Here is a 121,893-nt window from a genome sequence, read left to right as displayed (position 1 = left end):
TTCAGCAGTAACCAACCCAGTGCAGCAGCACAGCTAAGCTATGGAGCCATTATCACGGCATGAAATTAGGTTTCAAACAGCAAGAGCCTATAAGTTTAGGGCTTGTCTGGGGCGAGTAGAGATGGAGTAATGGGCCCTCAGAGGGAGGCAAGAGCTGCACAGAGAAGTGGAATGGTAATGAGAACACAGATTGAATAGCTAGGAATGTCAACCAGAGTTATTGGAGCTCTGCATTCATTGCTACACCGCAACAGATGCAGCAGTATATTTCCTTAAACAGAGATCCATAAAAATAAGGACTAAATAAAAGGTAAATAACTCCAGGAGATATGGCAGCTTCCAAAGTATGTTGCAAGAGAGCTGAAAATAAGCACAGACCGTATTCACATCATCACAGCTTGTTATGTGAATATAGTGGGTTCCTAGGTTCTGTTTGGTATGATTGTAAAATATTTTAAACTGAACTGAACCTAATCAAACCCAAGAGAACCTACACTGTAAGCACCCCCTGCATTTACATAATTAATCTGGTTTGGTGAATGGTAAAGGTGCTATTGGCTCTATACTGGCTGTTCAGTCAAGGTCACTGTCTTGTTTGAACCCAGCTAGGATATCTGAGTGAGCCTTCTCCCATTCATCCATATGGCTGTATTACCATCACTATATAAGGGTGGCAGGTAGCCTAGTGGTTAGAGTGTTGGGCCAGTACAATGACAAAATAAGATTATTTACAAAATAAGAATTCGTTCTTAACTGAATAAAATGTCATTTAGTTATTGCCTAGTTAAATAAATAAAATATTAAAAAATCACTGTGAATCAGTCTGGCACCCTCACTCATCCTAGGGTTATTTTCAACCAGCTCTTATGGGAAGTGTGGAAACAACTATGCACTTACATCATGACCCTCACACATAGCCACGTAGTGGGTTGGTATGCCTGTTTTGTTATTGATTGATTAATAATGTTCACCTCTGAAGCGCTCTGGGGCTGGGTGACTCATCCAACGCCTTACCGCCACTGACCTCGTTCATCTTTATATCACCCACATGGGTAAATCCAATGAGGAGATGGCATGTGGGTACCTGCTTCTATAAACCAATGAGGAGATGGGAGAGGCAGGACTTGCAGCGCGATCTGCGTCACAAATAGAACTGACTTCTATTTTACATGCAGACTACACCGCTCGTGTCTCGTGCAAAATACATTTAGAAATCTATATTATTAAATTATTGCACCCACACTGCTCGCAAGCGTCTTGCGTTGCCAAGGGCTAAAATAGAAGTCAGTTATATTTGTGACGCAGATCGCGCTGCAAGTCCTGCCTCTCCCAAGTCCTGCCTCTAGAGGACCTTGTGCATTTCAAAATAAACTTATGCACGATGGCGCACGCGCACAGCCAGTTTGGGTTCCGTGTTAGCCCTTGGCAATGCAGACACTCGTTGGCGCACGTGAGCAGTGTGGGTGCAATAATTTAATAATATAGATTTTAAAATGTACTTTTCAATGCTCGTGCACGTGACGCTAGCGGTGTAGTCAGACTGTTATAGCTCCTCTCACCAACCTCCACCTATACAGCCTATTGGTTAAAAAGAATATACACTATATAGTCTATGATTAGGCTGAGACATTTTTTTTCTTGTTTATTTCCACCTGTAAAAAAAACAAAACATTTCGTTAAAATATCAAAGAAAGGTGTTTAGACACGGCAAGTACAACGCAAACATTTTTAGTAACGGAATAGGCTCAATCCATTTAATTTCGTATGTATTCGTGAGTCTTCGTATGGGTTCGGAGAAGCCCAGGAGAGGGAGTTGAGTCAGAGCCGCACTGTTCCCTAGGTTGCATGTGACTCATCGAGTTTGCAGTGAAGTAGGCTACAATTCATTCCTACGGAATGTTCACCTGAGAGAGCGAAAGCACTGCAAAATAACAGGTGAGTCTTATTAGAAACGCATGTCACTGTTATAATGGTTCGCTAAGTGATTCATGTTATTTCCAATAAGTTACTTTAACATTTTTGGGGAGAAAATATAACTTCAAAAAATGATCGACTTGTTGTGATTATCTACTGTAGCACCAACTTTGCTATGAGTTATAGTTCAAACCCTGTTTGTATATGGGAAGGCTAGTTTGTAAAAACAATTTGATACACTTTACACACGGATAGTAATTTCGAAATGAGGTCGTTTCATTGAAGTTTGTACCAAATTTACACTAACTGTGATTCTCCATTACCTGTAGACCGAGTCGTTTTGAGTAATGTGGTGCCATTAGAAGCGAAGGACGATTGCACGGTAACCTGATTTAAAAACGGAAATTACAAATTCACTGCTGAAGGAACGTAGTTTACAAACTTAGTAAAGCCACTGGTGAAACATCCACATATTCAAAAAGGAACATGGCAACGGGTGGATTTAAACCAAATGCACAGACAGACTTTCTGGAGGAATGGAAGGCTAAACGGGAGAAAATGAGGGCAAAAATGCTCGGGGACATCGCTGCGGCCACCGGCGCGTGCACTGGTGGTATTGTCCCTGCGTCCCTGGGGAGCCACAGCAACAAAAGTGAGATGCGCAATGCTACCTCGAGCACCGAACTTAACAACAACGGCAACCCGGATCGCGGGACATCATACCCCATGGCTCGCTCATCATCCTCCTCAGCCTTGAAGAGACCTGACGATGAACCACACCCGACACCAGCCGTCAGAGGAGCGGATACACCGGGGAGTACCCTGAAGAAGACACCGCAGCCGGAGAAAGTGCCCTACACCCCACAAGAGTCCAGCCCCACTGCCTGCAATGACCATGGCAGTGACAAGGAGAGCCCCTCACCCAGTAAAGGCAAAGAGAAGAAAAACAGTGGTCCAAGCGCCAGGAAGGGGAAAGGACAGATAGAGAAAAGAAAGCTGAGGGAGAAGCGCAGATCAACAGGTGTTGTCAGCATGCCGTCCACCGAGGTGAGTCCAAGCTGTCTGTAACTTTCATTTGTTTACAAATCATCGCCTAGTTATTAAGCATGATGCCTGGTGTAGGATGAGACTGTTTATACTCTGCTGGCAACCTGTAGGCCTATGCGAGAAATAAAAGTTGGACTTATCTGTCCATTAGGTTGTGTCATTAACGTTATGAAACAAACATTTTAATGTACCAAATGGGTTGGATGTTTGTGGGAAAATAATGGTTTGAGACCGAGTAGCTTTAATGACTAATGAGAAGTATTCAAATGGGGTTATAAAACGTTCTGCTGACCTTCAAAAGGCCTACATTAACATGTCTGTTCTGTCGAGTGTTTATGAAGACCTGTCTAGCACAGACATGAAAAAAGTCTCCATGAGAATGCTGAAAATGTGCAGAGTGAGCAGTATCGTTGTTATTGCACATAAATCGTGTCACAGCCTGGCAGCAGGGAAGCTGATGAAAGCTTGTCAACCACCAGTCCCCCACTCAATAATGTCTGTCCTGTTATTCTAAGAACTTCCACCATCAGGGAAATTATATGTATCCAGTGTCTTCAGAAAGTATTCACACCCTTGACTTTTTCCACATGTTGTTGTGTTACAGCCTGATTTTAAAACGGATTCAATTGAGATTTTGTGTCACTGGCCTACACACAATACCCCATACATAAGGTCAAAGTGGAATTATGTTTTTAGAAATGTTTACAAATTCATAAAAAATGAAAAGCTGAATTGTCTTGAGTCAAGTATTCAACTCGTTTGTTATGGCAAGCCTAAATGAGGCAAAAAATGTGCTTAACAAGTCATATATGAAGTTGCATGGGCTCAATCTGTATGCAATAATAGTGGTTAACATGATTTTCGAATGACTCCCTCATCTCTGTACCCCACACATGCAATTATCTGTAAGGTTCCTCAGTTGAGCTGTCAATTTCATACAGATTCAAGCCAATGCCTCGCAATGAAGGGCACTTATTGGTAGATAAACAAGAGATCAGCCATTGAATATTCCTTTGAGCATGGTGAAGTTATTAATTACAGTTTGTATAATGTATCAGTACACCTAGTCACTACAAAGATACAGGTGTCCTTCCTAACTCAGTTGCTGAAGAGGAAGGAAACAACTCAGGGATTTCACCATGAAGCCAAGATAGGAGAAAACTGAGGATGGATCAACAATGTTGTAGTTACTCCACAATACTAACTTAAATGACAGAGTGAAAAGAAGGGTGTCTGTGCAGAATACAAATTTTATAAAACATGAATCCTGTTTGCAGTAAGGCACTAAAGTACAACTGCAAAAAATGTGGCAAAGAAATTAAACCAACTTTACACAGGCTACTGTTTGGCCGTAGCCCACACCAAATAAATGAAAGATAACCCACAAGCCAATCGTAACCTTCTCTTGTGAAGTCCAGACGTAAGAGAGAGAACAAAGGCTAAACCCGGTCTTAACTTCCAATGCTCCACCCCCCTGCCCAACCCCCCTCCACGCCACTCCGCCAACCGCCAGGATGCCCAGCATCAGAACATTCCAGGCATTCCCGTGATTGGCAGATAGCAGGTTGATTGGCATGTTGGACCCCGTGAACACTGGGTACTGGTAAGTACAACACAACCACCTACTAGCCTAACACATAACCCACAGCTGTCTGTGCGGGTTGCTACAATATTATAGGTATGCTTGTCGTCGGCAAGGACTCCAGTGTTTTATAGAAGGCAAATCCTAGAGGAAAACCTGGTTCCGTCTGCTTTCCAACAGACACTGGGAGACGACCTTGAGTGGCCTACTTACAGTCTTGACTTAAATCGACTTGAATATCTATAACGAGACTTGAAAATGGCTGTCTAGAACCTGACAGGGCTTGAAGAATAAAACAATAAATCATGTGAAAATATTGTACAGTCCAGGTATGCAAATCTCTTAGAGACTTACCCGTAAAGACTCACAGCTGTAATTGATGGCAAAGGTGATTCTAACAGGTTGATTCAGAGGTGTGAATACTTACAGAAATATCTAATTTATGTATTTCATTGTCAATAAATTTGCACAAATTTTAAACATGTTTTCACTTTGTCGTTATGGGTTATTGTGTGTAGATGGGTGAGAATCTTTTCGATTTAATACATTTTTAATGTAGGCTTTAACACAACAAAATGTGGAATAGGTCAAGGGGTATGAATACTTCCTGAAGGCACTCTATAATGGGCATGTTTTATGATGTTGACACTGGCTCAGTGCCTTGAAGCCACAGAGTGTAGTCTACATATTAGGGGTCTGGCTTTTCTGACAGCTGCCCACACCCAGAGCATGCTGCCGACTGTGGAGTTTCACCTGGAGGTTGACCAGTGTCTCAGTTGGCTGGTGACAGCCTGTTATTAGACGGACGACAGTTCCAGTCAAGGAGTTTGAGAGGCTGGTCAGAAGCCAAGCTGTAATGCTAGGTTTCAACCCCACAGATCATGCCAAACTATGTGCGATCATGCCCCATGCGACAACATTGCCTGTGTTTATTGCGTTGCATCTTTCTCATGGTAAATCTAAACCATGACATGGCGATCACTGTATAATTTGGACCCTCTTCACACAAGGCCCCTTGTGTTATGAATTTTATTGAAAAGGTATGCTGGGGCATAATCAGCCTGCATGTTCTGTGGGGCACAATAGCTGTTGAGGGGGTTTCAGAGCAATAGGAAACCCAATCGCGCCACTCTTCCTATGATGGGCTGACAATGGCTTCACGGTTAACCGAAGCAAACACTGGCTCTTCTGTGGAGTGTCAATCAGGACCACCTCCCCCATTCCAGGAAGGTGTCTCGTTTCAGCCTCCCTGTCAGTCTCACCCTCTCTGACGGAGAATGGTATGTGTCTACTGGCTGTTGGGGACCTCTGACCTGCTTAACAAATGCTTACTGAACAATGAAATACTGCTTAAGTGATGTGTGCGTTTGTCTCATTCGAGGTGAGTACTCACTCAGACAGCGTTATCTTCAATCTTGCTCTCTCTCTCTCTTTAGGATGTGTGTGTTGTCAGTGGTCCGTTTCCTGTTGGCCTCACCGTGCCTTAGGCCTAGTTGATGAGCCTCATTGTCTGGGGCCATCCATGTTTTATGACCAGCAGTGTGTTATAAGGCTCGGCTTGGAGACTGAGTTGCTTTCACTCGGGAGCATGAACTTTGTTTCATGTGGTGGGCTGGATCTCTCTGATCAAGTCTGCTGCTGTTGTGTCTGGAACACCCAGGGCCATTCGTCAGTAGCAACCGTGAACAAGTGGTATGATAGGGCAGGCTACACATTGGTGCCAATTAGCACTGGGCAATTCCATGGTAACAGAATACACTGAGACTCTCATATTTTTCACTTTAAAATGTATACCAAACCAAAAGCATTGATTTCAAAGTTGAACTAATCATACACAAGGTCTACTTTTAACATTTTCCACGGGACATTTTGCAAAAACACAAAATTTGCATCTGCACTGTGTTTCCAGTAAATGTTTATTTATTTATTTTCTGTGTAAATTGTTCCAAGTGTGCATAGAGTTGTATGGTTTGTTAAACTTTGAAATCAATGTTTTTTGTTTAGCATACATTTTAAAGTGAGTCTCAGCGTAATTCCGTTACTGTGGTGATAGGTAGCTTAGCGATTTTAAGAGCGCTGGTCCAGGAACCAAAATGTCACTGGTTAAAATCCCAGAGCCGACTTGTTAAAACAAATCTCTAATTGGGCCGTTGAACAAGGCACTCAACCCTATTTCTGCTAAATGACTAAAATGTAAAAAGGATAGGGCCGCAGGGTATAGCCGAGGGGATTTCTCAGAGCTTCTTCCTGGTTGCTGTTGAATCACTTGTGTAGTTTATGCATATCTGTCATGAGCTAAGAGGAGTGTGTGTTCCCTGTACATAATCATGCTGATATCTTTCACTCCACAGACAAAGCAATGTGATTATAACATTTGTTTCCCTATGAGAATCTGCATCAACAAAGTGCTAATAAATGGAAGGCCCATTGCTTGACAGTTGGCGTTGCCTCAATGTTTATGGCCCATTTGGAGATAAAGCCACAGCTCCAGCCTGATTGGTTGGATTATCATTTTGAGCTCAAACTGCAACCACTTTGTTTTGTGAGGCTACAACAAGGTAGCACAGTGTGAACCCACAGTTTCTAAAGATCCATCGGATCATATCTAGCTCTGGATATATGCACAACAGGCTCTCTCCAGGCGAGTGAGTTGAGTTTTATCTGCAGACAGACCACAAATGTATTTCAAAGCCTTCATGTTACAATTACACCATTGAAACATCTGTAAACGCTCTTGAGTGGCATACCGTCTTGTTGAAACACAGTTTCTCTTCAGCATCTCTTGTTATTGTTGTGCTTAAAGTAGCAGTGCTGTCAATGAGGGGTAAAGCAGAAAATATGTTATGTCATGAGACAGAGTTTTGCCATATAACTACATGAACTCCCCCCTTGACCTGTATTGAAGCCCTTGGGAATGTAACATTGATGTGATAAAGTGGCCTGGCTCTAATTTATATTTTTATCACCCTATTGCTTAAAAAAAAAATCCTGGTCAAGCCAGTCTGACTCTCACAACCAGAAGGTGTGGGAATGTTCACACCTCACAGCACAACGCCTCTCCACCATGTGACCTTCCTGTTGTGTGTATTTACTGACATGTACAGTACCAGTCAAACGTTTGGACACCTACTCACTCATTCAAGGGTTTTTCTTTCTTTTTACTATTTTCTACATTGTAGAATAATAGTGAAGACCTCAACTTTGAAATAACACATTCTGGACTCATGTAGTAACCAAAAAAGTGTTAAACAAATCAAAATATGTTTTATATTTTTGATTCTTCAAAGTAGCCACCCTTTGTTTTGATGACAGCTTGGCATTCTCTCAACCAGCTTCATGAGGTAGTCATCTGGAATGCTTTTCCAACAGTCTTGAAGGAGTCCCTACATATGCTGAGCACTTGTTTGCTGCTTTTCCTTCACTCTGCGGTCGAACTCATCCCAAACCATCTCGATTGGTTGGAAGTTGGGTGATTGTGGAGGCCAAGTCATCTGATGCAGTACTCCATCACTCTCCTTTTTGGTTAAATAGCCCTTACACAACCTGGAGGTGTGTTTTGGGTTGAAAAACAAATGATAGTCCCACTAAGCACTAACCAGATGGGATGGCGTATCGTTGCAGAATGCTGTGGTAGCCATGCTGGTTAAGTATGCTTTGAATTCTAAATAAATCACCAACAGTGTCACCAGCAAAGCACCCCCCCACACCTTCACGGTGGGAACCACACATGCGGAGATCATCCGTTCACCTGCTGTGCGTCTCACAAAGACACGGTTGGAACCAAAAATCTCAATCTCAAATTTGGCCCAAGCAAGTTTCTTATCATAGTCCTTTTATAGTGGTTTCTTTGCAGCGATTCGACCATGAAGGGCTGATTCACGCAGTCTCCTCTGAACAGTTGATGTTGATGTGTCTGTTACTTGAACTCTGTGAAACATTTATTTGTGCTTCAATTTCTGTGGCTGGTAACTCTAATGAACTTATCCTCTGCAGCAGAGGCGACTCTGGGTCTTCCATTTCTGTGGCGGTCCACATGAGACAGTTTCATCATAGCGCTTGATGGTTTTTGTGACTGCACTTGAAGAAACTTTCAAAGTTCTTGAACATTTCCAGATTAACTGACCTTCATATCTTAAAGTAATAATGGACTGTAGTTTATTTTTGCTTATTTGAGCTGTTCTTGCCATAATATGGGACTTGGTCTTTTACCAAATAGGACTATATTCTGTATACCAAACCTACCTTGTCACAATACAACTGATTGGCTCAAATGCATTAAGAAGGATACTTTAAGAAGGCACACCTGTTAACTAGGCCACCTCTACGCAGACGACACCATTCTGTATACTTCTGGCCCTTCTTTGGACATGGTGTTAACGAACCTCCAAACGAGCTTCAATGCCAAACAACACTCCTGCCGTGGCCTCCAACGGCACTTAAACGCTATTAAAACTAAATGCATGCTCTTTAACCGATCTCTGCCAGCACCTGCCCACCTAGCATCACTACTTTGGACGGTTCAGACTTAGCCTGTTTTACTTGCTCATAAAACCTTTCCCAAATAAGGTCACATCATCACTGGAAATACCATAGGGATTGGATCATGGACTTGGGTAAGCAAGGAATTATTTGGGCATGGTTTTGGGTTGTTGGTGGAACAAAAGGAATTTGAAGTTATGTTAATCCAATCCAAAGTGTTTTATTTTTATTTTTTATACCCAGGCTCCTTTGCCAGTTATGTGCGTTTACAAGAACATTTGACAGGTTGACTAATTAGCAGGAGTTGTAGATTGTTTACGAGAATATTTCGCAGAATAAGTTTTAAGTGGGGTGGGACTAATGTAAAGAGGTCCCAATAGAGCTGTGTGGTGAAAGTTAGGGGAATTCCACAGGAAGTTGTAGAGGAGGAAGAATGTGGAACTACTGTTCGCCTTGTTCCATGACATGGTTACCAGGTAGGCCCCTAATACAGGGAGCACCCGAAGTTCTCTCAGCACCTCATAAAACACCCCGCTCCCCCTAATGGGATGTGGCACAGGGTTTTGTGCATGTTTTTGGAATCTTGAGTAAACGACGGCTCTCATTAATGTGCCCTCTGACTAGGTGAGGCCCAGTGAATAGCTGTCCATTACCCTGTCAGGGTGAATCATATCACTTAAACAGACCAAGGTTATGTGAAAACTGGAGCCTTCATTCAGAATACAGTAGTCCTGGCTGCTCCTCTAATGGCCCTCTGACTGACCTGGCCTCTGCTTACTCCCCACATCCTCTTTGCTTGTCACAGGTTAATGAGCTCACTTTCTGGCAAGGAATCCAGTTTTAAATGTTTTGTAACAAAGCACGATCACAGCACAGGAGTATTTAAAAAAAAATGTATATATATATATATAATGTATGCATTTCAGCAGGCCTGACAAGAAAATAGCCTGCCTAATTTGGAGTCATGTTCCGAATGTGTAGGTTTTGTAGAGTGTTCTGCTCTAACTAGAGGTCGACCGATTATGATTTTCCAACGCTGATACCGATATTGGAGGACCGAAAAAGCCGATACCGATTGAATTGGCCGATTTAAAAAAAAATATTTTTATTTTTTGTAAATAATAATGACAATTACAACAATACTGAATTAACACTTATTTTAACTTAATATAAAACATCAATAAAATAAATTTAGCCTCAAATAAATAATGAAACATGTTCAATTTGGTTTAAATAATGCAAAAACAAAGTGTTGGAGAAGAAAGTAATATGTGCCATGTAAAAAAGCTAACGTTTAAGTTCCTTGCTCAGAACATGAGAACATATGAAAGTTGGTGGTTCCTTTTAACATGACTTCAATATTCCAAGGTAAGAGGTTTTAGGTTGTAGTTAATATACACAGCTCAAAAAAATAAAGGGAACACTAAAATAACACATCCTACATCTGAATGAATGAAATATTCTTATTAAATACTTTTTTCTGTACATAGTTGAATGTGCTGACAACAAAATCACACAAAGTATCAATGGAAATCAAATTGATCAACCCATGGAGGTCTGGATTTGTAGTCACACTCAAAATTAAAGTGGAAAACCACACTACAGGCTGATCCAACTTTGATGTAATGTCCTTAAAACAAGTCAAAATGATGGATCGAGACATGATGTCCCAGATGTGCTCAATTGGATTCAGGTCTGGGGAACGGGCAGGCCAGTCCGTAGCGTCAATGCCTTCCTCTTGCAAGAACTGCTGATACACTCCAGCCACATGAGGTCTTGCATTAGGAGGAACCCAGGGCCAACCGCACCAGCATATGGTCTCACAAGGGGTCTGAGGATCTCATCTCGGTACCTAATGGCAGTCAGGCTACCTCTGGTGAGCACATGGAGGGCTATGCGGCCCCCCAAAGAAATGCCACCCCACACCATGACTGACCCACCGCCAAACCGGTCATGCTGGAGGATGTTGCAGGCAGCAGAACGTTCTCCACGGTGTCTTCAGACTGTCACGTCTGTCACGTGCTCAGTGTGAACCTGCTTTCATCTGTCTAGAGCACAGGGCGCCAGTGGCGAATTTGCCAATCTTGGTGTTCTCTGGCAAATGCCAAACGTCCTGCACGGTGTTGGGCTGTAAGCACAACCCCCACCTGTGGAGGTCGGGCCCTCATACCACCCTCATGGAGTCTGTTTCTGACCGTTTGAGCAGACACATGCTGGAGGTAATTTTGCAGGGCTCTGGCAGTGCTCCTCCTGCTCCTCCTTGCACAAAGGCGGAGGTAGCGGTCCTGCTGCTGGGTTGTTGCCCTCCTACGGCCTCCTCCACGTCTCCTGATGTACTGGCCTGTCTCCTGGTAGCGCCTCCATGCTCTGGACACTACGCTGACAGACACAGCAAACATTCTTGCCACAGCTCGTATTGATGTGCCATCCTGGATGAGCTGATCTGCCTGAGCCACTTGTGTGTGTTGTAGACTCCGTCTCATGCTACCACTAGAGTGAAAGCACCGCCAGCATTCAAAAGTGACCAAAACATCAGCTAGGAAGCATAGGAACAGAGAAGTGGTCTGTGGTCACCACCTGCAGAACCACTCCTTTATTGGGGGTGTCTTGCTAATTGCCTATAATTTCCACCTGTTGTCTATTCCATTTGCACAACAGCATGTGACATTTATTGTCAATCAGTTTGATTCCTAAGTGGACAGTTTGATTTCACAGAAGTGGGATTGACTTGGAGTGACATTGTTTAAGTGTTCCCTTTATTTTTTTGAGCAGTGTAGAATTTATAGGACTATTTCTCTCTCTACCATTTTGTATTTCATATACCTTTTGACTATTGGATGTTCTTATAGGCACTATAGTATTGCCAGTGTAACAGTATAGCTTCCGTCCCCCTCCTCGCCCCTACCTGGGCTCGAACCAGGAACACATCGACAACAGCCACACTCGAAGCATCGTTACCCATCGCTCCACAAAAGCCGCGGCCCTTGCAGTGCAAGGGGAATAACTACTCCAAATCTAAAAGCGAGTGACGTTTGAAACAGTATTAGCGCACACCCAGCTAACTAGCTTGCCATTTCACATTGGTTACACCAGCCATTAGGCTGATAGGCTTGAAGTCATAAACAGCGCTGTGCTTGCGAAGAACTGCTGGCAAAATGCACAAAAGTGCTGTTTGAATGAATGATTACGGGCCTGCTGCTGCTCAGTCAGACTGCTCTATCAATTCAGACTTAATTATAACATAATAACACACAGAAATACCAGCCTTTGGTCATTAATATGATCGAATCCGGAAACGTTTATTATTTCAGTGAAATACGGAACCGTTCGGTATTTTATCTAACGGGTGGCATCCCTAAGTCTAAATATTCTTGTTACATTGCACAACCTTCAATGCATGTCATAATTATGTAAAATTCCGGCAAATTAGTTCGCAATGAGCCAGGCAGCCCAAACGGTTGCATATACCCTGACTCTGCGTGCAATGAACGCAAGAGAAATTACACAATTTCACCTGGTTAATATTGCCTGCAGTTAACTAGCGTTGGACTAGTTAACTGCGGTTGCAAGATTGAAACCCCTGAGCTGACAAGGTGTAAATCTGTCATTCTGCCCCTGAACAAGGCAGTTTACCCACAGTTCATAGGCCGTCATTGAAAATAAGAATGTGTTCTTAACTGACTTGCCTAGTTAATTAAATAAAAGGTATAAAAAATAATTAAAAATCGCCGCCCAATAATACCGATTTCCGATTGTTATGAAAACTTGAAATCGGCCCTAATTCATCGGCCATTCCGATTTTAATCGTTCAACCTCTAGTTCTAACCCAGGCCATAGATTTCTCTGCTGTAATTGGGTCAGTGCTCTTTAGTTATGTGGCTATAGGAGCTTCATGTGATAGATTATTATTGTTAAAAAAAGAATGCACCCCCTGCGCTGCCTCTCTCCGTGAATGCAGAGCTGATTGCCCAGGGTCAATGGACATTGACATCTGGAGCACGTGTCTGCTGAATGAGTAACAACCCGTTCCCCTCCCTTTATCACAACAGAACCACACAGTCTTGGTCCCAATGGACAGTAGTATGCCGGACCCTATGAATCTACCTTTTACAGAGACGCCTGTTTGCCCATTTTGTTTGCGTGAGAAATGACATGCTCCTCTGTCACTGGATGACGCAGTGGCTGTCTGACTGGCCAATCATTAACTCGCAATCAAAACCAGGACGTGCCGCAATATGGGAGTGTTTGTTACTTAATATGGTGTTGTTGAGGTTAATGTCCTACTGTGTTGTGGAATGTGATGAGTCAACTGTTCTAATAGTAAATCATAGCGTGACTGATCTTCCCTCTTGGTGTGTTGTTGACCCATACTTAACTTTTCGTTGGACACACAAAATTTGGTACTAATTCCCCCGCAAGGCACTTCTTGATTTACAGTAAGACCTAGAGTAAAATGCCAATGCTTTGGAATTGTCGCGGCACATGGAAGCCTTCTCCTTTGAACTAAATGGGGATTTCTAAGTCGTTGTCTCTCCTCGTTGAGGTTAACACCTTCATAATCCAGTAGCAGATGTGGAGACAGTGATTTCCTTTCACCCATCATACGTTTAGGCTTAAGTTTTCCTTTTTCCGTATCTGTTCCCTCCAATACCAGCCATCACGCTAATGGTATTAACATCAACTGTTGCATGTTATTGTAACTTAAATGTCCTGCCCCTGATATCTACTAATAGCTAATGGTTTCACACGGACGCATGGGGTAGTGGTTTTCATGCCTCCCGAGCCTTTGGAAACTGCCACTTAGCCCCCCCACTGTGTTCTTGTCGAAGTTTGGGCTGCCACATTCAACTGCTGCATGCAGAAATCCCATAGAGAGATTCAGTGGATTGAGGTTTATCTGCTGATCAGCTTGCTGATTGACAGTAGCTGTGGTGTCTGTGTGTTCCTGCATAAATGTAACTTGTTTGTTGGACATTCCTGTGTGCTTGGCAGCAGTGGGGGATTTGTGAGTCAGCTGTAATCAGGCCACTGCATGATTAGGCATTCAGGAGAACTGTCTGTTTCGATTCATTACAGAACAGAATCGTATGCGGCTGCTACTTCTGTCTGTCTCTTTCTTCTCTCCTCTTTCTATGGGCACGGAAAGAGTTGTTTTGGAGTTTTATTCTTGGTAAAACCTTTCGCTTAATTTTTATGGATGAGCTCTTATAGATGATATGTCAACATACAGTGGCTCAAAGAGTTCCAGAGCGTTATGTTGGTACTGCACACACAGCTAGAGAGATCCAGCACCACCACAGGCCAATGGGTTCTCTCTCCTCCCATTATGGCACCATGGTTCCCTGTCACACTTTGTCCCCTGATAAGCGTCAGCAGAAGTCGGCTACGGTGTCAGACTTGGCAGCATAACAATATAGCTAACCAAGGTGATGAATAATAAACATGCAAATCATACGTCATAAGTCTTTGCTCTTTTCATTCTGCTTCACCGTGTGGATAAGGGGGAGAGAGTGTCTTCTGATTGTCATAGCAACACCTAGCTGAGTGTAGGAATACGATTGGGGATCTACAGGTGGAGGCTGTCAGGAGTGTTTGGCATTCCACTGTGTGCTGCTGGTAGGACTGTGGGTGGGTGGGGGGGGTCTTAAGCCTAGCTCTCCACCTTTAAAAACACATTCACTTTACATGCATACCTGGGGAGGCTTAAATTGATTTGTTGGAAGCCGGAGAAATGGGAGGAATTCATAATGCTTTGAGGAAATGTAATATTCTGACTGTTGACGTGTATGTTGTTAGTGTGGCTCATTTAGTTGATTTTATGGAAAATACAGCCAGGCAGGCTCACATCAAAAGAGGAACCAAATGAAAAAGTGGTTCAGGAAAACAGCTTGAGAATGTAGCCGATAAACACTCTAAATCGAATGAAAATGTGGGTTCAAAGTGCCTGTGGATATAAAGCCTTGATCTTTAAGTTGTAGAACCAAACAAAGACGAATGAATGTGTTTTAGAGGATTAAAGTAACCACATGCCATCCTACCCCTGGCTTTAAAGCTGGAACCTCATTCTGTGTGTTTGTGAGTGTGTCCTTTCCCTACTGATGCTGTTGTGAGTAGACAGAGGGCCAACTTAGCTGTGTTCAACTATGATGCATTACTGGCACGCACCCCACAATGTCCACAACAGATCAGCGATTGGCTGCTACTGGCAGCATACCTACCTTCCGCCCATCCCATGTGACCCACGTATGTGTTCCCAGGTGGCCTTCCAACCAAGACGCCAACCTCTCACATCTTTCCAGCAAGCCTCTGGGGCACTGGGATGCTGTCCAAATCCATGTTTTTATTTTTGTGCAGGAAGCCCCAAAGACTCAAAGACGTTATGTGGGTCATGCCGGCCATGTGCTAGGGTCTGGAGGAAGGCTTGGTTTCCTCCCTGATACTGCTAGGAGGCGTACAAGGCCCAAAGACAACAGAGACATGGAGCAGAACACCTGGATTAGTAGTCGCCACGTGCTCCTGGTCTGGCCCGCTTACACCCCTCAGTGACATCCCCTCTTAGAGAACGCTTGTGCGTTTTGTAACGCCCACAGCGACGATTAACCCAGCCGAAGGTTCCATTTTTCTGCTATCAGAATATTGCTTTATTTATTTATTTAACCTTTATTTAACTAGGCAAGTCAGTTAAGAACAAATTCTTATTTTCAATGACAGCCTAGGAACAGTGGATTAACTGTCTTGTTCAGGGGCAGAACAACAGATTCTTGCCTTGTCAGCTCGGGGATTCGATCTTACAACCATTCGGTTACTAGTCCAATACCTACCGGTAATGTACCCGGTGGCCTTAGGTGACACGTGGCCTGGCATGAAAAGTTAACACGGTGCTCTAGAATCACATGGGCAGATACATAAACAAACCCTGTGTCAGTCTCCCCAACCCGGAGCTGAGGATTCTTGACAGTATGGACACGCCCTGTCAATAGGCACACTTTCCTCATCACACGTCCTATCAAAACAGAGCATCCACGTAGCTACAGTATATATCTAGGGTCTTTCGGTTTACTCAAGGCTGGTTTATTACACCCAATTGCATGCGTCTTGGCATTTAACAAGCTGTCAAGTGCATGGGTTGTGAGCCTCCATATATTACTGATAATCATAGCCATTATGAAGAGGTGTTGGCATGTATGTTATCTTTCCTCTAAGTGAAAGCTCCGAGAGACCAAGACCGCAGTGACCTGCCCACCATTGCAGTTTGAAGCTAAACAGAGTAGCAATTCTTTGTCCTCAACGTATTTGAAATGTATTTTCACCTTAGGGGACATCCGTCAAAGGACCCATGAGCTCCAACATGTTAAGTTCATAGTAGAATAATAAATTGGGTGCCAAATGAAATCTGTCTATTTTTGGAAAATGAGTTGTTGTTTTTGATTTTGGGGTAAACAGATGGAAAAGTGAACTTAGAAACCAGAAAAGTCTTACATGGTATCAGAACATAATGTTGACCTAAAGACTCCTGCCAAATAATATCAACACTTTATATTTAATATTTTGTATTGTTAAGCTTCTGTACATTTTAAGAAATATTGCCTTGTAATTCCATTACCAAAAACATCTAAGATATTTTCTAATTTCTCATGAGGGAGGATAATGAAAGTTCACAGAAGTAACAAGTAATGGTAGACCTACCAATTAGTTCTAGTGATTTTACTTTTATCATTAAGTGATTTAAAACTTGTCATTCTGTTAGCAAATTGATAATGCAAGTGAAAACTAAAGACGGGCAAATCCAGCTTCTAAAGTTATAGAAGCGTAGCTACCCAATGTCATTTTTGGTGAGGGTAGACATTTACAAGCAAACATGAACAAGATTCAATTATGCAAATGTATAATGTTGTGATCCATGTTTTTCTGAAGGACGAGCAGCATGTGTACATGGAGCAGAGGGGAGAAGAAAAGAAACACTGGTGGGAAGCACAAAAAAACTCATCCGGAGCTTTGACTTCTGGCAGAAAGCCATTCTAAGATATCTGATGGCAAATATTTTGTAGTGAATTGCATACAAGTGTAACTTCTTCACCTCATGTGCACTGCATAACAGAGACTTGCCGATTTTAGATATAAAACGCTATGGACTCACCAGATCATCGCCTTCTCCCGTTGTGCTATTTACAAACATACACGTGACTGGCTCAACTGGTCTGGGGAACTATGGTAAGCTTCATAATGTAAACTGTGACAGGTGAAATGAAGAAAGCAATCTGTTTTATCTCCTAATATATTGCAGTTGACTGCAAGTATTAACTTAAAGTAGCTACAAATATTCACATTTATTGAAAAACGTCAAATAAATTGTCTTGACGGTATAGATACCCCAGTATACGGTATACCACCCAAGCCTAGTACAGATCGGGGACCAATTTATATAATTCCGTTAGCAGAGTTCCTTTACCGGGTGTAAATCTACTTCACTTACTATAGTTCAATAACCGAAACAATTGTTTTCGAACTCGAGGTGCGATGTCATAGCTGATACCGCATCGTTTCTGCAGACATCTCTGAATCTTAATTCAAAGCAGATGTTTTTGTTTTTGGAAAACGTGTTAGCATAAAAATTCCATTACCAAAATATGCATCTGCACAGATCTTCCACTAAATTCGTTTTTGTACAATTTTCAGAGGAAATTGTTAAAAGTAGTCCTTGTGTATAGTTTTAATTTTTGTTCAACTTTGAAATCAATGGTTTTTGACGTACATTTTAAAATAAGAAAACAAAGTGCAGTTCTGTTACTATTGAATTGCCCAGTAGCAAGAAATTCCACACTGACAAAGGGTTATATTAAACAGCGACACTCAGAAGGGCAATGTACATGCTCTGTCTGTTATGAATTACATGTCATTTCCTCTCTGTTTGTCTCTAGGAGTCTGCTCACACCTCCAATGTAGATAATCTGCTCGCTTACATTGTAAAACTGTCCAGTGATCAGGTCAGTCTGTTACTGCTCTGTCCCCGCCAGCACTTATCTCTTGTTAGACATTTTCCTTCTGCATACTGATAAGTATCAGTTTGGAACAGTCCCCCCCCCCCCCCCCTCCTCTCTTTCAAAAGTATTCTGTTGCATAATAAATGCAGGCTTAATTGGTTTTGCCAGTTTGTGTCACCCCCCTCATTACCTCTCATTTAAAACCCTGCACAAAAGTTTAAGTTGAAGAGCAAGAGTGTCTGAGATGGAGAATGCCTCCCTTTAATCTCCTGGGTGATGACTGCATTTTCATAGAGAAGAAACCAAATGATAATTTCCAGCAGGCTTGCCCTGCGCCATGTTGCCTCCGCTCCTCTGTGGGTATGAACCTTTTTGTCTGTGGATCCCAGCGGCCTCTTAAAAGATGCACGGCCAATGAAACGCTCCACTCTGGTGTGACCGATGGGATTCTTATCCCCAAAACGCCCTCATTGATTGTGGATGCCTGGTCTGGGATTCTCATCCTCAAAATGCCCTCATTGATTGTGGATGCCTGGTCTGGGATTCTCATCCCCAAAACGCCCTCATTGATTGTGGATGCCTGGTCTGGGATTCTCATCCCCAAAACGCCCTCAATGATTGTGGATGCCTGGTCTGGGATTCTCATCCCCAAAACGCCCTCAATGATTGTGGATGCCTGTTCTGGGATTCTCATCCCCAAAACTCTCTCATTGATTGTGGATGCCTGCTCTGGGATTCCGCCCGTCCCCTTTTCTGCTCCCTTTTTCCATTTCTTGTTCTTCCTCTCTTTTATGCTCGGCTAGCTGCTCGAGTCCTCGCATGGTATTTAGCCTGTGGATACCCAGATTTATTTATGTTAGGCCGGTTCCAAATTTTTGCATTCCTTTCTTTCTCTGGACTGGGGACTAGAGGTCACTCCTCTCTGGCTTATCTTGTGAAACTGTTCATTTGCATGGCAGTCGTCTAGTCGGCCCAGACCGTGTTTGTTTGTGTCCGCTGTCCAGAGAGTTGGAGATACACTGCTCCTCCTTTTGCGTGGCCCGTGCTCATGAGGTGTGGATCTCTCTCTCTCTCTCTCTCGCTCGCTCGCTCGCTCTTTCTTTTGCTGTCTGTGTGTCTCGCTCAGTCTCTCTCCCCCCTTCTTTCCCTTTCCCATGTGGGCCAGCGGTGAAAGCTAGATGGCTGGATCCTTCCCCAGCAGGATGAAGGGGCTGGTGCCGTCTGCTCTGTCTGTCCATAGCTCTGGATTTATTTTCCTCAGCCTCAAAGGTCACACAATCAAGTCTAAATAGTCCATGGGCCAGCATTCTCTAGAGAGTGAGAAAGGGACAGAGAGGACAGAGTGCCTCCAGTCAACTCTCCTTTTTACGTGAATGATGCAAATGAATACCGCATGCTTCTGGGTATATGTAATTTAACTTTCAAAGGAATGCACAGGAAGAAAGTCAACCAAATTCAGGCATTAGCCAATTTAATGTTTTAATATCAGACAGATGTTTCATGACAACACTCCCCTGTTGGTTATAATAATGATATTTATTTGAAACACTTGTCTAATTTATCTACCTAACTTAGTTGTATGCTTGTCGTTTAATGTAACGACAGGGCATTGTGCCAAGGCAGTATTACGTAGTAGTAAATCATGGTAGATCTGTTTCTGATTCTCTCTTAAAATGTGTTAACAACTTGACATAGGGTTATAGTGGTCAGGAGGATATTCTCTCACCGAATAACTCACTTAGCCTTCATTCTGTGAATGTTCTCCCAGTATAACTCCGATACCACCAGGAGAACGATGATCTTCACAAGGGGAGCTCCCGAAAGAGCTGATCCCAAAATTTTTACGAGGACATTTCCAGCAATTGACTTTAACTGCAGCAGCAGCTTTTTGATGTGGTTAGCACGGCACATGAAATTGAATTTCCTGTTTCCCGAGCTTCGCTGTTAACCCCCCACGCTAACACAGCAGCCTTGGTAGGAAAAGCTATTTGCTCTGTGAACAACTGTCATTTAAAATCACTCTCTTTACAGTTCAGCTCTTGTACTGATGTCTTGTGTCTTCTGTGTCATGTCTGAACATCTATAGTTCCCAGGTGAAAAGGGGAATGCTGTTTTTTCCCCCTGATCAAACATGGACTTAACCTTTCCCACAATTCCCAGTGATCCTAATGGCTCCTGCTTGGAACCCAGACAGTGCTCTCTATGACTCATGGTCTACTCTAGTCTGCCAATGCCCTAACACAATGGCCACTGTACACAAAGCCCCCTTTCTCATAGGAATGCAAAACATGCCTTAACCGTTTCCCGACACAGAATATTGGGAGATTGTGTTACTCGTTAGGCATGCCATGCAAGGTGCGCTTTATTTTCCCTGAATGTTACTCCCAAAACCACATTGTCCCAAGCACAATGGTAGAACCACAGTAGGAGTGGTTTCTTAATCAGTAAAACATATGAACTTTGAGGTTTCTTCTATCAGAGTAACTTAGCACTTTTCCCCAAATCCACAAAATGAGGATGTCACCACCATCAATCCACAGTAGGTGTTCTGTAACATAATACCTCATTATTAGTATTAAAGTTTTAGTTTCTTGGAACAGGCAGTGTTGGCAGAAGGTGAGTGAGGGATTTCTGATGTTTCTCTTTGCAGCTAAAAGTCACGGGGAGGAACGTAATGTCACATTAGACACTTCAGACAGATTGTGGGGGAGATAGCAGGCACAAAGCCTTGCAGCAGTCACATGCAGACTGTCAGGTTTTTCCTCATGTTCCCAACAGTCCCTCGCTCTCCTTTCTTTTTTGCTTCCCTCAATTTAAGGGGTTTTACTGGCATGGGAAACATATGTTAACACTCTCTCTCTCTCGCTCTCTATTTCAATTCAAATAACATTCTAGTTTGCTATGTTTTTTTGTTAATTCTTTCCAGTGTTGTCAAGTAATTATCTTTTTGTTTTCTCATAATTTGGTTGGGTCGAATTGTGTTGCTGTCCTGTGAATAGAGCCCCAGGACCAGCTTGCTTAAGGGGATTTTCTCCATGTTAATTTCTCTATAGGTGATGGCTTTGTTATGGAAGGGTTGGGAATCGCTTCCTTTTAGGTGGTTGTAGAATTTAACGGCTCTTGTCTAGATTTGGATTATTAGCGGGTATCATCCTAATTCTGCTCTGCGTGCATTATTTGGTGTTTTACATTGTACATAGAGGATAATTTTGCAGAATTCTGCAAGCAGAGTCTCAATTTGGTGTTTTTCAAATTTTTTGTGCATTCTTGGTTGAGCGGACCCCAAACCTCAACCATAAAGGGCAATGGGTTCGGTAACTGATTCAAGTATTTTTTAGCCATATCCTAATTGGTATGTCAAATTTTATGTTCCTTTTGATGGCATAGATGGCCCTTCTTGCCTTGTCTCTCAGCTTGTTCACAGCTTTGGAAGTTTTTTTTGTGAAGTTTTTTTGTGTGCTCTAGGGCTACGGTGTCTAGATGGAATTTATATGTGTGGTCTTGGCTGAATCTGCATCCCTGTCTCACCCCACTGCCCTGTGGAAAGAAATGTGTCTTTTGCCAATTTTAACCTCACATTTGTTGTTTGTGTACATGGATTTGAATCTCCCCCCACCCCACCCCCCACACCTGCAGGTGATGATGCTTCTTTGTTGTCACATGCCTGTTGTGTGGAGGCAGTTGGTTTCCCGTCACTCCTTCTTCTCTCTCTTTCTCCCTCTCTGACGAGGGTTAATATCTCTGGAATAATTACTCAGAAAGTACAGACCTCAGTGTTCTGAATCTGTATCTCTCGCTTTGCTTCCTCTCTCCTTTTGATGAATTATTCTTGTGAGATCCAGCATGCTGTCACATGCAGAGAGATGGAGGGAGAGGTTCTGCAATGGTGCGTGAGGACTGAACTCCCCCTGTCTGCAGCCAGCCTACTAAAACAAAAGCTGAGAAAGTTCCAGTAAAACATCAGTGCTTTATGTTAAAATTATTATTAGTAGTGGATCAATTGGTCATGGAAGCTTGTCATGTATTGATCTTTTTTTTATTTTACCTTTTTTACTTTCAATGACGGCCTAGGAACAGTGGGTTAACTGCCTGTTCAGGGGCAGAACGACAGATTTGTACCATGTCAGCTCGGGGGTTTGAACTTGCAACCTTCCGGTCACTAGTCCAACGCTCTAACCACTAGGCTACCCTGCTGCCCCAATTGTGAACAGTGTATTATATAACCCTATCACAGTGTAGATATCAGATATGGTATCGCCATTACAAAAATATAACTATAGGGAGGCCCGTCATCCAAATACATTGTGCTGCTACGCCAATCATGAATATTGTTTTATATCAGGGTGAATTCACACCGTCACCATCATCATCTGCGTGGATACAATAGGAAAAGCAGGGGTAGTAGCCTAAATCGGTGCTTGCATGACCTTCACTAACACAACAGCACCCGATTTAAACCTGTTGGCTTCTGCTGTCCTTATCAGGTAATTAAATCTATATTGTGGAGACACACGGTTGCCAGAGTCCAATTAATCAGATGAACATGTTTCCAGTTGGCTTCCCTGATAACATGTGAAACGCTGCCTCCTCCCTCTCAGGTCCTTTTCCCTCGCTCTCACCCCCGAGTTGCGCTTTGAAGCAGGCAAACACATCGCTTTGGTTTTAAAATATTCAAGGAACTGCTATCAGCTAGCTGTGATAAATGATGTGGTGCCGTGACTTGATATCTCCCCGTAATCTCACTCTGGAGGCCTTCCCTTTCGTGTTTTGCCTATTTTTTAGATGTAGTAAAAATCATGCATGCCTTAGATGTATGCCTCCAAGTGGCGTTTGAGATTTAGTTCAACTTGAGATTTTTCCTCATTGTCCGGTTTATGCAGGCATGCATACACTTTCTGCCTTATGATTGTTTTGTCAGCTCGTCATTGGTTGAACTTGTCTGCTGGCATATCTGCAAGGCTCTGAAATCTTCACTCTATCCCTCTCTCTCTTTCTGTCACTCACTCTATCTCACTTCCTCTGCCTCTGTCCTTCTCCACAATTTTCCCTGATGAATTCTTGGAGACTGTTACCCAGTGAATGTTGGTCTACTTTCAGGGAAATCCATAATCTGCACCCTGAACTCTCACTCTTTCTCTCTCTCTCACTTTCTCTGTCTCCACCCCCACCCCACACGCTGAACTCCCCTCTGCCGCCCTTCCCTCTGTGCCAGATAAGAAGTGATGGGGTGAGCGGTCATAACCACGGTAAAGGCGGTGGCCATATTGGTCTGGTTTCAGATCCAGAGAGCAAGGGAGAGAGGGGGGGGGAGCAGGGACCCATTTTTAAAAATCATGAATAACAAACGTCATGCTGGGCTGCGTTTCGTGCGCTCTTGGCCATTTACTTTGACTGTTTGTTTCTCTGTTTCCACGTTGGACCCTCCGGCTCCCTTGAAAGACACACCGGGTCCATTGCACATTTCTGTAGTGATCCTCTCTGCAGGCAAGACTAAAGCAAAGGGAGGAGATGTATACTATGAATGCGACGGTAGACAGACTAATACCCAACACAACATAGATGGTGCTTTACCCTCTTGGTGTTGTTTAGATAAACGAGGGAGGAAGTTGCCATGCGGCTGTCCTCTACTGATGGGAACCAATGGAATGTGAAGACCTCTAGACGCCTCTTATCCCGCAGCCACTTGTCCCGGAACCACACCCGGTGTGTCAACTGTCAACCACCCACACAGCCCACTAATTATGGAAACTGTTGGTGTAGCAAATGGCGAGTGGGAAAGCTGCCGTTACCGTCAAAATGACTTGCCAATGTACAATCATTGGACAATAAATTAGACGAAGTACGATCACGAATATCCTACCAATGGGACATCAAACTGTAACATCTTATGTTTCACAGAATTGTGGCTGAATGATGACATGGAATTCAGCTAGCGGGATATACGCTGCACCGGCTAGAACAGCACACTCCAGTAAGGCGAGGTGGTCTGTGCATATTTGTAAACAACAGCTGGTGCATGAAATCTAATGAAGTCTCTAGATTTTGCTCTCCTGAATTATCTTATGATAAACTGTAGAACACACTATTTGGCAAGAGTTTATCTATACTTTTCGTGGCTGTTTATTTACCACCACAGACGGACGCTGGCACTAAGACCGCACTCAGTCAGCTGTTTAAGGAAATAAACAAACAGGAAACTGCTCACCCAGAGGTGGCGCTTCTAGTGGCCGGGGACTTTAATGCAGGGAAACTTAAATCATTTTTACCTAATTTCTATCAACATGTTATATGCGCAACCAGAGGGCAAAAAATTCTAGATCACCTGTACTCTACAAACAGAGATGTGTACAAAACTCTCCCTCACCCTCTATTTGGCAAATCTGACTGAAAATTCTATCCTCCTGATTCCTGCTTACAAGCTAAAATGTAAACAGGAAGCACCAGTGGCTTGGTCTATAAATAAGTGGTCAGATGAAGCAGATGCTAAACTACAGGACAGTTTTACTATCACAAACTGGAACATGCTCCAGGATTCTTCTGATTGCATTGAGGAGTACACCACATCAGTCACTGGCTTTATCAATAAGTGCATCTAGGATGGCGTCCCCACAGTGACTGTACGCACATTCCCCAACCAGAAGCCATGGATTACAGGCAACATTTGCACAGAGCAAAAGGGTGGAGCTGCCGCTTTCAAGGTGCAGGACTCTAACCCGGAAGCTTATAAGAAATCCTGCTATGCCTTCTGACTAACCATCAAGCAGGCGCCAAAGCGCCAATACAGGGCTGAGATTGAATTGTACTACACCGGCTCTGACGCTTGTCTTATGTGGTAGAGCTTGAAAACTATTACAGACTACAAAGGGAAGCACAGCCGCATGCTGCCCTGTGACAAGAGCCTACCAGACGAGCTAAATCACTTCTATGCTTGCTTCGAGGCAAGCAACACTGAGGCATGCATGAGAGCAACAGCTGTTCCGGATGACTGTGTGATCACGCTCTCCGTAGCCGGCGTGAGTAAGACCTTGAAATAGGTCAACATACACAAGGCCGAGGGGCCAGACGGACTAACAGGACAGATCCAGAGATGATGCAATCTCTATTGCACTCCACACTGCCATTTCCCAACTGAACAAAAGGAGCCGCTACGGGAGAATGCAATTTATTGACTACAGCTCTGTGTTCAACACCATAGTACCCTCAAAGCTCATCACTAAGCTAAGGATCCTGGGACTAAACACCTCCCTCTGCAACTAGATCCTGGACTTCCTGACGGGCCGCCCCCAGGTGGTAACACTTCTGTCACGCTGATCCTCAACAATGGAGCCCCTCAGGGCTGCGTGCTCAGTCCATCCTGTACTCCCTGTTCACCCACAACTGCGTGACTTCAACACCATCATTAAGTTCGCAGATGACACAACAGTGGTAGGCCTGATCACAGACAACGACGAGACAGCCTATAGGGAGGAGGTCAGAGATCTGGCCGGGTGGTGCCAGAATAACAACCTATCCCTCCACGTAACCTAGAGTAAGGAGATGATTGTGGACTACAGGAAAAGGAGGACCGAGCACACTCCCATTCTCATCGACGGGGCTGTAGTGGAGCAGGTTGAGAGCTTCAAATGTCTTGGCGTCCACATCACCAACAAACCTAGAATGACCCAAATACACCAAGACAGTCGTAAATAGGGCATGACAAAGCCTATTTCCCCCTCAGGAAACCAAAAAAAATGGTCATGGGTCCTCAGATCCTCAAAAGTTTTTACAGCTGAAACATCGAGAGCCTGGTACGGCAACTGCTCAGCCTCCGACCGCAAGGCACTACAGAGGGTAGTGCGTACGGCTCAGTACATCACTGGGGCTAAACTGCCTCCCATCCAGGACCTCTACATCAGGTGTTGTCCGAGGAAGGCCCTAAAAATTGTCAGACCCCACCCACCCCAGTCAAATACTGTTCTCTCTAGTGCCACATGGCAAGCGGTATCGGAGCGCCAAGTCTAGGACCAAAATACTTCTCAACAGCTTTTACCCCCAAGCCATAAGACTACCCAGACTATTTGCTTTGTGTCCCCCAAACCCTCTTTACACTGCTGCTACTCTCTGTTTATCATATATGCATAGTCACTTTAACTAAACATTCATGTACATACTACCTCAATTAGCCCGACTAACCGGTGCCCCCGCACATTGGCTACCCGACTATCTGCATTGTGTCCCGTCACCCGTCACCCACCACCCGTGAACCCCTCTTTTACGCTACTTTCTGATTATCATACAGTTGAAGTCGAAAGTTTACATACACTTAGGTTGGAGTCAATAACTCGTTTTTCAACCACTTCACAAATGTATTCACTATTATTCTGACATTTCACATTCTTAAAATAAATTGGGCATCCTAACTGACCTAAGACAGGGCATTTTTACAAGGCTTAAATGTCAGGAATTGTGAAAATGAGTTTAAATGTATTTGGCTAAGCTGGATGTAAACTTCCGACTTCAACTGTATATGCATAGTCACTTTAACCATACCTACATGTACATACTACCTCAATTAGCCCGACTAACCGGTGCCTGTGTATAGCCTCACTACTGTTATAGCCTCGCTACTGTTATTATTCACTCTTTTTACTGTTGTTTAAAAAAAATGTCCTTATCTATTGTTCACCTAAAAATTGCACTGTTGGTTGGGGCCTGTAAGTAAGCATTTCACTGTGAGGTCTACATCTGTTGTATTCGGTGCACGTGATAAACTTTGATTTGTGTGTGTGTTCCTGGCGTAAGGTGATTCCTCTCATCATTATCTCTGGGGCGACCTCCAACTTTGTTGTTTCTAATCTCTTTGTGTACCCTCATCCTGCGCCGCCAGGTTAAGGGGAGTGATAGGAGGATTTCTGTAACGGTTCTCAGGTAACACAGTGGCCATTTTTAGTCTCATGTCTCGGAGTGATGGAAGGGACCGGTGGGTTTATGAGTAAATTACCACCAGTGATCCATTCTAACAGAGCGTGTGTGTCAGGCCTGTCATTGTTGCACTAAGCCCACCCGCTGTCTCTGTCTGTCCTAACTGTTTTGCCAATGGAGCGGCAGTGCAGGAATGCACTATTCACGCAACTCTGCTGCGCTGCCTAGCCCTGCCCTGCCTAGCCCAGTCTGCCAGACTGCTTTTCTTTGTCAGCACTTCAAAACAAAAGTCCTCAGACCAGACCTGGGCAATTTGGCTACATTCTCTCTCTCTCTGGCCCAAACAATGCTGATGCAGTGGAAGTTTCACTGTTGTCGGGAAAGGGTGTTGTTTTTTGTGTCTTGTTCTGCCAAGAAGAGCACCCCCTCCCCTTTTCTTGTTTTGCAATGAGTGGAATGTTGTGACACAATCAGTAATCTAGGCTGAATCAGTGTTTCCTCTGAAAAGAGTTGCAGTGGGGGTAAATGTTTGCCGGGGGGTGGGGGGGGTAAATGCAGATGGGTTAAATGCAGTTGGCCATAAAAGTCGTCCCCCGGATAACTTTTATGTTGAAGGACTGGTAATCTCAGTTCTAGTGACTTTTTAAAAGGACATTCTATTCCAAAATGAATTTAAATCAAATTATGCTAACACTGTCAAAAATATAATTTCCACCTTCAGAAATGAGCCCAATAACATATTGGTAGAATGATTTTAACATATTGGACCATGCATATAGCCTATTCATGGTCAATATTATCAGGTATGCTATTAGCAATAAGCATTATCACCTGTATCCCAACTGATGCAGCATAGTGGCTATAAATAAATAGGCAACCCCATGCTTCAGCCTATCTGCATTTACCCTGTTGAGCTAATCGTTAGCAAAGTCCCAAATGTGATCTTTTAACAAGTTATCATCAAATTGAGTAATTTTATATCCCAGAAAACGTGTATAAATACAGTGAATATAATGTAGGCCTACCTGTTAGGGTAACTACATCTCACTGAAACCACCCCACTCATCACAATTTGTCACTCCCAAAAAAGATTTTGAGGTAGGGTCTCATTTTACCCCAAGCTGCCCTATAATTGACCCGTGTTCCATTCAGCTCCACTCTCCCCTATGTACTCATGGTGAATTAAAGAGTGGTAAGGTGCTTCACCGTGCCGCTGCTAAAAACTCTGGGGTTAAAATTCGCAAAATATTTAGTAGTTGAGAAATAAATAAAGTAAGAATGGAATGCTGGGATCCTCTTTATAAGAAAGGCTATTAAAACGGATGTTTTCCCCACGATTGCATTATGAATTGTTGTGTGTAGACACTGCTTGTCAGAATGCATGTTTCTGTCCCTACACATGCAACTTGAGAGGGATTTTTCTCTAACATAGAACTACTCTACCTTAGGGGGTTGTATGCATTTTCTCCTCATTACTCATTTTGTTGCAGAGGAAAATAAATGTGGACTGTTCTAAGCATCTTCGAAGTGCGCCTCTGCAGAAATATTTTTTCCTGTCTCATATTTTGTTGCCGTGGTTGGCAATCATTTTGCCAATGGCGCAGCGCCACAGTGAATTAACTGCCGCGGAAACACTGGGCTGAACGCTCTGTACCACAGTGAAACAATGGACCTCATTCACAATGAATGGTGTCTCACCAGGGTGGGAGTTTCTCTCCGCTTTTTACAGCAGCTATGGCAGCACCACACCTGTCTTGCGGTGTTTGACCAACATTTCCAGACTTGTCTTTCAAATGCACACAGACAAAGGAAGGAGCGCCAACTTTACGGCATTGTGGCATTCACTTGATCTGGCAATGGAGTCGCTTGAAGCTGGCTTGTGTGTGCCAAAGTGAAAGTTCAGCTTTCTTTAGCCTCAAATAAACAACTGTTTCACTCATGATTCTTCACTTAATCTGTTTTATGTGACTGTAAACTGAGTTATGTGCTTCCCAACAATATTTTCGTCAAAGGGAGCCGCACATTCCATATGGTAGTGGGTTGTTTTCAGCCTCAGAAGTAGAGCTGTTTCCATTTTAGTCATTTTGTAGACTCTCTTATCCAGAGCGACTTTCAGTTGTGAGTGGATACAGTTTTCCTACCTTTTTGTACTGGTCCCCCGTGGGAATTGAATCCACAACCTGGCATTGCAAGCTCCATGCTCTACCAACTGAGCCAACTCTCTTTTATACCAGACAAGACATGCCCAACACCATCCTCATTATTACAGTGCCAAAGAGGTGTTTTACTGCCTCTCTATGCCAATCATATTTCAAGCTGAGAGTTTAAAAGTTCAACATTTTCTCCCCATCTGATCTTGAGCTAAACAGCTGTTTTGATGTTTTACCCTCAGAATTCAGGAATTTTCGTTTTGAATAATACGTTTCTTGTGTTTTCTCTACTCTCCCTTGGAATATTTTTTATTGTATTAGAAATGTTTTACATTTTAAAATCAATGATAGTCAAGATGGCGCCTTTAGACATGGCCGCCCTGTTTCTGGCTCCTAAGCAACTTTGCACAAGCATTTCGCAACACCCGCAATAACATCTGCGAAATATGTGGATGTGACCAATAACATTGGATTGACATTCAAAATTCTACAAACACAACTTGGTTCAGAACACCCAGTCTTTGTGCCTGCCTCACTGGTGAATAACTTCCTCAAGTCAAATCGAATCATATTTTATTGGTCACATACGCACGGTTAGCAGATGTTAATGTGAGTGTAGCGGAATGCTTGTACTTGCTTCTAGTTCCGACAATGCAGTAATATCTAACAAGTAATCTAACAAATTCACAACTACCTTATACACACATGTAAAGGTATGAATATGTACATATAAATATATGGATGAGTGATGGCCGTGTGGCATAGGCAAGATGCAGTAGATGGTATAGAATACAGCATATACATATGAGATCAAATCAAATTGATTTATATAGCCCTTCGTACATCAGCTGATATCTCAAAGTGCTGTACAGAAACCCAGCCTAAAACCCCAAACAGCAAGCAATGCAGGTGTAGAAGCACGGTGGCTAGGAAAAACTCCCTAGAAAGGCCAAAACCTAGGAAGAAACCTAGAGAGGAACCAGGCTATGTGGGGTGGCCAGTCCTCTTCTGGCTGTGCCGGGTGGAGATTATAACAGAACATGGCCAAGATGTTCAAATGTTCATAAATGACCATCATGGTCGAATAATAATAATAAGGCAGAACAGTTGAAACTGGAGCAGCAGCACGGCCAGGTGGACTGGGGACAGCAAGGAGTCATCATGTCAGGTAGTCCTGAGGCATGGTCCTTGGGCTCAGGTCCTCCGAAAGAGAGAATTAGAGAGAGCACGCTTAAATTCACACAGGGCACCGAATAGGACAGGAGAAGTACTCCAGATATAACAAACTGACCCTAGCCCCCCGACACACAAACTACTTGCAGCATAAATACTGGAGGCTGAGACAGGAGGGGTCAGGAGACACTGTGGCCCCATCCGAGGACACCCCCGGACAGGGCCAAACAGGAAGGATATAACCCCACCCACTTTGCCAAAGCACAGCCCCCACACCACTAGAGGGATATCTTCAACCACCAACTTACCATCCTGAGACAAGGCTTAGTATAGTCCACAAAGATCTCCGCCACGAGATGAGTAATGTCGGATATGTAAACATGATTAAAGTGGTGTTATTTAAAGTGACTAGTAATACCTTGATACCACGATCAGCTGTTTTGTTGACGTTGTATGAGAGGTTATTTTCCGGACACCACACTCCGAGGGCCCCCACCTCCTCCCTGTAGGCCATCTCTTTCGGTAATCAAGCCTACCACTATTGTTGTCTGCAAACTTGATGATTGAGTTGGAAGCATGCATTGCCACGCAGTCATGGGTGAACAGGGAGTACAGGAGAGGGCTGAGCGCACCCTTGTGGGGCCCCAGTGTTGAGGATCAATGGGGTGGAGATGTTGTTTCCTACTTTCACCACCTGGGGGCGTCCCGTCAAAGTCCAGGACCCAGTTGCACAGGGCGGTGTCGAGACCTAGGGTCTCAAGCTTAGTGACGAGTTTGGAGGGTACTATGATGTTAAATGCTGAGCTTTAGTCAATGAACAGCATTCTTACATAGGTATTCTTCTTTTCCATATGGGATAGGGCAGTGTGATGGCAAATGTGTAAGCAAATTTGAATGTGTCTAGGGTATCAGGTAGGGTGGAGGTGATATGATTCTTGACTAGTCTCTCAAAGCACTTCACGATGACAGACGTGAGTGCAACGGGGCGATAGTCATTTAGTTACCTTTGCTTTCTTGGGAACAGGAACAATGGTGGCCATCTTGATGCATGTGGGGACAGCAGATTGGGATAGGGATTGATTGAATATGTCCATAAACACATCCGCCAGTTGGTCTGCGCATGCTCTGAGGACGCGGCTCGGGATGCGGTCTGGGCCGGCAGGCTTGCGAGGGTTAACAGGTTTAAATGTTTTACTCACATTGGCCACGGAGGAGGAGAGCCCACAGGCTTTGGTAGCGGGCTGTGTCATTGGCACTGTATTGTCCTCAAAGCGGGCAAAGAAGTTGTTTAATTTGTCTTGAAGCAAGAAGTCGCGACGGGGCTGGTTTTCTTTTTGTAATCCATGATCGACTGTAGACCCTGCCACGTGTTTCATGTTGAGTTTGTCTCAATACTGACACTTTGCTTGTTTGATTGCCTTCCGGAGGGAATAGCTGAGCTGTTTGTATTTGGTCATGTTTCCAGTCACCTTACCATGATTACAAGCGTTGGTTTGCGCTTTCAGTTTTGCATGAATGCTGCCATCAATCCTATGTTTCTGGTTAGGAAACGGTTTAATAGTCACAGTGGGTATGACATCTCCGATGCACTTGCTAATAAATTCGCTCACCAAGTCAGCGTATTTGTCAATATTATTGTCTGAGGCTATCCGGAACATATCCCAGTCCACGTGATCGAAGCAATCTTGAAGAGTGGAATCCGACTGGTCAGACCAGCGTTGGATAGAGCTGAGCACGGGCGTTTCCTGTTTTAGTTTCTGTCTATAGGCTGGCAGCAACAAAATGGAGTCATGGTCAGATTTACTGAAGGCAGGGCGGGGGAGGGCTTTGTATGCATCGCAGAATTTTAGACTAGCAATTATCCAGAATGCTACAAGCTCGTGTTGCACATTCAATATGCTGTTAGAATTTAGAAAGTCTTGTTCTCAGGTTAGCTTTGTTAAAATCTCCAGCTACAGGCCCTTGGATTCATATTTGCTCTTCATGCAGATAGATGAAACTGACGTTTGATATGTGTCAACCTCAAAGGCTTTATGCAAATACACCACATTGAAGCCAAATGAGTAGCATTACTCATGTATGTCATGTTTGACAGGAAACTGTGATGCCCCAGAGTATTTTTTAAGATGGCAAGTTTTCAAACTATTCAGTTACTGTGTGTGACGGTATGTATTGACTATTTTAGAGAGAGTGTTTCATAGGACTGGTCCAGACTCTTACCTTTCAAAAAACATGACAGAATGAGAATCTGATTAACGATTGCTGAAAACCAGACGTTTTTTGTTTTCCACACTGATATCAGCTCTGCTCTACACTGTCTGTCTGGTTGTTAGTTTATTTTGGGAGGAAAACAATTTAGTCATTCGACAAGTATTTCCGGTTTATGGAGTTATTTGTTGTACTCCATTTTAGATAATGTTCGCTAGACGCTAAATATGGCTAAGTTAGATCTATGTTGGTGTTCTGTGTCTTCCATCAAAGCTGAGCAACACAGGCACATCTCTGAAACAGATGAAAAGGGGTTTGGAGACAACGGGGCCTGCAGAATTACGTTGGGGAAAATTATGGTCTTAAAAATGTATGTTCAAACTATTGCAATACTTTCTCCTTGAAGCCCTGGAGAAACATGAGGAAGGTTGTGTTATCTCCTTTTTCAAATAAAGATAATGTTTTAACATTTCTGTGCATCTATAGAATTTGCTTTATTAAAAATACTCTTCTCTTCCTGACCTGTAGTGGGTATCACCACACTGACCAAACCAGCAATGCTAACACGATCATTGAAGGTCTTTTAACTTACACTGAAGAAACCCTTGTTTACCATCTTTCATTTATTGTAATGTGTTAGTAATGAACAGATTAGCATTTTATGGATCTTCACTTGAGTCATAAACTCAGGAACTCTGCAACAACAGGTGTAGTTCACATGAGCTGGCGAGTTCCACTGCCTTGGCGTGACACCCTCTCACTTCATCAGAAATCCAGATCTCTCTGAAGTGTCTCCAGAAGAACAATGCCCTGGAAGCCATCAACACATCCTGGATAAGAGCCATAGAAATAGTCTTATGTAACACTGTCGTAAACTAGCCATTGATCCAGTTTCTCCCCACATTCTCCCTCTCCCACTTAGTCTCTCTCTAACTCCACCCCCCTCTCTTTCTTTCTCGCTCACTGTCTTTCCCCCCCCCTCTCTCTCACTCGCTCTTACTCTCTCTCACTGTCATCTTCTCCTCAGTTATCTCTCTTTCCCCTCTGTCTTCATCTCCTCAGTTCACCCTCTCATTATGTTTCTACAACCCCTTTCCCCCACTCTAGGCATTGAAACATTGTCAGTGTGTTCTGCCTGTATGATAAGTAGATGTCCCAAGTCGGAATGCCAGTCAAAACAGAGTGTCTTGGGATTTCCTTGACTTGCTCCGCTCACACACTGATCAAAGCACAATGTGTCAAACATTGTGCCCAGTCACCGTCCTGGGCTCCGTCCATCTAGCTCCGTAGGTACTTTGCTTTACATTGCTACAGTTGAAGTCGGAGGTTTACATACACTTAGGTTGGAGTCATTAAAATTTGTTTTTCAACCACCCCACAAATTTCTTGTTAACAAACTGTAGCTTGGGAAAGTCGGTTAGGACATCTACTTTGTGCATGACACAAGTAATTTTTTCAACAAGTGGTTACAGACAGTGAGTTATAAGTGAAATAATCTATCACAATTCCAGTGTGGTCACAAGTTTACATGCACTAAGTTGACTGAGCTTTTAAACAGCTTGGAAAATTTCAGAAAATGATTTCATGGCTTTAGAAGCTTCTGATAGGCTAATTGACATAATTTCAGTCAATTGGAGGTTTTACCTTTTGGATGTATTTCAAGGCCTACCTTCAAACTCAGTGCTTCTTTGCTTGACATCATGGGAAAATCAAAAGAAATCAGCCAAGAATTGTAGACCTCCACAAGTCTGGTTCATCCTTGGGCACAATTTCCAAACGCCTGAAGGTACCACGTTCATTTGTACAAACAATAGTACATAAGTATAAACACCATGGGACCACGCAGCCGTCATACCGCTCAGGACGGAGACTCGTTCTGTCTCCTAGAGATGAACGTACTTTGTGCAAAAAGTGCAAATCAATCCCAGAACCACAGCAAAGGACCTTGTGAAGATGCTGGAGGAAACATGTACATAAGTATCTATATCCACAGTAAAACAAGTCCTATATTGACATAACCTGAAAGTCCGCTCAGCAAGGAAGAAGCCACTGCTCCAAAACCACCATAACCACCACCAGACTACTGTTTGCAAATGCACATGGGGAACCGTTTGGAGAAATGTCCTCTGGTCGGATGAAACAAAAATGGAACTGTTTGGCCATAATGACCATCGTTATGTTTGGAGGAAAAAGGGGGAGGCTTGCAAGCCGAATAACACCATCCCAACCGTGAAGCACAGGGGTGGCAGCATCATGTTGTGGGGATGCTTTGCTGCAGGAGGGACTGGTGCACTGCACAAAATAGATGGCATCACGAGGAAGAAAAATGATGTGGATATATTGAAGCAACATCTCGACATCAGTCAGGAAGTTAAAGCTTGGTTGTAAATGTGTCTTCCAAATGGACAATGACCCCAAACATACTTCCAAAGTTGTGGCAAAATAGCTTAAGGACAACAAAGTCAAGATATTGGAGTGGCCATCACAAAGCCCTGTCCTCAATCCCATAGAAAATGTGTGGGCAGAACTGATAAAGCGTGTGCGAGCAAGGAGGCCTACAAACCTGACTCAGTTACACCAGCTCTGTCAGGAGGAATGGGAAGAAAATCACCCAATTTATTGTGGGAAGCTTTGTGTTGAGTAGTTTAGTGCATTGCCTTGTGAAGCAGCAGGTGTGAAAGGGCGTTGGCTTAACATGTTCTGACTGGATTGTGTATTGGAAGGGTAGGACTGGGAGAGACCGCTCTGGGGGACATGCGAAAGAGAGACAAGAGAGAACAAGTGTCGATGTGTGGAAGAGCAGTGTTATTGAAGCCGTGTGCTGTTAAAACCTAGTGCTTATGGGAATCTTCTACAAAGGGCAAATGGTTTAAATGGATCTAATAGCTTCTGATATCAGAGAGTTGATGGAATTTAATTATGCTCACTCTTCTACGCTTCACGGAGGATTTGAGGTTCTTAGACTTTGGTTTCAATTTCAAATTGCTTATCGGGCCTGAATTATTATTATTTTTTGCTCAACATCAAAGCAAACATTTTAATTTCAGGTTAATTTAAGCTAAGCAATGGCGGCCGAAGTTGCTACATGGTAAAATAGGCATTGTTTGATATTGTGATTATCAGCTAATCTTCTCAGAGTTGGTGGTCTTGCCCTCTCAGGGCCTGGAGGTGATTAGTTGATTTGAACCTGTAGACTGTAATTCACACTGATTCTCACTCTCATTACCTCACTCAGTGTGGCCACGGCTCTGTTCTCACTCAAAGCCTTAGAGGTGGCAGTGTGTCCCTTAGCCAGACTTGTTTTAACACGGTGGGCTGCCAGAGCTGGTAGCGGGGGTGGTGGTGTTGTTAGGCCAGCCAGCTCGTCCCGGAAAGGAGGGTAAACTGGCATTAGAGCGCTGGTTCATACTTTATAGCTCGGTAGTGCTGTGAAGTGCTTTATCAGCCTTTTGGCATTGGTTGGGGATTTGGCACGGCGGCCATGTTTTTTTAATGCCCAGTGTACCAAATCCCCGTCTGTTTGTCTCCATGTGCAGTGGACGTCATCGTGTCTATGAACAGATGCCAATGAATCTCTACCCTTTTGCATGACTCTCTTCTCTTCCCATAGTGCTTGTGGATTTGCAGTGCATGCTGGGACTTGTGCAAAGCTTCATTGGACAACTGGGGTATTTTGGTATTACTCCAATCAAAGTGTACCTGTGGTTTGTGGATTGTATTTAAACACTGTTTTTATGGGCTGAACTGAAGATGAGGTTTAGTAGCTCCAGAGATGTACAGTAGGACTGAGGAAATCAGATAGCTCTTTCTCTCCAGTGTACTTATACCCTTTAGGGGTCTGGCAGGAATGGGCTGGGTAGTCGTCCTGCAGGGAAAATAGTTCCTCTACAAAAGATAAGGACCATTAGACACTAATGCAGAGCATAATCAAAACTTAATCAGTATGGAGCACAAACTGGTATGGAACATGATGGTGAGCCTACTTGCTGTGATTATTACAGCATTCTGTTAGACCCAATTGAGATTACATAAGAGAATCACACAGCCAAACCACGGGCAGAGGCTTCTCCCTCCAGCTCTAAGCCACCTACATGTGATTCCACCCACAGCAGGCTACGTGGAAGAGCGCCTCAAGAGCACACTGTTCAGTCCGAAGTACTCAACCTAGAAACAAATAGTAGGTTTATTAGAGAAAGAGTTCAGACAGAAGCCTCATCTGCTCTGATCCAGCCTCAGGAGAGTTGCATTACCCCAGCTTGTTCTGATTCAGGAAGCATGAAATACACAAAGAGAGAGGGCGATGTCAAGAAGAGAAAAAAAAGTTTTCCATATCTGAAAACTGTTCTTCATATCTGAAGTTATTGTTCTTGCATGCCACTCTTGGCAAAAAATAAAGACATTGAATGTTTGTCTCAGGCCTGGAGGCTCAGACTGAGTGAGAGGAAGTCCAGAATGCCTCAAAGCTCACTCATTTATTTTGTAAACATAGGAGGGTAAGAATAAACCTGTCCCTGAAATAAGTGGGATGTCTGTGGGTGTTTTGTGTGGGGTCTCGATCTCTCATGGCACTCTGGGCAATTTCCTTGCTTATAGAACACTGTTCTGTTCAGGTCAGGTTTTGTCTGTCATTCTCATCAATCCCATACTTTCTAGTCTTCAAAATGAGAAGTCAACACCATTTTATTACATAGTTGGTTTGGGTCTCCTGTCCTGAGGTTCTAAACCAACAACAGGCCTAGAACCCCAATGCTTCTTTAGCTCCTGTCGTCCCGTTGTCACTGCAGCATCAACCATAGCCCAGCGTTCTTGCACGGTGTCGACGGCAAAAATATTTGGCCGGTGGCCCCAAAAATTGAATCACTCAACCAGACTATTCTCTTGTTTGGGAGCTGTTAGACATCTGGTTTATTTGCTTAAAAGTCTGCTAGTCGTCCCTCGCTATGGCTGGGAGTGCAGAGAGCTCAAAGCAAAACCCTCAGAAACCTGATGAGCTTCCCACTGGCCACCACTGCTCAGATGGTCCGCACTCCGTTCATTTACATTCCTCTGATATTAGAACTCACTCTGGGGACTCAGAGACTCATTACATTTCCCCCAGAACACAAGTTATCTGCAGACACACACACACACACACTGGGCCCCGGTTTGGGATTCATTCAAGTCCATATTTACCTTCTGTGTGTTTATACAATGGGCTTGGAAAGTTACCGCTGTTATTACAGTATATAAGTCACAAAGGAGTCTTTATGAGATTAAGAATTATACATATGTGATATACCCCAAAGCCATACTACTTTATGATTATCCCATTAACTATTGTTTCCCTTCATTTGAATGCAGAGAGAGTATTTTAGACTTGTACATGGGCCCCGAGAGACTAGTCTCTGGGCCTTCTGCCCTCATTGGACCAACCCCAGCCTGAACCAATCAGAATGGGAGTGTGGTGGCTGTCCTCAGCACTTGTCACTCTTCACCCACTGCCCTGCCTGGTGAATATGACCTGGCTTGGACACTGTGATTCTTGGACTTTGAGCTATGTGTGGGTTTTTTGATTCACAATGAACATATGTGCAAGTGTACACAGTGCATGCTCTCGGTTTTGCGTTGTTAAATGGTAACAAATGGGTGCGGAATGTGTTGACGTTGTTTGGTTGTGCTGCCGCAAGGTCTGTGAGGAACCCGGGAGCCTGTGTTGCGCTGTGTGATTTATCCAGCCTTTACATCGGAGCTCCGCTCGGTTCGTTAGTTCCTCATTAGTTAATGCCCAGGAATTCAGGGAGCTTCTCTGTCTTGCTGAATAATAAACTCTTCAGCGGAGCTCTTTTTTTTTGTAGAAAACATCTGTTTTTCCGAGCCTCCTGTTCCCAGCTTCCCTTTCGGTCCCCCTTTCAAGAACCTTTGGAGGAAATGAAAGTAGGAATGAGCTTTGAAGGGACTTGGCTGGGGGGAATAAGAGGTGGGAGGGACGTCTTCATTGTTCTCCTGTTTTTCTTTTTCTTCCAGAGGGCTGTCAATCAGATATAGTAGTCCCCCGGAGTTCCCACAGCCGTGCGGTAGGTAGTTAGGTTAATGTAGGTGTTCAGTCAGCCCTGTGTGTGTTTAGAGAGGCTGTTCTTGTGAGCTTAACACTGGACTTAACCTCAATTGAGAATTCTTCATGTGGGGCTAACCATGCAGGGACCAGGGTCATGCACATTTTTTCTTTGGGCCATTGGGCTTTTAAACACATTCCCTTTTCAAATGCTTTGTTTGGGAGAAGTGCATTAACATAGTTCTCTAAATATAAATGACTAATAAACACTATAAGGTAAATTGTGTCAACTGCAAAAGTGTTAGTCAAAGCCCAAGAGGAGGATGTCCATCAATTTGATGCCAAACCTCAACTTTGCACCATGCTCCTCAGTTTATAAATTGCCATAGAAACATGCAGCGTTAAACCCCTCCAAACACCCCCCCCCCCCCAAGGAAATGACATATTTTGTGAGTGATCGCCTTTATGTAAACTGTGTACCGTGCATCTGCACAAATGAGTATTTGTGTAAATAAATGGTGGTTGATGGAACATGGATTGGTGTAGATGGATTGATATTTTGCCAGAAACCCTTCATGGATCTGAGGGTGGCTGGCATTTTTCCATTCCATGTACTGAGCGGCTTAAAACGCTGCCTCCTCATGTGTTTGACTAACAGATGATCCGGTGTACAAATGGGAGATGACGCGGTATACTCTGTGTGTGGCATTTCATTTTAGAACCTAGCCTAATTAAAAATTCGCTCCATCTTTTGATTTCTTCAAATTAAAGCGGGATGATACAAAAGCTAAGAAGAACATGAGCATGAATGACAAAGCTAAGAAGAAAAGAGGAGGACAGTTTGTTTCCCAAGGCTCCGTAATCCCATTACTACATTTGATTCTTGGAGTCAGTCTTGGTGTGTTCTGTTTTTCTCTCATTGTGAGAACAAGGAGCTCCATCTGAAATAATTGAATTGTGACCTACTCTAGATCAGTGCCCTGCGCTGGTTGCCAGAGGTATTTGTTTTGTTGCCATAAGATTATCTCCTTAATTAGCTTGTTGTAATGTTGAAATTGCTTTTAAACAGGCCAGTCCCCTTACTGAGATGGAGGCAAAATATCCTGTGGAGGAAATCAAGTCTTCAGTGCCATACTGAAAGAGTCTTGCCTTGGAGCTGTTGGAACTAGGCTACACAGCAATACCCCACCACTCTAGCGTTCCTGAGAGTGAAACCACATTGAAGGCAGTATGTGTGTGGTATTTGATTGAATGATGAATACCCCTTCAAACTCAACCTCCAATGTGAAGTGAAGGATGACGCGGGAAATAGAAAGGGACAACATGTTCTCCCACTACTCGATGTCCTCAGTTCCCCCTCAATAACAGTGTGGTTTGTGCTATCACACTACTTTGAAATTGCTCTGTGTGCCAGACCAACAACGCCACATCATTACAAGACCCAAAAATGTTAGCTAAAGCAGAAGATGAAACGGACAGGCCTGACAGAGTATGAGAGAGGTAGAAAATATGCATTTAACATCAGATTGTTCTGATTGATACATATAATTCTGCACTCTGTCCAGCTCAATGCTCCCTACATGTACTTGAGGTCAGTGTGTTTCTAGGAGACCCGTTGGAGGTGTGTGTTGTGTTGTGCTGTGGCTGTATCTGTGGTAGACCTGTAAAGGTGTATAGTGGAGGAAGGTGGCTGCCTGGCAGGGGAGGATGGTTCAGTACTGCCATCAGGTGCCTTCAGTCTACTACTGCTCTGCTCTCTCCTATTGGCCCATCAGTAACCATAGAGACACAACACACTGGTCTGACTCACCGCTACTTTTCTTTTTATCTCCTCATCTCCTTCTATCACTTGATGAGCAGGCACTCTGATGCGTTACAGAAGAGCTACACAGCCATCTTATTCCTCTTGTATTTGTTTAACCTGAATCTAAAGAACCTTGATTCCAAGCAAAGGTTGTGACAGTTATTGAGACCTCTGTTGGAAATTGACTCCACAACCTTGCGGTCAGAGAGGACTTGTTCCATTCTCATGCATTGTGTTTGTCCTGGCTCTGTGTTTTACAGGGTCATAGTTGTGAAAGGATGTGGAAAGCCAAATCCATTCTCATGTTCTAGACAGAATATATTATTCTACCCCATGAAAGGACAAAGGAAGCTGCTATTGTACCATGGCCCTTTAGGTTGTTTGGATTCATCCTGGCCATGAGAAGTGATGATATCTTCCAGTCTGACAATGTGATAGACATTTGTTGCTGCTACTGCTCTAGCTGGCTGCTGTGGACCGCCTTTGCTGCAGCCCAGCGTCTCTTTTGATAGCTCTATGAAACCCCAATAGTCCCCGAGTTGAGAGACTGTATGAGAGTGAAGAAGCTGCTGCCAAGAAACTGAGCCAAAAAAATGCGAGTGCTCACACAAAGGAGCGAGGGACTGAATGGCGCTTGGCTCTGACTGTCGTTTAGGGTTAGATAAACCCAATCTAAGGGACGAAGAACCGATGGTGTTCTTTAAGCGTCCCGAGAGGTCTTATTGGCTCGTACTGGCCCAGCCAAGACATCTCTTCATCTCTCTATTTCCTCCTTTTGTTGGGGCAAACCACTACTGACACAATAACCCAGTGTTAAGTGCTGCTGTTGCTGATTCCCCTGCTGCTTGGATGAGCCCTCCTCTCTGTGCCAGGTTGCTAGGTAGCCTTAGATCCAAGCATTCAATAGGCTGACACAGAATATTATGTGGTGTCAGCTATTGTGTAATGCCCCATTTTTGTACCGGTATTCTTAAAAACAGGTCAGACAGAGGTTGATGGGTTGTTCATGTGTACAGATACTATGCATTCCAAAGATGAAGGGTGTGTGGAGAATGTGGGTCTGTCTGCCTCCTACAGGGTGTATGAGGCTAGAGGTCAGGTTGTAATGGGCTGCAGACACAGTAGGACTGGCTCAGGAGATAAGCAGACCATTAAACCTTGGGTTAGCCTCATACAGTGCATTCGGAAAGTAATCAGACCCCTTGACTTTTTCCAGACCCCTTATTCTAAACATTTTTCCTCATCAATCTACACACAATACCCCATAATGACGAAGTGAAAACAGGTTTTTAGAAATGTTTGCCCATTTATTACAAATACAAAACAGAAATACCTTATTTACTTAGTGGGGCAAAAAAGTATTTAGTCAGCCACCAATTGTGCAAGTTCTCCCACTTAAAAAGATGAGAGGCCTGTAATTTTCATCATAGGTACACTTCAACTATGACAGACAAAATGAGGGGAAAAAATCCAGAAAATCACATTGTAGGATGAATTTATTTGCAATTGATGGTGGAAAATAAGTATTTGGTCAATAACAAAAGTTTCTCAATACTTTGTTATATACCCTTTGTTGGCAATGACGGAGGTCAAACGTTTTCTGTAAGTCTTAACAAGGTTTTCACACACTGTTGCTGGTATTTTGGCCCATTCCTCCATGCAGATCACCTCTAGAGCAGTGATGTTTTGTGGCTGTTGCTGGGCAACACGGACTTCCAACTCCCTCCAAAGACTTTCTATGGGGTCGAGATCTGGAGACTGGCTAGGCCACTCCAGGACCTTGAAATGCTTCTTACGAAGCCACTCCTTCATTGCCCAGGCGGTGTGTTTGGGATCATTGTCATGCTGAAAAAGACCCAGCCACGTTTCATCTTCAATGCCCTTGCTGATGGAAGGAGGTTTTCACTCAAAATCTCACGATACAATGGCTCCATTCATTCTTTCCTTTACACGGATCAGTCGTCCTGGTCCCTTTGCAGAAAAACAGCCCCAAAGCATGATGTTTCCACCCCCATGCTTCACAGTAGGTATGGTGTTCTTTGGATGCAACTCAGCATTCTTTGTCCTCCAAACATGACGAGTTGAGTTTTGAACAAAAAGTTATATTTTGGTTTTATCTGACCATATGACATTCTCCCAATCTTCTTCTGGATCATCCAAATGCTCTCTAGCAAACTTCAGACGGGCCTGGACATGTACAGTGCCTTGCGAAAGTATTTGGCCCCCTTGAACTTTGTGACCTTTTGCCACATTTCAGGCTTCAAACATAAAGATATAAAACTGTATTTTTTTTGTGAAGAATCAACAACAAGTGGGACACAATCATGAAGTGGAACGACATTTATTGGATATTTCAAACTTTTTTAACAAATCAAAAACTGAAAAATTGGGCGTGCAAAATTATTCAGCCCCTTTACTTTCAGTGCAGCAAACTCTCTCCAGAAGTTCAGTGAGGATCTCTGAATGATCCAATGTTGACCTAAATGACTAATGATGTTAAATACAATCCACCTGTGTGTAATCAAGTCTCCGTATAAATGCACCTGCACTGTGATAGTCTCAGAGGTCTGTTAAAAGCGCAGAGAGCATCATGAAGAACAAGGAACACACCAGGCAGGTCCGAGATACTGTTGTGAAGAAGTTTAAAGACGGATTTGGATACAAAAAGATTTCCCAAGCTTTAAACATCCCAAGGAGCACTGTGCAAGCGATAATATTGAAATGAAAGGAGTATCAGACCACTGCTGCCAAGACCTGGCCGTCCCTCTAAACTTTCAGCTCATACAAGGAGAAGACTGATCAGAGATGCAGCCAAGAGGCCCATGATCACTCTGGATGAACTGCAGAGATCTACAGCTGAGGTGGGAGACTCTGTCCATAGGACAACAATCAGTCGTATATTGCACAAATCTGGCCTTTATGGAAGAGTGGCAAGAAGAAAGCCATTTCTTAAAGATATCCAGAAAAAGTGTCGTTTAAAGTTTGCCACAAGCCACCTGGGAGACACACCAAACATGTGGAAGAAGGTGCTCTGGTCAGATGAAACCAAAATTGAACTTTTTGGCAACAATGCAAAACGTTATGTTTGGCGTAAAAGCAACAAGGCTCATCACCCTGAACATACCATCCCCACTGTCAAACGTGGTGGCAGCATCATGGTTTGGGCCTGCTTTTCTTCAGCAGGGACAGGGAAGATGGTTAAAATTGATGGGAAGATGGATGGAGCCAAATACAGGACCATTCTGGAAGAAAACCTGATGGAGTCTGCAAAAGACCTGAGACTGGGACGGAGATTTGTCTTCCAACAAGACAATGATCCAAAACATAAAGCAAAATCTACAATGGAATGGTTCAAAAATAAACATATCCAGGTGTTAGAATGGCCAAGTCAAAGTCCAGACCTGAATCCAATCGAGAATCTGTGGAAAGAACTGAAAACTGCTGTTCACAAATGCTCTCCATCCAACCTCACTGAGCTTGAGCTGTTTTGCAAGGAGGAATGGGAAAACATTTCAGTCTCTCGATGTGCAAAACTGATAGAGACATACCCCAAGCGACTTACAGCTGTAATCGCAGCAAAAGGTGGCGCTACAAAGTATTAACTTAAGGGGGCTGAATAATTTTGCACGCCCAATTTTTCAGTTTTAGATTTGTTAAAAAAGTTTGAAATATCCAATAAATGTCGTTCCACTTCATGATTGTGTCCCACTTGTTGTTGATTCTTCACAAAAAAATACAGTTTTATATCTTTATGTTTGAAGCCTGAAATGTGGCAAAAGGTCGCAAAGTTCAAGGGGGGAGAATACTTTCGCAAGGCACTGTACTTGCTTAAGCAGGGGGACACGTCTGGCACTGCAGGATTTGAGTCCCTGGCGGCGTAGTGTGTTGCTGATGGTAGGCTTTGTTACTTTGGTCCCAGCTCTCTGCAGGTCATTCACTAGGTCCCCCCGTGTGGTTCTGGGATTCTTGTGATCATTTTGACCCCACGGGCGTGGAGCCCCAGATCGAGGGAGATTATCAGTGGTCTTGTATGTCTTCCATTTCCTAATAATTGCTCCCACAGTTGATTTCTTCAAACCAAGCTGCTTACCTATTGCAGATTCAGTCTTCCCAGCCTGGTGCAGGTCTACAATTTTGTTTCTGGTGTCCTTTGACAGCTCTTTGGTCTTGGCCATAGTGGAGTTTGGAGTGTGACTTGTTTGAGGTTGTGGACAGGTGTCTTTTATACTGATAACAAGTTCAAACAGGTGCCATTAATACAGGTAACGAGTGGAGAACAGAGGAACCTCTTAAAGAAGAAGTTACAGGTCTGTGAGAGCCAGAAATCTTGCTTGTTTGTAGGTGACCAAATACTTATTTTCCACCATAATTTGCAAATAAATTAATAAAAAATCCTACAATGTGATTTTCTGTCTTTTTTTCTCTCATTTTGTCTGTCATAGTTGAAGTGTACCTATGATGAACATTACAGGCCTCATCTTTTTAAGTGGGAAAACTTGCACAATTGGTGGCTGACTAAATACTTTTCCCCCACTGTAAGTATTCAGACCTTTTGCTATGAGACTTGAAAATTGAGCTCAGGTGTGTCCTGTTTCCATTGATCATCCTTGAAATGGTTCTACAACTTGATTGGAGTCCACCTGTTGTCCACCGGTCAAACTGAGCAATCGGGGGAGAAGGGCCATGATCAGGGAGGTGACCAAGATCTGGATGGTCACTCTGACAGAGCTCCACAGTTCCTCTGTGGAGATGGGAGAACCTTCCAGAAGGACGACCAACTCTGCAGCACTCCACTAATGTGGGCTTAATGGTAGAGTAGCCAGACAGAAGCCACTCCTCAGTAAAAGATACATGACAGCCTGCTTGGAGTTTGCCAAAAGGCACCTAAAGGACTCTTAGTCAATGAGAAACAAGATTATCTGGTCTGATGAAACTAAGATTGAACTCTTTGGCCTCAATGTCAAGCTTCACGTCTGGAGGAAACCTGGCACCATCCCAAAGGTGAAGCATACTGGTGGCAGAATCATCTTGTGGGTATGTTTTTCAGCAGCAGGGACTATGAGACTAGTCAGGATCGAGGGTAAGATGAACGGAGCAAAGTACAGAGAGATCCTTGATGAAGAACGAGCTCCAGAGCGCTCAGAACAAACTGAGGCGGTGGTTCACCTTCCAACAGGACAATGACCCTGAGCACACAGCCAAGGCAACGCAGGAGGGGCTTCAGAACAAGTCTCTGAAGGTCCTTGAGTGGCCCAGCCAGAGCCCGGATTTGAACCCAATCGAACATCTCTGGAGAGACCTGAAAATAGCTGTGCAGTGACTGACAGAGCTCGAGAGGATCTGCAGAGAAGAATGCAGAGTAACTCCCAAATACAGGTGTGCCAAGCTTGTAGTGTCATACCCAAGACGACTCAAGGCTGTAAACGCTGCCAAAGGTGCTTCAACAAAGTACTGAATAAAGGGTCTTAATTCTTGACATTGAAGTTTTATATTTTCTATAAATGTGGAGAATTTAACTTTTTTTTAAAACCCGTTTTTGCTTTGTCGTTATGGGATATTGTGTGTAGATTGATGAAGAAAAAAAAGTCAAGGGGTCTGAATACTTTCCGAATACACTGTATATCTATCATTCCCTCCCACCACCGTGGTAACTCCCGAACTGCACCGCCCACCTCCCCTGACGCCCATACATCCCCCTAAGCGTGAGTCGGGAGCCAAAGGAATGGCCACGCATGGTTGTCCATTGAGGAAGGAAGGAAGGAAGGAAGGAAGGAAGGGAGAGGACTCATTTGAGGCTGCCCTGCTTTCCCTTTTGTCTCCTGGCTACCTGCACTGCTTCCCCCTGCATGCTTCTGTAGGACTGTGTGGATGGTGCGGTGAATGGCAGAACAATGGAGGGAGCTTGGCGGCCTGGCGCTGGAGGAGAAACAGCTTCACACCACGGGGTTGTTCTACTTGTACCGGAGTGCAAGTCGAGGTCCAAAAGGCTCCTTGACAGCTTCTACCCCCAAGCCGTAAGGCTGCTGAAGAATTCATCAAATGTCCACCCGGATTATTTACATTGATAACCCCCCCCCCCCCCCCCCCCCCCCCCCCTTTGTTTTTACACTGCTGCTACTCACTGTTTATTATCTGTGCATGGTCACTTTACCCCTACCTACATGTACAAATGACCTCGACTAACCTGTACCCCTGCACATTGACTCGGTACCCGTAACCCCTGCACATTGACTCGGTACCCGTAACCCCTGCACATTGACTCGGTACCCGTAACCCCTGCACATTGACTCCTATTATTTTTCTTTTATTGTTTTTTTAAGTATTCAAATATTTTCTTAACTCTATTTCATGAACTGTACTGTTGGTTAAGGGCTTGTTAGTAAGCATTTCACGGTAAAGTCTACACCTGTTGTATTCGGCGCCTGTGACAAATAAAATGTGATTTGATTTACGCCTCTATCAGACAGACAGCATCAATGCGGCGTAATCAATTCTGCAGCCCAATTTTTTTTCAATGTTATCCAACATTGGTTCTGGACGTGTGTCCAACAACAGTTCAACATTCACCTTTTGCTGCTATTTCTGTCAAGTCAAAAAGAAAAATACAATTTGATGAATACGTTGGATTTATCCATTGGATATGAATCTACTTCTGGTGTATCCAAACCAATGATGCTGTCAGTCTGATCGAGGCGTTTGACAAAACACAGGACCAGTTTCCCTGCTGAATCCATATACCACCACCATACACCCTGTGATTACTTCTGGTTTACAGGGATTCATTATGATGTTCCTGGATCCAGAGCTGTAGGTCTAAGTACTCAGGTATGTCCCAGCAGGTCCCAGCCACCATGAGCCTGGTCTCACTGTTTCACACTGGTTGAGTTACGGTACAGTACAGGCACCTTAGCTTGTGGATAGAAGAGCCAGATGTTAAATGTATCCCATCTACACTTGCCTTCAGACAGTTTCAAGGCCCTCACGCCAACTCTGGAGACGTGATGGTGTTGTCATACAAACAGGAAGAGTATCAACCGTGTCATACTAGAGGAGTTGGACGTAACTGTTGGTATCATTTGAAAACCACACTGCCTTTGAGTAGGGGCAGCAGGTAGCCTAGCGGTTAAGAGCGTGGGGCCAGTAAGCGAAGGGCTTGGTTCAAATTCCAGGGTCGGCAAGTTGGAAAAATCTGCCCTTCTGCTCTTAAGCAAGGCAGTTAACCCCCAACAACTGCTCCACAGGTGCCAATGATTGGAACATCGATTTAAGGCAGCCCCCCGTACCTCTGATTCAGAGGGTTAAATGCAGAAGACACCTTTCGGTTGAATACATTCAGTTGGTGTGAGGGCCTTGCAACTGTCTTCAGGCAACTGAAGATGGATTTAACATCTGGCAAATGACTAGTTACCCCCTTTCTCTTTCCCTATACCTGTGAACAGGCATGTCTGAACCTCGAGTCATGCAGAGGTTTCCTGTCATCATGATAGCACAATGAGTCTACCTGCACAGGGAAGCCAGAGCAATGGACCGGACCGAGTGTGTTTGCATTTGAATTTGTTTGCAGTTGAATGTGCGTGTGGCACTCCTCCCTGGTCAAACACTAGAGAAAACAAACAGTAGACTTGCTAATGGGGCCTTAACTACAAGCTGCATACCCTTCTATCAGACCCAGGCAAGCAGAGTTTATGCAGGGAGCTAGAGTCAACACACAGAGATAAAGACCCCCTGGCCAAACAGGTTAGTTTGTTCTGCACAGTATACAGTCCTACTGGGATGGTTCTATAAGAGGATTTGATAGGTTACGAAGACTAGACCGATGTATTAAACACTGCTCTCATTGGATGCTGATGAGCCCAAATGTGCTGTATGGACTCCAACATAGAATTATTGTCTTGAATATTCAGGTTTTATTCCATGAATGGATGCCATGTCCTGGTATGAAAGATATACGTTATGGTCCAAAATCATAACGGCTGGAACGGGCTATACATGTGCCTTCACGTCAAGCTGCCTTTTTACACAGTGTAAGATCACGTTGTTCTGGAGGGAAGACAATGGGGGGAGAGTGGATCTGTTGGCCATCACAGTTACAAGGTGAGTCTGTGTACAGACAGTCTAATGTGTACAGTAGCCAATTTCCTCTGTTGCATAAATTCAACCAAACATCCAGCTGCTAATTATTCATTAGGAATGAAGAGGCAACCATGTAATTAAGCAATTCTCCATACGACTGGAAAATTGCTACATCGTAACATAAGATCAGCGAATGACATGCATTCATAATATTTTACACGATTTTTCAGAGCTTGTTGTGTGGCATCTTCTTACCAAGGTTGTTTTCTCCGTTTGAGTCATTTTAAATAATGCTCACCTGAACCGTTCATCTTTTCTGTCACCGTCTCTGACTGAATGACTGTCTGACTGTCACCGTCTCTGACTGAATGACTGTCTGACTGTCACTGTCTCTGACTGAATGACTGTCTGACTGTCACTGTCTCTGGCTGAATGACTGTCTGACTGTCACTGTCTCTGACTGAATGACTGTCTCTGACTGAGTGACTGTCTGACTGTCACTGCCTCTGACTGAATGACTGTCTGACTGCAAGCCACATTTAAGGCTGGGAATAAAACATGAGGCAGAGAACTCTCCAAGTAGCAGGATGCCTATGAATAATCTGTTAATTTTGCACCAGGAATGCATAATGCAATACATGTCATTTAAGTATGTTGTCACCTATTTGTATCCATGAAAAAGCCTTTGATATTTTCATGGCGGTTGAGCAACTCGATAAACTATCATTCATTGTTCTTATGACCGGTCTGACAGCTTGCGGATGAAACCGGGGAGAAATCATGACCACACATCCTCTGAGGTCAGGGCTCATCCTGCCTAAAGCAGTGCCTCTGTCAGGAGACTGACTGGTGGTCCTTTGTAGCTCCGTTGGTAGAGCATGGCACTTGTAACGCCAGGGTCATGGGTTCGATTCCCATATGTAAAATGTTATGCACGCATGACTGTAAGTCGCTCTGGATAAAAGCGTCTGCCAAATGGCATATATATTCAAGGTTTAATAAGGTCTGCCTCAGGCCTCTCCTGGGGGCTACATAGACCGATGGACAACCAAACAGTTGTTATCCATTAGCTACACATGGCAATTATTGCTCCATTTAATTGATTCTCTTTCACAGTCGATATAAAATCGTAATGCTCTCCAAAATAAGACAACCCCATTCTGTGATACAACATTAGGAATGGGGTTAGTACAGAGCTGGGTGGTATTGCAGTGTAAGCTACCATTTTAGGAGGTTAGGCCCTGAGTCTGTTTTAATACCTTCTCTGCCCTCTCTCAAACTCTTCCCCAAAGCCTCATAACATGCCCAGCAGTTCAATTCCTGGCTCTTCAGCCAAACCACAGAGGTTATAGAGCATAGAATGAGGCTGGCAAAACAAGAGCACAGTGAGAGAGACAGTGCGTTGTTGTTGCATGGTCTATTCCCACAGATGGATTATAGCTGGGGTCAGAGGTCAGACAGTAGACCTCTGCTTGGCCTCCTGGCTGCCCAGGTCTAACTACAACAGAGAGGGAAGCTGATGCTGGTACTGTCACATGATTGATGACCACGGAGGAAATATAGTGTGTTTCCTAGTAGTTGTAGCCTATGTTTTGTAATGGCATACTTTTACTGTCACCCCACATGGAGATTCCGTCCCTGTGAGGTGTGGTGGAGTATTAACCATGCTTGTTAAAACGTTATTGCTGAAAAGTTTGATAAAAAGGGGGAAATGTGGACTTCTGCTTTAGACCCAGTTTAATGGTCCTTTCCCAGTCCAGGCTTGTGCTTGATAAACATTGATTAAAAAAAATATATATACATAAAGAAGTTGTACTCACAGCCAAGACAAGCTGCATTTTATGAGAATGTCTTGTACACAGTTTGACTTCAAGGCCCAAACCAACCCCTGCAAGGAAAAACAAGTTTATTTGGAATTTCAACCCAGAAGTTAAATGAAAAACAACATATTTTGGGAACAAAACCAGTCTGGGATTAACAGGGGCGATAAATCCCGCTTTCTGGGTTTGGGGAGAGAGAGTTGGCACTGACTTAGAAGCTCAGGGATGGTTTAAGGTTGGCCCAATAGCTGACCAGCATCTCCATCTGTCTGCTCTCATTGTGTGTGTGCGCCATGACAGCTTGCCTGAATCCTGGCACTGAACACCACTCCTGTGGACTCTTTATGCCGCCAAAAGGCATTGTGGGTAATGCACTTGTATCCTCACATTGTTCTCTTTACTCAGTGAATCAACCATAGTTTAATTCAGCATTCACCTAATCCGCCTCCATGATAGTATTATTCCACGCGGGACCATAACAAGTTGTTGCGATAACCAGACAGTCATATTTTACACCAGCTCTTATGACCTTGTCAGATGATATGGTTCAGGCCTCATAGCTGGCAAACCTCTACTTTAACCCACATGGGCAACAACATCCTCAAGTGTCACATTTATCCCCCGACTCTCACTGTGGAGGTTTTTTCTCCCTCAGATCTCAGAGTCCCTCCAGAGAGCTATGTGTTGTATTTGTGAGCCAGGTCATACCTGAGGCTGAACGAACAACGCTGATTATTAACGGACAGTGGCCAGTGTGTGAATCACCTCAGTGCCGTTGTCCCTCTCCTTTCCTCACTGCTCCTCTCCATCTCTAACACATCATCCAAATGAACTCGGTCAGTGCCAGGGCAGGCGGCAGGTAATTAATGCACATAAGTCATTAAGCACGGTCGCACAATAACGCCGTAGCAGCAGCCTCCAGTGGGAAGACAATACCAGCGGACGGAGGTGCCCTTTGCTTGTTGATTAATACATTTGAGGAGTAAACGGACAGAGCGCTGGCACGTTAACAAGTCGGCGCTGGCGGTCAGGTTCGATTTTTCAAATGGGTCCTCTGAGGAGGGAGGGAGAGAGGGTATTATGAGTGTTAGTGTTTAGGAAGGGGATATTTAGATGTATGACCACACTGAGGAGAGAGAGAGAAGATGCTATGAGTGCTCTGCCTGTACGAGCTGTCTGCAGCTGTAGTTATGTCAAGGAGCAGCTGTTGGAAATTGTTCTTGAGGATTAAAAAATAAAAAATCTTCTAACAAGGTGAGGATGCTGTAAACAGTTCAGATTCTTCACCTCCATTACATGAGCAGTGTTATTTGAGACACAGAAATGTCCATTCAGGGAGGTATAGACACAGTCCATTCAGGGAGGTATAGACACAGTCCATTCAGGGAGGTATAGACACAGTCCATTCAGGGAGGTATAGACACAGTCCATTCAGGGAGGTATAGACACAGTCCATTCAGGGAGGTATAGACACAAAGTCAGACATTTTGCAAATTCCTCCTGCCATGGCTACAGCATTAGAATGATAGATTGCAGATCACTTTACCCCAAAAAGACCACATTTCCACCCAGCACACACATTCCTAATAGACCGCCACAGTCGGGACCAGATGTAGCTTCTTAACTGGACTTGTCTTCCCATGAACACGGGTGTTATGGCGTTTGGAGACCTCAATAACATGTTGAGTAAACGCTCTTCAGAGGCCTCATGCTTTACGCCTGCCGAGATCCCACACATTATAAACAGGAAGAGGAAGGAATGTTGGGACTCGGCTGCTTCTTTTCAGAACTCACTCCTCCACTTCCCCTCTGGTGGTGTGTGTCATCATCACCACTTTATCCGAGTCCCTCGTCGGGAGGAAATGTACTCTGTGTTTCCCAGGGCAACCACTAGTGCCCACTTCCTGCTTTCAATAGGTGATACTTGTCCCTAGTCGAGGTGTGTGTATGTGTTCTAAGTGTGTTTTATCTGTATTTTAAATACAGCTGTCTGTTGGATAATTTGTGAAGTTACACCATGATACGGTATACCCATTCGTAATAGTTAGTTACTGTACATTAGTCATATACAGTATGCTATTATTTGTATGTCTCTGCCTCCAGTATGAAGTTTTGCGAGCTAATGCTAGCTCGCATTAGCACAATGACTGGAAGTCTATGGTATCTACTAGCATGCTAAGGACAGTATCCTATAATACTTCACTATAAGACTTGGTAATGTGAAAGGGAATGCTGGACCAAGGTTATATACCCATATGACTTAACTTAGTCTCCTCACTGGCTGAAATCAGAAACAAAAACATCCCTTTAAAAGGATGAGCCTAGATCTCCCATTGTTTTATCTGGAATAAGACAAATGCATGGAAATTATTTGAATGAATAGTGGGTAAAACAGCCAGCACCGTGATCCAAAATAAACGTTTGTAACCCAGTTTCAGATATAAAGTCCCTCTGTTTGGGCAACTGTTGCATAGCAATGTTTTTAGTCCTAAATCACTGTGTCGATGTAGACGGACTTCTGTTAGACTGTGTAATATCCCTTGTTATTCCATATGTGGCTGTTATTAGTTCTATGTTTCTGACCCCTGGAGTCTACAGCTGTGTATTGCTGTAGGCATTTGAGGGGGAGCAGGGAAACCTTTTGGCAAATCAAACAGCACAGAGCATCCCTGTGCCCTTTGTAGGGGTCAGACGGCTAAAGGCAGGCAGTCTGCTTTTACTGAGGAGGTTTGCACTGACACAGGTAGCATGCTCCTGAAAGTGTGTGTGTGTGTGTGTGTGTGTGTGTGTGTGTGTGTATATAGGCCAGACAGGAACAGCTAGCGTCCGCCTCTGGCTGAGTTAGAGGAGAAAGGAGTTGGCATTTCCCCAGGCGTGCTGATAAATGTTTTGGCAGGAAGGTCTTTGCAAATGACTACATTCCTTTTAGCCTTTTTAAGGCTATTTTTACCATTCAAGGGCCTTTTCGTTCGGTAAGCACTTTTTTTCTTCGTTGCACAGCGTGGAAATAGGAACAACTGTTTTTTGTTCTGTACGAGTGGGAGGTTGGCTCCTGTTTCTGTCAATGCAGATGATACAACCATCGAGTTCAAAGTCAAACGGCATTTTCTCAATGTATCTTCATTTATTTTGATGCACTACTTAACTTAATCGCATATTTCATGAATAAGTTGCCTAAATAGGAAGTCAAGATGATATATTATAAACAATTTAAGCTGAGAGCAGAGATGCCTCAGTAAAGCCTTCTCAGAAAGATGTGCACAATTTCTCGCTGTGCCCTGACTGACCCCTACATCACATGGTGTTGATGACTCCGTGTTTTCGGGGACATTCCACTTGTCAAAAAGGCCTCTCTGACTACACGTCCACAGCAGCAGTGTAAGGACCCCTTGCCGGCCGTCTTCCTGTTTCCTGCATGTCCCGGTGAATGTGGACTAGGCTGTGTTAGAGCTGTTTAGGGGCTGTAAAAGAAATCATGTCTTAAGAGGATTAAGGGGACCTGGGCCACATCTCTCTGGAGGTTACCACGGTTACAGTGAGAATGACCTCGGCTGTCAACGGTGGTTTCTCACTCCCCGTGCCTCTCTCACTTTATTTCTCTTTCTCTGTATATATCTCTCTCTCTCTCTTACAATAATATACATCCTTTTGATATGTTACTTAGTGTATAGCATAGTTTAAAAAAAATTACACCTAAAAACAATTCGATAAGTTGACCCCTATATTCACACCTTAATTATTCAATAAGGTGTGTTCAACTCTCTCGCTCTGTATTGCAGAGCCTTGATGAGCTGGATGATGACGACGGAAGGGATAAGGCGAAGGAGGAGGAGCAGCAGCTGACACAGCTCAACACGGAACAGAACGAAGCCATGACCTCTGACCCTGGGGCCACCACCCACTTACTACAGGTGAGGACAAGGTCACATGTCACCCAACCTCACTGACCTTTACCCCTTAGTGTAATACCTAGGGCCTGGAGTTTAGCCTGACCATGTAACCGGACCAGGAAACACTCTGAGCTGAAGTCCTATCAACCAATAAGGCTTTTGGCTCCCCAAGTTTTGTACACACTTATATGGTTATTTGGTCACTGAAACAAAATGGTTCCATATACTGGAGAACACTGAATGGTGCCATTTATGAATTATGGCTACTACTATTAAATAATAATATTTTGAGCTAAGGATATACTTTAATAAACAATTAAATAATGGGCAAAAGAATACCAGCATAGTTTTTAGAATGATTTGCATTCAATGTGAACATAGTTAGAAAATATGAAGTACAATACTTTGTCCATTAGTTAGTGTTCAACAAAAAGGTGTCTTCTGCTCCATTCTCAACCACCACCAAACAGCAGACATCACACATATAGTTGAGACAACCACAGGTTCAAGCTGCATGTATCGCCCCTTGATGGAGAGCATGTTGTGGGGTTAAGGGCCTTGCTCAAGGGCCTAACATAAGGGAATGTTTTGAGGATATGTTCAGGATCAATTCTGCCATTTTTCTTTTCTCTTAACGCCCGACCCGGGATTAGACCATGCCACCTTTCGGCCACGAGCCCAACTCCTTAGGCACTGGACTACCTGCTTGACTGGTTCCAAATAAGAAGAAAAAATGAACATGAATTAATCTCCAGAAATAAGCATGAGTTAACCTGCCAAAATGCTATGCAGACATACAATTATTATGATGTAGAAGAACAACTGCCATGCCGTTGTCCGCAGCAGCCGAAAGAGAGAGCCTCTGATAGTTCTGGGATACTGAAAGAGAGAGCCTCTGATAGTTCTGGGATACTGAAAGAGAGAGCCTCTGATAGTTCTGGGATACTGAAAGAGAGAGCCTCTGATAGTTCTGGGATACTGAAAGAGAGAGCCTCTGATAGTTCTGCGTTACTGAAAGAGAGGGCCTCTGATAGTTCTGGGATACTGAAAGAGAGAGCCTCTGATAGTTCTGGGATACTGCAAGAGAGAGCCTCTGATAGTTCTGGGATACTGCAAGAGAGAGCCTCTGATAGTTCTGGGATACTGCAAAACATAGATTGTGTGTTAAAAGTCATGCAATGATTAACTAGGCTATTGAATCACCAATACTTATTATTCATAATTTATTATAAATAATTTATACATACCTCTTCTCATTCAGAATCAGTCTTCTAATGGTTTTAATGAACATAGTCCCCTCAATTGACTCTGAAATGAAAGAGAGAATTAGCTAATTACTAATGTCAGACTGGGTCTGTAGCTCTATTTGGCATATCCCATAATAAAAAATGGTTTATTAGAAAGAGAAAGCTAGCTTGTGAAGTGGCAAATTAAAGTAGTCTAGCTTTTTCTGTTTAGCTAGCTAGCTTACAAACATGCTCATTCTAATAACGTTTCAACTTTATTTATCTACTATATAGCTGTTTGCCACTCAGACCTTGGCAACAATGTTGCAAAATATGAATTAACTCTCTATGGCAAGGGAAAGATTTAATGTGTCAGACTTCAGCTCGCCATTTTTCTGAACAGGTGAAGTCATACAGCACCATCATATGGATATAAATGTCAATGGAAAACAGCTAAAACAAATGAAGAGGGAATGTTAGCTGTCATTTCAGAGTTTGAGGTGACTGGGTTAGCTTTTGATGTGTTAGGTTAGCTCTTAGCTCTTTGATGTGACTGGGTTAGCTTTTGATGTGTTAGGTTAGCTCTTAGCTCTTTGATGTGACTGGGTTAGCTTTTGATGTGTTAGGTTAGCTCTTAGCTCTTTGATGTGACTGGGTTAGCTTTTGATGTGTTAGGTTAGCTCTTAGCTCTTTGATGTGACTGGGTTAGCTTTTGATGTGTTAGGTTAGCTCTTAGCTCTTTGATGTGACTGGGTTAGCTTTTGATGTGTTAGGTTAGCTCTTAGCTCTTTGATGTGACTGGGTTAGCTTTTGATGTGTTAGGTTAGCTCTTAGCTCTTTGATGTGACTGGGTTAGCTTTTGATGTGTTAGGTTAGCTCTTAGCTCTTTGATGTGACTGGGTTAGCTTTTGATGTGTTAGGTTAGCTCTTAGCTCTTTGATGTGACTGGGTTAGCTTTTGATGTGTTAGGTTAGCTCTTAGCTCTTTGATGTGACTGGGTTAGCTTTTGATGTGTTAGGTTAGCTCTTAGCTCTTTGATGTGACTGGGTTAGCTTTTGATGTGTTAGGTTAGCTCTTAGCTCTTTGATGTGACTGGGTTAGCTTTTGATGTGTTAGGTTAGCTCTTAGCTCTTTGATGTGACTGGGTTAGCTTTTGATGTGTTAGGTTAGCTCTTAGCTCTTTGATGTGACTGGGTTAGCTTTTGATGTGTTAGGTTAGCTCTTAGCTCTTTGATGTGACTGGGTTAGCTTTTGATGTGTTAGGTTAGCTCTTAGCTCTTTGATGTGACTGGGTTAGCTTTTGATGTGTTAGGTTAGCTCTTAGCTCTTTGATGTGACTGGGTTAGCTTTTGATGTGTTAGGTTAGCTCTTAGCTCTTTGATGTGACTGGGTTAGCTTTTGATGTGTTAGGTTAGCTCTTAGCTCTTTGATGTGACTGGGTTAGCTTTTGATGTGTTAGGTTAGCTCTTAGCTCTTTGATGTGACTGGGTTAGCTTTTGATGTGTTAGGTTAGCTCTTAGCTCTTTGATGTGACTGGGTTAGCTTTTGATGTGTTAGGTTAGCTCTTAGCTCTTTGATGTGACTGGGTTAGCCTTTGTTTGCTGTTTAATTTCTAAAATCCCCATTACACTCTGGAGAGGGATAGAACCCTCAAGGTTTTTCTGTCTTCACTGGATATATATATATATATATATATATATATATATATATATATATATATATATATATATATATATATATATATATATATATATATATATATATATATATATATATATATATATATATATATATATATATATATTTAGTATAGGCTTCTTTAATATAATCCGAAGAACCAAAAGGTTCTATATAGAACCCCAAAGTACCCTTTTTTCTAAGTGTATAGTACAAAACAAGATCTCTTGATTCCCATGGTGATCTACAGCCCCAACTTACACACTCCCCTCCCTTGAGCAGAATGTGATGATGAGATAGATAGATAGATACCACAGTGCCACCAAACAGAGGCACTGTTGGTCAGAGAGAAAGCACTCCATAGGCTGCTTGAGAAGGAGGGCGCCACAACCAATGCATTGCTCTATATAAACCAGCTCGTATTGCAAAATGATGCACTACAATACGCTACAAAATACAAATGCATTCCATAACCATTCTCTGGGTGTGATGACATTAGCAGTACTAAAAACATATTGCTTAGATAGCTGTGTTTTTGAGACGGTCACAACACAGCTCAGCTCCAAGGTCCACAGGGCTAAGTGCTTATAGCTTCATTTGGAGCCTGTGCTGCTGCAGGAATGAATCTGCATGTATGACATGCTATTGATATGGAGCATGCAGTTTGGGAACATTGAGGCCACTGCGTTAATAGATGTCATAGGAAGGCCAAACTGATTTTATATATACAAATGTAGCTACAGTATATGGTTTTGCAAACAATTATGTTTTGATTGTGCAATTGATTTTAAAGCAAACCATTCCAGAGCATAACATATGTGAATAAGATCGAGACCCTACTATCAGGTTGGTTATTATTGATACGATTGTTTCTATAAGCAGTGACTTTGGAAATATAATTTTCTGTTACTTTCGCCTTGAGGAGATCATTACTGTGCAGTCAACAAGTGTGCAATTGAAGTGCTGTCGAACGCTCTATGCAGAGACATGAAAGGACTTGATAATATTTTGGTAACGAAGGCAACCGCGGAACCGCGGAAACGATTTGGATTTCCTCCCTGTGTTATATTTACAGATATGGTTTCTGTCTGTACAATACAGCATCAGATGATGTATTCATATAGAGCTTTCCAAATGTAGTTAATAATTTAATGTATCAAGTCAGTAGGTCCACAAACACTTAATTCACTAGAAATAAGAGCCACCCACTCGTTTAACCTATGTGTCACGTGTGTTGAAAGTGAAGAGGCTTCTACTCCGTTGACATGCCGTATAGTGTACCCAGAAGATTAAGATCACGTACCACGTCCTTCCTGCTGAAACATAAGCAGATTACACTTCAGCCCTAGGAAATGAGATATGGAGGTGCCTGCTGAGCCCACCTTACCACTACAACATATTCCCCTTAAATCAGAGCAGATGTGGGCACCGCCACGACTAACCACTGCATCTCACCCATTGCTCTGCCACTCCCTGCCTTTGGTCTAGGGAATTTTGACGGCTGTGTGTCATGCCGTTGTGACCTTAGTGACGAGCTAACAGAGGAATAGCGACCCTGCTTCTACACCTGCATTGCTTGCTGTTTGGGGTTTTAGGCTGGGTTTCTGAACAGCACTTTGAGATATCAGCTCATGTACGAAGGGCTATATAAATACATTTGCTTTGATTTGAAATGTGATATAGACAGGAGGGAAGGAGAGACAGACAGACAGAGAGAGAGTGGGGGGGGGGGTTGGCGGAGAGAGAGAGCAGTAGAGAATTTAAGAGTGGATTTACAGGGAGCTGTCAAGCCGACATCTGTAAAGACGGAGCATTCCAAAAATGTGCCATTTCATTCTGACCCCATTTATCACACAGACAAGCGTTTGCCATGTTGTCTGTGTAATATACAGCTACCTCGAGATCAAACTGTCAGGCTTTTTAGCTTCTGCACCGGTATCAAGATGTCTGGACTGAGACAGGACCGGCAACTTCAAATACTAGGAACCGTTGACGTTTCTGCAGAACAAAATAATCCCCTACCGTTTTGAGTCCACACAGTTTTGCATCAATAAGAAGTGAACTTGATTAATGAGCTTTCTGACTTTCATTTGATAGTTGATTCGTATTTCTCTCCTTTCATCCTTTCTTGGGTCTATCTATCTGAACCCAGTAAAACACTGTCCTCCCCTTCTTCTTCCTCTGTGGAGAGCTGTGTGTTCTTGCCCTATAACGACCCGTTCATGGAGATGAGACTAGGTAATAGCATTGTAGCACTGAGCAGTTTTACTGTGACAATACCAGTATTGCAATATGTTTTCCATGGAAAAAATGAAAACACGAAGCAGACCAAAGTCTTTGGTCCTTTAAAAACCTGTGGATGTAAAATATTGTGTGCTACAGCTTGGAAAATAAATAAATGTGACTCCGGATGAAAGCATAATGATTTTTGTTTTCCAACATCAGGGCTGTTTTCCTAAAGATGTTAAACCCACTTCGTGTTTTGTTTCCTTCCCCCGATACTAACGAGTATCGTGATACTGGTATCCTCCCGGCCCTACTGACCAGCCCGTCTCAGTGAGAGGGAGAACAGAGAGAGTCCTGTAATGGCTGCAGCACTATCTCCTCCACTGTCATCCTTTCTCTGTTCCTACTCATCTATTTCGTATCCCCATCGCCTGCTGCCAACCCGTCCTCCCCCACACAGTATCACCTTGTGATACACATGGAATCACACACACACCTGTATGCACGCTCATACACAAATACTCACACACAAACATTGGTGTCTTTCTCTCCTTGCCTGGGGTTGCGTTCCTCTGTGAGGTAGTGTAATCAGTGATGTCCGTGTCACAGAGGGCCTCTCTCTGGGGACCCCATGTGTTCCTGGTTATCAGGCCTTACCCCTCTGTGGTATGTGAGCCGTACAAGGAAAACACTTTCCCTAAACCTGGAGCCTTGTCAGATAAACAAAGCCATAGGTAACATTCCACCAGCTTATCTGCTTCTAATGTGGCGCCTGGTCCAAAGGGGGGAGTGGTTTGGGTTCTGAGTTCTGAAACGGTGTGCGTTGTGAACACTGATTATATGAAACATTAAGAACGCTAACAACCCCCCCCCCCCAACACTGCCTCAATTCGTCAGGGCATATTTTTCATTTTTTATTTATTTCACCTTCATTTAAACCGGTAGGCCAGTTTAGAACAAGTTCTCATTTACAACTGCGACCTGGCCAAGATAAAGCAAAGCAGTGCTACACAAACAATTCGTTCCAGTCATTGGCAGCAGAGAACTGGAAGGAAAGGTGGCCAAAGGAGGAGTTGGCTTTGGGGTTGACCAGTGAAATATACCTGCTGGAGCGCATGCTATGGGTGGGTGCTGCTATGGTGACCAGTGAGCTGAGACAAGGCGGGGCTTTATCTAGCTAGACTTATAGATGACCTGGAGCCAGTGGGTTTGGCGACAAATATTAAGCGTGGGCCAGCCAACGAGAGCATACAGGTCGCAGTGGTGGGTAGTATATGGGGCTTTGGTGATGAAACAGATGATACTGTGATGGATCCAATTTTCTGAGTAGAGTGTTGGAGGCTATTTTGTAAATGACATCACCAAAGTCAAGGGTCGGTAGGATAGTCAGTTTTATGGTGGTATGTTTGGCAGCATGAGTGAAGGATGCTTTATTGCAAAATAGGAAGCCAATTCTAGATTCAATTTTGTATTGGAGATGCTTAATGTGAGTCTGGAAGGAGAGTTTACAGTCTAACCAGACACCTAGGTATTTGTAGTTGTCCACATATTCTAAGTAAGAACCGTCCAGAGTAGTGATGCTAGGCGGGCGGGTGCGGGCACCGATTGGTTGAAGAGCATGCATTTAGTTTTACATGCATTTAAGCGCAGTTGGAGGCCATGGAAGGAGAGTTGGAGTGGAATTGGGGGCTACAGGGCCTGGGTTAACCTCTACATTATCCTACTCTTATACCCTTATCCTTCTCCTCCTCTGTTCCTGTGGTGATGTAGAGGTTAACCCAGGCTAAAAGGCTATAAGAACTGGTTGTCTAGTGCTTTGGGGACAAAAAATAAAAGAAGCAGATTTCTGGGTGTTGTAGAATAGATTCAAGGCATAATGTACAGACAAGGGTATGGTAGGATGTGAGTACAGTCGAGGTAAACCTATGTGTTGCGTGATGATGAGCGAGGTTTCGTCTCTGGAGGCATCAATTAACATAAGTGATGTCTCTGCATGTGTGTGGGGCGGGACGAAAAAGCTATCTAAGGCATTTTGAGCAGGACTGAGGTCTCTACAGTGAAATAAAGCAATACAAACTAGCCAAGACAGCAGTAGACAAGGAATTTTGATATTTGAGAGAGGCATAAAGCAATCACAGGTGTAGATCGGGAGAGCTAAGACAACAATGGGTAAATGGCGAAGAAAGGGCAGAGCGGGTCAGTTTGATACATACAGTGCCTGAGTTCGAGGCTGGGGCCGACAGGTTAACAAAATGAGGTACCGTGTTATTGAAACTATCCAGGGGGCATCAGCTGTGTAGCTGAGTGATCATAGGGTCAAAAGAGTAGCAATAGGTGAGTCAGGGTGCTGTACGGTATTCACTACAACGCTGGGCGAGCAGGTGACACAGCATTCAGAAAAAGCTAACGGGCCGGGGCTAGTAGATGGTTCTGTAGTTGCGGCAATATCGTAACAGAATAGCCTGTTGAGTCCACATCGGGTGATCATGTCAGCAGTCCAGTCGTGATGGATCAGCAGGGCTCTGTGTCGACAATAAAGGGTCCAGGCCAATTGGCAAAGGAGGTCATTGTAGCCCTAGAATTAGTTGGTATATGGGCCTAACTCGAGGCTAGCTCGTGCTTGCTTCGGGACAGAGGCATTAGCTAACAGTAGCCACTCGTTTGCAACTAGCTAGCAGCTAGCTAGGAGTAATGATCCAGTGTAATGATCCAGAGCGGCAGGGATCTGGTGATATGGTAGAGAGAAGCAGTCCGATATGCTCTGGAATTGATATCGCGCTGTGCAAGACTGGCAGGTGTTGTCCAAGCTAGGGCTGGCTGATGCCGGGGGCCGTGTCCTTGTTGTGGTGGATCATTCTTGCTACACATGGGATACTGTTGAGCATGAAAAACCCTGCAGTGTTGCAGTTCTTGACACAAACCAGTGTGCCTGGCACCTACTATAGTACCATACCCCATTCAAAGGCACTTAAATATTTTGTCTTACCCATTCACCCTCTGAATGGCACACATACACAATCCGTCTCAATTGTCTCAAGACTTAAAATATTTTTGGCGGTCTCCCGAGTGGCGCAGTTGTCTAAGGCACTGCAGTTCTTGAGGCGCCACTACAGATCCGGGTTCAATCCCGGGCTGTGTCGCAGCTGGCCGTGACTGGGAGACCCCTGAAGCGACACGCAATTGGCCCAGTAATTATTTTAAAATCATACAATGTGATTTTGGGATTTTTGTTTTAGGTTCCGTCTCTCACAGTTGAAGTGTACCTATGATAAAAATCACAGACCTCTACATGCTTTGTAAGTAGGAAACACTGCCAATTTTATCAAATACTTGTTAACCCCACTGTATACACATGTAGCTAAATTTTTTGGTTTTGCAAAACAATCAGTGTTGATTGTGGTACTGTATGTGCAAATGATTTTAAAGCAAACCGTTCTAGAGCATAACGACATGAATAAGACACATACCCCATTGTGGTATCCAACACCTTAACAACCCTCATTTCCATTTGTTATTTGCACCTGTCAGTCCAGCAAAGCTTGAGAATCCTTTCTTTAAGGCAGGCACTTTCTCCTCCCTGCCTAGACAGTTATCAAATGCATTAAAATAAGGTTCCCTGCTTAGATGTAATGTTCTTTAAGCTGTTCAGAAGTTTGGTTGTTTAGCCCGAGACAATATTTTCAGAGGGTATCACCTTTCTTGATCAAGATTACAAGTCTGTAAATCAGGTTAACCAGATGAATATTTATCCTTTACAAGACTGCTGCCAGCTAAAATAGGTCATTGGCTGTAGTCTTCATTTTTCCAGTTGAATTCTTAGGCCTCACCTTTTGAAATGTCAATCGTGTACTCCTAATATGACCGAGAGCCTCCAGAGTAACAGATAGGGATATTTAGCAGCTTTGCAAGGAGACATAGATGGAGAATGCTGGAACGCAAAAATAGGCCTATTGTGGAACTTTTATTAGGGATGCCTTCTGGGATTTCAGACATTTAATGGGCTGTCTCACACACAAAGGCTGTCAGATTGCAAACCCTTAAATTCCTTCTTTAAAAAAAAATGTGCATGTGATTTATGAGTGGGAGAACATTGTCATGAATTATATATTAGGCCATGGATAGATAGTCAGTCTGTGTCGGTCTTCCCGACTCGAAAAGCTGTTAACTTTACTATGAAAGGTATTGTCTGTAACAAAGCCTGTACATTGATTTCCTTTGGCGAGGTAGTCTTTAATGCAGTAATCTGTTTAATAGTCCCGCCAACGCCTCAGTATAAAATGTTGCCCTTTATCTTACCGGCTTTGGCACACAATAAATCATGAACATTATATTCTTGTCCGACATCAAACCTGTCAATTACAAAGCTTCACTGAATTCCTTTAAATGCATTTATTCTCTTCATTTACATTATTGTAGTTCTGTCCTTGATGCTGGACTTGTCTATTGTCACAGAAATGCTTTAGCATTTAGACTGAGGGAACGCACACAGGAATCTGCATTTCATATTTTTGTATTGACATTTAACAAGGTACATTTTTAAAGGTCCTTATATTTACCTAAGAACTTATGGGTAAATATACATATGTGTCAAACTTAAACTACAACTCTGCTTTTAACGTGAACTTTTATTAAGCATGCCTTCTGGGATTTCTGAAATTTGAATGGGCTGCGAAGCGCCAAAGGCTTTCAGATCGCAAACACCCATAAATTCCTTTTTAAACAATGTGCATGTGATTTATGAGAGGGAGAGCATTGCCACTGCACTATTCCTCTTTTCCTGGAGTCACACAAAGCTATAGGCTACAATAACTTGTTGACATTTATGTTGAGCATGTTCTGCTACTGTAGTGGGGAAGTAATATTTGACAGTGTAGATATTTGTACAGTGTAGATGATATTATAAATACCTCAAGGGCAACTCGTAATAAGACTAAGTATTCAGCATATTAAAATGTTTATCTGACTCCATAAAGATAATTAGCAATATGAAAGAACACTATAGTTGAGTTACAGTAATAGGCAATGAAGAAATGTCTGAGAATGGAATTCAAAATAGAAATAGAAATCTCACTATAGCAGGTCCTGAAGAAAAAAGAGAAAGAACAATGATTCTTAGACTCTTTTTTTATTTTTTATAAAAAAAATTTAAAGCATCTGAGTTGTTTAGATTCTAAATCTGAGTTGTTGGCCAATAGTATTATTGTAAAGTTAACCTCCAATCAGATATCAGATCTATATGATGTGAACTCTGCTTCTCAGAGGTGAGCCAATGGGGGGGGTTGGAGAAATAAAACTGAGAATGTTGAATTCCTAATACAACACAGAGGAGATTCTTGCATTTGGTTGTTAAAGTGACTTTGGGGGCTGAGCTGCCCTACCCTACAATTAGTCCTATTTACTGTAGATAACTATCTGCTGCCTACTATTAAAAAGGCAGTTGGCTAACGTGTTAGCAAGATATCAATGTGCATGATATCTAACAAAGCAGAGTGAGGGTAGGAAAATGTATGAAACGTGGATACAATGGGGACTTTTTCAAATCATCCTACGAAGGTTCATCCAGGTCAGCTTTTACATTTCTTTACATTATTGGAAAGAGCCGATTCTAAGGTTTCTAACATACAATCACTGACAAACTCTGAAAAATGAGGGCATGGGCTCTGTTTCAAAATAGAACTTGTTTGTTAACGTGGTAGCGTTTCCATGCGTTACCGTGTCACTCAAGTTGCAGGAAAATATTATTGATATTTGATTATGTTACAGTATATTCCATTATATTATTACTATAAAATGTGTTGACTGTGATCAGAGCAGGGGAATGTAAGTACGTCTTCTCTGTTTTAATTAACAAAATAGCCAACTATTAATTTAATCTGCATGGCGCAGCCATGTATCCTGCAGGCTGCATAGACCAGTAACATAATTGAACAAAAAATATGCTATTTCATTCCTTTGAAAAGGCATTTTATTAGTCTTATGGTTCTTAGCACCTGCCTAAACCAAATTAATCATAGATTTCTTTGTGATGGTGTATATTCAATGGCTTTATTAAAACAGACGCCCACCCACATCTGCATAACCCTACTCCCTCAATCACCGGTGCCGGCATGTGCACAGTATATATACATGGTTTATGCCCCCCCCCCAAAAAAGTTTTTACAGGTAACATACACATCACACAGGATTTACAGTATCTTAGACACACACACACACACACACACACACACTCCTGTCTCAGCAATATAGAGGTATTTTTCAGTTGGATTGTTTTCGATTGTTGTACATCTTTCTTCCATCATATGTATTCCTATGAAATCAAAAGAAGGCCAACTGTCCCTACCCTGGCTTCATGAAAGACACAACTCTGCACTGACTTAGCTGTCAGCCTCCTAAAGTCTAAATTCAGAGACTGGCTACCCCCTGACCGGAAGCAGGAACACCCGCAGCCAAAACAAACCAGACTATTACCAAAGTCTAGAACAGAAAGGTACATGACAAAACCAATCCATGTCTGCTCATTGATTTAATGAGTTACTTTAAGACCACAAGACTTTATTGATATTTTTGTTGTTGTTACTCGTTTGTTTATTTTGTTGCTGTTTTCCATTAATATGTTGTATGCTCATGGATTTCTGTTTGTATTGACTTCTATATGAGTGTTATCAATAGAACTTGAAACCAAAAACAATGTAAACATAAGAGCTGGGAATGTAACATGAATACAGCTCCTTCATAGTGTTGTTTCCGATGCGCTCTGCTTTTCTGAGGCCTGTCTGTTCTCTGTAATAGTGTCTCTTAGGGCCGTCATTAACCTTGTCTCAGCAACTCCCAGCCCGGAATGCAAGACGGCACACGGTGGACTGTTAATGTGATGAACGCAAACTGGGAGAATATCTGAGAACAAGTCATTTTTTTCAACGTGACACGCAGCAGCAGTGTCATGTTTCTCTCTCACACAACTCTCGTCAGAACAGCCAGGCAAGCCTCAGAGTCCTTGACTCCCTTGGTATTCGTGGAGTCGTGCAGAGCAGCACACAGCTCCGTAAAAGGGCTGACAGACGCTCACATTTAAGCCAGTATTGTTGTGCAACCATTGTGTGTGTTTTATAGACCCCAGATGAAGACACTTTCAGGTATGCATGCATGTTGGGTTGTGAGCATGAAGACATTCATTCCGTTCTCTGCAAGCTAATGGACGATAAAGTACATCTTGTTTTGTCTAGTCAAATATCTATTTGATCAGTGCATTGCATGCGAGAGCTCTGTACAACATGCGAGAGCTGCTGTAATCTACTACTCCCTTGATCATGTGTTTATAAATCCCAGGGTTTATAGGAAAACATTTGCTATGTTCACTAACATTTTGGATCTGATTTGATCTTATCACTATGGAAATATACAGACAACTGCCAAAATAAACGAAACACTCGAGTAAATGAGGGATAAAAAGTACTGTATATTGAAAGCAGGTGCTTCCACACAGGTGTGGTTCCTGAGTTAATTAAGCAATTCACATCCCATCATGCTTAGGTTTATGTCTAAAAATGCCCAGTGGCCCATTATTTTGGCTACTATGGCTAGAAGAAGAGATCTCAGTGAATTTGATAGAGGGGTCTCAAAGAAGCATAGAGAATTTAAAGGGTGTGTGTGTGTGTGTCTGTCACCAGATCTCAACCCAATTGAACACTTATGGGAGATTCTGGAGCGGTGCCTGAGACGATGCTTTCCACCACCATCAACAACAGCAAATGATGGAATTTCCCGTGGAAGAATCGTGTTGCATCCCTCCAATAGAGATGAATTGATGCTGTTCTGGCGGCTTGCGGTGACCCAACACCCTATTAATACAATTTATGTTGACGTTTCCTTTATTTTGGCAGTTACCTGTATGTGGCTGGTGTACACGCAATGCATTATTTAGTGTTTCTCATACTAACACCAGGTGAAAAACAACAGTTGACAGTAGAGCCCTGTGTCAGTGCCTCTTTCATAAAGCTGGCAGCAGTGTTTCCACCATAGAGGAGGATATAAGCATAATCATCCCAAAGCCCAAGAACATGAATAGATTGATATCGAAAGCCAGAGCCACTAGGAACAACTGTAGTCAATTCATAAAACATAGTACTTTACACACTACACTTACAGATTTGCATTTAGACAACCATTTGAAGTGCTCTGTGGAAGTTCTGTACCATACAAAATTATTTAGATTTCTCTATAGCAAGAAACCTACGTCTTATGTATTTGAAGCCCTAAAGCCTCTGAGTAAGTGTGATTCCTTTGAAGTTCTTCCAGAGTTTATTAAGGGGCCTTTCTGGTTCTACTGTCAGGGAGACAGCTACAGTAGGGACCAAGGTCCACCACCGGCACCAACTAAACCATCATGCACACCAGAAGAGTTTCACTGTTCAGGGCCTGAGGGGATGAATAGATATCCATCCGTAGTGTGTATGCACCTCTGGTCCTGACCTTTTTTTGTGTGTTTTTTAATGCGATTTTTGTACCAAAGGGGATCAGTGTGGGCATCGCCAATGGATGGATCTTTAACTCTAAGATTATACTAGAATGGGAAACATGATTAACGTGTGCACCTCGCGTTGCACAACTGATTGTATATGCATGGTGCAACTGGAGGCTGTGTGGTGATAGCTCCTCTGAATCTAATAGCTTACCTATCTATATCAGTTCAGCAGTAGAGGTTCAAGAAGGTACACAACCTACAGGCTTTCTGGAATAGCTACTCCTGATGATTCTCTGCTGATGATGACGCAATGCTATTTTGTTGTCGTGTCTCTGTTGCACACAACCACCTGCCCCTGCACTGTATGTGTGTGAGCGTAGGTGTGCGTCTGTACGTGTACGTCTGTCTGCGCGTGTGTTTTTGTCTGCACCCAAGGCAGATTCATGAGGAAAGGTGGGCTTTGTGTCAGGCAGTGAGCTTTTCAAGCTGATTATTTTAAGTCTCCTCTGTGAAATTCACAATCTGGAAACAAGTGTTGAATACGAAAATGCTGACTAAACAGTTTCATAACTCAAGCTACAGATCATCAATTTCCTCCGGCATAGTATTCATCCTAACAAACATATCCGCCTCTGTGTATGATAGACTTCCCTTGCCTTTGTTCATGTATTCCTTAGCAATTAGAAATGGCCCTCCCCCTGTCATAGCCCACCAGTATGTACTATACTTGTACAAAAGAACCCTGGGCCTTTTTGTTGTCCGAGTATCCCCTTCCTCTGACATGGCTCTCCTTTGTTTTCCTAGGATACTCCAAGATCCGGGAGTGGCCACCACCAGAGGTGAGAAACCTTCCCTATTACTTCTGTTGAGAATGAGGGCGTGTATTATTGTTCCTGGTATGGTGGGAGGGAAGGTGGTGATTTAAGTGAAGAAACAGAGAACCTGAAAGACCAGGAAGAGAAGGCAGCAGTTTAGGTCATTAATTACCATAGCAGATGACCTTGTATGTACTTAAATAGATTTAAAAGTTTCACAATTGAAAATGTCCTTTGTGTTTACGGTGCCTGTCAAAACATTTAGTTCCAGTTTTTGATACCAATGCATCAGAAATGACAGAACAGCTTAACTCGCCGGGTGTCTTCTCGTACAGGGTTTCCCAACCTCGGTCCTGGGGCCCACCCTAATTCAAGTAAGCTTTGATGATTTGAATCAGCTGTGTACTTAGGGGGGGCCCCAGGACCAAGTCTGGGAAAACCTGCTCTAGTAGTTGACTGTACGCCAACAACAGGCGTGTTGTTCAGACTATCGTTTGCAGGCGATGCAACGTTGATGTGACATGAGGGCATATCAAGCCAATCCGATGTCTCGATAAGGGGTTGAAATTCAATCAAGGTCGGAAACAGTTGTTGCTAATTACCGCTGACATCTTCTTTATACCACACACTTACTATGATTGACTAATCAGAGCATACAAGAGCCAATTAATACACACCAAGTCAGTATATTTCTTGCTTATGGTGTGGCCATTGACGCCTCGGTTTTTCTGGACACCACACTACTAAATTCCCAACCACCATTTGGGCATTCTTTTCCACTATTTGCTTAAGGACAATCGCCATCAAATTGTTAAGTTCTGTGTGATCCCGGCCAAGTTCACACCGGCTGACGCTCCCAATCTGGCCCAGTATAGATATCCTCCTGTGATTGGCTGGCCTCCACTGTCGGATGGTCCAGTGTTGTGGAGTGGAGTGGCTGCCAGGTGGGCGCCACAAGGTGGCTGAGAGATTGGACAACCCTGTCTCTATGAACGCGCCAACAAAACTATACAACAGGCTGCTAATGCATACACACCATCCTCTCTCACAACACTATCATTATGGTCGAAATGGGCTATTATAGCGATCAGCCTGTTGCTGGTTGTCAGTCTTTGGAGATAGTTTATGACTTTAAGATGGATGAGCCTTCTCTGTTCCCCTTGGCTCTGCTAGCAGACCACACCAGGCATCTCAGTGCTTGTTGTGTGTGGCCATTGGGTTACTACTCTGTTATTGACTCTGCCTCTCCTCTCCAACCCCCACCTGCTGAGACCTCCAGGAGTGGATCATTGCCTCTGCCTGTCTCCCGTGTGGTCTCTGCGGGGCGTTAATGGACCAGATGGGGTGATTAGCACTGAGGACATGGATGTTTAGACTGGGTGCCTGGCAGATGCTGCAAGCCCTAGAGACAGAGGGATGTAGAGAGAGCGAACGTGTGTGTGTGTGTGTGTGTGTGCTTGCATCTACAAGGGAAGAGTGGCCTCAGACCCTCAGCAAAAAAAAATATATATATATATCTTGGCGTAGGCAAGTGCCATGGAGAGCATTTCAAGGACTTTATATCAAAAGCAATGGGCACAACACTCTCTTTAGTTCTGAAAAGAGTGAAAATAATCTTTGTGGGCTCAGCCTCTGAGTTACTGAGGAAGTAAATGTCAAATAGCCCCAAAAAACGGCATTATTATCTGAGTGTTTTTATTATGAGTGGTGGCGCCTCCTGGCTAAAAAAAGAGATGGAAGGGGAGATGGGTCTGATTTCTGTGTGTGTGTGTGGGGGGAGAGCGAGAGGTTTATGTTCCTCACTAGCTGCAGACCATGGACCCTGTAGCACCTCTCTTCACTAGCCGATGAATAGGGACTCTTTGTTTGCTAATGACATGAAGTGGATTTATGCAGGGCGCTCTTTACACATCTCAGCGTTCAAGATGGTCATATTGAAATTGCCTCATATTCAGAATCCATTCTTCGCCCTTTGAAATAGAACTCTGACAGCTTTTATGTCATAATGGAATAAAAGGTAAAAAAGCATCAAAGGTATAAGTACTTGTTCTCCTCACACTTAAGACTGACCATTAGAGCTGTATTGTGTGTTCAGCAGGCTCTGAGTCATACGCTGCAACAGCTTTTCAGTTTTTATGTGATGCTTTTGAATGTCAGGGAACTTTCAAAAGGTTTACACGTCGTTTATTGGATTTACTTCACAAACTGTGCGTGTGCGTGCATGTGAGCATTGTGCACGTGTACCGTACCCAGTTCTATTGTTGACATTAGTCAGTGTTGAAAGCATGGACATTGGTGTTGGTCAGAAGTATTGATGTGTGTGTTGTGGCAGCAGCAGCTCTGGAGGTCCTGGTTCTGAGGAGGCGGCGGGGGGGAACAGTCGACACCGCCACGGCAACCGCCACGGCAACGCCGCCGCACCCGGAGGACTGGAGAGGAGGATGGAGGAACTGGAAAAGGTATTCAAAAATAGTCTTGCTCTACCATTCCCCCAGAAGTGTGCACTCGGTCACACCCCCTCATGCATTGAACACATTGGATTAGTGGGATCTGCATTAGGCCGATTGTTCACCAGTTGACAACTGAATTTCAACGCAGGTCTATCCAGCATCACTATCCAATGTTTTTATTTAATTTAATCTTTATTTATCCAGGTAGGCTAGTTGAGAACAAGTTCTCATTTACAACTGCGACCTGGCCAAGAATAAAAGCAAAGCAGTTTGACACATTCAACAACAGAGTTACACTAGTGAAATACAGTGGGGCAAAAAAGTATTTAGTCAGCCACCAATTGTGCAAGTTCTCCCACTTAAAAAGATGAGGCCTGTAATTTTCATCGGCGGGGCTCTGTGTCGACAATAAAGGGTCCAGGCCAATTGGCAAAGGAGGTAATTGTAGGCCCATATAATTCTAGGGCTAACTCGAGGCTAGCTCGTGCTTGCTTCGGGACAGAGGCGTTAGCTAACAGTAGCCATTCGTTTGCAACTAGCTAGCAGCTAGCTAGGAGTAATGATCCAGTGTAATGATCTAGAGCGGCAGGAATCTGGTGATATGGTAGAGAGAAGCAGTCCGATATGCTCTGGGATTGATATCGCGCTGTGCAAGACTGGCAGGTGTTGTCCGAGCTAGGGCTGGCTGATGCCGGGGGGCGACGGGAAGTTGAGGACCGCTAGCCGTAGCTAACAGACTACTAGCTAGTTAGCTGGCTAGTACCTGATGGAAGTTCCAGTTATAAGGAATAAAAATAGCATATCCGTACTGCATTGGGTGAGGCAGGTTGCAGGAAAGTATATTTAGTTCGTAGACAGAAGTGAGATTAATATATATACAGTGGGGCAAAATAGTATTTAGTCAGCCACCAATTGTGCAAGTTCTCCCACTTAAAATGAGAGAGGCCTGTAATTTTCATCATAGGTACACTTCAACTATGACAGACAAAATGAAGAAAAAAAATCCAGAAAATCACATTGTAGGATTTTTAATGAATTTATTTGCAAGTTATGATGGAAAATAAGTATTTGGTCAATAACAAAAGTTTATCTCAATACTTTGTTATATACCCTTTGTTGGCAATGACAGAGGTCAAACGTTTTCTGTAAGTCTTCACAAGGTTTTCACACACTGTTGCTGGTATTTTGGCCCATTCCTCCATGCAGATCTCCTCTAGAGCAATGACATTTTGTCTGTCATAGTTGAAGTGTACCTATGATGAAAATTACAGGCCTCATCTTTTTAAGTGGGAGAACTTGCACAATTGGTGGCTGACTAAATACCTTTTTGCCCCACCTTATACCTGCTGGAGTACGTGCTGCTATGGTGACCAGTGAGCTGAGGTAAGGCAGGGCTTCACCTAGTAGAGACTTGTAGATGACCTGGAGCCAGTGGGTTTGGCGACGAGTATGAAGTGATGGCCAACCAACGAGAGCGTACAGGTCGCAATGGTGGGCAGTATATGGGGCTTTGGTGACAAAACGGATGGCACTGTGATAGACAGCATCCCAATTTGCTGAGTAGAGTGTTGGAGGCTATTTTGTAGATGACATCGCCCGAAGTCAAGGATCGGTAGGATAGTCAGTTTTACGAGGGCAGCATGAGGGACGGATGCTTTGTTGCGAAATGGAATGCTGATTCTAGATTTAATTTGGGATTGTAGATGCTTAATGTTTATAATGTGACTGTGATGTTTGAAATATTAAAATACGATATGTCTTTGTTGATTATTTCAGAATGACTGTTACGCTTCTTGGCACATTTGACATTTTATTGTTGGTGTTTGATATCCTTCCTGTCTACTGCTATTTCTATATCCATCTCACATTTCCTGAAAGCCCTGTGTTGTCTGTCTGTGTTGTCTGTCTGTGTTGTCTGTCTGTGTGTGTCTGTCTCTGTCACAGGGGCAGAGATACTTTGATAGCAGCAGGGCCTGGGGAGAGGTGACCTATAATTGTTTTTAAAGCGTCTATCAGCATCCTGATAAATCTTGAGGATTTATTTTTAAAAGATGAATTCCTCTCTGAGTCGTTTGAGCGGCTGCCCAGTCTGCCTCGCTGTTCGTCTTCAGTCAGATGTCGCCCTTCCTATAATCCTGGCGGCAATAACTCCTCTGCGTTCAGTCAGAGAATATCTTTTACTGGAGTTAGGGAGAGGGGGAGTTCTCTCTTCCCCAACACTCTGTACTCCCTCTCAATCACTTTTTAGATTCTCAAATGTCACCCCGGTCCAGTCCATTTCTAAAAGAAAACTACTGCTTTCACTTGCCACGATGCCTGTAAATGAAGAGTTTGCACATCACTGGCGAGTTCGAGAGAGCAGTCGGTGCACTTTAGTTTTGTATTGATTTCAGCAAGTTCTGTCGCTGGTCTCAGGCTTGTTGTTTAAATGCAGCAGATTTCATAGCTTTATACAACATTGACAAATGTGCAGTGTCCTTGATTGCTTTGAGTATCGCATTGTAGTGTCATTCATCATGATAACGAAAGTATTACTTTCAACCTTCAGTTACCCATGTAACTCGGGTAACCCTCCATAAAATAACATTTATCTTCCGCGTCCTGAAGACTTATGGCTGCCACGGTATGGACATCGTGCTACATTCATTATGTTTGTTTTCTCGTTGCTCTATGGGTTTCCATGGAAACCAGTTCACGCTTAACTTTGTTTTTTACTACAGATAAGTTGGAGGCGCAGATTCCTGGCGAGCCTTCATTTAGCAGCGTAAAGATCCACGTCAAGCGTGACCACGTCCACACGGCTACGGCTTCTATATTTGTTCTCTGTCTCTCTGACTCCGTCTCTCTCTGTCTCTGTGTGTGTGTGGACCGTACCAAAGTGCTGCAGTATGTGTTCTAACGTTAAAGAGCTCTTTGTCCCTTCTTCCTCAGGAGCTGGCCAGACAGAGGCAGGAGAACGGGCAGCTGCTGAAAGCCCACCAGGATAAAGACGACCTAATTGGAAAGCTGAAGGAGGAGATTGACTTGCTTAATAGAGTGAGTGTTGGAGAGGGTTCTCCCAGGGTTGAGAAGGTAGAGTTGGGCAAGGCTGGGGGGTGTTGGAGACAGTCATTCAGGGTTGAGAGGGTAGAGGTGGGCTAAAGTGTTGTGGAGGGTCACCCAGGGTTGAGAGGGTAGAGGTGGGCTAGGGTGGGGAGTGTTGGGGAGGGTCACCCAGGGTTGAGAGGGTAGAGGTGGGCTAGGGTGGGGAGTGTTGGGGAGGGTCACCCAGGGTTGAGGGGGTAGAGGTGAGCTAGGGTGGGCAGCCACTAAGGCACTGAGAGTTAAGTCATTTACAGGTATTTTGAAGAGGTTACTATACAGATGTTAGCGCAACAAGGCTAGATCTACTTTCACAAATATTAGTAATTAATAGTATGCTCCTTAAATTATAACGTGTGATATGTATGGTTCCCTTCTAGTCGAGAACACAGGTATAGTAATGTATATCTACGTGTTGTTATCTTTACCAGTAATCCTTTGATGGACAACTCTGTCTTGCCACGTCTAACTATGCAGAAATTCTAATAGTTTTCTTAATTTCAGTTTGTGACAACTGGCAAGTATAGTGTAGAGAATCATTGTACCATTTAAGCTGTTGGGAAATATATTTTCCATAACCCAAAATATTGTATTTTCATTTGCTTAAAGCTGGTGTACAAAACTAAAAGTAAAAAATGTAACGTAAGGGAAGCATATAAATAGCACACATTGAACACTTTTTAGACTTTTTAGACTTTTTTCAATGAGTGACTGATCTATAACACCCATTTCTATGTGAATCTTATTATACTTTCTCTTATTTGTCAGTTGAAAGCTTGTCATTTTTAGTAACTGTGCACTGCAGAGGAAACTTGGAGATATTCAGTCTCACACAGCTGTGTTGAGTGAAGCTGAGGACTAAATAGAACCGATTGCCAAATTACCACGTCGCTATCTGCAGGCAATCAGCTTGATATTGTAAAGCTGCTTCTCGGATAAGCAGAAGATTACAATTATCCAGCGCTTGCAAGGATTAACACTCGCACAGGCACCCCCCCAAAAGAGTGATTTTCTCAGGTTCTCTCTTGCTCTATTTATCTCCCGTACCCCAACCTCTGAACTGGATCTGATTTTGGTATTTTATCAACATTTTAAACTCATTGTCAACCGCACGGGTCGTAACCCCATCCGGTTTTGGTCTACAGAGCCTGAAGTAAACGATATGCAGACCCGTTCAAGGTGCAGAGCTCTTCAGTTCCACTCCCCTGCACCCCTTGGCAGTTTGGAGAAACAACTTTTGAGTTTCGCTGTGTGCCTCCTAACTTAAAACAGCTGCTCTTTTCAAAACATGACATTTTCCCTTCCCTGACAGTCTATTGGATCTAGTCTTAAGAAAACACTAGGCCCCTGCTATAAGTCAAAGAGTCCTTATGCCAATCAACATCCTACACACTGTGGTCAAGAGACACCCTTCTAGTGTGGAGTACAACTCTGATTTCAATCATCCCTTGAGATGTAACGTGACTTATAACCACTAGGGTTATCAGCCTGTAATTAGTTTGTCATTAGTCAAGAGTTACTAAATCTCCACTCCGGTCTGCTCCTGAATGTTATGTAACCATTTAATAGTCCACACATTAGGCTAAATCCACAGACTCTGAATTTAAAGAGACAGCTGTGTCGCTTGTGCCTCTTTCTCTAGAGACCAATTATATTACTTCTCCTTGGCACCAGGGAGTCAGATCTGTGACAGCCTACAGGCAAATACCCCACACCCTGTCTCCATACCTACTATAGACCCACACTGTATACAGAGAGGCAAAAACCCCACCCCCTGTCTCCATACCTACTATAGACCCACACTGTATACAGAGGCAAAACCCCCACCCCCTTTCTCCATACCTACTATAGACCCACACTGTATACAGAGAGGCAAAACCCCCACCCCCTGTCTCCATACCTACTATAGACACACACTATGCAGAGAGGCAAATACTAGGGTCCTCAGAAACAAATTCCTCAGCATTTCTCCCGATGTTGTTATTTTGTATTTTTCTAAAGTAGATGGCATTCACTCACTTTGAATGTTTCATAGATCATTGTCTAGCTCCTGGCATTGAATATTAGGAACAGCGGGTCTCTTTGCTGTTGGTTTCATAAGAGGTCAGAGTTTCTGTTTCCTGAGTCTACAGTCTTGGGCCAGTATTCCAGTGTTCCCAGCGCTCTGAGACCATCAACAAATTCTCCCCATCGCTTGACCCCTGCTCCCGTTATCTGGGTCACAGGTTTTGGCAATGTTTTTGGCATTGGGAAACCCAGCAGGAGGGCTCCCAAAAGCCTTTCATCTCTGAAATATTCCAAAAGAGAGTTTGCAGCCCTCCTCGATGAGGCATTCCAATGCAAACAAGCCCTGAGTCTCCCCTGCCAACAAATACAGTTGCTGGTCAGTGTTGATTTTGCACATTTCAGGAACTTGCAAGGGTCCTCTATGCCTGGCTGTCTTTATTATCGTCACATGTGTTCGATAAGATAGGCTGTGGAGACTGCAGTGGCTATGAGCCATCTGGCCATGTGGAGGAGGCCATATAACTGTTGGATCAGAGAGCCCTGATAGCATCACATGAACAGGACCTCATAAGAGGAAGTCTCCCTGTGGGAACTCTCGCCGGTGCGATAGTGATCAGAAATGTCCCTCTGAGAGGTTACTGCAAGGCCTGATGGGAAGGCAGGAGATAAGGAACAGATCCAGTGTGGCGTCTCTTTCTCGCAGCGCTTGAAGATTGAACTGTGACTCACTACCAGAGTTTGTAGCGAAGGCTTGGATAAGGCTGAGGTGCTGGCAGACAATATGACCCCGGAGAACATCTGACTCTGGGTATTGGCTACATAGAATACAGGCTCAAGCAGGTTGCATGCAAGTTGAAGTACATGTAGATATAATCTATGTTGGGAGATTAAATGAAATATGAATAAAGTTATTAGTCGGTTGTAACTTAAAAAGGTTAAAGTGTTATGCCGGAGGCCAGAAAAACTATGTCATGGCTATCGAGTGAATCTAGCAGCCGTCTGATGCGAAATGAGACGGCTTTTCTCCCCTTGTGTCAGAGCTCAGATAGTGAGCTGTTCTGTAGCCACACCATGTCTGTGGCTTTGTGACCTCCAGTGTTTGACTTGCAGACTACCTCGCTTTTTAAGTTTCCGACAAGTGCGGCTTAGCTAATCCTGACGGTCGCCTGTCGCTTCCGCCAGTGATGGAGGAAGCCGAAAATGAGAAGTGTCACTTTTAGATCAGCGCTTTGATGAGAGGGCGTCGTGGCAACAGGGCTCCTCATTTGTGCCTAATTGGAGCTGTTCAAGTTTTAATTCGTTATTATCAAGGCAATTCTGCTGAAGGGAGACCCGTGAGGTGAAACTCTTCGTTCCACCTCTCACTCTCTCATCTTTCTCTAAACTGACAAGCTAACTCCTCTGAGGTAAAAATAAGGCAGATCTTGCATAATGATGGTATATGACTTTCTTTAGATCAAGCTGAAGTGGAGCTGTATCCTTTGTTTTTGTTTTGCAGGACCTCGATGACATTGAGGATGAGAACGAGCAGCTGAAGCAGGAGAACAAAACTCTCCTGAAGGTGGTGGGCCAGCTGACTAGGTAGAACCCAACGAGCCACGGATCTCCACTTCCAAAAAGAAAACAAACCACCCCCCACCCCTCCAACGGAGTGCCCCTCTCAAGGCCTTGCTCTCACCCACCCCCTTCCCTTTCCACCCTCGTTCCAAGTCCTGCAGCAGCATATCCTTTCTCTGTGTCGGTGGTGTCTCTGTTGTCGATGGGTGGAAGAGGACATTTTAAAAGTAGCTTCTAGATCCTTTGTGTCTTAAATGCACCTTGAGCATCCTCCCTAAGGATGCTTTTATTCAGTTCTGAGGGGAAACTGAAGCCACCGAAAGCTCTAGTCCTATTTAGAACCCATGGGATGTCTAAATGAGGTTCTGTGATGGTATATTTAATGTAAATCTCTTGTACATAGGCCATTTAGATTTGTTGTTCTTTTTGATGAATCTTAAAAAGGAAATTGAATGTACGTGGTGCATCACCGAGCACATGAGGGATGCTTTGTAGGTTTTAGGAACTAAAAGAGTTCTTGGACATTTTGACTCTAATGATCTGTTGACCAAGGTATACAGTACTTGCGTAGATTATGTGCAACCGGCTCTCTGTGCTTCTGTTTATCTGCATCATTACAGTGTAAATGCATTGTCAGCTCAGAGGCCGTATTGTCCTTCAAAGCGCTAAAACCTGGTCTCCATCTGCACGTGAAAGAACCGGCTCTGTGATGGAGCCTGTGTCATTTAGACCAAATTCAAAACAAAATCCCTGCTACCATCAGCCAAAGTGGGCATAATGCCTTGCATGTTACGGACGTCTTTTTTGAAAATCCATTAGTTCCATTTCCCCAAGGGGATAAAAAAAAAGCCTGGTGCTTTTTCTGTTCATGTCGATGCCGCTTCTACTCTCTTGTTCCGATTTATACTTGGTACATTTTAATCAGTGGGGTTGTTTCAGCTAAAACTAGGGTATGCCAGTGACATGGGTGGGGGGATAAAGTTGACGCTTTATTTACTGCGTTTCTACGCAATTTAGAACTCTAAAATGCTATTCAGAGAACAGCAAAAACCAGCAAAATTTACTCCAGTCATAATACACTAAACTGCTATTACCTTTTAATGGTGATTGGAATGATTTTAGTAGCCTATTTTATATTGTTGGTGTTGAGCTAGGATATGATGACTGCCATACTCAATTGATGCCATGATTTCAATCCAGGCGGTATATTTTAAACCTGAAGTCATTCAAATATATATATCCCCATCTATAAATCATAAAAAGCTAGCAATTTGTTTTCATTTCATTCTATGCTTTACAGCCATTTCAATGTTGAAAATGAAATATTATAGTATTGTTGATAAGGGAGAAGTCCTGGGATTACACCCCGGTAGAAATACATATGGAATCTTTTGAAATGCGTTTTGCATCTGTAACTCAAGCATTTACAACTTGTTTAGTTTGCAATATTGATCGGTGTAGGTGCTCTTGGTATATAGTGAGCAAGAGTTATAGAGTAAGCTACTGCAGTGCATTTTGTTGTAACCAAATCAACTGAAGGAACATACTCTTTGAAATGCATCTCTCTTTTTGATTTCTCAAGACTGTGATCTTGGCTGTGAGAAGTTATTTGACTTTACCCTGACCATATTTAGATCTTTGCATTACATACAGGGGCCCATTTTTGTGCTGAAACAAACAAATGTGTGGCTGTTGCATCATGTGTTCTGTAAAGCCCACTGGGTGGTAAAGATTTTAGGTTTTTAGACTTTACTGGGGGTACATCTTGATATAGAAACCCTGCTTACCTGTAGAGAGAGACACACACACACACACACACACACACAGAGCCCTTACAGGAAAAACCAATGTGTTTTTCACTTCACGTGATGATGTTTCACATGTGTAGTTTCACAGAACCTTTCACATTTTCATTCAAATGTGAATCTTTTAAGGGATATTTTTCACTTTAGATTTCACAGGTGATGCCCTGCAAATAAAACAAGAGTTGTTAGAACACACAAACAGTGCTTATAACATCATGTTTTCAACTTACATATTTGGCACACTTTGACATACATGATTACATTGTGTATGTTTGTTGAGACAGTAATAATTATTCCACATGTCCTCACCTAGGATTTCAACTCACAACCTCTTTGTTCATGGCATTCGGACATATTCCTCCTACACTTTGGACTTCAAAGTCAATCTCAGCTTTGTTAAAAGTACATATTTATCAGAGTGATTCAGGAGTAACGTTAAAACAGAATAATATGCCCCACAAACATTAGGCAACTATACAGAAAATCCTCAAATTGCTGAAATAAGTTAATTAATTAAATGATGAGAGAATAGTCACTGCTAACTAAAATAGCAGTGTAGACTGCACTATTTTGGTAAGTGTAGAGGTGTAGGGGAATGCTACAGAGTTTGGCGCAGCAGAAAGATCAGTTTACCCCAAATCCAGAGGTTGTTAGTTCAAATCCCAGTTGGGGTCATATTGAAAAGTCAGTACTTAACTACCAAGTGATCATGTCTAATGTAATCATATTGACATTGATTAAATGTTTGAACTATTTTAGCTGAACAGCTTACCACTTACTTTAAAACTCCCATACCATGTAATTACTTGACTTATCGTCACGTTACGTCCTGATGAATGGTAACACAAAGGTCTTGAGAACATCTTACAAACACCCTAACATGTTCCTCAATGACTAGTTCCAGTTTTGTTCCAGGGATTTTCCCCAAGGATGTTTTTAGGACATTCTTGGAATGTTGTGTCATGGTCCCCTGGAGGTTTTATCTAGTTCCCGGTTTGTTTCAAAGATTTTCCCCATTACGTTTTTAGGACATTCTTGGTATGTTGTGTCATGGTCCCCTGGAGGTTTTTGTCTAGCTCAAATGTTGTCACATGTTAAAGTTTTTCATCCCCATCCCCACATTTACTCAAATGGTGTCAAGTGTAGTTTAATGGTGTCATGTTGACATTTTGCTTCCCATGTTGTCACATTTTATTTCACACGTTGTGTTACATGTTGTCACGTGAACTTCACGTGATCATGTGACATGTGTTTTTCTGTAAGGGACACCTCTTTCTCTCTCTACATTATGCATGTACAAAAAATGAAGTCATTTAATAAAAGTTTGATAATCTCTCTGTCGACTCGTTAGTGTTTCATTAAGGCTAATTTGATGTGATGATACGATGCCACTGAGCCGGTAATGTAATGTGACAGCGGTGGTTCAGTTGTCACAATAGACACACTGTGTGCTCCCCGACCATGGTTATTCATCATCGCCAATCACCTCGCAGTCTGACTGGAGAGGGACCACCCATCCCTGGCAAGCTGCGCCTCCAACACACTGTGACGCTGCACTAATACAGCAATGCCATCCAAGTCATTAGTCTCCCTCACCTTGAGAGAGTAGAGGGACAGGAGGGCTTCCTATCAGGACTAATGTAAAGGTAATTGTCTCATCTTCCTAGAACTGCCCCAGGGTGGTCCAGTACCATTCCTATTAGCATTTTTATAGGAAGTTGTAAGGTGCGTGTGATTTAGTAATATATTATAGGAGGCCTGAAACTATTCTGTTCATTCCTCATCCTTCTTCTAGTGAAATAATCTCCTTTTTAAACCCCCTGCTTTGTCTTTTTTCCTGTCTTGTTATTCACAATCTTGACAGTCTTTACTGCTTCTCCTTTCTGCTTAGTAAAACTATCATTAACTGAGTTTCAACTTCAGCTTCATTTAAAAACCCCTCATCTGTTCCTTAACCAGCCCTCTGAAAGGCTCTCACCACCACCACACAGCCTCACGGGGACATGTCTGGAAAATGGAGGTATGTAGGTTTTGTTCATGCTAAATTAATGTAATTATTATTCTTACTGGTACACGACACAGTTGGGCTCTCATCAAAGCTCTAACGGCACTAATGAAATTACAGGACTACAGCGTTATCAGATATCATTTTACCTTTGTACTTTTAAGCAATAACTTCGTTGTTTTTTTGGTAGATCTGAAATGTAATAGAGGTAACATTTTTTATTTCAGTGAAGACCTTAGATCTTCACTGAGATGAGGCCTGGAGGCTAGTTGATAAGGATGGAATGGGCACATCCGTGTCCACCGAAATGCATTTGATCTTTTGGAACTGATAGTCATTGGAGAAAAAATAAAACAAACCCTTATCTTGTTTCTTGAAGGAGGCCATATTTCATTATCAGCGATTTCTTGCTCTTGGTCCTCAGAACCAATCTCCTCCATCTCTGGGATCTCTGGTGCAAGGAACCACTCACCCAGCTGAGGATGGCAGGGGTCGGGGGGAGAGAGAGCGGGAGAGAATATATGTGGGTTATTTCGTCTCCCCTGAATTGGCCAGCTGGCTTGGAACCATCTGCTCAGAAAAATGCCTCCTAAAATAAAAAAAATATTGCCCATATAGAGTTTTGTTTAGAATAAGAGAACATTTCCCTAAAACCTTTTGTAACCAGTAGATCATGTTCTACTGATATGGAACCTACGAGATCTCCCACACGTTGCACTCGTATCAAAATTAGGATACATTCTGCAGTGAGTCTTTTGTAACACAGATTATTAGCGTTGGCATTTGTGGAAGCCTGATGGACCTCTGTGGCTTGCTACTGGACTAGTAAGGGATTTTTTTTCGACTCGTGCTCTCCCACCAACGCTCTGAAACACGAACAACACCATGTCAGAGAGAGGGGAGGTGGAACAACACAAGACACATGCATTTCCCTGAACACACCAGGACCACGAGCTGGGCTGCCCTTTCAGAAATGCCCTGTAAACGTCAATAAGGAGGAAAGGCGCTATTTTCACACCAATAAGCAACATAAACCGTTGACAGACCAAAGGCATTTCATTCACCACAGAACTCCCACGACTGTATGATTCATAGTGTGATAGATTATCATGCTTTCATTTTCCCACAACTGTTACCATAGCAATGACTGAGATATGGTTTGGTGTAAATCACACATTCTTGGTGTTTGTGTACTTTGGTTAGGCTTATAGTAAGTTATTGCTGTAGTATTACATGTCTGATACAGTACGTCTTTTACATGATTTGTAAAACTCTGCAAGCATTTCAATATGATAGAATATACTGCGATAGTTATACAGTATACAGTCGTGGCCAAAAGTTTTGAGAATGATACAAATATTAATTTTCACAAAGTCTGCTGCCTCAGTTTATATGATGGCAATTTGCATATACTCCAGAATGTTATGAAGAGTGATCAGCCCTGCCACAAAAGGACCAGCTGACATGTCAGGGATCCTCTCATTAACACAGGTGTGAGTGTTGACGAGGACAAGGCTGGAGAACTCTGTCAGGTCTAATAACAGACTGGAAGATTCAAAAGGAGGGTGGTGCTTGGAATCATTGTTCTTCCTCTGTCAACCATGGTTTCCTGCGAGGAAATCATTGCTTTGCACAAAAAGGGCTTCACAGGCAAGGATATTGCACCTAAATCAACCATTTATCGGATCATCAAGAACTTCAAGAAGAGCGGTTCAATTGTTGTGAAGAAGGCTTCAGGGCGCCCAAGAAATTCCAGCAAGCGCCAGGACCATCTCCTAAAGTTGATTCAGCATCGGGGCATCACCAGTACAGAGCTTGCTTAGGAATGGCAGCAGGCAGGTGTGAGTGCATCTGCAAGCACAGTGAGGCGAAGACTTTTGGAGGATGGCCTCTTGTCAAGGGCAGCAAAGAAGCCACTTCCCTCTAGGAAAAACATCAGGGACAGACTGATATTCTGCAAACGGTACAGGGATTGGACTGCTGAGGACTGGGGTAAAGTCATTTTCTCTGATGAATCCCCTTTACGATTGTTTGGGGAATCTGGAAAAAAGCTTGTCCGGAGAAGACAAGGTGAGCGCTACCATCAGTCCTGTGTTATGCCAACAGTAAAGCATCCTGAGAGCATTCATGTGTGGGGTTGCTTATCGGCCAAGGGAGTGGGCTCACTCACAATTTTGCCTAAGAACACAGCCATGAATAAAGAATGGTACCAACACATCCTCCGAGAGCAACTTCTCCCAACCATCCAGGAACAGTTTGGTGACGAACAATGCCTTTTCCAGCATGATGGAGCACCTTGCCATAAGGCAAAAGTGATAACTACTGTAAGTGGCTCGGGGAACAAAACATCGATATTTTGGGTCCATGGCCAGGAAACTCCCCAGACCTTAATCCCAAATATGCAAGAGACTATTGTTGAGTTATTAATAGGCAATCAAGAAAGGATTGGGAATGAAATTCTAAATACAATTGTATTTAATTAATTTGTAAGATGAATGCTACACTATACAATTCACAAACTTAAGTTACAAAGCATTAAGAAGCATTACAAGGCACTATTCTAAGGATGCTCATGAAGAGTGAGAGAGGTCATAGCCTGAAAGACCATGCACCAAGAGTGCATGAAAGTGTATCTCACCGGTGCAGGTCTAGAACAAAAGAGAGAAACAATGAATTTTAAGACCCCTTTATAATATCGGAGTTGTTTCTATTCAAAATCTGAGTTTTTGACCAATATTATTACTGTAAAGTTAACCTCAATCAGATATCAGACCTATAGGATGTAAAGACAACAGAAAGAATGACAGACAACACAGAGAATGTTGAATTCCTGAGAAGACAATAAAACCCCTTTGTTGATAAGAGTCCCTTCAGGGGCTACATAGGTATTATAAGGAATCGGTAAGACTTGATGAAGTTGTTCCTTTTTCTTGACGACTTAAAATGTATATTCAACTTTTTTTGGTGTGTGTGTGTGTGGGGGGGGGGGGGTTGCTGACATCTAAGTAAAAGCAAAAATGGAAGCTCACCATGTCCTCTTGGCTTTGCTGGGTGCCCCACTGCATTCTGAAATTACAATCAGTTTCTCTTCCTCTTAGTTGAGTGCCTCTCCTCAAAGCCACAGACATTGGTCTGCGATGGCCAGTGGGACAAGAGGCATTGGTCTGTGATGGCCAGTGGGACAAGAGGCATTGGTCTGTGATGGCCAGTGGGACAAGAGGCATTGGTCTGTGATGGCCAGTGGGACAAGAGACATTGGTCTGTGATGGCCAGTGGGACAAGAGGCATTGGTCTGTGATGGCCAGTGGGACAAGAGACATTGGTCTGTGATGGCCAGTGGGACAAGAGACATTGTTGGAACTGAATTTCTATATGTGGTCCTTTTGTCAAACTTGAGGTCAAGTTCACTTTAAGGCAGGACAGTTGAATAGCCAGGCACTGTAGTAATGGTAGTTGTAACATGTCCTTTTATGTTCTTAGTACACTGGTGTCTCATTGTCCTGATCACTGTCACGTTGGACGCATCAATGTCACCTTGAAGCTGCATCCTCAAAATATTGTATTCAATAGTATTTGTGTACAGTTGTCGATACTCTAGTCAAGAAATCCTCATACAACATATGGAATTGTCAGGTCCCGTGATTAGAACCAGAGCACAACAAGCTTCAGTACCTCTTTTCTCAGCTGGGAATAAAGTTGGCTGTTCCAAAGATCATTTTTGGTCACCATGGCAACGAGCTATGATGCGAATCCCGATCAATCTTTCTAAACTATGGTCTGCGCACACCCATGAAGACACACACAGAACCTGCCTGGCTGCTAATTCCACCAACATCTTTTGCATTGTTGGGTGAGAACACTAATGACAGAATACCTCATATATATAGACTGGGAATTTTGTTGCCACTTTTTTTTGCTGGACAAAACTACCAAAACTACCTATTTTAATTATGTGGAAGAAACGAGTTGAAATAACATACATATCCAATGTCTTCAACTTTCAAAGGAATTTAAATTCAAAGAATGACTTACACAACCTACACTGTGTAGATAGCAATTATGTTCAGTACCAATGTGTTTTCCTACCCTGCTTCAGTTGCTCTGCTCTACCAGTGGATGGCAGTGTTCTCACCACATCCATGCAACCTATTCAATCCACTACACTGGGGTGTCAAACTCATTCCACGGAGGACCGAGTGTCTGGTTTTTCCTTTCAATTAAGACTTAGGCAACCAGATGAGGGGAGTTCCTTACTGATTAGTGACCTTAATTTGTCAATCAAGTGCAAGGGTGGAGCAAAAACCCGTAAGGCACTAGGCCCTCCGTGGAATGAGTTTGACACATGAACGAGACTGATTCATATCTCTCTTTGCTACATACACGGTGTCCTGTTAATGCTATACCCTTGTTCTGTTTGGATACAAAAGTCCTGCCTGCCATACCTCAGTTGTATGTTTATGAGAGGAAATGAAAAATAATGACTTCAATAGCTGCAATTAATTTTTTTTCACCTTTATTTAACCAGGTAGGCTACTTGAGAACAAGTTCTCATTTACAACTGCGACCTGGCCAAGATAAAGCTAAGCAGTGCGACACAAACAACAACACAGACTTACACATGGAATAAACAAACATACAGCCAATAACAAAATAGAGAGAAAAAAAATCTATATACGGTATGTGCAAATGAGGTAAGATAAGGCAATAAATAGGCCATAGTGGTGAAATAATTACACATCAGCAATTAATCACTGGAGTGATAGATGTGCAGAAGATGACTGAGAGATACTGGGGTGCAAGGACCAAATATAAATGAGTAACAGTATGGGGATGAGGTAGTTGGATGGGCTATGTACAGGTGCAGTGATCTGCGAGCTGCTCTAACAGCTGGTGCTTAAAGCTAGTGGGGGAGATATGAGTCTCCAGCTTCAGTGATTTTTGCAATTCGTTCCAACCATTGGCAGCAGAGAACTGGAAGGAATGGCGGCCAAAGGGGGAATTGGCTTTGCGGGTGATCGGTGAAATATACCTACTGGAGCGCGTGCTACGTGTGTGTGCTGCTATGGTGACCAGTGAGCTGAGATAAGGCGGGGCTTTACCTAGCAAAGACTTATAGATGACCTGGAGCCAGTGGGTTTGGCAATGAATATGAAGCGAGGGCCAGCCAATGAGAGCATACAGGTCGCAGTGGTGGGTAGTATATGGGGCTTTGGTGACAAAACGGATGGCACGGTGATAGACGGCATCCAATTTGCTGAGTAGAGTGTTGGAGGCTATTTTGTAAATGACATCGCCGAAGTCAAGGATCCGTAGGATAGTCAGTTTTACGTGAGTATGTTTGGCAGCATGAGTGAAGGATGCTTTGTTGCGAAATAGGAAGCTGATTCTACATTTAATTTTGGATTGGAGATGCTTAATGTGAGTCTGGAAGGAGAGTTTACAGTCTAACCAGACACCTAGGTATTTGTAGTTGTTCACATATTCTAAGTCAGAACCATCCAGAGTAGTGATGCTGGATGGGTGGGCAGGTGCGGGCAGTGATCGGTTGAAGAGCATGCATTTAAGAGCAGTTGGAGGCCATGGAAGGAGAGTTGTATGGCATTAAAGCTTGTCTGGAGGTTAGTTAACACAGTGTCCAAAGAAAGGCCAGAAGCATACAGAATGGTGTCGTCTGCGTAGAGGTGGATCAGAGAATCACCAGCAGCAAGAGCGACCTCATTGATGTAGACAGAGAAAAGAGTCGGCCCAAGAATTGAACCCTGTGGCACCCCCATAGAGACTGCCAGAGGTCCGGACAACAGGCCCTCCGATTTGACACACTGAACTCTGTCTGTGAAGTAGTTGGTGAACCAGGCGAGGCAGTCATTTGACCAACCAAGGCTGTTGAGTCTGCCGATAAGAATGTGGTGATTGACAGAGTCGAAAGCCTTGGCCAGGTCGATGAATACAGCTGCTCAGTATTGTCTCTTATCGATGGCGGTTATGATATCGTTTAGGACCTTGAGCTTGGCTGAGGGGCACCCATGACCAGCTCAGAAACCAGATTGCTTAGTGGAGAAGGTATGGTGGGATTCGAAATGGTCGGTGATCTGTTTGTTAACTTGTCTTTCGAAGACCTTAGAAAGGCAGGGTAGGATAGATATAGGTCTGTAGCAGTTTGGGTCTATACTGTCACCCCCTTTGAAGAGGGGGATGACCGCGGCAGCTTTCCAGTCTTTGGGGATCTCAGACGATACAAAGAGAGGTTGAACAGGCTAGTAATAGGGGTTGCAACAATTTCGGCTGATCATTTTAGAAAGAGCGGGTCCAGATTGTCTAGCCCTGCTGATTTGTAGGTGTCCAGATGTTGCAGCTATCTGGATTTGGAGAAATGGGTAAACATGGGGGAGGCTTGGGCAAGTTGCTGTGGGGGGTACAGGGCTTTTCACCATGGTATTGGTGGCCAGGTGGAAAGCATGGCCAGCTGTAGAAAAATGCTTATTGAAATTCTCAAATATTGTGGATTTATCGGTGGTGACAGTGTTTCCTAGCCACAGTGCAGTGGGCAGCTGGGAGGAGGTGCTCTTAATCTCCATGGACTTTACAGTGTCCCAGAAGTTCTTGGAGTTTGTGCTGCAGGATGCAAATTTCTGTTTGAAAAAGCTACCCTTTGCTTTCCTAACTGCCTGTCTATATTGGTACGTAACTTCCCTGATAAGTTGCATATCACGGGGGCTATTTGATGCTAATCCCATACGCCACAGGATGTTTTTGTGCTGGTCAAATGAAGTCAAATGCTGTTGTTTGTATTACATAAAAATACCCTTTGCACTGCACAGTCACAAATGAGCAGCATGTTCTAAAAACCGGTGTTGTTATTATGCTAACGTGGCATGCTAGCCTGTGGAAACTCATAAAGCCCCTGTGGGAGTCCTGTGTTATACAATAGCCTCCCTCTCACAGCACCACCACTGGCTATGGACAAAACACAAAGGCAGAAGACTATTACTGTCAATACTATGGAGGCAGAGACAGAAAGGATCTCTTGAGTCTGCCCATATTCTGGACTGTAAAACCTGATAATATTTGTGACCGTTGGACAAATTCATTTGTTTCATGATAGTGATGCATCCCAATGTAATTCTTGACACAATAACAGTTGTCACGTTATGAATACTAAAAGCCCTCAAATAGGTTCCTAGTAGCTATTTCCAGTGAAAGTGCCAGGATCTCAAGGTTGTGATGGTTACACATAAAGCCACACGACATACTGAATATGAAACATCTCTGGGGAGCATCAATGGTCCCTGAAGGTCACTTTACACTGTTTCCATGACAGCGTGTCTGGCTCCCCTTCTGGGAAAGCTTGTTGCTGTTGTGGTTTTGTTGTTATGTAATATGATTTAAGTATTCACACACACACACACACACACACACACACACGCTGCCTCTCTCTCTGTCGGAGAGAGGCAGAGTCTCATTCTCAGTACTCCCCGGGGACGCAAACACTCACAACACGACTCATCCGCTGGGCTGGCGCAGAGACAGCAGAACACCTCCAGGGGATAATGTTTGTGCAGTAAGCAGAGTGCCTGAAGTTTTTCTCACTCACACTCTGTTGACAGCTGAGATAGTACTGTATCAGACAAGTAATGTATAAAAACTTCCAATTCAGGTTCTGTGGTGGAATAACATTAAGCTATCATTGAATCAATCAATTATGGAATCTACCCACCCACCCACCCATCCATCCATCCATCGACATGATCAACACCTATGAACTCACAGGTGATTGCTAGCCGTGTGGGAGTACGGTTCATCTATGCATGTCCGTTTCCATGAGCCTTCACTTTTTATTTATTTATTTATTTAATCTTTATTTTAGCAGGTGTCTCATTGAGATAAAAATATATATTTTAAAAAGAGAGACCTGGACAAAATAGCAGCACACAAAGCTTCACACATTTTCAACATAAACACGAAGCACCACAGTTTAAAAAACATACATTTATACATTGAGCAGCAAGATGGTGTGTTGCAACCAAGGGTCAAAACATTGACGACCCTCCACTTAATTTCCCATCATAGTGTTTACCTTAGATTTAAACCTGCAATTTCAGGACCTTTTGAAGCTTGTTCCAAACATAAGTGGCAGAGAACTGGAATTCTTTTCCCCCTAGCTATGTACAGGCCTTATGCTATGTTCGTAACCAAATGGGAGGTGGAGATTTACCAGTTATGAAGTCAAAAATACCAGTTGGATGCATTCACGTGCTTTGAACTTGTTGAACAAAGCCGATTCGCTAATGTCCAACAAGCGGCGTAAACCATAAAATAAAAGTACAGCTGTCACGCTTGTAAACAAATTATATTATGTTCCAAAACCGTATGAATAGATTGCTTTAAGAAAAATAATGTTTTGTTGTTGCATTTAACTGCAAAAAATGCTGTTTTAGAGGTCAATTCCTTAGTCAGCATGTAGAAAAAGTGGGAGCTCAGGATGATAGATGAGTTCGCCACTACAAAAAGTGAACTCTAAGCAAGCCTAAATATCTTACATTAGGTGATAATTCACTTAGCGTTTGTATTTTTTTCTTTTCCTTTTTCTTACCAAGCTAAATTATCTAATGATGAGTTTGCTTATTTTAACCTGATAAGCCCTAACCTAAAGTACCTTCATTACCTGATGAGATGATTAAGGTCTAATATCTTGTAAAATAAATTCAAATAAGATAAATGTGTAGTAATTGCCAAAGGGCCATTAAAGTGGATTTTCCCCAGTAGTAAGTGGTAAATTCCAACTTCCCACTTGGTTACGAACACAGCATCAGTCACAGTCAACAAAACACCATGTGAGCTCAGGCGATAGTTGTCATTTGTCTGCTGGATAATGCAGATACACAGGTAAAATGGGAGCTGTCTCAGTATGGCCTTATACACAAAAACGTAACAAAGCCAGCCCACTCTCTTATAGACGGTACAGTGATGAGTAAGGGCTTTGGAGTTTGTAACAAACCTCATCGTCCAGCCTACGTAATAAGGCCACAGGGGCATACATGTACAAGATATCACCATAACCAATTACAGGCACGAAGGTAGCGGAAACAAAGCCTCCTTCTCGCTTCAAAAGAAAAAACGTAACTTATTTCGAAAATAAAAACCGAACTTGGGGGTTAGTATCACAGGAGGATCTAACTAGCCAATGGTCCCACTGGGGATGCCCCTCTGACACAGGTTAAATAACGCTCTGAAGGATGGTGGACACAGACCCTGCAAGGGGCAGCAGCATCTTCTGAGAAGCCTTCACATAGGAGGAACACAGAGGCAATAACAACAACAACAACAACAACAACAATACAAAGAAAGCCTCACTGGAAATACAATCTGACACCACTGCACTAGTCCTTAATGAATAAAAGTGATTTCACACTACCAGGGTCTGTTTGGCTGATGCTTAGCTCCAGTGCTTTGATGCTCCAGTGGAGCAGCACAACAGTGACATTCAGACACACCCGAGCTTAGAGGGTCGTCGCGGTTCCCCGAGCGCAAGAAGCAGGTGACACATGACTGGAAAGGTCGCTCTCTGCGTGGTCCTGCCTACGGGTCCACCCTGCCACGGCACCAACCTCACGGAACGACAGCGGTGCCATAGCCAGGGTCATGTTGGCTTGTTACTGGGGAGAGATGGAGGAGGACACTACTCTAGTTATGTAATCAATGTTTTTTGCCCAACAGATGAGAGCTCTGTTTGTATAGTATATCATATCCTTAGTGACTGTGAATATACTTTTTCATTCCAAAGAACCAACCGTGTAGCTACAGAAATCAGAGGATATTTTGCATTCAAGACCTGGCATTGAAGTTATTATAATTCCACACTCATTGTGTAATGAATAGCCTACTTAGAAAAACAGAAATTATTTATGAGGAATGTATCTATTTCACAAGGCTAAACGTTCCTCACTAACTGTTCCTCACATTCCTCACTAAATGAAATGGGGACATTCAGATGGCGCAACGTTCCGGATGCATTCTGGATGCTGATTGTCTGAAAGCCGTGGTACATCATACATTATACAACGGGTGGGTCTAATCTTGAATGCCGATTGGTTAAAAGTGTATTCTAGCAGGTGTCTATTCCACAAGTTATCACCGGCTAAATCTATGACTTTAAAATGCCTATTTACTCTGTTCCATCTGACTGCACAATCCACTGTCTCATCAGCCCAGGCAGGGAACTTATGAACTTGATCTCCACTATAAAAAGCATCTAGACATTATCTCACATTTCTCTTAGACTAACATTTCGTTTTCAACAGCGGAGATTTGTATACTAAAGAGAGAGCACATTTTCTATGCCAGGTGAAATCGTGCCTCAGTAGCTCATTGTTATGGATGCATCCAAATAAATGTGGCAGCTTAAGCAAATGCAGCTACTGTTCTGGCTGCACTGTTTGACGTGACTGTAATTTATCCCTAGTTGGCTAGCTAGCAAGCAAGGTCAAAGAATGTTGCAGCCAGAATGGCAATGGAACATGTAGAACAAATGACTGGGTCGCGTCTGTAGATACAGAACAAAAAGACTGAACGACTGTCTCTGGCAACCAAACCAATCGAACGAACGACCAGCCGGCTTGGGTAGCAACCCTACAGTAGATTTGCTTTCGGGACTATATCTTGTGGAAGGATGAAATAGTACAAATAAATTCATCAAAATAAAGTTTTTAATGAAAATATGTCAATCATTATTTGAATAGGTTGGTAACCCTTTGTCTAAAAGTGATAATGCCCTCGAAGCCGGTGTTTAGAGGATATATTGGCACTGTTTGCCTCGACTTCGTCTCGGGCCTAACAACACCCGTGCCAACATATCCTCCAAACACTGGCCTGTCAAGCATTATCACTTAATTATAAACTTGGTGGTTTGATCCCTGAATGCTGAAAGCTGTGGTATATCAGACTGTATACCACGGGTATGACAACACATTTCATTTTACTGTTCTAATTATATGGTTAACCAGTTTATAATAGCAATTAGGCACCTCAGCCATATGCCGCATTTCTTTGGGCTAATTACTTAAATATATTCTATTGGCCAGATCATATAGGCAATGATGACTTCATGACATGTAGTCATTCCTGTCCATAAAACAACATATCTATCTGCTTGTTTGAATGTCGAATGCACACGCCAGGTGATATTTGATTGCACTAAATAGGTTTGGGCCTACTAGCAGGCTACTTCCCTACACTTAAGATAAACAAGCTGGGAAACGGTTCATTAAAACAAACTTTTCAAAAATGGCACCGAAATGATCAAAATCACAAGTGTTGAGACAGCACCGAAGTGTAGATGGAAAACTTTGTGTGACCTTCATCCCAAGGGAGAAAGGCGAGTCACTGGCCAATCACATTTGCAAAACAAAAGACGCCATTGCAGCATCTCTCAATTTATCACAACAAGGACAGGTCATAAGAACTAGTCATGAAACAACACATATTCCCTGGAAGCAAATCATTCATTAGAATAGCCTAGTAAGACTACTCGCATTTCTGAAAACACTGCCGCTGTCAGACCGCCACAAACATATTGTTTACAACTGAATAAGATTTCACTGTTGTTTGCAAGGGTCACTGTGACAGGTAGCCTCTTTTAGAATCAGAAAGGGAAATACTTCCACACTGGTAGGCTCAGCATTCCCCAAAAGTCCCATTACAAGTCAGAATGTTGCACAAACTTCATTTTCAACTTACTTTGCCTGTTGTCCGCCGGTTTTCTCCCGATGTCGGAGATAATCTGATACAACATATCCACAGGGAAGTGTTATCAACCCGACCGTCAGTACACTGGTCTGTATATCGATTTGTACTTCGGGTTTTTATTTTCAATGCTGATGCAATTTCCAAGCGAGCAACACTTGCACAATATGGCTGAGCCTAACTGAACCACAGACCAAACTGCAAACAATCTCAGCTGATTGTGAGGAAATGTGCTTCGGTCGACCATGTTCGTTTACGTTTGGCTAGTGTTTACATATTGTGCATCATCTGCTATGCTTTAAGAGATTGAAAATACATGTGACAGAAATGAACACTTTCCTGTGGATACCAAATCTCTACCTCCTACCTCCAAAAGCACCAACAGCATGTACTGTATAACCGGTAAAGTAACTGTAAATACACATACAAAAGTATGTGGACATCCCTTCAAATGTGTGGATTCGGCTATTTCAGCCACACCTGTTGCTGACAGGTGTATAACATCGAGCACACAGCCATGCAAAGACAAACATTGGCAGTAGAACGTCCTTACCGAAGAGCTCAGTGACTTTTAATGTGGCCCCGTCATAGGAATCCACCTTTCCAACAAGTCAGTTCATCAAATTTCTGCCCTGCTAAACTGCCATCAGCATACCATCCTGCATCCCACTGCTGGCTTGCTTCTGAAACTAAGCAGGGTTGGTCCTGGTCAATCCCTGGACTGCTGGAAGTGGTGTTGGAGGGCCAGTACGAGGCACCCTTTCCTCTGGTCTCAAAAAATATATATATCCCAATCCACCTGGGCAGTGATTGGGGACATTACTCTGTGTAGGAATCCATCTTTTGGATGGCATGTTAAACGGGTGTCCTGACACTCTGTGTTCACTAAGGATCGCATGGCACTTATTATAAGAGTAACGAGTGTCCTGGCTAAATTACCAATCTGGCCATCACGGTCACCTAATCATCCCCAACTTACAATTGGCTCAATCTTCCCTGTAACTATTCCCCAGGTTGTTGCTGTGAATGAGATTGTGTTCTCAGCCAGTTTACCTGGTAAAATAAATAAATAAAGCTGCCCTGGTCAACTGTAAGTGCTGTTATTGTGAAGTGGAAATGTCTAGGAGCAACAATGCGAAATGGTAGGCTACACAAGCTCACAGAATTGAAATGCTGAAGAGCGTAGTGTGTAAACATTGTCTTTGCTCAGTTGCAACACCCCCTACCGAGTTCCAAACTGCCTCTGGAAGCAATGTCAGCACCAGAACTGTTCATCCAGCTTCATGAAATGGGTTTCCATGGCCAAGCAACCGCACACAAGCCTAAGATCACCATGCGCAATGCCAAGTGTTGGCTGGAGTGGTGTTCAGCTCGCCACCGTTGGACTCTAGAGCAGTAGAAATGCGTTCTCTGGAGTGATGAATCACGCTTCATCGTCTGACAGACAAATCTGGGTTTGGCGGATGCCAGGTGAATGCTACAAATGCATAGTGGCAACTGTAAAATTTGGAGGTGGAATAATGGGGCTGTTTTTCATGGTTCGGGCTAGGCCTCTTAACGCTACAGCATACAATGACATTCTAGATGATTCTGTGCTTCCAACTTTGTGGCAACAGTTTGGGGAATGCCCTTTCCTGTTTCAGCATGGCAATGCCCCCATGCACAAAGCGAGGTCCATAGAGAAATGGCTTGTTGAGATCCTTGTCGAAGAACTTGAATGCCCAGCACAGAGCCCTGACCTCAACCTCATCAAACACCTTTGGGATGAATTGGAACTCCAACTACGAGCCAGGCCTAAATGCCCAACGTCAGTGCCCGACCTCACTAATGCTGTTGTGGCTGAATGGAAGCAAGTCCCCGCAGCAATGTTCCAACATTTAGTTGAAAGCATTCCCAGAAGAGTGGAGTCTGTTATAGCAGCAAAGGGGAGACCAACTCCATATTAATGCCCATGCTTTTGGAATGAGATGTTCGAGGAGCAGGTGTCCACATACCTTTGGTCATGTAGTGTATCATTTTATTCAACATTCTGGCTTGTAGATCGCTTTGAGTCTTTTTTAGGGTGACTTCGGTCAGACTGAACATTTCTGGAGTAACCATGGTAACAGTCTGATGTTTAGGCAATGTGACAGGCTGTTGACATGTTCTGCACATTCAGTTCAAATTTCACTCCAAAATCACTGCCAATATGAGAGACGGGTGTCATTCCAGCAGCCATCACCAGATCAGTCATCTTGAATTTTGTTAAATTGTATTACTGTATTTCAATGTAGTTTGGAAACATCACACAGCATCTCAAATGGCACATTTAGCTACCTAGATCTGGGGTAGACAACCCTGTTCCTGGAGTGATGCAGGTACTGCAGGATGACATTCCAACTAGGCACCACACCTGACCAACGGAGCTAATTGGCCTAGATGATCATGGCATTTAGATCAACATTTCTGGTGCATTGATACTAGAAAGGGAGTGAACTAAGAAGATGGCATTGTGGTGTGTGTGTGTGTGTGTGTGTGTGTGTGTGTGTGTGTGTGTGTGTGTGTGTGTGTGTGTGTGTGTGTGTGTGTGTGTGTGTGTGTGTGTGCGTGTGTGCGTGCGTGCGTGCGTGCGTGCGTGCGTGCGTGCGTGCGTGCGTGCGTGCGTGCGTGCGTGCGTGCGTGCGTGCGTGCGTGCGTGCGTGTACCATCAGGTAGATGAAAGCGGGTTAGAGTTCAATGGGCCTTTGTTGTGGTGGGATTTATTCAAAATATTCCTACTACAGGCAATGTGTTAGGGTAATCTGCCTTGACAATTTCATCTTTCTGCTTTGATCATTGGTTGTTAGTAAGCAAGCAACATAATATATAGGCAAGCTTTACCTTGACTGGATGATGGGCATCAGCTCTTACAGAGATGTGTATTTGAAGTGCTTTGATAAATCAAAGGCTCCCCTCCATACAAAAATAACATTGAAAACACCACTTAGTTGAGTAATCTCATGCAATCAGGATCAAAAATGTTTTATACATAATGTTGCTGCTACCGAAAAGAGCTTCTGGACATCAGAACTGGGATTACTCACCTCATATTGGACGAGGAATTCTTCTTCAATGAGTCGGACGCGAGAGATATACTACGGACAACCGACCAGGCCCAGATCCCTTGGATTTGCTGGAAAAGGAAACGTATGTTTCGCGGAAAGAGATGAGGATGCCTTGTGAGGATCTGGCGACGGGTGGCTAATCTGCCCTTGCCTCCCATTCCGCTAGTTGACGTTAAATCGCTGGAAAATAAATGGGACGAACTGAAAGCACGTATATCCTACCAATGGGACATTAAAAACTGTAATATCTTATGCTTCACCGAGTCGTGGCTGAACGACGACATTAAGAACATACAGCTGGAAGTTATACACTCTATTCGCAGGACAGAAGAGCAGCCTCTGGTAAGACACGCGGTGGGGGCCTATGCATATTTGTAAACAATAGCTAGTGCACGACATCTAAGGAAGTCTCAGGGTTTTTCTTGCCTGAGGTAGAGTATCTCATGGTAAGCTGTAGACCACCCTATCTACCTAGAGAGTTTTCAGCTTTATTTTTTGCAGCTGTCTACATACCACCACAGACAGACGCTGGCACGAAAACCGCACTCAATGAGCTGTATTCCGCCATAAGCAAATAGGAAAACGCTCATCCTGAGGCGGCACTCCTAGTGGCCGGGGACTTTAATGCAGGGAAACTTAAATCAGTTTTACCTCATTTCTATCAGCATGTTAAATGTGCAACAAGAGGGGAAAAAAATTAAAGACCACATTTACTCCACACACAAAGCTCTCCCTCGCCCTCCATTTGGCAAATCTGACCATAACGTTATCCTCCTGATTCCTGCTTACAAGCAGAAATTAAAGCAGGAAGCACCAGAGACATGGTCTATAAAAAAGTGGTTAGATGAAGCAGGTGCTAAGCTACAGGACTGTTTTGCTATCACAGACTGGAACATATTCCGGGATTCCTCCGATGGCATTGAGGAAGGAGTACACCACATCAGTCACTGGCTTTATTAATAAGTGCATCGAGGATGTCGTCCCCACAGTGACTGTACGTACATACCCCAACCAGAAGCAAAAGGGTAGAGCTGCCGCTTTCTAGGAGTGGAAACTTATAAGAAATCCTGCTATGCCCTCCGATGATACATCGAACAGGGAATACAGGACAAAGATCAAATCGTACTACATGGCTCCGATGATGTGGCAGGGCTTTCAAACTTTTACAGACAACAAAGGGAAGCACAGCCGAGAGCTGCCCAGTGACACGAGCATACCAGACGAGCTAAATAACTTCATTGCTTGCTTCGAGGCAAGTAACACTGAAACATGCATGAGAGCATCAGCTGTTCTGGACGACTGTGTGATCACGCTCTCCACAGCTGATGTGAGTAAGACCTTTAAACATGTCAACATTCACAAGGCCGCTGGGCCAGACGGATTACCAGGACGTGTACTCCGAGCATACGCTGACCAACTGGCAAATGACTTCACTGACATTTTCAACCCCTCCCTGTCTGTATTACCAACATGTCTCAAGCAGACCACCATAGTCCCTGCGCCCAAGAACACTAAGGTAACTGCCTAAATGACTACCGACCCGTAGCACTCAAGTCCGTAGCCATGAAATGCTTTGAAAGGCTGGTCATGGCTCACATCAACACCATTATCCCAGAAACCCTAGACCCACTCCAATTTGCATACCACACCAACAGATCCACAGATGATGCAATCTCTATTGCACTGCCCTTTCCCACCTGGACAAAAGGAACACCTACGTGAGAATGCTATTCATTGACTACAGCTCAACGTTCAACACCATAGTGCTCTCAAAGTTCTTCACTAAGCTAAGGACCCTAGGACTAAACACCTCCCTTTGCAACTGAATCCTGGACTTCCTGACTGGTCGCCCCCAGGTGGTAAGGGTAGGTAACAACACATCCTCCATGCTGATCCTCAACACGGGGGCCCCACAGTGGTGCGTGCTAAGTCCCCTCCTGTACTTCATGTTCACTCATGACTGCAAGGCTAGGCACGACTTCAACACCATCAATAAGTTTGCATATGACACAAAAGTGGTAGGCCTGATCACCGACAACGATGAGACAGCCTATAGGGAGGAGGTCAGAGACCTGACCGTGTGGTGCAAGGACAACAACCTGTCCCTCAACATGATCAAGACAAAGGAGCTGATTGTGGACTACAGGAAAAGGAGGACCTAGCACGCCCCCATTCTCATCGACGTGGTTGTAGTGGAGCATGTTGAGAGCTTCAAGTTCCTTGGCGTCCACATCACCAACAAACGAACATGGTCCAAGCACACCAAGACAGTCGTGAAGAGGGCACGACAAAACCTATTCCCCCTCAGGAGACTGAAAAGATTTGGCATGGGTCCTCAGATCCTCAAAAGGTTTTACAGCTGCACCATTGAGAGCATCCTGACAGGTTGTATCACTGCCCGATATGGCAATTGCTTGGCCTCCTTACCGCAAGGCACTATAGAGGGTAATGCGTAGTACAGTACATCATCGGAGCCAAGCTTCCTCCCATCCAGGACCTCTATACAAGGCGTTGTCAGAGGAAGGCCCTAAAAATTGTCAAAGACTCCAGCCACCCTAGTCATAGACTGTTCTCCCTGCTACCCCACGGCAAGCGGTACCGTAGCGCCAAGTCTAGGTCCAAGAGGCTTCTAAACAGCTTCTACCCCCAAGCCATAAGACTCCTGAACAGCTAATCAAATGGCTACCCAGACAATTTGCATTGCCCCCTACACATTGACACATTGACTCTGTACCGATACCCCCTGTATATAGCCCCGCTATTGTTATTTACTTATTTGTTATTCTTATCTCTTACTTTTTTAGGGATTTTATTATAACTGCATTGTTAGTTAAGGACTTGTAAGTAGCCTTTTCACTGTAACGTCTACACCTGTTGTATTCGGCGCATGTGACAAATACAATTTGATTTAATTTGACGTACTCTTTCAGTGGCTTGTTGACATCATCTCCCTTCAGGGTATACACGATATACCGGTACATATTGTTTCGTCCTCATTCAAACTTTTTATATTAAATCATACTGTTCAGAACTGGCATCACCTGTTATAATCTAGCTATCACTCTCCTTTCTGTTTTGAATGCTGTCCTGAAATAAACAAACATCTCATTTACAAAACCACTCTGCACTCCAAAGTGAAACGGATAACCAATCATTTGATTTGCTGGTCCTTTTTTATTTACAAGGAGTTAGCTTGCGTGAAATAAACATACTTTTTCTGTTGGTGTGCATCAGAGCATTCTAAAAAACACTCTGAATGTTCCCTAATTTAAACGGAATAATTGAGAGTGGAAAATAGATAATGTCATAGTTGCAATCAACACGGTCCTTCTTTCCCAACTGGAGTAACCGATGTGTGAAAAAGACAATATTCTTGCTCTAATTAACATGTCTTGGGAACAGAAAACAAAAGGCTTTATTTTATAGCCATTGTCCCTGCAGAATAATGACTCCAATATAGAACAGGAACTTCTTGAGGAAAAACATCACAACTACTGATGGAGTTATAGACCGTATAATATTCGGGCCAAACTGTACTGTAGGTAGTCATGATTCGGTGTCCATGAAGAACACCGTGATACGTTTTCACTGACTCCTTATAGTAGGTACTAAGTGCACAGTTGACTAGGCTGAGACTCCACAGCCAAACAATTGCAGGTCATCACCGCCTCTTTGAACACACTCCTTCGATGACTGCAGCTGAGACATCCTCTCAGGCCTGCGAGCTCTTCATTTCATAGCCTGTATAGAATGGCCATTATGCTCTGTCATAAAAGGACTTGAAAGGGATATATCCACTTGCCACTCCACAGACAATCATGTACCAGGAGAAGATGGACTTGGCAGTAGCAGGATATGAGGCAATGCGATCTAAGGACTTGACGTTCGCTCAGCTTAGGGGATCAGGTAGGTTCTCAGCCCAGGGAGTGTTCTCCCACAATGCCATTGTGCAGCGGTGCACAGCTGGGAAGCGAGGATAGCGTGTGTGTCCGTCTGATCTTGTGACTTGGCCCAGTGTTCCCTTAAAACACATTAGTCTCTGGGTTTTTAGCTATAGGTTTCAGTGGGGAGCTTGACTGTGGGGTATACAGTACCCACATCCCTCAGCGACTCTGCAGCATGAAGGAACAGACCCCTACAGGAGGGGTTTGACTAGGTGGTATACAGCGATGAACGGAAGTGATTGTTTTCATAGCAGGTTAGGAGAATTAAGGTAGCAGGTTTGAGAATCAGGTTAAGGTTATGAAAAAGGTTAGCGTTAGACTTAATGCTTTCCTAATCTGCTACGAAAAGTCACTTCTGATCATAGCTGTACTCCATCTCGTCACAACCCTGCAGGAGAGCATTCTGGTGATTAGACAGTGGTGGTTGAGCGGCTCCAGCTGACTGGCTGCAAAGCTGCAATCAGTCGGCCCTCACACTCTGATTTGCCTGCTGTGTGAGAGTTAGAAGGGGAAATGGGATCATGACTCAATGTTTGTTGTGGTTGACGAGGTTCATGAAAACTGTACCATTAAATGCTATTCTACCTCTTGTGAGTATTTTTGTAATGTGAATTCATTCATGAAAAAGACTGTTTGGATACTAAGACATTTTCAAAAAGAATGACGGAAAGCATGCCTTTGAGCATACAGCAATATGTCTTTCACAGCAAAAAGATGATGCATGTTATACATCTTATCAACATCCCTGTTTAAGAGCTGAATAATTGAGGCATTGTGCCACCCTTAGACCTTGTCTGGTCGTACGTTGAACTCTGAGAAGGAGAGCGACTATGTGATCTATCTGATTAGAATCATAACTAAGCAGGTTTAAACCCTGCCTCTCTGACTCAGGCAGCTAAAGAACAGCGGATCAAGAAAGGGCACCTTGTCCCCGAGGTACAATATACCCAAGATCACATCTACCTTAGTCGTTGTACTTGCTCGAAGCTACGAGTTAAGCTTAGAATATACCAAGCCAATCTATAATAACCCACATCTAACATTTAAAATATATTGAGTACAATAGTCATTCAGTTCCATTTGTACCAGATAGTTAAAGCAGCAGTTCATGCCTTGTGTTGTCCCCCTGCATTTGTGTCCTCTCTCCTGCCACCATCTCCTCTTTCGGGACACTGCTTTCCAGCAACAGTCTTGTCAGATAAATGAATGGCTTATCACTGGCTAATTTCATAATAGCCACTTATCGGTCTGCATGAGTTGGCATCACGTAATTGAAATGAGGCTGGGACATTGTCTCTCAGGAAGCCGGTGGAGAGGGTTCTTGAACAATGCCTCAGGGCCTCCAAGGAGATGTCTGTTAATTTTCTCTATCTCTCTTTCTTTCTTTCTCTCTCTCTCTCTCTCTCCCTGAGCGACGTGGACGTGTCTGCATGCCGCCTAAGCATGTATGTCGACACACAGTGGGTTGCTATTTATCCTGTCATAGCTGTATAATGTATATGAAGCTCACTTAGTGTATATGAAGCCCATTTTAAAACGGCATTATAAAGTGGTCTGGGACTTCTACTGACACTCATGTTTTATGAAAGACGACGTTCCTCTTTGTTTTTGAATAATTTGTGTAAAAATAAGCTTTGAAAGCCTTTCCATTAGTAAAAGGTCTGAAAATGGAGCAAACCTGTTTGGCCAATATAAAATGGTGTTTTTCGATGCACTAAAAGTCTGAGTAGTTGTAATGCAAATGGCGAAAGCAGAAATACATCTGCTAATGTCAGTCAGCAATACAGTGAGAGAAATGGTGAGAAAGAGGAAAGGCTATATGGTAATATATTTGGCTGGAAATGAATGTGGTTTAATATTCCCCATAGTGAGGCAATACGCCGCAATTCCCATCAGTGTTCTGCTGCATCTGTGTGAGATTAAGAAAACCTGCTCAAACTTCTTAATTCAACAGATCAACAAAAGGGAGGGCATGTGTGCGTCGGCACGCTTTCAGTAAATGTACAGATTTACCTTATTCATGAAACACCTGAACTTTCATTTTCATCACAAACTGCTGCTCCTGTTGCTGAACTTTGCAAAACACCAGACAATCTACTTGGTGATTATAGCTTCAGACGAGAGAGATAATGAGAGGTCCACCCTTTAAGTGCAGTGACTGACAGTGAACACATCTCTCCCATTGTTCTCCAGGAAAACACCACCCCAGGTTCAGATCATTTTTCTCTCAGGTGTGGGAGTTGTGACTGTTTTTAACAGAAGCAGTTGACCATGCCTGCCGCCCACTATAACCCCCACCCATGATTTGAAATTTAAATGACAGAGTTGTCTCTCAAGCGTGCCATGTGTGACAAAGCCTCCATTCTTATAAAACAAAAGTATTTAATAGAGCACTTTTGAGTAATGACCCCTTTGTGCCATGTAATGAGGTAAATTATGGAGAGAGTCGCATCAGGAAATTATAGTGTGTCAGTCATCTCTGTCATTTCTACTTAAACACCCGTTTGATTTGTACTGGCCTCAGATCAGCTTCCATCCCTACAGGAGTGTGTGAGGGTGTTAGTCTGGCACAAACGTCTGCATTAAGAGCAGTTTGTTGTTTGTTAGTGCATTCTTGTTCTTTTTTTACAGCACAGTCACGATTTCTAGACATTGTCGTAGAAGTGTGATGTATTGATATAAGTAATGACCTCTATTGTCCATGCTAAACCTGTGTTGAGGTGAGTGAGTACAATACCACGTACAGAGGGGTGTAGGCTAAACTACAGAGAGTTAACATGACAGTGGTTGACTGGGGTAATATCTGTTCACTGGGGCATGTAAGGTGAAGATAATGTGTGTTTGTCTTACAGTAAAGGAGGTTTACTGCCCAGGGGCTCCCCGAGCATCACGGTTCCCATCAGACTTCGCTGGAGGAAGTGCCAGCGCCATTACATTAACTACTAGCCTGTTGGTTGACAGAGCCTCAGAGAATAGGAAATGACTCAAATGTCTGTAGATAGCCATGCATTGTTGAGTATTACTGAATATACTGAAAGCTACAGGATAGTAGTTATTTGTCTCAGCCTCTGGGCTGTGTGGATCTAACATGTTGGAACGGTGTGACTCCACGTGCCGTGTATTCTCGTTACAAGAGCCATAATTAAATCTCGAGCTAGCTGGTGTGATCACGTGTCTACCCGCCTAAAAATAACCTCACTCCCAACATACAATGGGGATAATGCCCATAGCTATAAATAGACTCACTGGAGGGCGGTAGGGGATTAAATCACCAGTTAGCGATGGCTGCCATAAGGAGGAGTTTCAACATTGAGCAATAGATTGATTCCAGCGCCGTCGGTGACATAGTAATCTGCATTGTGCAGTAATTAGTATCTGTCAGGTAAATGAGGCTCGTCCCACTACTGTACTGTGCTATTCCCCACCAATGGGAATCCTCCTCTGCTAGTTGCCACAGGAATGGTTTGATTAAGATTAAAATGATGAAAATAGGATATGAAGGCGTGTAGCCTAACGGTTAAGAGCGTTGGGCCGGTAACTGAATAGTTGCTGGTTTGAATCTCCGAGCTGACTAGATGAAAAACCTGTCAAAGTGTCCTTTAGCAAGACATTTAACCATAATTGCTTCTGTACGTCGCTCTGGATAAGAGCGTCTGCTGAAATAGTTTGAATGGGTTGTTTCACTTTAGCCAATAGGACTAGGGCCAATAGATGCTCATATTGCACAGACGCCCCTCTCAGGTCGCAGACAATACTGCTTTCATGACCAAAGACAGTGTCATTATGCAGATACATGTATATGACATGCACCTCCCCATGGCAGCCATTTTTCTGTCCTTATTGTACCCCATGTCCCCCTCCCTATGCATGAATTCAAATGGGCCATTGAGCCCCTGCTGGAGTGTTGATAAGACTCCTGAGTGCTCCGCTAATGCAGTCTGTACACTGCCCCTACCTGCCACAGCGAAGTCCTCATTATTAATGCATGAGGGCAATTCCACAGTAACGGAGTGATGCTGAGACTGACTTTTCACCCAAAAAATGTATGCCAAGCAAAAACCGTTGATTGTGAAGTTTTTCAAGCCACACACCTACAGAATATGCAGAAGTTTACTTTTAACAATTGCCTCTGAACATTTTACTAAAACACATTTACTCGAGGATCAGAACAGATGCAAAGTTTGGTAACAGAATGACAGTAAAATCTCCAGTTGTTTTATGCAACCACATTTTCCAAAACACTGTTAAATATCTACTCCAAATGAAGATTCAAAGATGTCTGCAGAAAGAATGGGGTGTCAGTATTAATATGACACCTTGATTTTGAAAAAAATCTAAACTCAGCAAAAAAAGAAACATCCTCTCACTGTCAACTGTGTTTATTTTCAGCAAACTTAACATGTGTAAATATTTGTATGAACATAACAAGATTCAACAACTGAGACCTAAACTGAACAAGTTCCACAGACATGTGACTACCAGAAATTGAATAATGTGTCCCTGAACAAAGGGGGGGTCAAAATCAAAAGTAACAGTCAGTATCTGGTGTGGCCACCAGCTGCATTAAGTACTGCAGTGCATCTCCTCCTCATGGACTCCTCATGCACCAGATTTGCCAGTTCTTGCTGTAAGATGTTACCTCACTCTTCCACCAAGGCACCTGCAAGTTCCTTTGACATTTTTTGGGGGAATGGCCCTAGCCCTCACCCTCCGATCCAACAGGTACTAGACATGCTCAATGGGATTGAGATCCGGGCTCTTCGATGGTCGTGGCAGAACACTGACATTCCTGTCTTGCAGGAAATCATACACAGAACGAGCAGTATGGCTGGTGGCATTGTCATGCTGGAGGGTCATGTCAGGATGAGTCTGCAGGAAGGGTACCACATGAGGGAGGAGGATATACACCACCCCAGACCATGACGGACCCTCCACCTCCAAATCGATCCCGCTCCAGAGTAGAGTAACGCTCATTCCTTCGACGATAAACGCAAATCCGACCATCACCCCTGGTGAGACAAAACCACGACTCGTCAGTGAAGAGCACTTTTGCCAGTCCTGTCTGGTGCAGCAATAGTGGTTTTGTGCCCATAGGCGACGTTCTTGCCGGTGATGTCTGGTGAGGACCTGCCTTACAACAGGCCTACAAGCCCTCAGTCCAGCCTCTCTCAGCCTATTGTGGACAGTCTGAGCACTGATCGAGGGATTGTGCGTTCCTGGTGTAACGAGGAGAGTTGTTGTTGCCATCCTGTACCTGTCCCGCAGGTGTGATGTTCAGATGTACCGATTCTGTGCAGGTGTTGTTACACGTGGTCTGCCACTGCGAGGAAAATCAGCTGTCCATCCTGTCTCCCTGTAGCTCTGTCTTAGGTGTCTCACATTGCGGACATTGCAATTCATTGCCCTGGCCACATCTGCAGTCCTCATGCCTAAATGCAGCATGCATAAGGCACGTTCACGCAGATGAGCAGGGACCCTGGGCATCTTTCTTTTGGTGTTTTTCAGATTCAGTAGAAAGGCCTCTTTAGTGTCCTAAGTTTTCATAACTGTGACCTTAATTGCCTACCGCCTGTAAACTGTTAGTGTCTTAACGACCGTACCACAGGTGCATGTTCATTAATTGTTTATGGTTCATTGAACAAGCATGGGAAACCGTGTTTAAACCCTTTACAATGAAGTTCTGTGAAGTTATTTGGATTTTTACGAATTATCTTTGAAAGTCAGGGTCCTGAAAAATGGACGTTTCTTTTTTTGCTGAGTTTATGTTGGTTATTGAACTACAATAAGTGAAGTGGATCAAAATCAAAAACAGAATGACAGGAACAGAATGACATCATGGGTCTTTGATCTGTACTATATAGAAGAAAAAAGAAAAAATATATATATATAATTATGAATGTAATTGTATTCACTGTGATGTATCTTAAATAGGTACACAAAGGTAGAAAAATGTATATCCTCTTTTTCATGCTTGGGTATTATTCTACACACGGGCTATTATTGTAATGAAATCTTCCAACCAAACAAGACCAAATTTGCGGTGGTGGAAAAAGGACTCAATTGTCATACTTGAGTAAAAGTAAAGATAGAAAATGACTAGTGGTTAGAGCGTTGGACTAGTAACTGAAAGGTTGCAAGATCGAATCCCAGAGCTGACAAGATACAAATCTGTCCTTCTGCCCCTGAACAAATCAGTTAACCCACTGTTCCTAGGCCGTCATTGAAAATAAGAATTTGTTCTTCACTGACTTGCCTGGTTAAATAAAGGTCAAATAAAAACAGTAGCGTGATGAAGAGTAGAGTATATTACAGACCAATAGAGTATTATACTCTACTCTACTTTTCTTTACTTCATGCGTGCTCTACTGTACTTTACTGTACTGGGCTCTACTGTACTGGGCTCTACTGTACTGTGCTCTACTATGATCTACTGTGCTCTACTGTACTGTACTATGATCTACTGTGCTCTACTGTACTGTGCTCTACTATGATCTACTGTGATCTACTGTACTGTACTATGATCTACTGTGCTCTACTGTACTGTACTATGATCTACTGTGCTCTACTGTACTGTGCTCTACTGTACTGTATTGTACTATGATCTACTGTGCTCTACTGTACTGTGCTCTACTATGATCTACTGTGATCTACTGTACTGTACTATGATCTACTGTGCTCTACTGTACTTTACAGTACTGGGCTCTACTGTACTGTGCTCTACTGTACTGTATTGTACTATGATCTACTGTGCTCTACTGTGCTGTACTGTGCTGTACTGTGCTCGATTGTACTGTGCTTTGCTATGATCTACTGTGCTCTACTGTACTGGGCTCTACTGTACTGTGCTCTACTGTACTGTGCTCTACTATGATCTACTGTGCTCTACTGTGCTGTACTGTGCTTTGCTATGATCTACTGTGCTCTACTGTACTGGGCTCTACTGTACTGTGCTCTACTGTATTGTGCTCTACTATGATCTACTGTGCTCTACTGTGCTCTACTGTGCTGTACTGTGCTCTGCTGGAAAATATTTTTCAGACACTCCATTACCAATTTAGTAACAGAGGGACTCCTTTTAATCACTTAATAATAGTTATTTTTGCCTTTACTTGTTACTTCTGTGAACTTTCAGAATTTTCCCTCCTCACGAAGGAGAGAAATTAGACTATCTTAAAGATATGTGGGGTTTTGGTAACAGAATGACAAGACGGTAGACAATATTTCTTAAACTTACGGAAGGTAAATCATTTCTGCAAAACTAAATATAAATGTTGATATTAGTTGGCTGGGGTCTTTTCTTCAACATTATTCTGTTTGTATGTGTTTCTAATACATTTTAAGACTTTTATAGTAGATGTTTTTTAAGACCCATTTTCCCATCTGTGTGACCAGAAATCAAAACCCTTGTTTATTCAGCATTTTTAGAATAGGAAACATTTCCCAAAAATATCGACTCTTTAGTTTTCAATGAACACCAACGTTGGTATGCTCCTACAAACTTCACATGTTGATTCTCATGGGTCCTTTTACATGGAAATGACCATGAGCATCAGGCAGCACACTAAAGAGTCCAGAACGTTCAGGGTAAGGCCGAGCCTGAGGAGGCCGGAAACGGCTCATAAAAGGATCTTCATTTAGTCAACATTTTTCTGCTGATGAAAATGCTGACTTGCAGTTTATTCAAGGTTTAAAAATGCTTCATAAGTTTGTCATTTCCACTTTAAAAAGTCAGACTTGATTTGCCCTAATGAAAAATGTATTAACCCCTTCAAAAAAATGTCCATTAATTATTATCCACATAATAATTCACATTTCCTTTTGCTGCAGGATTCTTTTCCTGCTGTAGCAAACTGTCTCCAATTAAGATCCTACATCTGTACCTTTTTGTTTGTTTTATGAGCCATCAAACATCTCAAGACCACATAATGTGATTACACATCTCATTACACCATCCACTTTCAATAAAGAGCCTCCAGGGGCAAGTTTTGGAAGCAGGGAATGTGCAATTAAGACACTCTCAGAGAGGCCCTGATCAAATCCATGGATCTGAATATTATTGTGTTCTGCTGGGGATAACCTTAGGCCTGCCTGTTAGCTCTCTCTGTGTTTATGTAAGCTTGAAACCAATTCAGGCAGCTCAGCCTCTGTTTTGTAAAGGCTTGGCGTTGCCCATGGCTATATTCAATTGTTACTTTGATGACATTTCTCCTGTTAAACAACAATATTAAAAATCAAATAAAAAATATTAAATATATGCCATCATACATTACCTGTGGTCCTATGAAGGAGAAGGAACTCAAAATATATATATTTTTTCCATCAACTGTTGCCCAAGGATTTCCTATGTTCTCAATGTAGATCTAAACCCCTCTTATTTGGTATGAACTGAAACACAACATCCTATCAATACTGTCAGGAAGGCACACTACAGGCACTTTGGACTTGGGTTTGGGCTGGAGGGCAAAAGTGGGAGGCATCTTCATATGGCTCCTGAAGAACGTTTCTGCTCTCAGGCAGACAATCCAGCCCCTCTTATCCCTCTCCGAAAGAGGGCGGAGACGACAGACAATCCAGCCCCTCTTATCCCTCTCCGAAAGAGGGCGGAGACGACAAACAATCCAGCCCCTCTTATCCCTCTCCGAAAGAGGGCGGAGACGACAGACAATCCAGCCCCTCTTATCCCTCTCCGAAAGAGGGCGGAGACGACAGACAATCCAGCCCCTCTTATCCCTCTCCAAAAGAGGGCGGAGACGACAGACTAGTCGATTGTATATGATGCACATGTCTGTGGAGCCTCCTGGGCATATGGTGACAGCAGGCTCATCTCTAAGGGCATGAGCAGAGATCAGGTAGCTGGAAGTCTGGATCCACTGATAATAAGAAGTGGCTCCCCGCCATCAGAGGTGGGCCTTCAGTTCAAGACCTGTGCGCTCGGTATACCCTTAAGAGGATTGAACCCTTTAAAGCTACTTTAGTCCCCCACCACCTGCAGTTGTCTCTAAGCATTTGGTGTAAATCTGATTTACCTTAAAGGTAGGCCCAGTGAAACGATGTTGCAACGAAGAGCACTGCAGTTATTGAGATGAGCACAATGCAAGACTTTGTGTTTGTAATGTAGTGCATGCAACGGCATCTTGCTGAATCTACCTTAAAGACATGGCAAATTATTAGCGGTAAATATGGCCAGTATCACTCCAAATGATATACATTATCTGGCATTAGATGAGAAGACTGCAATATGATTGTGATCATTCCATTTAATGACCTGATTAACCTTTTGGCTTAAGCTTCTCCTTTGAGTATTTGCTGCTTGTTTACTTGACAGACTAGATAATAATGACAGATCCCCATTAAGCCAATCATGCACATTGTGCATACAGAGGATTGCCTCACGTTTCGTCTAATGGCTCATCTCCTGAACTCAATTTCCATATAACAAAAATAAATGATTAGTATTAGTAATCTGCCAATAACATCCCAGCACAGCGACACAGCCTCCCAAGATGAGGGATGGAAAGAGATGGAAAGAGAGACACACAGAGAGACCAGAGAAAGAGGGATATATGGAGGGAGAGAGAAGATTAGCAAGTCAAACAGCCTGAGGAGCGGTGGGCCCTCATTGACCCAGTGCGTACCTGGGGTCACCTTGATTGGAAGGAAGAGAGAGTATAGGTTTACTGGGAGTGTATGATGCACAGCCCTGGAAGTGGAATCCAATCTGGCTGACTTCAAGCACACTTTGCCTAATTTACAGGAAATGGTAAACTCATGGCCTCTTATGATTAAAATTCAGTTGGAATGTCAGTTTGGAACCTTGCTGTTGAATGATTTCCTAACACTCCTGTTGATGCCTATCAGTAGTTTCAGAAGAAATGTATTTGTTTCTGGACATGCTGAGCCTGTTATCGAACCCACAAATGCTGATGCTCCAGATACTCAATAGTCTAAAAAAGGCCTGTTTTATTGCTTCTTTAATCAGAACAACAGTTTTCAGCTGTGTTAACATAATTGCAAAAGGGTTTTCTAATGATCAATTAGCCTTTTAAAAGGATAAACTTGGATTAGCTAACACAACGTGCCATTGGAACACAGGAGTGATGGTTGCTGGTAATGGGCCTCTGTACGATTATATAGATATTCCATTAAAAATCAGCCGTTTCCAGCTACAATAGTCATTTACAACATGAACAATGTCTACACTGTATTTCTTATCAATTTTATGTTATTTTAATGGACAAAAAATGTGCTTTTCTTAAAAATAAAAAAAGAAGACATTTCTAGGTGACCCCAATCTTTTGAACGGTAGTGTAGGTGTTTTTGAAATACCCCAGTACACGGTATAAACGGTATATTACCCAAACCTACATCCAATTAACATGACTGTAAAGTCCAACATTCTAATCTGAATGTCCCCCCTAATGGCTAGTAAATTGCATGGTTTCCAGCCAAACATTCTTCCTGAACCATCCATCCTTGTCCTTCTGGGGGAATCAAATAATGTTTCATAGACAAATCAATTCAGCTTAAGAAATTGTTGTAATTATTTGTCAGTATTATGTCTGTGGAGAATGTGTGTCACGTTGAACACCTTACACATTATGTCTGGGGTTTGAACCCCGGTGACCTCTCTCTGTTGTGTCTTTTCTGTGTAAAATGGGTTTAATTATGTGAGCGAGTGCTTTGCCAGACAAAACAGATCAATGTGAAGGCCGATGGGTTGAGCCAACAGCATGCAGAGCATTACTAATAAGACAGGGCGATGATGTGAATATTTAAAGGTCTATACATTTCATAGATCAACAACAAGCATCTCAAAGAGCATCGATCACAGTTCATCATTTTGAAGTCATTCAGCTTTTCATCCACATCGAGGTGTTCCTGGAGACATCATATTGATTGGAAGAAAGAATACTTCAATAGCAACGTTGATCGCTTGAATCGTCTCTTAATTATTTAGCAATGAATGAATCTATTGTAGTCTGTGGCTGTTGTTTTGTTTGTGTGCGTATCCGAGGAACATGCTGAGTCACCTCTGGTGAGCATCGACGTGGAGAGGAAAACTAGATTAGTTATGCATATGGCATTTGTCCCGACGGAAATATGGTCAGTGATCCTCTTGACAGGCCGTGTTGCTACTCTGACTGGGGTCTCAATTTCCTCTACTTCCTTCACCTGATGGGGAAGCTGTGCCTCTCACAGAGAAGACCTCAGATGTGTAATTTGGACACTGCGCCTCTCATTTCCATGCAGATGCATTTGGCCTCGTTTTCGTAATTTCTCGTCCTCCCGCCTGTCGCCTGTCTCGTCTCCCTCGCTTCCCTCGCAGCATCATCTGGGGCAGGTCTGGCCTTGTCATCCAGCCGTTGACAACCACGCGAGCTGACAGCCACCCACTCGGCCCCGCCGTCTATGCTGTATTTGCCTGATCCACCTACACCCCCCCCCCCCCCCCCCCCCCAGGGGTGACATGGCACTCTGCTGTGTCACATAATCCATCAGGCTGTCATTGGCTGTCGACCGGACCAGGAATGCCACGGATCTGTAAACAATGGAGTGAGAGACGCAGCCGTCCCTGTGTCCCATGCAGCAGGCCAAGCAGGCCTCTCCTCCTGGATGACTCACTCTCCCCCACGCCACGCCAGAGGGGGGACACACAAAGACACAGACGGGAAGCTACTTCTGATCAGCACACCGTCAGGTGGAAATGACTAACACCTCTTGATGCATGTTGTTTATGTGTCTGCACACCCTGCCGGAACCACGAGAATGATCAATGAACTATGTTACTCTGTGATGAGGGAATGATGTCATTATATCAATAGGGAGGAACTGATAGAGCACCTGGTGGAGTGGTTGTTCTTGTCAACATGCTTAAATTGAGATGTTGAAAGGATTCTTCTAAGGCTCTCTGGCAACTGCAAACCTAAATCCTCATTATAGCATAACCATAAGCTAAATGTATTTCTCTCAAACCATCACCACTTTTCTGGAGCGGTGATGCACATAAGAACTCATGGCGAGAAGGATTACATTTTTTATTTTTTATTATACCGGAACATTTGAGTTGTCCAAATTATTTAAAAAAATCGTGATGAACCCCCTCAACTCAGGACTGACAAGGTGATTTTGTGGTTATCACTCTGAGGTGATGAAATGAAGACTGTGACAGTTTTATTGGGTTGTAATATTTTCTCTATTAGGGCAGAAAGACTTCAGGTGTCTACGGATGGATTGGCTGTTGATGACTGCATGCAGAAACAGGCATGCACACTTTCATTACCCACCCGGCCAAACAGTAATCTGTCCGTGCAGATGGCTGAAGGGGGGATTCATTTACTTTTTCATTAGTCTGTCATTATTTCCCTCCACATGATTAATATTGTCACTTTGATTTTCTCGTCAGGATATTAAATTATAGAGACCATGTGACTGCAGACCGTGGAATCACAACTAGGGGTGAATGACATTATGTCAATCCCCTGTGCCAACTTCATATTGCCCCCTCCCCACCCCTTCCCTCTTAGTCTCTGAAGTCTAACCTCCAGAAAATCTAATGTTGCTGTCGGGCCAGCCAGGGCCTGTTGGAGCGTAGTGGGTTGAGGTGTTGGCTGGGGCTTGGCCAGGCTGCCGCTGGGCCAGGCTGTGTGTGAAGGCCAGCGGGCAGGGTACAGCTGGTGTCCCCACTGTGGAACGCACAGCCAGGCCAACTCTGCTGACGGGCATTCAGCCCAGAGCCACTGAGCTGCCGTATGCCCTCCAAAGGGGATGAGTCCGGCCCCCCCTCTACAATCAGCACAGAGATCTATGGCCAAAGCCAATAATATAGTAGAGCAATTCCACATTAACAGAGTAACAAAGAGACTTAGATTCTTCACTTTAAAAAACAACTCTATGCACTACTCTAGGACTACTTGGAACAATTGCTACAGATTTTGTTTGACAAAAATACATTTACTTGAAGAACAGTGCAGACGCAACGTTTTGTAAGAGAATGACGGCACAAACAGGACAAATCATCGTTCTTCAAGTAAATTTGTTTTTGTACATTTTTCTGTGGAAATTGTTAAAAGCGGTCCTTGTGCGTGGTGCTGTATGATTTGTTTAACGAAACAATCATTGTTTTTTGTTTGACCAAAAAAAAGTGAACAATCTGAGTCTGTGTCACTGTGTTACTGAGGAATTGTCCAATACACAGTTCAGTAAACTCAGTTTGAGATGAGGAATTGTCCAATACACAGTTCAGTAAACTCAGTTTGAGATGAGGAATTGTCCAATACACAGTTCAGTAAACTCAGTTTGAGATGAGGAATTGTCCAATACACAGTTCAGTAAACTCAGTTTGAGATGAGGAATTGTCCAATACACAGTTCAGTAAACTCAGTTTGAGATGAGGAATTGTCCAATACACAGTTCAGTAAACTCAGTTTGAGATGAGGAATTTGAATGGCCACAAAGTTCCAAGGCAATTACATGTACGTATGAATATTCTAATGTTTCTCGACTAATGGCTCTGTGTAACTGTGGTGTGTGGTAGGAGGATGACCTTGGAGTGTGGGAGGTGGGGATAGCTCAGCAGGGAGCTTGGTGACTCACCTACAGAGAGAAGCTTTGGAATTTGGGAATCATGGTTGTAAATCGTGATTCTCGAACGGGTGTCTTTTGAGGAAATTGGACATCGGGCAATTACTGGATGTAATGGGGCTTGCATATGAAAATGTTCATTGCCTTTTGTGAATGAATTAGACCGGGGGAAGCTTGATTTCTAGTTGAATTCATACATCAGTTATGTCGATGTGCATTGTAAAATCTAATAGATATAGTCATGTGCCTGTATTCATGTAAATGACCTTATTATGTAGAGTAAAGATATAGACTGAAAGGCAAAGGAAATCAAATTGACATTTGTATGGAGGCGGGGTTCAAGCTGTCATTGCCAAGGTCACCCATACCAAAATGGTGACTGATCTTTACCATTCTGAACGACTAGCTTTTGTCATCATGTTGTTATAGCCACTGACCAGGCAGCTGTTGGTGCTACACACCAAAGTTAGTTAGAGAGGACTTCCAATGGTACTCCCCCATCACAGAGTTCACAGAGACTGTTTCCTGAGAGTGTACTGTAGGTATTTGTGATGACTATCTGTACGACGAAAGCAGTTGTTCAGAGACACCACCAGGCGTCTAACGGCTTCTAACTGAAGATGCACAGTGTATCTACATGTATACTGTATGTAACATATTTGTTGGCAGGGGCCGATGTCAAAGTAAATCCTAAAAGGGTCAACTACGTTATTAAACATGATGCCCATTCACCCTCTCAGGCTAGTTCTGTGTGGAAAATACTACTTGGTTTGCCCCCTTATACTTCGAATTTCAACTAGAGATGTTTTGAATGAATAAAACATGGCAAAGTAATAGAAGTGAAATGATTTTACTCGTGGTGTTCATAGTGATTTGAGTTATTTTGTTTTCCTCTCCTCCTGGATGACTCACTCTCCCCCACGCCACGCCAGAGGGGGGACACACAAAGACACAGACAGAAGCTACTTCTGATCAGCACACCGTCAGGTGGAAATGACTAACACCTCTTGATGCATGTTGTTTATGTGTCTGCACACCCTGCCGGAACCACGAGAATGATCAATGAACTATGTTACTCTGTGATGAGGGAATGATGTCATTATATCAATAGGGAGGAATTGATAGAGTGGAGGGGTTGTTCTTGTCAACATGCTTAAACTGTAAATTCTCATTATAGCATAACCATAGGCAAAATGTATTTCTCTCAAAACACCACCACGTTTCTGGTGCGGTGATGCACATATGTAAGAACTCATGGCGAGAAAGATGAGAATTTTTGAATTATACCGGAACATAAGAGTTGTCCAAAATGTTTAAAGAATCGTGTTGAACCCCGTCCACTCAGGACTGGCGAGGTGATTTTGTGGTTCTCACTCTGAGGTGAAGAAATGACAACTTGGTTTGCCCCTCTGTCTTCTGAATTTCAACTAGAGCCCTTTTGATAATGCATAGAACATGTATGGAAATGAAATGATTTTACTCGTGCTGTTCATAGTGATTGTTATTTTCTTTTCAATATGACATCTCCAGATTGAGATTAGCCCCTTTTCACTCCCAGAATGCCCCAAGGCTGTGTTTGACACTGTGTGTGTGGGAACATGAAAGGAGTCAGAACGCTCTGCTGCTTAGCCCTCCATCATGACCTTTCAGCCCAGCCAGCCCTGCTCCTCATTCAATCCCCTATTGATTCCTTACTGGTATTTCAGAGATTTTGATTTGAGGCACAGAGGAACACTTTCTTGAATGGTGAACTACTGTATATTTCCTTCGTGAATTCCATCTACCTATAAACGTAAGGATCCACAACGTCCATGTAGTGAGGTATTGTATGCAATTTCCTGTAAAAATATATACTTTCAGCAATGTTATCATGGTGCCCAGTGTTACACATCCTCATCAAATAACTTTCCTGAAGGATACAGAGCAGACCAGAGGATAGCACTTATTAGATGGTGTTGCTGATCTCCTTCCAGGCTGTTTCAAAATGAATATGGAGTGTCTGGGTCAGAGTCATGACCCATTCATCTTTTTAATGAAAGATTGCCTTGCAGTGTTTTTCAAGCTCCTCTATGGATGAGCCCACCCTTCCTCTCTGGGGAAATCATGTCTCCTTCATGGGCATGATCTGATGGGACCTGTGTGTGTGTGTGTGTGTGTGTGTGTGTGTGTGTGTGTGTGTGTGTGTGTGTGAATTTCCATGCATACAGAAACCACTCACCCTTCGCGCACACGCACAGACACACACGCACACACACACACGCACGCACGCACAGACACACACACACACACACGCACAGACACACACTCACACAGCTCCCAAAGGGGGAATTTTTGGGAGTGTCCTTGCTTGTCATTGATGGTGTGCCCTGCGATGTTGGGCTCAGACACAGGAGGGGATGTTATGTGTGCTGAGAGGGTCATCTTACTTCACAACTGCCAGAGCAGAGCACGACAGATCCCCCGTCCCTAGCATCTCCCCTCGGCTCAACCAATCACAGCCAAGGACTCTGTGATGTAGCGCCCCTCTCACTTGAGGGATTCCGAAGGAACTGCCGCGTGACGACGGTCCGCTTAAACAGCCCAGTCTCTCCCTTCTCTCTCTTTCTCCACCTCCTCACTCTCTCCCTCTCTCTCTCAGCCCAGCACTCGCTGCATCCACTGTCGTTTCTAACGGGGGATAATAGAGCGCCACCCGTACTGCTCCCTCAACTCTGGCCACAAAATAAAGGCGGCAGACGGTGACAGCATCAGCATTAGCAGCAGGAGGCTCCTCTCTGCTCTCCTCCTCCTCTTGTCTGAGACTCCTCCTCTCTCTCTCTCTCTCTCTCTCCCAGAGACTCCCTCGTTCCCTCCAGATGAGATCTTCTCCACATCCGGACGGACAGATCGGGAGCTGACAGCATGCTGTGCCAGGTAAAATGAGACATTCCCTCTCTGGGGTACCGCAAAAGTTATGGGCATGAGTAGCTTGGAGGTGGGGGAGGGGCTGTGTTTGTTTGGGTGAGTGTGATTGCTATCTGATTGATATTGAGAAGAAGAGTGGAGGGAGAGGGGCAGGGGAAGTCTACTCTCTGACAACTCCCACCGCTTTGGCGTGGCACCATTTTTGGCGCCCATTTCTGTGTGGCTGCGCCCCAGCGGGCGAGGTGTTGCCGTGGTTATTAGGAGATGGCAGTGTGTACAGGTTGAGATGAGGTGATATAAGCAGAGAGGTGAGTAGCTGGAGGCACGGCTCTGGTTGGGAAACAGAGACCACTGTGTTGATGTCTGGGTGGATGGATGGAGGGATGAGGAGGAGGGAAGGGGGTGGAAGACGAGCAGCTGCTTTCATCCTGGAGAAACGAATCTCTCTCACCATCAGATGAAATGGCCCGGCTGTGGCTCCGTCTTTTCCTCCTCCATCCGTCACGTGAAGGGTTTATCTTTGGCATGACTTGCTTAGGGAGGAACGGAGCACACCATTGATTCGGAAAAGAGCTATAATGACATTTGGAACAGGGAGCCAGGCGTTGATCTCAATCCTTTAACCCCTTAGTTGTGCTGCTTCCTGTTTCTGCACAGGTGTGTGGGATGAACCTAATATACATTCAGTATCTTCTTTGCACAGCAGTCTATGGCTGTTGATAAGATTGAAAAGCTGTTGCGAGCCCTCGAGCTGCAAACGTCTGTCATTGTCGTGATTGTTGGAAACCCCCAATAGGATAGCTTCTTATCACCACTCTCAGGTGGCGTCAGGTCCACTAACATGGGGCCTTTGCAACAGTGAACACAGGTACTGTGATATCCCCATGTACTGAGCCCAGTGTGAAACATGTCAAGCATATCCCTAGTTATTGTACTGTTCCTCTCTCTCTCTGACAAACAAGGCGTGGGCACAGGTCGCCTGTTTCCCCGCCCGCCCATTATTACCTCGTATCTCAGGTGGTGTGGATAAGCCCGTTGCTATGAGAGTCCACCCGAGAGAGACTACCGAGCGGGTTTGCTCAGCTGTAGCCCTGGGCTCATGCAATTGAGACTCTCAGCCCCAGCCTCCCTCGGTTGCTGTGAATATATTAGCCGGGAGGTGCCCATGTCAAACTGTTGCCAGGTGATAGCAGCGGGAAGGGAAGGGAAGCAACTCTCCCTCCTGCCCTCCCTCCCGCCACCTCTCCCAAATCACAATTACCTCCCCAGCTCATTTCCCCAGACAGCAACTTGTTGTTTACATACTGTCTGGGAGAGCTTTGCAGACGCTTCGTTTCATAACCACTAACTGAATCAGATGTGATAGGGGAAGATGGGGCTGGTCTCTAGCTGGTGGACGCCCTGTGCCCTGTGTTATTGTGATGACTTATTGAAACACAACAGGCAGAGAATACTTCTGTCATTCACCGGTCATATGGGAATACAGGAAACGCCGTTGGGGTAGATCTGTGTGACATGGTTTTCCCATCCGTTTACATTTATATTTGAGTCATTTAGCAGACACTCTTATCCAGAGCGACTTACAGGAGCAATTATGGTTAAGTGTCGTGCTCAAGGGCACATTGACAGATTTGTTTCACCTAGTCTGCTCTGGGATTTGAACCAGCATCCTTTTGGTTACAGGCCCAACGCTTTGCTACCTGCCCCCACAATAAGGCCAATTAGGCCAATAATCCAATAAGGCCTCGAGAAACTCTAACAAGACAATGTTCGTGAGAGCAACAACCACCCAACCAGAGAGGGAGGGGCAGATGTTGACCTTAAATAATTCAAGCATCCCCTCTGTCGCCGGAGGTAGCATCATGTTTAATCATCCTCGTTAAATCGCCAATAATGATGAGGACTAGGAGGCTGCTGCCCCGAGCCTGATGTGCAACCAGCCCTAACCTTTTGATTCAGCCCTGGTTATTTTGGGTTTGCCTTTTCAAACCCCAAGGCTTCTGGGTCAGAAAGGGCAGCTGGCAGGATGACTTGGTGTTTGCTCAGAGCTCTTTATTTTAAACAACTGTTGTTAATGAGAGCCGGGGATTGAGGAGGAGAAGGGGGAAGAGGAGGTGAGAGGGAGGAGGGGGAGGGCGCTGTAGTCGGAGCAAAACAGGCGGTTAAAAATAGTCTCTGTTATGATTCGACATTGTGCGGCCGCTTGGCAGCAGGTTGCTCTGAAAGGAAGTGCACCGATCAATGACATGCTCATGAAGTGACCTGTGTCTCGGCGTTGGCCAATGATGAATGCTTCCAATATCAGGACCTGACGTCCCTCTCACCTTTCACTGTCTGCAGCTGATTCGGTTGTCCATGTCAAAGGCAAAAGCAACTTCACAGTAGCCTCAGAAACACTCACGTCGGCTGGCTAGATGGTACAGATACAGGACCGGCTCCAGGCATAAGCGACATGAGCAGTAAGTCATGGCAAAATGTGTCGAATTGCATGAAATTACAGTAGCTTCAAAACGAAAAACTGTTCTCTCCACCCCATGGCAAAATGTGTAGAATTGCAGAAATTCCCTTTAAAACATATATTTTTCACTCAGCTGTCAAGAGGTGGGGCCACTGTACAGCCGGCCCTGTACAGATATGAGGGTGTCTGAGTGAGCCTGTCTGAGAGGTGGAATGGGCTGTTATTTTCATCTAAAGAAGCTTTTATAGCCACCTATAAAAAGCAATGCATTTTAGATTCCTTGAGTGTGAAGAATCAGCGCACCTTTTAACATCCAAACCAATGACAAAGACAGAGGATCACAGAGCAGGTTGTAGTTGGCTAACCATTCTGCATGGACCAGATACATCACTAGTGCAAGAGGTCCCCAGGGATGTGTAGTGTAGCCGGATAAATCATGTTGTGTTCAGGCAGCAAGTCGTCCCAAGATCAGATTCACAGTGGAGGAGAGTGGGAGAATAGTGATGACATACCTAGTGCAACCGTGTGTATATGTGGAACAGAACTCTATACTGTCCAAATGATGTTTATTACCTGGTCCAGATAGGGACGACTATTGGAAACATGCCTTTGATATGTTTTATCATCTTATTTCCGGGGCATGAATTCAGTTGCATTTCTCACACCTCTAATTCAAACAGACAACGGGGCTCAGAGAGGGCGGTGTGATAGCCCCTGGACAGATCAAAGAGAACGCTACTGTCTGTGGTTTTCTCTGCTCTTGTTTAGCTCCTGGGCCAGCTACCCTCCCTGATCTTCCCCCTCTGAGATCCTTTAAACAACAACCAATCAATGTAATCTCACTGCTAGCACCTGTAACCTTGCCATAGGGCCAACTCTCATGAAATACACTACGTGACCAAAAGTATGTGGACTCGTCAAACATCTAGTTCCAAAGTGAAGGGCTTTAATATAGAGTTGGTCCCCCCTTTGCTGCTATAACAGCCTCCACTCTTCTGGGAAGGCTTTCCACTAGATGTTGGAACATTTCTGCATGGACTTGCATCCACTATCGTTTCTAACGGGGGATAGTACAGTGCCACCCATACTGCGCCCTCAATGCCGGCCACAAAATAAAGGCGGCTTCCAGTCAGCCACAAGAGCATTAGTGAGGTTGGGCACTGATGTTTGGAGATTGGGCCTGGCTCACAGTCAGCTTTCCAATTCAACCCAAAGGTGTTCGATGGGGTTGAGGTCAGGGCTCTGTGCAGTCCAGTCAACTTCTTCCACATCAATCTTGACAAACCATTTCTGTATTAACTTCGATTTGAGCACGGGGGCATTGTCATGCTGAAACAGGAAAGGGTCTTCCTCAAACTGTTCCCACAAAGTTGGAAGCACAGAATTGTCTAAAAGTTAAGATTTCCCTTCACTGAAACTAACCATGAAACACTGCCTCACCATTATTCCTCCTCCACCAAACTTTACTGTTGAAACTCTGCATTGGGGCAGATAGCATTCTCCTGGCATCTGCCCAGGTTAGTCTGTCAGACTGCCAGATGGTGAAGCGTGATTCATCACTCCAGAGAACGCGTTTCCACTGCTTCAGAGTCCAACAGCGGCACGCTTTACACCAGTCCAGCCGACACTTGGCATTGTGCATGGTGATCGTAGGCTTGTGTGCGGCTGCTCGGCCATGGAAAACCCATTTCATGAATCTCCCGACGAACAGTTCTTGTGATGACATTCCAGAGGTAGTTTTGAACTCGGCAGTGATTGCTGCAACCGAGGATAGATGATTTCTATGCACTATGAGCTTCAGCACTCGGCGATTCCGTTCTGTGAGCTTGTGTGGTCTAACACTTCTTGGCTGAGCCGTTGTTCCTCCTAGACGTTTACACTTCACAATAACAGCACTTACAGTTGACCAGGGCAGCTCTAGAAGAGCAGAAATTTGACTAACTGACTTGTTGGAAAGGTGGCATCCTATGAAGGTGCCATGTTGAAAGTCACTGAGCTCTTCAGTTAGGCCATTCTACTGCCAATGTTTGTCTATGGAGATTGCATGGCAGTGTGCTCGATTTTATACACCTGTCAGCAATGGGGGTGGCTGAAATAGCCAAATACACTAATTTGAAGGGGTGTTCACATTATTTTGTGTGTATATAGTTTATAGCTAAGCATTGAATACCAATACATTTGTATCAGTAATGTATTTGGCTACCACCACCACTAGAACATTGCTGTTTAAAAGAGTTTGTTGTAGAGGAGAGAGTGAACATAGTACATAGTGAACAATGAGATATTGCCTGCATGTTGAGGGTTGGTTTCATGCAAGGAGGGATTGGTGGAGGGAGGAGCTCTCATTTGACTAGCTGTGTTACCATGGTGCTACATTCAGTACAGTATGCCCACAGTCAACCAATGTGATGTTGGGAGCATTAAACTCCTCATTCAAACAACTGGCTCACTGGTGAGCATGAAGCTGAAATGGTTTGTTGCACTTTGAAACACTATTTGTTCGCATTGAATTCTAGCCTATCGATCTTCTCTATTTTGTTAGTGATGGCTTATTTCTGGCTTTGCTGGGCTTGGTCCTGTGGTATTCCTCTGTTATAAGGCCTGGCTCTGATAGTCTAATTAGTCTGGTTTAAGGCTAAATCCTGATACAAGGCTCAGTATTTAACAAGGTCTACGGGACTCAGGGCTCCTTGATCTCTGTTAGACCTGGGGAGATAAGGCAGAGATTACATGATCAATGAGGCCTTTACTATAATACAGACCCAGGGCACACCACATTCAACATTTCCTGACAATGCAATCACTGGCACTGCTGATGCAT

General features: G+C 43.6%; 2 protein-coding genes and 1 long non-coding RNA gene across 5 annotated transcripts in view; 2 read left to right on the top strand and 1 right to left on the bottom strand.

Moving 5' to 3' along the window:
• Positions 1–1,756: 1,756 nt before the first annotated feature.
• Positions 1,757–80,695, top strand: LOC109896629 (PRKC apoptosis WT1 regulator protein-like). 2 transcript variants are annotated; one of them, XM_020490913.2, is made up of 7 exons: positions 1,757–1,935; positions 2,244–2,961; positions 53,943–54,074; positions 68,448–68,482; positions 70,791–70,917; positions 73,840–73,944; positions 77,495–80,695. In XM_020490913.2, exons 2-7 carry the CDS (start codon positions 2,401–2,403, stop codon positions 77,579–77,581), a joined length of 1,047 nt encoding a protein of 348 aa, XP_020346502.1. In that variant the 5' UTR covers positions 1,757–1,935; positions 2,244–2,400; the 3' UTR covers positions 77,582–80,695. The 2 variants fall into 2 exon arrangements, with proteins under 2 accessions (XP_020346502.1, XP_020346503.1); XM_020490914.2 differs by having other exon boundaries at positions 1,763–1,935; positions 70,794–70,917.
• On the bottom strand, positions 54,398–56,932 carry LOC109896631 (uncharacterized). The gene is made up of 2 exons (XR_004210966.1): positions 55,301–56,932; positions 54,398–54,763 (listed from the first exon to the last, which is right to left on the bottom strand). It is a non-coding gene; the product is annotated as an uncharacterized LOC109896631 (long non-coding RNA).
• A 35,603-nt stretch (positions 80,696–116,298) lies between the features above and the next one.
• LOC109896628 (synaptotagmin-1) overlaps positions 116,299–121,893 on the top strand; it is a 219,590-nt gene continuing 213,995 nt past the window's right edge. Inside the window, exon 1 of one of the 2 annotated variants that reach the window (XM_031831610.1) lies at positions 116,299–116,623. The gene's annotated coding sequence lies outside the window, so the exon portion shown is untranslated. The remainder of the gene's footprint in view (positions 116,624–121,893) is intronic. The other variant, XM_031831605.1, reaches the window with a different exon arrangement.

Source organism: Oncorhynchus kisutch, linkage group LG9 (genome assembly GCF_002021735.2).
Source record: "Oncorhynchus kisutch isolate 150728-3 linkage group LG9, Okis_V2, whole genome shotgun sequence".
Lineage (NCBI taxonomy): Eukaryota > Metazoa > Chordata > Actinopteri > Salmoniformes > Salmonidae > Oncorhynchus > Oncorhynchus kisutch.
The sequence above is the reverse complement of the archived record's forward strand: the minus strand, read 5'-3'. Positions and strand labels throughout refer to the sequence as shown.

Excerpts from the sequence above, each read along its gene's own strand:
- LOC109896629 (XM_020490913.2), top strand. The coding sequence starts at position 2,401 with ATGGCAACGGGTGGATTTAAACCAAATGCACAGACAGACTTTCTGGAG. Across the intron at positions 2,962-53,942 it reads TCAGCATGCCGTCCACCGAG|AGCCTTGATGAGCTGGATGA; the intron begins GTGAGTCCAAGC and ends TCTGTATTGCAG. Across the intron at positions 73,945-77,494 it reads AGATTGACTTGCTTAATAGA|GACCTCGATGACATTGAGGA; the intron begins GTGAGTGTTGGA and ends TTTGTTTTGCAG.